General features: G+C 42.9%; 2 protein-coding genes and 4 long non-coding RNA genes across 17 annotated transcripts in view; 4 read left to right on the top strand and 2 right to left on the bottom strand.

Annotated features, from left to right (window-relative positions):
* LOC135285488 (uncharacterized) overlaps positions 1 to 10,334 on the bottom strand; it is a 13,101-nt gene extending 2,767 nt beyond the window's left edge. Inside the window, exons 1-6 of one of the 8 annotated variants that reach the window (XR_010350306.1) lie at positions 9,751 to 10,333; positions 9,548 to 9,672; positions 5,064 to 5,232; positions 4,603 to 4,752; positions 4,390 to 4,487; positions 2,235 to 3,665 (exon numbers count right to left, since the gene is read on the bottom strand). This is a non-coding gene — a long non-coding RNA (uncharacterized LOC135285488). Of the gene's footprint in view, positions 1 to 2,234; positions 3,666 to 3,858; positions 4,314 to 4,389; positions 4,488 to 4,602; positions 4,753 to 4,880; positions 5,233 to 9,547; positions 9,673 to 9,750 lie in introns of those variants that run through there. The other 7 variants (XR_010350302.1, XR_010350305.1, XR_010350315.1 and 4 more) reach the window with 7 other exon arrangements.
* LOC135285525 (uncharacterized) lies at positions 10,270 to 13,521 on the top strand. Its single transcript, XR_010350350.1, has 4 exons — positions 10,270 to 10,376; positions 10,768 to 10,974; positions 12,723 to 12,837; positions 13,344 to 13,521. It is a non-coding gene; the product is annotated as an uncharacterized LOC135285525 (long non-coding RNA).
* Positions 13,522 to 55,334: 41,813 nt separating this feature from the next.
* NDRG1 (N-myc downstream regulated 1) lies at positions 55,335 to 94,053 on the top strand. Its single transcript, XM_064397755.1, has 16 exons — positions 55,335 to 55,417; positions 68,940 to 69,018; positions 71,789 to 71,824; positions 78,951 to 79,056; positions 80,462 to 80,582; positions 82,810 to 82,872; positions 84,443 to 84,503; positions 84,964 to 85,050; positions 86,195 to 86,251; positions 87,187 to 87,290; positions 87,706 to 87,762; positions 88,528 to 88,579; positions 89,348 to 89,395; positions 90,924 to 90,959; positions 92,266 to 92,317; positions 93,074 to 94,053. Exons 2-16 carry the CDS (start codon positions 68,956 to 68,958, stop codon positions 93,337 to 93,339), a joined length of 1,209 nt encoding a protein of 402 aa, XP_064253825.1. The 5' UTR covers positions 55,335 to 55,417; positions 68,940 to 68,955; the 3' UTR covers positions 93,340 to 94,053.
* Positions 94,054 to 104,130: 10,077 nt separating this feature from the next.
* Positions 104,131 to 138,116, bottom strand: CCN4 (cellular communication network factor 4). Of its 5 annotated transcripts, none has more exons than XM_064397736.1 (6): positions 137,835 to 138,116; positions 111,604 to 111,683; positions 111,404 to 111,462; positions 107,484 to 107,741; positions 105,333 to 105,526; positions 104,131 to 104,501 (listed from the first exon to the last, which is right to left on the bottom strand). In XM_064397736.1, exons 1-6 carry the CDS (start codon positions 137,880 to 137,882, stop codon positions 104,202 to 104,204), a joined length of 939 nt encoding a protein of 312 aa, XP_064253806.1. In that variant the 5' UTR covers positions 137,883 to 138,116; the 3' UTR covers positions 104,131 to 104,201. The 5 variants fall into 5 exon arrangements, with proteins under 5 accessions (XP_064253806.1, XP_064253797.1, XP_064253780.1 ...); XM_064397727.1 differs by lacking the exon at positions 137,835 to 138,116 and adding an exon at positions 137,331 to 137,702; XM_064397710.1 differs by having other exon boundaries at positions 111,404 to 111,683; positions 137,835 to 138,115.
* Positions 119,894 to 123,753, top strand: LOC135285452 (uncharacterized). Its single transcript, XR_010350276.1, has 3 exons — positions 119,894 to 120,094; positions 122,909 to 122,994; positions 123,649 to 123,753. It is a non-coding gene; the product is annotated as an uncharacterized LOC135285452 (long non-coding RNA).
* Positions 131,910 to 133,190, top strand: LOC135290092 (uncharacterized). The gene is made up of 3 exons (XR_010352806.1): positions 131,910 to 131,965; positions 132,050 to 132,316; positions 133,172 to 133,190. It is a non-coding gene; the product is annotated as an uncharacterized LOC135290092 (long non-coding RNA).
* Positions 138,117 to 143,514: the final 5,398 nt, after the last annotated feature.

Raw genomic sequence — 143,514 nt, 5'->3', positions numbered from 1 at the left:
CAGGCATTTGAGAAATGTACCCTTAATCTGTGGCAGAAAATTATTAGAGAAATATTAGAATGCAAACTTCTACACAGGTAGACTGTGGTCCTTTAAAGGATGTGTGAATATGGAGGAACAGATGCTTCAGGGAATTATCACGTGAATTCACAACATGCATAATGCCATACAAAAATGCTGTTTATGGTGATTATGTGATTTTTATGAAAACAAAACATGCAGCAAATGGGCTAGGACAGCACAATTCAAATATTTTAGAAATGCAAAGCTTCCCCAGTGGTAGTTGTTAGAAGCCTGATCTTTCTGTAGTGTAAATACTCTCTGGGAGGATAGAAGATGTAAAATATAGTCCCAAGTCTCTCAGTTTGCACTGAGAACCCAATCTAGGATTAATTACAGTGCACCTGTAAATTGAATTTCAGTGACAGAGAAATGTTTAACCCTCCGTGTAAGACAAGCTGCAAGTTACCTGCACTAGATGTTATCTAGTAAATAAATCTTGCCTACAGCAAGCTTTCTCACAAGTTTTCTGGCAGCCATCCTTTTTTCACCCCTCCTAAGAGCTCCACACAAAGAAATTGAAAAGTCAAGTGAGGAGAAGGAGAAATCCTCTTTCCCCACCCTTTTTGCAGGTTTGCCTTCCAGCCAGGCTCTTGGAAGTCCCCCACACCTCAGTCCTACTCTGCACCAGCAGCCAGGTCCTACCACTGCTTCTCCATGGAGCCTCTGCTGGGCCCGGCTGTGACAGAGCAAGTCACTTCTGTGGACACCACATAGTGCACTGAAAGTGATCCTGTGATACAAAATCCTGGGGGTTTTGCCATCCCTGTCAAAACTCCAAGAAACTTCAAGAGCACTTAGTTCCCTGCAGCGAGGCAAGAACGCAATACCTTATCCAGATTTTTGTGAAATATGTAGCACAGAGGTAAATCCCTAGAAGACATTTCAAATCTTCCCTTCAGGTTTTTAATTTTCTATCAGACCTTACAGGACTTATTTGCCAAGAGCAAGTATTTTCAATTCAGTATAATGTTCTCTTCAGGCTCCAGTTCCTTGGCCTCCTACCCAGGGAACTCTGTCTCACCATTTTTCCCACTAAAAGTAGGTTGGGCCTCACCTGCTGAGGGCTGGGCTGTTCCCTGCAGGATCCCAAGTGCATTCCTGAAATAGTTGTTGGGTGGAAACTTATCCTGGGGTCCATCCTGCTTGAATATGTAAAGGATTCCAGTGTTATCTGGAAGATTTTCTGCAGGGTGCTGTGTTCCTGTGCTCTCCTCTCTTACCTTATCTGGGATTTCCTGCTCTTTGAGGGCAGCCAGGAGGATGCTGCTGGTGCTGCATTAGCTGCAGCAATGCCTCTCTCTGCCGGAGTCGGCTGTTACTTGTCTCTGCTCCAGCACGGGAAAAGGTGGTTCTGGGCAGGCCGCGCTCTCGAAGAAGGAGTCTGGACTCTTGCTTTTAGGTCTTCAGTCGAGTTTATTATTTCTTATCTACAAAGATTTTCTGTCTGTCCAGCCGAGGTCTGATCAGCAAGACAGCCAAAGGCACTCTCTCCCGCCCACGAGGCGGTTGTCTCTTTTATAATGAAAACTACGTATTAGATATTTACCTTTAATTCCCAATACTTTCTGCCCCTGTTGGCAAGTGTACTCTTTCTATGAACCAATCCACACATGCCAACATCATCCTGAACATGGATGCCAAGGAGAAGAAAGAAGAAGGACAGGGCACACCCAAATTCCTCCATCTTGGGACTCCTGATCCATGCACAGAATTCTAGACCCCCCTGTACAACACATAAAACCCCCCTGTACAGTGCATTCTAACTTAAGTTCTAACAAGTGAATAACATCCCCTCACCATTCAGGCCTGAAATTCTCTCATCTCCTCACCTTCAGGTGTCATTTCTTTAAAAGGATCAAAGTCAAGCCACCAGGTACTTTTGGCAACATTCCAGGGCCTCCGAGCCCCCCAAGGTTGTCTCGGTAGCTCTGGACATCCAGAGTGATGTACTGAGTTCCCACATCTCTCCTGTGGGTTCCCCCCATGGATCCCATTGCAGTGGGATGTGTCCACTTGCACACATTTCTGTTCCAGCCACAAGCAGTCCCCACAGGGCTTTTTAAGTCTAGTTCCATCCTCAGTAATACATGGCATTAAATACTACTAATTATTGACAATAAATAATATATTAGTATTTATTTATTATTTATTTATTTGTGGTGTATAGGAGAAATACTCTTTCTGGGTGTTGGTGGGACAGGTGTGTGTGTGTGTCTGAGTGTGCATGTGTGGGAATTCTGCATATACCCTGCACCTGCAGCACACCTCAGGCACTGTGTGGTTGTGATTACAGACTGCTGGTAATCTGATAAATCTTCATCTTTCATGGGAAAATGCAGATGAAAATAAACTCACAATGTATCCTAGGAAAGGGTGATTAAAGAGTTCATCATTTCAGGCAGAAGTGCCAAAAAAAACCAACCAAACCTAATCAACCAAGTGATACTTCCACCTCAAGTGGAAGAATCTGTCCACTTTTGCAGTGAAAAAATCAGAATTCCAAGTTATAAATGGCCTTTACTTCCATAATGTAGAGTCGCTTGGTGGAGCCAGGGTTTCTTTGTGCAACACCTGGGCAGGAAGAAGTCTTCAGCTGGTATGTTTGCTTCCCACATTGTTTTTATATATTTTTCTTTTAAAACTCTTAATCACACCTGAAAAATCAAGTGGCAGAGGTATACTTTAAAACACAAAGCATCCTGTGCCTTTGTGGGAAACAAGTGGCAAACAAGGCAAAAAAGAGCAACTCTCTGTGACTCGGTGGCAAGTCATCCATCTGCCAACAGTGCAAGTGATAAATCCTCATTTGCAGAAACACAAAATTTAAAAGATGGCTGTGGCTGCAGCTTTGCCGTTCCAGATTTAGGGATGTTTTGAAGAGGCAATCAAACAATCCATCTAGTTAGTAAAACTTGTGACTTGCCTTCTCCCACTCGCACAGCCCAGAGCCAGCAGAGGGTATAATAATGTCCATTGTTTTGGTTACAAGTAACGTGGGGGAAGTAATACTTCCCCTTAACCGAGGCAGTCTGAGGCAGCATTTTAAAGAATGCTGAATCGTGTTACAGGACATTTCAGCTTCTGAGAAATGCAGTGCAAGGTCTCCATAAATGCCTATCTGCTCCCAACAGGCCTCTCAGTAAAGGTCACTGGGCAGACTGAGTAGCTGTCTGAGGTTTCAAAACACTGCTGTCCTTCAGGAAAGGTTATCTTTGGCCAGACCCTGACAGGTAGGACAGGACAGTGCAGCCTTTGGAGGCAGCACTGCCCCAGCTCAGGGTGCAGCTGAGCAATTGGGTTGGGTGAGTGATGCAGGTTTTCAGCTACAGGCTGGGATTTGTTTGTGTGGAACAGAGACAGTGACTGATGTGAACCTGGCTTCTGCTCACATTGGACCTTGTTTCCTCTCTCATCTCTTTCCAGCTTGGATGCCAGGTCCAAGTTGCTGCAGCAGCAGCTGAGCTGTGGCAGTTCTATGGAGAAAGTTTTATTTTTCTGCCATCTTGTTCATCCCTCTCCGGGTTGCACTTGCACAGCCCTGTGTGTTTCACTGTCGAAGGACATGCTCCCTGCTGTAAGCTGGGTGGTTACTAATATGGCCACTATTAAAACATAAAAGAGAGATAAAGAAGTGTTTCAAAGTGACAAAGGGACAGAAAGGCAGATGCACACAAACGGCTGAGCAGTTAACACATATTTCTGGGTAAGTCTTATCTGAAGTCAGAATTTCATGTTTACATTTTGAACTCTCATAAATGTCTCCTGAGCAGAAAGCAAAGTACAATAAAGCAGTACTTAATTTCAGGATGGTATTGACCAAGCTTTACCACAGTCCCAGACAAATCCCATTGAGTGTGCCAAGAGCTGCCTTAGCACAGTAATCTATTCCAAATGATAACGAGAATTTAATCAGTAACTGATATTCAGGGGTTTTCAGCAGACATCATAAATCAACACTGATCTTTGCTGAAGCATGTGACTGCTTTGAATAAACACATGCAAGAAAGTGAGTCCCAGTGTGCTAGTAAATTGTGCCTCCAGAACAGTAGCAGGAGCAGCAGTTTATCTCCTGGTAGGTATCAAGGTGGCAGCTCTCATTTTGGAGGTGTGCAAGGTGAAATCAGCAGACACTGATCCCAGAAGGAGTAGGCTCAAATCTGAAATTAGCATTGTGTCCTTCACAGGTTCTTCACTGATCTCAGGATCTCAGTGATTTCCTATTCCTTTGGCACAGGCCCTTTGAGCTGTGGCTACAAACACACATTTTGTAAAAGAAAAGGTTTCCTCCCTTAGGTACATGGAGGGTACATTTAGGGTCCATCATACCTGATGATTTCCATCTCTGATGAAGGCTTGTTTTCCTTATGTGGTATTGTTTCTGTGGCTGATGACTCTTCCCATGGTGTTATTCCAAGCTGTGGTCACTGTAAACACTGTAAACATTCAATGTCTCAATTTTCATCATCATACAGTGGAAAGGGCACCAGGCTGGGGTCAGAGAGGCACAGGGAGCAGCTGGAAGAAGCTTGGGGCTGTTACCATAATCAGAAGCCCCAGATCCTGCCACTGCTTGTGAAGAGGGGCTGTGGATTTGCAGTGGTGAGTGGGGCAACCAGAAAGGAGTGGAGAGATGCTGGAGAGCCCTCTCTGCAGAGTGAGAGTTTCTGAGCTCTACCAGTATGAAAATGACTGACACCAAGTAAAAAAGTGTTTTTTACAAAAGCTAAAACTAAAAGGAACGTTAAATATGTGACATTTTCTGGTCCCCCCCAAATATGTATTTCCATAATACTAAAATGATTTCTTAATTTCTTTACCTTGCATTAAAAAAGCAGGCAAGGTGTTATGTAAGACACTTGTTGCATAAACTCCAGTGATTCACCATCTTAGTGAACATCACATTCCCAAGTACCAGCTTCCAACACCAAAAAGCCTGGTAAATTGAATAATTTACAGCAGTACCTTGCTACACCATTCAAAACATCTCTTGCATAACTTACTCTTTTGATGGCACCTTTACCTTGGAAAAGAAAACAGATGCATACATACATTCTGTTGAGAAGGTTTAACATGTTGCTACTGGCTTTACCAGACAAGTTTGGAGAAATGGAGAATGTGCTCTGTGACATCAATGGGGGAACAAGATACTGCTCAGAGGTGATCCTATTCCTGCAGAGGTGATCAAAGAACAGTCAGAAAATAAAGGTTGCAGATCTCTGCTTGCCTTTCAATCCCACCACTCTGCCCAAAAGAATCTGTCTCCTGCACTTTCTTTGAGTCACTCTATTTGGAGCTGTAGATATTCTATTCCAGGTTCTCCAAACCTGTTTTTTTTTTTTTTTCTCATGTAGCAGAACCAGGAGAACACATGAGCACCTTTCTCATGTGCTGCATATTTCCCAGCTATGCAGATGGTTCACCTCTCATGGGACTGCCCTATCCTGAACCACAGACCCATATAAAAGAGGATCAGCTCTCAGGTTGCTGGGAGAAAATCATCTGCATGATCAAGGCTGGTTTCCAAACCTTTATCTTACAGCTAATACTTTTGGCCTTGAAAGGTCACTGGGAATGGCTCTGACATGGCCTGGAGGGCTGGGGCAGCAACTTCCCACCCGCTCTCCTGAAGGAGTGCAACCACTTCTCATTGTTATCTGGAATAAGCATTGCCCAGCCCTTAGCACTGCACATTATCTGACAATATCGGGCAAATCTTGCTTAATTCAAACACTCAGTTTGAGATTTTGAGAGTGGGAGCCCCCCATCAGCACCGAGGTCATTACTGAAGCTATTTAAACACTCCCCACTGCCCTCCCTCCTCCTCCTCCCTCTGCCCACTTCTCCACACTCCAAACCAAACACTTTCCCCTTTCTGTGCTATATTAAGATAATATGCAGAAAATCCAGTACGTTATCCTCAGGATTAAGCAGCATCAGCAGAGTGTATTCACACGTTGCTGCTGTGCTTATATCAGGGGCACATTTATTCTCAGCAGGCACTGAATGTTCCCAGCTATTCCCTGTGCAGGGAAGGTGGGTAGCATACCAAAGCCATGCATTTAGAGGCTGTGGAACAGTTTAACTACAGATATATTAAGGAATTTGCCTCAGGAATGTAAACAGATCCAGAAGGTTTTGTGTGCCAAGGCAATTAATTTTAAGAGTTCCCTTGCATGCACACACATGAGTATGCACACGTACCTGCTACACCCTTCTGCCTGTACCATACATAAATATGCAACAAAAGCAACATTTCTGAGGCACTAATAATAGTAAATGCTCTTGCCACAGAGATAGTAACCTCATACTTTTTTGGGGTAAAGTTAGAGGTCATTCACTGGTCACACAAGGAGTTGTCCATTCATGATACAACAGTAAAGGATGACTTGGGCTTAGTTGCAGTGCATGGAGGGTGTACATAAAATACATTTTTGAGGAGGTGAATGTGGTTAAATAAATTTACTGGAACAAAGAACAGCTTGACCTCAGGAAAGAAAAATCAAATTTAATCTTGTCAGGCATTTACTGGAGCCTTGGGTCACCTTAATCCTTCATTACAAATTGTTTACTCCCTGTGTTTTTATGCAGCTCTCAGACACCCAAATGAAATGTTTTTACATGCCCTGGTCAGTCAATTCTAGATTTAACCACTCTCATATTCTCCTTTTAGGCATGAAGTGCTTCACTCAAAACACTGCACCTAAAATTTTTCATGTCCCTTTGGCATAAAGGTACCAAGACATTACACAGGACTTCAGCTTGGATGCTCAATAACACTCTGTCACCACTAAATTAATCAGGATATTGATCAGCTCCTGCACATGGCCTTGGCTGCCCTGTCCCAGAAATCAGGGACCTGTTCCTCACTTTGACTCAGTTTTGAAACTCTGTTGGCTGCTAGCTCAGTCCCTGAGGGTCCTGTTCTCTTTTTTGTGCTGCTAAGATCATCCTGGAAAGACCAGGCCCCTCTCAAAACAAAGGTGTGGGCATTTCTATTTAAAAGTGAGCTTATCACTCTCCACACCTCTCTGGAAGGAGGTTGTAGTGAGATAGGGGTCAGTTTCTTCTCACAGGTAACAAGTGACATTTTCTGACACAAATTATTCAATCATTTTATGAACCCAAACACAAATTTTCTTCAGTCTAAGCATTTGGGATATAAGAGTCCTTCAAACATATTTAGGTGAAGGAATTAAAATTTCAGAATATTTTCTATAAGGTTTCTCTGTTGAAATAAAGGGTCAAAATATTTACAGTTCATGTCCATGATTAATTTTAATATGAACATTTGGATTCTTACCATGCTTGAATTTTCCAGGGTTTTTTTGTTTGCTTGTTTATTTGTCTAGAGCTTTTTTTTGGCCTGTGGACTTGAGAATTCAGTGTTTAATATACTTTAAATGAAACAAAATAAATATTAAAACAAAATGTACTTAAGGAACTAATTCTATTGTCAAAAAAATCTGCTAACAATTGTTTGGAGATTGTTCCCAAAGCATTACACATCGCAAATTACCAAACTGCCATTCTTTCTTGTTCAAATTTGTTCACTTCATTAAAAGTGTTAAGAAAATTCTTCTTTACAACTTCAGATAAGATTTAGAATTTAGTCTAATATAGGCTATAGGTCTTAGTCTGATTTTATCCAAGTAAAAGCTTACTTTATTTTCTCTTTTTTAATTTATATTGAGTTTGTAGATACAGTTGGTTGATTTTTTAATACAGGCAGCATCTAATAAAACTTTCATCTGAAGCATCCATGCAAATGCCATAGAGTAGGAGTGGGAGGAGAAGGGAATTCTGTGCTCTCTGCAAAAGGGAGGGACATAAAAATACTTCTGAAGGGTTCTGAGCAGCCTGATACTACTGAACATGACCATGGTAGGAGGTTTCCCTAACAGATCCTTCCAGGAGGAGCTGCACCAAGCCCTGGCAGCCTCACACACAGGATCTGTGTGACACTGTCCCCACAGGGCTCAGGAGGACACCTGGGTGGGAGCTGATGCTGCAGCTCCAGCACCTCCAGGGCATCCAGGTGGGACCCACATCCCCTGCTCAGGACACAGAACTCCCCACTGATTCCTGAGTGCAGGGAACTACACCTACAACTGAAACAAGCTGGGGGGTTTTTGAGAGTGAGGTTAAGCTTTATGGAGGACACAAAAAATCCACACACCTCCCTGATGCACGACAAAAACCAGTCCAGCTGCTGGCAGCCTCATTCAAAACCCTCAGATTGTTTTTTCTGGCAGTAGCAACACAGGCACAAACAAATATTGGTGTAATCACTGGGGCTTTTCTTTATTTTTTCTGTTTTATTAAAGAGATGCCTCATTGCTTTACAAGATACTTGGAACTTATGAATAATAGAATCCTGATTTTTAATTAGTTCTGAGGTCATGCCTCGCAGTCCCAGCCACAGCCCCATGATCTGGCTTTCCCAGTAGACACAAAAATGCTGAAGGATGGCACCCTTTGGCTGGCACAGTGCAGTTTTGCCCTGGGACATGCAGAGTGGGATGTGGTGGGCTCCACTCAGTTCTCACCGTGTGGGACTTTTGAAGCAAGAGCAGGGAAAGAAAAAGAAAGGAAACCCACAAACCTCTAATAAGCTCTCACAAGCTAGGTGTGAGGTCTCACTGTGATATCTGCTCTCATAAAAGTGGCTCAGATTATCTCTTCCTGTTGTTCTTAGAAGCAGTTTCAAGGATGGGATTGTCCAATTTTGTCCACCTAAACTTGTGATAGGTAATGCAACGTGATCTTGTACTCTCCCTCTGTAACCAGTGGAGAAAATAAACACATGGGAGGACAATCCAGCCCCTCTTGGACACTTCCTTTGAGGATGGGAGGGATGATCTTGCATATGTGCTTCTGCATTGCCTGCAAATCATTGCTGTGCCTTTTAGTAGAGAAGAATTCCACTTTTAAATCACACTGGGGACAAAAAAAAGAGACAATGTGCGGCTACTCTGGCCTTTCCCAACTCTGCATTAAAACTCAGCTGTCTCAGCAGTAAATGGGAAAAACATCTGACTCTCTGTCAATTGTCAACATCACAACTCGCCCACGGCCTAAGCCTTTGTCTGAAATGTTGCTATGTCTATTTGGAACTGTTTTTCATGGAACAGACTCACCTGACCAGAGGGCTGCCACATCACTTCACTCCTGACACTGTTTTAAAGGGAGGATTTATGGCAACCTACAGTAAAAGCCTGTCTTCATCACTGTGCAGTCAAAATTTAGGGTGGCTACTGGTATTTTTTAAAGATTAAAGATCTTTTCCATGTATGGGTGATAAGCATGAGGGGAAGAACAGCCCAAGAGCGAAGAAAAGCATCAAAATAATTTTGTTGCAGCTGAAGTCATGAAGAAGTTCTGGCACTTTGAGCTTTTCGTGGATATTACATTTAAATGCTGTCCCATATAAACTGCTCAGAAGCAGATCTGTGCCATTTGAAATCCAAACTTCATCTAGACTTACACTGTGGGCAGCTCCTTGCTTTTCTCAGTGGTGCACAGGAGACACTCAGAAATCAGTTTCATTGAGACCTGCCTGATCAGTGTCCTTGGTGTCTCCACGGTTCATTCTCTTTCTTCACTGCTTTCCTAAAAGGAAAAAAAATAAAAGCAAAAAAAATCCCCAGACCACCATTAAAAAAAAAAAAAGGCAGCATGAATCATCACCTCGAAGTTTCTTTCTCCTTTGGATTGCTTTGACTGGATGCCAACCTGAAATTAATAATTTCCAAGCTGCCTTTGCTCTTTAATCAGAAGCCTGCTGATTACTGTGATCTAGTCTTTGTCCCTGTTTTCCTCAGAGAGGATTTTAATTAGTAGTCTACAGTATATTCCCTTGTACAAGTGCTCCAATTATGTTTAATCATTACCACTGTACACACAATAATTAATTAATGTTAAACCAGAGAGAGCTGGGCATTGTGATTCATTGGTTTGGTAATCTTTGGTCCGTTACTTGGCTGCTTTATCTTCTGTAGTCTGTGGAGCAAATCCCTTGGGAATCTGGTTCAGTGTGTCAGGACTCTCAGATTCTGTCCCAGTGTTACCAACATGTAGTTTAATATCCATGATCTCCATTTCCCAGCACTCCAAGTCTGTTGTGAAGGTCTTTAGTGGTTGCTGAAACCAAACGAGCTCATCTGGGGCAGAAGGTGACATGGTGTGACAATGTCATCATTCCACAAAGGAGAAAGTCAGGGACATCACAGGCTGTGAAAGCACCCATCCTGCTGAGAAGAAAAGCTTTGCCTTGCCAGGGCACAGCAAAACACAGCAAACACCCTCAAGTACAGGTCGGTGACACCGCCTCATCTCAGCTCTGACAAAAGCTGTTTTATTTGTGGGGTGTCCTTGTGGCAGGAAGGAGTGACGAATCTGACTCCATGTTCTCAGAAGGCTAATTTATTATTTTATTATACTGTATTATATTAAAGAATACTAAACTATGCTACTAAAGAATACAGAAAGGATACTTACAGAAGGCTAAAAAAAAAATAATGAAAACTTGTGACTCTCTCCAGAGTCCCGACACAGCTTGGCACTGGTTGGCCATTGAGACAAAACAACTCACAGCAGAAACCAATGAAACAATCACCTGTTGGATAAACAAGCTCCAAACACATTCCACAGCAGCAAAACACAGGAGAAGCAATGAGATAATTATTGTTTTCCTTTTTCTCTGAGGCTTCTCAGCTTCCCAGGAGAAAAATCCTGGGCAAAGGGATTTTTCAGAAAATGTGAATGCTACAAAAGGCCACTTCTTTCCCTGCAAGTGCTGCTCCTGGACTTAAAATGAACCTGACACTTGACAAGAGGCAAAGCATTGGACTTTGGCTATCCTTGTCTGCTTCAGAAGCCTCCACATCCAAAAACACCGTTTTAGCACAAAAGGTGAATTTCTTTCTGTCAGCAAACTACTCAGTGTGCGGAAACTCATGATGTAAAAGATGAAGTTTTTCAATCTCATGTCCAAAATTCTTTTGTTACCCTGTTTTGAGAAATAGTGTATCAGAGGACAATTTTGTAGTTTGATAGTGGAAAGAGTTTCAAAGCCCTCAAAGTACACTCTCTCCCTGAAATCTGATATGGTGCAACACTACTGCACTGTGAACACTCAGCATGTAATGGGAAGGTAGAACAAAATAATGGGCTTTAGACACTTCCCAAAGAAAAATATAATGTGCAATCAGGTTTCTCTCTTTTTTTTCTTTCATTAAACAGAAAATTTAAACCACATTTTTCCAGCAAAAATAATTTCAAACTTGAAGGGATGACTGAGACAAAAATAAGCATCTCAGATTCCCTGTGGCCTGGCTAAAACAATACTCTGTCCTTAATCTTCATTATAGACAGTGTGAGGAGCAAAATCCAAAAGAAATAGAATTATGTATTGATGGTTCATGGAATAAATAGAGTTGAGTGAGCACTTCCAGGCCTTTTCTTCTGCACAGGTTTTGGTGTTGTGGCCAGTGTTGGGCTGCTGTGGTCCTTCCCCTAGCTATGCTCTCATGACTGAGCTCAATTCAAATATTTATATCTTTAAAAAATGTAAACGTAAAGAGCTTATCATGTCCTGTTCACACATCATTTAGTGGCTGCTTGAGCCTTGAAATTTTTGCTTCTGGTACAGAGAGAAATTGCCTGGAGTTGGCTACTGCTTGGGGCTATTCTTGTTTATTTTCATGGAGACACAAATATGTGATCCTCCAAACAGAAACAAAAACCAGTCCAATCCCTTGCTGAGGCACTCTCTCACCCAACAGCCTCTGTGCAGGAGGAAGCCCACATTTGAGAGCCCTGAGCAACACCTCAGCCTGGGGGTGATCCTGGATCCACAGCCCACAGCAAAATGCCACTGGAAACTCCCAGCACCAATTTACAGAATTCAATATGTTATCTGAGAGCTACACCCAGCCTCCAAACCCCTGACTTCTGGCCAGTGAAGGGTTCAAGTCCAGGATCAAACATCTAAGCTGGGACCAGACCAGTCAAGGCTTGCATCCAAGCACATCAGGAAGCATCACCACACTCCCCACACTTCCAGCTTAGGGCAGATCTGAAATACAAAGAATTATTGGCATCACTGCATTGATCAGGGTGGGAAAGAATCATAATGTGAACTAAAGAAGCAATATCACAAAACTCTCCACGGAGAGGCGAGATACACACAGAAAAGGAGCCTATTTATACATATTTTTACAGCTGATGCAATCTGAGAGGAAATTTGATAAAATGTTTTTGTCAACATGAGCTGAGTCATCACTGGCTAAATGAACTGAGTCCATGTATATTGTCAAGTCCTCCTGCCTTTCTCCTGGGATTACCAAGGATCTCAAAAGCATGAGCCTTAGAGTTGCAGCTGTATGTCTTCATGGTCACATGTGGCTTTTTAGGTTGAAAATGGTTATTATTTAGTGCAATTTTGTTGTAAGAAAATATTATTGTACTCCCCTAGCTCAGTGATCGAAACTATAGCCATCAGACAATAAACCTGCCATTGACACTTATATTTTTCCCCATGGTCTGTAAACCTCTTTGCCTTGTCTGAAATCTGAGGTGAACATTTGTGTCCTTTGTATTATTATTATTATTAGTGCTGCATAGACAAGTTATTCAATACTCATTTATGTCCCCTTCAGACACTGAAGGTTGTAGGAGGGTGGGTAATTGTCTGGGAACTGTACAGACTCCACCTGTCCACTCATCTCTGGTTTAGAGATTGATGGGATCCACCACCTCCACTGCATCCATCATGTAAGTCCATACATCTGGGCAAGCCTGAGCAGCTCTGTTAATTGTGTCACATTGCTCTTTATGCATTTCTTCACTCAAATGAGTTTTGTTAGCTCAGACCTTGATATACTACTTTCAGCAGCCCTGCTGTAATCATCTGTGAAAGAGCTTAAGTGGACTGCCAGGTCCAATCTTCAGATATCCTCAGGCTGATCATAAATGCACTCTTGTAGGACAGACACAACATAATCCTGACAAGCAGATCCAGGCCCCAAATTTATCTGTATTTTCTATTATATTTCATTTAATAATGAAAATTGCTGTCCAGAATCCCTGAATTGAAAATTAAGCATTTGCTATATAAGAAGAAAAAAAAAAAAAAAACAAAAACCACTGACAATTTTTAATCAAAGACATGTGAAGAGGGAGGGGGAAAAAAGGAAGGTTTTATGGGAGCTTTCAACTGGAAAAAATGCAGTTAGCTTTACTAATAATAAAAACTGGACACACATGTGATCCCTTTTCAGGAACTACCACTGAGAAAAGAATGGAATAAGACAGCAGGATCACACACAGAGCTCCCCTCCCTCAGTGGGCAGATTTCTGTGTGGTGGCAGGTTTGAAATGTCCCAACAGGGCTTGCCATCCCAACACCACTTGCCTCCTCCTAGCACACAGTCAAAGCATTGCCACTCTCAGTGACACCTTGGCAAGAAGAGCTTGGTGCAGAATGAGAGAGGCTGAATTGTCCTGTTTGCTCACAACCTGTTCAGCAGCCTCCTGCCAGCCCTGCTTGAGCTGTTCATTGTGGGGGGATTTTGCCCCTCTGCTCTGCTCTGCTCAGACCCCACCTGCAGTGCTGCTTCCAGCACTGGGTCCCAGCACAGGAAGAACACTGACTTGTTGGAGTAAATCCAGAGGAGAAAATCAGGAAGATTATAGGGATGGAGCACCTCTCCTATATAGAAAGGCTGGGAGAATTTGGATTATTCAGCCTGGAAAAAGAGAAGGCTTTGGGGTGACCTGATTGTGGCCTTGCAGTTCCTGAAGGGAACCTACAAGAAAGGTGGAGAGGGACTTTGTGCAATGGCCTGGAGTGACAGAAAAAGGGGAATTTATTCAATCTGGAAAGGAGCATATTTAGATCAGATATTAGGAAGAAATTCTTTCCTGTGAGAGTGGTGAGGCACTGGTACAGGTTACCCACAGAAGCTGTGGATGCCCCATCCCTGGAAGTGCTCATGGCCAGACTGGATGAGACTCTGAGCAACCTGATCCAGTGGAAGGCATCCCTGCAGATGGCAGCAGGGTTGAAACTGGATGATCTTCAAGGTCCTGTCCAACCCAAACCATTCTGTGATTCTGTGTTTGAGTATGGAATGCTGCAAGGGAGAAGCCCATAACCCTGGCCCAGGATATGAGGTTTGATCATTTTGGTAGAGGATGAGAAAGATATAAGGACCACCAACATACAAGTGCATTTATGGCACAAAGTATCTGCTGACTGAACTCCATGTCCTACTTTTACAATGTGTATTTTGTGGGGACAGGCATTTTCTAACAGAACACCACTGCCTTCTGGACTGGGAGTTACTGTGGTTCTTGAGGAGCCTTTAGCAGGATCTTTTCCCCTCTTGTGGAGAAATTGTGGTAAAACTATGCATTAGTAAGGGAGGCCTAGAGGCATGTTGCCTGCAAATGGAAGCATTTTTTCCAGACTTAGCAGAATCTGCTTTTCTGCTGTGTACATGCATTTATATACACTCAGGAAATGTGATCATAATATACATTCAAGATAAGAAACGAAGCCAGTGATATCCAAATGATTAGCTCTGACTGGTTAATAAGTGCCTACAGTGGCAAACATCAAAGTCCAATGGAAAGGACTGGTATATTTGAAAAACATTGAGGCTATCGTTAGGTACAGGCTGAGAACAATAAGGTGCTGAAAACAAGTGTCACACTTTCTGCTTCAGCTTCCCAAGTAAAATTAGTCAGCTCATGTGCTGGGTGATCAGACCCAGGAAATACACAGGTATTTCCATCAAACTCCTTTTGGAACAGTGATGGGTCAATCTGGGACCACTTCTCTTTTTTCAAGTGGACATTTTGTCTCTAAAGCCTTAATTTCAATAACTGGGAATGCTGCTAAATTTCAGAGCACTGGGCTGCAATTTTCCATGTTGTTTCCATGCTTTAAGTTAGTCTGAACCTCAAGGTTTGAATCTTAAGATTTTTGTATTGCTTTTCTTATGAGTTCAGGTTTGCTTTGAGTTTCTTGCAGAAGTATTCAGCCACAATTATATCCAAAGATGGAAGGGAGGAAGGGAGGAAGGGAGGAAGGGAGGAAGGGAGGAAGGGAGGAAGGGAGGAAGGGAGGAAGGGAGGAAGGGAGGAAGGGAGGAAGGAAGGAAGGAAGGAAGGAAGGAAGGAAGGAAGGAAGGAAGGAAGGAAGGAAGGAAGGAAGGAAGGAAGGAAGGAAGGAAGGAAGGAAGGAAGGAAGGAAGGAAGGAAGGAAGGAAGGAAGGAAGGAAGGAAGGAAGGAAGGAAGGAAGGAAGGAAGGAAGGAAGGAAGGAAGGAAGGAAGGAAGGAAGGAAGGAAGGAAGGAAGGAAGGAAGGAAGGAAGGAAGGAAGGAAGGAAGGAAGGAAGGAAGGACAGGTTCTGGGTAAGGATAGGGCTGTGGGACCAGTTTTGTCTCAAGGTCTCTGTTGTTTACATGCTGCTGTTTCACTTTAGTGGCTGTCTCGTGTAAAGGCCTTGTTTGCTGTCATTTCCCCAGGCTATTTACCATAACTGCCTTAATTGGGACCAGATTCCATTAAACTGGACTGTTGTGAACATCTTAGAGCATTTCAGGACTAGAAGAATTTTAAATCTCTGCCAACCTGAATGCAGAGCTCTCTGTTGCCAATAAATCATGAATTTCAAATGATGGTGGTCTGGTTTACAAACACAAGCACTCAGTCTCTGGAAGTGTGCAGATTCCCTTTCCTAGCACCAAACAAACCCTAATTCCCTCCAAATTTTGGGACAGGATCTCCTATGAAGCCAAGTGCAGGAAATCCCAAGTTCAGGTCTCTCAAAATCTCACCTCTTCCTGTAGAAGATTATTTGTGGACCTGAACTTGAGATGAGTGAGATGTCAGCCAGCAAATTCACTAAACTTTTTTTGGCTGGACCACTTCCCAGCTGCCTGCAAGAAACTGGTTATTATATTGTCCCAAACTCAGCCTCAAGAGTCTGGAGTGGAAGTGATTAGACGTGAGCCGTGGTTTGGGAGACATTCTCGGTGCCTGCCAAGGGGCGTGCAGACAATCACGTAGAGCAGAAATGCACACACACTCACCCAGGGCTGCTCCTGCTGAGGAGATGAAACTCCTACTGCAGCAGTCCCTGACTCAGAGCAGCGTTTGCATATCCTTGATCAGGAGAAAAATAAAATTTAAAAAAAAAAAAAAAAAAAAAAAAAAAAAAGAGGACCAGGAGCTGGAGAACTGTGGGATGATTAGCGAACAGCCAAGAGGAAAAGCATATTCACAAGTGGGTGAGGCTTTCCTCACCTGGGACGTGCTGCTTTGCACCTGGGAACCTCTGCCCGGGCACAGCCCCCTCTCCTCCCCATGTGCAGTGTTCCCTGCAGGCTGGTATGGGCAAGGAGGGGCACAGGGATCTGGCTTCACCTTGTCTGGGCGAGCCCTCTGCAACCTGCATTTCGGCAGGAGGGAATTATGCACATAATGGCAGTTATCTACATGCATATTTTTACACCATTAAACTCAAAGATGGATGTTTAATTTCCCTTTACCCTGGTTCCCAGGAGTTAGGCGTTATAAGGCTGTTGACTTTCAAGATTTTCTGTCAAAGGAATAATTGATGAAACCCCATGAGGTTTGAAACAAAATACTGTATTATTTTCACACACCCACATGCACACAAAACAATTTTACTAATTTAAATTCAGACTATTTCCCTTAATTAAGAGATCCTGTAAAAAAAGTGTGGCTACTTAAAGTGCAAACTGGGCCAGGGTGAAAACAACCTATTTTGGGGGCACCAATAAACGTTGCAGTGCTTTTAAAGGCAGCTCATTTGTTTAACAATAAGAGCAGGATAAAAGCAAGCACCACACTCTCAGTTTGGTGGAAATTCCTCTCCCTTGCCGTGGTGACAGGCACACATGTCCAGCTACAGAAACATGTAACTGAGGATGCTTATGTTGGAAGAATTCACAAGGTGCAGTGAAGCATGTTCTATTTCTGTTGCTAAACAAAGGGACAGAATCCCACTTTCAGCTGGAAATCCCATCAGCAGCGATGCCTTTGGAAGGAAGGGACAGAATCCCACTTTCAGCTGGAAATCCCATCAGCAGCGATGCCTTTGGAAGGAAGGGACAGAATCCCACTTTCAGCTGGAAATCCCATCAGCAGCGATGCCTTTGAAGGAAGGGTGGGCCCTGCTCCAAGGGGGGTGGGAAGGGATGGGCAGCCGCCCCAGGGAGGATTGAACTCCAGCAGGCTTTTGAGGAAGGAAAGGCAAAATGCTGTGCAGAGGGCATCTGAAAGGCTCCTTTGCACCACTGGTGTCTTAATGCCATATCTGGGTTGGGGTTGTCCCCCAGCACACCCCACCGAGGGGGGTTTGCATTCCCAGCATGAAGCACCTGCAGCCTGGCCAAGCTGCAGTGGTGTCTGGGGGGAGCAGGGTTTGATGGGCAGATGGAAAGGCTGAAGGACTCCTGTGGAAGATCCAGGTCCATTTGCCTCTGTGTGTCCTTTGGCCAGGGTAGTGGGGCTGCTTGCTGGAGCCTTCCTACCAGGGAAGGCTGGTGAAGTGCCTCGAACTCATGGCCACTATCAGAAGCCCCACAGGTCCAACAAAAGAGGCTCCAGAGTTGCTGCAGTTCTCTGTGCTGCTGCATCGTTCATTCCTGCAGAGTAAGCAGCAGCTGGTACATGCTGGCAAGGTTTTTTGGGTCAGGGTGGGTTATCAGGGCTGTAATAAAGGGATAATGTGAGGGTTTCTGTGAATCCACCTCACCTTTTTAGATCTCCAGAGATACTAGGATACCACAGCCTTTACCAAAGCACTCCTCTGATAGAAATCAGCATCACAGAGCTGATCTGATGTGAAGTTCATAGGGTCAGGCAGCAGTCTAAGCACCCTTGGAAAAAATATATAGAGCAAAAATGATTGTTTAAGCTATCCTATGGAATTTGACATGGTAGTAACTGAAAACTGGCATCTATATGGCCTCAGAGTCTTCCTGTGAGATACCCTCAGAGTCTTCCTGTGAGATACTGAAGGTTTTTGATTATGGTCTTTTTTTTGCAGCTGGTTTTCTCACTATCATGTTACACATTCATGCTGGAGCAGACAACAGAGGTTTTGTTATTCCCATGTTCTTCTTTTTTTGCTGTAGGCCCTGAACATACATTCTTTTGTCTCCCAATTTAAGTAGGTTTATTAGCTTCGTTTCCTAATGTTAATACAATCTTTGCTTAAGGGAATGTTGCAACTGGATGTTGATTTCTTATAAAAGAAATAGGACAGGTCATTTCAATTCTTCATGAACTTCACCTTCCCTACTGCTTTAGCAGAGATGGAGGATGGAAAACCTGCTCTTGTTCTGCCTCACTGTCCTTTCCTTTCCTTTCCTTTCCTTTCCTTTCCTTTCCTTTCCTTTCCTTTCCTTTCCTTTCCTTTCCTTTCCTTCCCTTCCCTTCCCTTCCCTTCCCTTCCCTTCCCTTCCCTTCCCTTCCCTTCCCTTCCCTTCCCTTCCCTTCCCTTCCCTTCCCTTCCCTTCCCTTCCCTTCCCTTCCCTTCCCTTCCCTTCCCTTCCCTTCCCTTCCCTTCCCTTCCCTTCCCTTCCCTTCCCTTCCCTTCCCTTCCCTTCCCTTCCCTTCCCTTCCCTTCCCTTCCCTTCCCTTCCCTTCCCTTCCCTTCCCTCCTTCCTCTCTCCATTTACTGTTTTCAGGTCCAGCAGAAAGGCAGAATCACTCCTTTGTCCAAATCTGGCACACTGCCTCCAGGAAGATTTTATTTGAGAAGATAATGCAGGCCTGGGCCCTGGGATGCTCCTTCCCATTTCCATTCTCCTGCTCCCTGCAGGGCACCTGAAGCAGGGGGTGGCTCAGCTATGACAGGGTGTGTGTCATGACATGATCTGTGACTCTCAGAGCCACCCATCACTGAGTGTTTCGAAGAAGTGGGTGTGAGGCATGACAGACAGACACTTCAGCAATTTTTTACAGAGCCTACAATGAATCTTCCTCTTACTATTTACTATGTCAAGTGTTATTCTATTGCACGCTACAGTGTGCTCTAGAGTGCACTTCTCTACTAGCCTTGAAAAAGAAACTCATTAATTCTTTGTGAGTCCTTAGAGCGATATCTTATCACATAAATAACAATTTTAGCCATTTTATAATCTTTCTGTTAAAATGTCGCTCAGTATTGAAGGTTTTTGTTTTTGGCTTGTGTATCTATTTTCTTGGTTTTGTCATTTAAAAATTATTGCTCACTCAGGAAGAGAAATTGTGACTTTTGTCTGAACCAGGAGAAACAGTCAGACCCAAATTTGGCTCTGTCAGCAGTGAAAGGATGGAGGAGGAAAGATGGAGAGTATTTTTCATTTTACTTTGGCCACATACTGCAAGAGTTTGCAATACCTGTTTACAGGCAGAACTGGCCAGTTTGCTGGCACAAATGAGTCACATGAGCCAGAGCAGACTCCATTCACAGCTGTTAACCAGTGCTTTACTCTGACAAAGGCAAGGAGGTACAGGGAATGGAAAGTCTACTGGGATAAACCTGAGGACAAGCAAAAGTATGACAAAACTCAGTGAGAATTGTCTATAACTCACCAAGTAGCCCAACACACAATGCAAAGGCTTGGGCTGGAGCAACAGCAGGTTGGAAGGGGCACTTGCTCCAACTTCTCTTAAATGGAGGCAAATAAACTCCTGTGTAACTATGGGCTTGCTGTTGGTACCCCAGCAGGGATGGTGCAGGTGCAGTCTGACAGTGCAGGAGGGCAGTGGGCTAGCCAGAGCCCACTGAGAAATCAACTAATTCACTAGTCAACCCTATGAAAAGGAGATTAAATAAGTCCAAAGGCTCAGCAAAAGATACTTGAAAACTAGTTTTCCTAGTCAGTTTTTGGTTCTTTGCACTGTGTAGGGGATGACTATCTGTGGAAGTCATTTTGTTTAAAGCATTAGTGGACAGAACATTCAGGGAAGTTTAATTTATAAGATTTTTTAAAAGCATTCTTTAATGACAGAAGTTGGAATGAAGAGAGTGAAAGAGAACTTGGTCTGGGTTACAAACAGATTTTAATGGAAGAAGAACAAATTTTGGTCCATGTCAGCACACAGAGATGTGGGTTTGTGCAAGCATCTTTCTCAAACACCCCTCCATGGGCAGCCCTGTTTTGCTGTTCTGGCACAGATGTCTGTTGTTGAACAGATGTTGTCTTGTAAGCTCCCCTAAGCAGCTCCATTTTCCAATCAGAATTGTAACTGGAATTATGTACAGAAGATAATTGCAGCATTTATAAAAGGGGAGTCCAAAAAACTGGCCTTGCAGCTCAGCGAATTGAGGTCACCCATCAAGCTGCTGCCCTCCCCTCCTGCTTGTTTCAAAAATCCAGATGATTTTATTAGAGTCAGCTGCTGAATAGAGACTGTTGGCATTACAGTCCAGGAAAGACAGCTAGGATACTCTTGTCACTAACTTATTTCTTGGCCAGAGAACAAACCAATGCTTGCTGTATCGTCAAACAGGTAACAGTCTCTTGTGTAATTAGATCAAATTATTATAACAGTGATTATAATAATTTGTAGCTATTCGTCCCTTAAAGCAGCTCCTTCATCATGTTTTTCACTGTCTGCTCTGTGACTGTCTTGTTGAAATCATGAGCATTTTGGGCAGGGACTGTCTGTGTCATATGCAGGGCTGGTCGCCCTCCTCGTGCCTCAGGAGCAAGGTTTTGGTAATTCATTGTATCACTGAAATCAGCTGATAGTGACAGGAGGCACCAGAGTAGCATCTGGATCAGTATATAACAACTGCAAGGAATCACAGTATTATTTTCCCTGCCCTTCATTTAAAGACCTGTGAAAACATGTAAATCCACTAGGACTGGGTTGTTTGTGCAGTTGGCTAATGAAATATTGCCAATTAGTTCAGGCCTCAGCTTGTGAGATGCAGTGACCCTGCTATTCAGCAGGTGTAAATCAGTACAAAATAGTGTTGAAAATCTGACCAATAGATTAGAGAGCTATATATGAGGCCAAGGAATGATTTTTGGATATAGCACTGCCTGAATAAAAAAATAAAAATTTTTAAAAAAAAGTTGGATTAAATCCAGAAAAGAGAAAGCATCAACCATGTTAAATAAACATCTCTGGGGCAGAAAGAACAGAACTTTTTAAATAGACAACATATATCGGCGAGCCAAACAAAGAACTCTTAAGAGGCTCTCCAAAGTACTTTTCTTCAAACAACTTAAAAGTTTCTCCAGAGCTCCTTTTTTCTTCCATATTCTAATCACAATGATATGATTTTCTAATACCAATCTCAGAGCATGGCAGATAGATGTAATATTCTACTGCAGACAATTTTGTGGTTTGACAAAGTTCCTCTGTTTTTCTGTAAGAGCTTCAGCTTGCTACATAGACTTGGTTGCAAAATGTCTGTAGATGCAGAAGTGTGTGCACAAAATCTGATGTTAAGATCTAAATGGGGCACTGTAGACCCTTGGATAATGGGCCATGAAACTAAAGTGTGCAAGTTGAGGCTTTGCTTCAGTCTCAGCTATTCACAGACCCTGCAGTGGCAGAAGTTATGTGCACTGGAAGTTCACTGCAATGATCAGCTCAGACTCCACCAATGCAGAGTGACAGCATTGCTTCTTGTTCAAGAAACAGATTTTGTTACTGCACTCTGCACAGTACAAAGCACACATGGATGTATTTATCTGTACTAAATTACATGCCAATATAATATACACACATACACACCATGAAAAGGCATGTATATACTTATAAATGAAAGGAACAAATATTAATATTTTGAAAAATGAGGTTTTCATTGTCTCCATAAGTTTTCAATTTCTCTCAACAATAATTTCAACATAAATAATTTTCACAATTTTGACCTCATAAACACTCAGGCTAATGGGGTTAAACCAGGTTATTGTTCTTGCCCACTTAATACAAGCTCTTAAAGGACAATGCTGGTTAAGGGATAAGTAGTATTCCATAATACTGGAAGCCACTGGGATGATGGATGAGTTGTGAAAACCCAACATTCCCAGCATGAGCAGGTGGGCTGGCAGGTGAATAAAGCCCTGTCACACAGTTCTTTGTGTGCACTCTTTGCAGTGTTTAAATTGATGCTATGCACCTCCCATTGTGTGGCAGGTATCAGGGACAAACATTCTTAAACATTCTGTGAAATCCTCTAAGATCTACCAGCCACATGAGGGATATTGTTCTCCTAGATTCAGAATGAGCTGGGAGCTGGAATTTCACCCCTGGCTGTGGCCATCACTATGAACAGCAGGTGGTTGAAGCAGTCAGAGTCAAAAATATGAGGTAACAGAAATCACAGCAAAACCAGTCATAACAGAAGGCTGTGATTGTGATGTGCAGGAATTTTAGAACCTCTGGGTATTTCAGTTTTATGTTGATCCCAGCAGTTTCAGAGCTGTAAGATTTCCCCTTGGCCAGCACAGTAGTTGTCTCCCAGATTGACAGAGGAGCCAAAGCAAGAACCATCAACCACCTCCTCCTCCACAGAACCTCCTGTGTCCCTGCCCCAGAGTCTGTGCTGGGGCAGCCTGGCTGCCCTTGGCAGGGCTGGTTCCCTTCCCCTGCAGTGTCCTGGGGAACAAATTGACTTTAGGGGATGGAGAAGGGAGGTCAAACCTCCTGCTTGAAACATAAAAGAAACCATCCCTGCCTGTGCACATGGATTAACCAAGCCATCTTCTAGAGCTGAGGACCAACTTCCATCCCCAAATCAGCGAGGCTGTTGAGGTGGCCATCATTGAACCTGCCCTGTGCTTCACTGCCATTCCCTCCCCACGAGGATGCTTTAGGGGTAAAGGTGAAAACCCCTCGAGGTAGTCATGGCTCTGCCAGCTGGCTCTGTAAGATGTGAAGCTCAACAGCCGGTGACAAGCAAGAAATCAAAGGGGAATAAGTCCCTGGCTGGCCATCCATGGTCAAAAGAAAATTCTGCCCTCATGACAGCTTAAAAATATGTCAAAGCTTCTAGAGAGGCCTGGGGGTTATGGCCCAATGGCCGGGAGATTTGTTGCCCTCCCCAAGAAGTCACAATAATCCAGCCTCCCCACCAGAGCAGCCAAGGAGCCTGAGAAGGCAGAGGAAGCACTTCTATGTTTACTTTCTGGATTTTGAGTGCACATCTCTCAGGAGAGGTTGGATTCTTCACAAAAATGCTTGAAACTCCCTAGGAAGGGATTGTTCTGTTTTGTTTTGAACTTAAAGGCCTCCAGTTGACTTGGGACACTGCCACCAATCACGTAAGGAAAGCTTGAAGCCTTCTTACTCAGGGTAGGGTAAAATCCTACTGTGGGTGTACAAAAGGCCTTCAGAGGCACAACTTTCCCTGGGACACAACCTTCTTGCCACAATATATTTTGTGGTTAAATATAAACTGTGTGGCTTGGTGTTTTAATGACAAAATTCTACTGAGGTTTCTCCTTTCCCTCCCATCCCCCTGTGACATTTACTCCAGGTTTTCCCTGGAAATAATTTTTTTATGGCTCTTGCGTGCTTCCTATCACTTTTTCCCCCAATGACTTTTTTAAACAAAAAATGCATAAACAATCCAAGAAGCAAATGGAAAACTGGTTTCTCTGCTCAGGGATAGGAACCTTCCTTACTGCTTTGAATATCTTGCTCTTTCTTAACCCTCTCTGTTGCTCCTCGAGTCTTTCATTTTAGGCAGTACATCCTCACTCACAGGGAAGGCAGAGCCTGTTTTGCTCACATTCTTTGTTTCTCTTGGTCCCAGTTCTTCCCATGAGCCTGCCCTCCCCACCAGGGACAGTAGAGTCTCCTTGGGCTAGAGGAGCAGGGATGCTCATGGGTCCTTCTGCACACTCTGACACTGGGTTAATGGGCAAAGCATGGACTTGCTCATGTCCAGCTTGGTGCTGCTGCAGGAGCAGTGGGCTGTGATGATTTGGGTGCCTGCTGCCTGCTGCAGACACCCTCAGAGCTGCAGTCCACAGGTTGGAAGGTAATGTCATGGAAGTTCTGGGCTCCTAAGTATCAAAGTTACCTAGTGGTTATTTTGTGGATATCTCCTTGGGTTTAACACCCAATTACTGTCTAAGTTCTCTCTTGGGGACCTAAGTGCTGCTTTGGAATGTTGCTGATAGATTGTTTTTGCCTCAGTTTCTTTAAGTATATAATGGAGGTTACAATATTTTCTGGCCTTACAAGTTTATTGTGATTATGGATATGTTTAAGGCACTCAGTTTAAAATGAGGTGAAATGAATTTTCTACATGTCTGTAACAAATAACCTGAACACTGGTTATTTTAGTGATTTACAAAAAGATGCTTCTGATCAAAACCCTACATCCTGAGCACGACCTGTATGAGTCTGTGGATACATTTTGTAGGAAGTGCAGTAAAACCAAACAGGTACAGTGTTGTGACTGCTAAAACTGTAGTCTAACTACCAGTTTCTAAAGACATCTTCATTAAAGATCAAATCTGTGACTATGTGAAAGATTGCAATATGCTGTGGTGAAAATTTTTCCTTCTCTACAGAAGGAATACCATTGACCCAGAAATACAAAATAAACACATAGTCTATTATTGACTGTAAGTCTCAAAACTTCCAAAGCCATAGCATGAGCTGCCCTTAAATTTGACTAGCACTACAAATTAAAACAAGGAGGTAGGCAGAGCCTTCCTTTTTTTGCCTAGTGAGGTGAAAATGGGAAACTGCCTGCAAGATGCACCACAGCAATTCAGCTTGAGAACAGGGCTGGGAGCTTGACCTCTGCGGGTCACAGTGTACAAACTGTGCCCATGTCCTATTTAATTGATGTTCTGCTTACCACTCTGTTAAGCACCAGATTTGGAAAGTCTCCAGCTGGTGTGGATGAAAGAATGGCATCTATTTTCCCCCGTTCATTCCTCCACTGCTGTGCAGAAGAAGGTAGGATTTTCATCTCTGTTGGGATTTTAATCATCACTCTTCAAAATGAGTAGAGATCATTTATGATTTAGTTTCTGCCTGTTAGGACTGAACTGTGAATGAGCAAAGTGGTGGTGCAAAGTGGCTCTGCTTGTGGCCCTGGAGTCAGAAACGAACTTGTTTCTCATTCAGTGGCACTAATCCATTGTAGACATGCAAGTGACACATTTTTAAATAAGCTGTCAGTGAAAGGATTGGGTTTGCTTCATGTTAGGCACATCCTCCTTTAAATGATAAATGTCTTTCCTCCCCTGCCCCATCCCCAGTGTGCCCTAGAGGGATTAGTATTATATTCTTGAACTACAATAAAATGGGGCTAGTGAGCCAAAATCGTTGTCATTATCAGTGTTTTAGTTTTAGATAACAAAGACAGTGCTTGTAAACAGCACATGTCAAGAAATTTATTGACCAGAGGTGATCCACCTACAGAACCAGGCTGCTCATGGACAGGGAAGGAAATGTGAATGGATGGAAAAGCTAAGTTTGTTTAATATGCTAGTGTGCAGATGTTATCTCTGTTTACAGACACACAAACTGAAACTCATAAGGACTGAATTGCTTGCCAAGACAATACAGAAAAAGGCAGCAGCAGGTCTGGAGAAAGAGTTTGGATCTGCTGTCTCCGAATCATCAGCTCTACCAAGCAACAATTACTCCCTTTAATTAATAATTCTCTTTTAAGGGTTTGGAAACAGCTGAGCAACAAGCACAACACAATAAAACATGTCTTTTTGGCATCTTTTTGGCCATGAAGGATGTGATTTAATATTCCTTCTTTCTGGCATTGAGAAATCCTATATAGGGCAAAGAGCAGCTGTGTCTGGCCTTCATGAGTGATTAAAGGTGAACAATTGATTTACTATTTTTGCTGCAGATCTTGTTGGCAATCATGCAAAATGTGAATTGCCTAATTGTTTTTCTCTTAGTAAATGTAGTGCCTTTAGCATGATAAATATTTTTACTCAAATATTTATCTCTCTGATGACCTGTTCTTTTGCCTTGGCTCTGTTGTGCTAAACCATCATCTCTCTTTTCAACCTTATCTTCCACAGGGAAAATTTCAGATCCTCTTTTCACTCATAAGAAAGAAATGGGGGGTGGGGGGTGTGGAAATCCCTTGATTGTTTTTGATATACAGAGATCTTCACATCACTGAAAAAACCCAGCAGCTGGAGTATGGCATTAAGTCCTTTCTGCTGTTTAAAACTGCCTCTTGGTATTTGACTTTCGTGTTGTGTTTGGACCTTCCCAGGATGAGTTGTCAGCTGTTTGTGTCCATCTGAGTCTGGCTGCTTCTCAGGGTGTACCAGGTGTAGCAGGGATGCTTTGCAGACATCCAGAGTGCAAATGCAGAGGCACCTCCCCAGCAGGAGTAAGAGAGGATTAGGGTTAGAGACATCTTAACTGGGGTCTTTAAACCCATTCAACTCTTGGGATTATTTACTCTGTAAATAATAAGAAAAGGATGCTCAGGGGAACCTCCTCACTCTCTACAACTCCCTGAAAGGAGGTTGTAGCCAGGTGAGAGTCAGTTTCTTCTCCCAGATAACAAGTGATAGGAGAAGAGGAAATGGCTTCAAGTTGTACCAGGCAAGCTTCAGACAGGGTATTAGGAAAAAAATCTTCACTGAAAGGGTTGTCAAGCATTGGAACATGCTGACCAGGGAAGCAGCAGAGTCACCATCCCTGGAGATGATGAAGATGTTCAAAAGACATGTAGATGTAACACCTATGGACATGGTTTAGCAATGGACTTGGCAATGCTGGATTAATGGTTGAACTCAATGATCTTGCAGGTCTTTTCCAGTATAAAAAATTCTATTATTTTAGAAAGCTTAATATGGCTTCAAGCAGCCTCAGTGCTGTTTACTTTGCTGAGGAGCAGGCTCTGCTTGCAGTCCCACAGACAGTGTGATGGTCAGGTGTTTGTGAGGCCTCCATGTGGATTGAGGTTCATTGTGCCCATGCTTACCCTGAAGTTGCTCTCCATGAGAACAAATAGTTCATATCTCACAAACTCCTGCATTCATGTCTAATTTATTCATGGCTGTCTTACACAAACATTGAACAAACTGCACATGCCCACCAGACCACATGACTTTGTCCTTTTGTCTTCATAGCAGTGTCACTGCTGTGTAAATATTTTGAGCATTTATTTGCTCTAAGTGTTATTTGTGTGCTACATCCACATCCGTACTGAAATCACTGTCCATGAGTCCACTTTCTCTCAGCCCTTCCAAAGTCCAAATATTAACCCTCTTTCTGCCAGGAGACAAAACACGTCCATGTGTTGCCCACCAGTGTGAACTACCAGATTCCCAAACATGTGAAGTACCTCTAGTGGCACACTCCCAAGTACACATCCTCCTACAATGCCAATAGACAAAGTCCAAAGGATTCCTTCTTTTTCACTATTCTCCTGCCCATGTGCTCAAAGCTCTTGCTCCAGTTAAGTTCATTGACCTTGCCAAAGCCTTTCCTGCATCTCCACTCTTGTTTAGCTCATGCTTACCTTCTTTTTCTCCCTGTCCCACCCTTTACCTCCTGACACCTGAGTCATACAATCATTGACTCACAGAATCTTTAAGGTTGGGAAAAACCTGAACAATCATTGAGTCCAGCCATTAACCAGCACCGCTATGATCACCTTTACACCACATCCCCAAGTGCCACATCTACACATCTTTTTAATTATCTTCAGGGGTGGGGTTCGATTATCATCATAAATCACTCCAGGACAGATGGTGAGTCAACCCCTTCCCTGGACAGCCTGTTTCAAGGCTTGACAACCCCTTAAGCAAAGAAATTGTTCTTAATATTCAATCTAAACCTCCTCTGGTGCAAATTGAGGCCACTTGCTCTTGTCTTATTACTGGCTACTTGGGAGAAGACTCCAACTCCCACCTCAGCACAATCTCCTTTCAGGGAGTTGTAGCAAGTGGTAAGGTCCACCCACCCGAGCCTCCTTTTCTCCAGAATGAAAACCCCCAGCTGCCTGCAGTGCTCCTCATAAGACTTACTCTCCAGACCCTTCCCCAGCCCTGTTTCCCTTCTCTGGAAACACTCCAATGCCTCAATATCTTTTTTGTAGTGAGGAGCCCAAAACTGAGCACAGGATTTGAGGTGTGACCTCATCAGTATCAAGTACAGGAGTTGATCACTGCCATGGTCCTGATACCTGGTCCTGGTCCTGTTTCTGATACAAAGCACTGCTTTAGGGCCCTTCTGGGAAGCTCTTTCTTGTAGGACACTGATCAGGACCATGTAATGTCAGCACTGCTTTCAGGTTGCCACCAAATCCCCCCTGTTTCCTTCTTTACCAGGCCTTCTTTGCCTAACTGAACTTTTTCACTTAGGTTTCATCCTTGGCAACTGCAGACAGCATTTCGTGCTATTAACCAGCAGTGGCAAAGAGGGTGAAGGTCCTCTCACTGGAGTAAATCAAATAACTAAATCTGGCATGCTGCTGTCCAAGTGGAAAAAACCAGGCCTGTGCACAAAATATTGCAGAGCATGGAAGTTCAGTGTCCTGTGCCACTGTGAAAGCCATGACCTGTGCACCTCATGTGATAGCAGTGCTAACTGAGCTCTGAAAAGAGAGAATTTTTCTAGCAGCCTCTTAAAGGATGTGGGTGGCAAAACAGCAACAGTAATCAGCAATGCTAATTGCAGTCACACATCAGTTCTCATTGGTGTTTTCCAACTTTTCACATAAAAGACATTGTTCCACTAGAAAGTGGAGGTCAAGCTAGCTAATAATTCACAGCATGTTTACTTTCTCCCAGGATTGTTTAGGATGAATTGTATCTTGTGCTTTAAAGCTGTTTCAAGCAAAAAGCCTAGAGAAAAATAGTCCCGTTTGAGTAAAGATTTTTACAGCTGACCTGCCAGTCAAAGGGATTCAGGTAACTAGCTGGTCTTACTGTCTGGTGAATGAGACTACTCTGTTGCACTGATTAATGTGTGGGGTGTAGCTCTGAGCAGTTGATCTGTTTTTCCCTAAAATGTTGATGTCAGTGAAATGGAGCTATTAAACATATCTAAAACCGTCCACTGTGTCTGTTGCTAAAAATCATGGGACTGTGAGTCAGTCATCCTGGATGACTTATGGTTCTCTCACTGATTCACTGAAAATGAATGTCCACACAGCACCCAGCATGAACCAAATGAAAGCTCAGATGCAAAGAGCAAACAAACCAAAGGCCAGAGGATTTGTCACTGGCTAATTAGGGTAAATTGTAAGGCTATAGTTTCATAAGTCTGTTTTATTAGGTTAAGGTGTTACCAGTTAGGAGATGTACTCATTCAGAATGGACTAGTTCCTTTGCAATCATGTGCCCTAGGTTATCTAACCATACCACGGGTGAATAATGCATTTTCCCAGCTGAGAAGTGTGCAGACATGTTAAAGTGTTTTGAAAGGAGTGTTTTAGTCATTGCATTGCAGTGAGGTTTTTTTCCTCCAAGTTATGGAATATGACTTTAATAGATAAATGAGGGAGATCAAGCTTCCAATCACAACATATTTATTTATAATCTAAATATATAATGGATTAAAAAATAATCAAGTAAACAAACAACTTTAATTTGTATACAAGTAAAAAACCTGGTACAACACTCTGCAGTGAGGACAGTTGATGATTCAGCTTTGTCAGCAAACTAGACATTTTCCAGCCTCATTAATGACCAGGACCTACTAATGACACCTTATACAGACAAAGGTACTTGTCCCAAATTTGTCAGCTAGTCATTAGCAGTCACTGAAGGCTGGAGAACTCTTGCCTCCAGGACACTTCTGGGAGTTCAGCACCAAGCCTGGCTGCTGCCCCTGTGAAGGGCAAAGCCTTAGGTCAGATCATCGCTGTGGCTTGGCCTCCTTTCAGGGTCTGCTCCAGCTGCCCCTTGCTGTCACCCTTTTCCAGATGCCTGATGTTGCCTCCCAGCACACCCCAGCCCCAGCAGAGAGGGGCTGTGCCCTGCAGGAGCTGCTCAGGGCAGCCAGAGGAGCCTTGGGCAGCTGCAGCAGCCACGGTGCTGAGGCAGCTCTGCAGAGCAGTGGGCAGTGAGCCAGCTCCAAGGAGATCCTGCTGCTGCCCCAGCACCTCCTCCGTGTCTGGGGCACTCACTGCTGCCTTTCTGCAGAAAAGTCATGAATATTTATTTTTTTTTTTAGATGAACTGGCACAGAGCCCAGTCTCGTATGTCCCACAAAAATTAAACCCTTAAGCTCTGCCTTACTTTAACCTCCTTATAACTTGTCCCTAGGGAAGGGATGGGTTAGCCCCCCAACCTGCACACTTCATAGTGCACCACCACAGTTACATGCACACACCCAGAATAGGGACAGAAATCACACCACATTTTTCAAATTGACATCTTGTCAGGACACTAATAAGGGAAACAATTCTCATCCCCTGGCAAGTTCAGGTCACATGCTGGATCTTTGCTTGCACCCTCGGTGATGAGTAACTGTACTGTTATCTTTGATGTACCTGCTGTATGGACCACCATGGGCAGCAGAGCATGTCCTCCCGTGCCACAGAGGAGCAGGAGCTTTTCTGTAGAGGTTTTCTGTACTGAAAATCCCTGATTCAAAGGGAACCACCTCTTGGTTTGGCTGGGATCCAGGGCAGATTGGAAGGACTGGTTTCAAGACAAGGTGCCAGGCAACTAAACAGGCACAAGTGGAACTTCATGTGCTTTATTACTCAATACTGTGATAAGAGCTTTCCTTGCTTGTTCATGTCCCACCTCCATGGACTGCCAGTGCTGCCCTTGGACAGGGCAAGTGTTGCTGTTGGTACCATGTAGTGCTGGTAGGGAACTGGTTCTTTACAGCCTCTGTGCTTGCCTTTCACAAGGACCAGTCATCACTGAACTAGTTCTGTGGTCAGGCTGATTCAGAAAGCAAAACATTGCTACTACAGGCATCTGTTTGTGTCTGTGTTTGGCACAATCTTGAGGCAACACCACCTCCCTGATCTTCTCTTCCCTGCACCTTTTTTTAAATGCATTTTTCACTTCCTGTCCTGCCCCCTCTCTTAGCAAACCTCAGTTGTTTCATTTCCAGAGAATGCCATCAATCACATCTTGAATTCAAAAACTATTTTCTAATTCCAGTGTATTCACCTTGCTCATTACCAAAAGTCCTTATAAAAATCATGAAGATGTTGGAGCTCAGAGGGTAAACCAACACACAATGCTGATGTTTCAGGAATTCTTTATCATGGGAAGGGGAAAGAAACCTACACTTCTGCCAGCTTGGAGACTGGCAGAAGAGCTGGCATGAACATTCACCTCTGCTCTCAGCTATTCCCTCCTGCAATGCTCTTAAAGTAAATTATGCAGGACAGTTCCATATGATTGTCCCTTGTGTTCACATGGGGCTGGGAAATGGATTCCAAATTGCAATGGGAGAGGAGCTGGGTACCCTTAATGCCTTGTGGTTCTCTTTCTTGAACCATTTTGGCCTCAAAAATACAAAAGGCTTTGTTTTGCCCAAAAGAGGCAGGGCAAATCTTTGAAAAAGGCAAGTTTAAGCCAACTGTGCTAGTTTTAGTATCCAATGCAGCCCACAATGCAGGGCTTTGTGCAGACTCCAAGGAGAAAAACATATGTGCACATTTCAATGGGAACTGAAAGAAATGTCCTGTCAACTGACCAGGAGCTGGAAAGTTTAGGGATCAGTTTTCCAAGTGAGTGCAATGGCATAAGAGCAATTAGGAGATTATTCAAACCAACATGCAGAGTAAACTTCTCTGAAAGAGTCTTGCCCTGGACAGATCTCAACTGAAAGAGATCTCTTTCTGAAGTTTGTTTGAGTAACAAATGCATAGGTAGGAAAGGATCTCTGATCTATTTTAGGTTTTGCTCCTCCTGGAAACACTCTCATTTAGGCAGAGGAGAGGTTGATAGAGACCCAAACAGAAATGTCCATGTGGTTAGACACACTGCTGGGATGCACTTGTGTCAGTGGTTACTCCTCCTAGATGGAGTCTAGTCATCCACTGCCAGTCTACTGGATGATGCACTTGTGGGAGGGATTGTTGTTTCTTTTTCTCATGGAAAACCAGCTCAATCACTTTCATCCTTCACCTTAAGCTGATTTCTATGAGCAGCTGACTGAAGAGTGCTGCCACATACTGCTCTGCCTAGAGATGGTTGGCAGTCATTGACAGTGGTGGTTGGCAGTCATTGACAGCCAGGATAGCAGGGGAGGGAAGGTGGGGACAGCAGAGTCCAACAAGATCTCAAAAATATGTAAAACCACCAGTCAGCCTAGAAACCTTTTATTCCCTCAGTTTGCTCAACCACTGCAGCTCCCCAGAGCCTTGTGCACCAAGCTGTGAATGGTGAGCCTTGACAATTGACACAGCAAGGGGAGACTGAGTCCTGTGATCTAGAGATCAGGTGGGTAAAAGAACACTCCAAGTTCCATTTGGGCCATGGTGGAAAGACAGGCAGAATCTCTCTCAGACTCTTGCACAGCTCTTCTGCACAGCTCTTATTTGCTCCAGAAACACTGCTACATCATGGATAATGACAGACATCCTTTATATGGAACACCTTTTGTGTAGCACATCCTCTGCCTGTCTGTAAAGTACCCTAAAAATACCCTAAAAGAGGCATTTCTGAGTGGCACACTGCTCCAGTACTCCTCTGGAATGTGGGTTAGGATAGATCCAAGACCAGAAGGTGCCTCTTTTTTCTTTTCCTGCTTTTCCTTTCCTTCCAAAAGAGAGCCCATACAGAGGAGTCATCAGCAGCCATGTGCTCTCTCTCAGGAGAAGGTTCTTCATCCTCAGCACACAGTGATAGATTGATTTCTCTTCTGCTTCAGGCTTATAAATCCAGGGTAGGACAGCAATGCAGCAAACCCATGCACTTCATGTTCCTGTCAGGTGGCAGTGCTTGTGTTGGATGTTCAGATCATCTTTATGCACTGTTTATGGACTCTGATCTCTGGATTTCATGGTGAGGGTTGTGTATGTAAGGCCTGAGCCTTAGCACTCCTGAGGCCAATGCCTGGCCACAGGTCCCCTAAGAGTGGTTTGTTTTGTTGCAGGGTCACCTCTCACTGCATGATGAAATGTGCTTTTGCTGCCTTGTGTTAAACACCAGAGTTAACACAGAATCCCACCATGGAGCATCATGTCTGTGATGGGGAAAACACTGGGATTCAAGTACAAGTAGAGCTTATCTCAGGGTGTGGTTGGTCAGTTACTTTCCGCAATATTTTTGCTGTGCATAGAACAGTTCTTGTACCTGTGCACCTGAAATATTACACAGACCAACAAGCTATTCCTGGCCTTTCCTCAAATGTAGGCGTCCCTGCCCACTGCCTCAGGGTGTGTGCACATCAGAAGGAGAGAAGCGAAGCTGGCAGAAACCATCTTTCACAAATTCATACCTCTCCTGAGCAATTCATCTTGCTTGCAGCCATCACCACATCAGTCACACTGTCATTGTGGCATGAACACCACCTCCTTCCCTTTGCTGCCCACCTGAGGAATGAGCTTGGCTCCCTTGCATTGCATGGAACAGTGGCAGTCCTGGTAGAAGGAAGTGCTGAGACCAATCCACCTGATTGCCAGGGGTGTCCCCCACCTTGACTCTACACCAACAAACGCTGAGACCTCTGGGCCACCCTGCCATGGCACTGCTTACCTGCTCAACAGCAACACCATGAGCCAAGGTATCCATGGGAAAGGGTTTTTCCAAACTCTCTGCAAGCTGTTCTTCTTTCCCAGGCTAACATGTTGTCGATTAAACGGTCTTGAAAAAATGCTGAGAAAAACATGTGGTTTGCACATGTATCTAGCAAACAGGCACCCCCCCCCCCAAAAGCAGTCTGTTCCTTCTTCTTCCCCATGCCTGTGGAAATCTGTTTCTAATTTCCATTAATTTTTTCACAAACATTTGAAAATCAGAAGTTCAATACTCTGAGGTTTTTCAGTCACCTGGTTTGAGTAACCTGAGGAGCTAGCCCCAGATCTGTACACCTTGTTAACCTAGCACATAAGAACGAGGTTATGAGGTTAGCTCTCAAATTTGTGCTTACATGCCTTTCAGAATTCTGCATTTCTGTTTGAAAGGAAATGCTGTGCTGTTCTTACAAGGCTGTGCCCCTTAAAGGTGAGTACACACAAAGGCCACACTACCTGGGTGTCTTTGTTTGACTTTTAGATACTTTTCTTCCTTGCATCACTCCTAGACAACCTTCTGTGTCTGACAGCAGAGGGACAGTTAGAATTTGTCTTTGTGTCCCCCAAATGCCACATTTTCACTGAAACGTAGCCCATGCATCAGGCAATCAGCTGTGCTGCCTGTGGGGCACTAAAATTTATTTCCTCTAGGAACTGATCCTTGTCTCCTGTCAGTAGGTACACCAGAGTGGTGATTTTAGAATATGAACCTGAGGGTGCATTCCTAGGAGAAAGCACAAGAGCCTGGGGATTCAAAGACAGCAGGGATGGTAATAAAGGCAATATAAGGCATCTGGTTTGGTCTGACCCTCACTGCATGTGGGGAAGGCTCCTTGGGAGGTGTACCCACACCAAGCCAAACCTTTGTCTTGGTCCTGGGAAAGAAGAAATGGTTCTGCAGTGTGAGCAGTCAGAATTTGAGTTGCCTCAGTTTCTTACCTGGATAATTTTTATTTGGCAAACATAACCCCAGAGCACAGGTGGGAGATCAAACTGTTCAGAACCCACGCTGCAGTCCTCTGTCTCAGGGACAGGAAAGACACAGTCCCTGGTTTTTGTAGGAGGCTTTTCTGCTTAAAGTAATCACCCCTCTTCTGAATTTTTAGATTCAGAAATTAAGCACCAGGCATGGGCCTTTTTGGCTACAAAAAAGCCCACCCTTCATGCTGAAGAAGCCCTTCCCTAAAAGATTTTCCTTTCCTCCCTCTTCTGCAGCTGGTTGACAGAAGGCCTTAGAGATTAGCTGCGTTCCTGTGAGCTATTTATACAGAAATATTTTGTGTTGAAAGATGTAAGCCCTTTGTTTCCTCTGTATATACACAGTGATCCCTGCGGGCAAGCAAATCCTGCTTTGTTTTGGATCAGATACTCTGTGAATTACTGTTGTAAAACAGCCCCAAGTGCACTTTTATGAGTCAGTCTCACCTTTTTGCTTCCACATATCACCAGGCACTCTCAGATGTCTGTGCAGCTTTCCAATTGAAGATTAGCCTACTTAAAACAGGTCTAATCCCCACTTGGGATGATGCTTCCAAAACATTTTCTCTGAAACAATATTTCTTGATAATTTTTCCAGGCAGAGAAAATATTTAGCTCCCCGGTTGAGCAAAATAGGAAAGCCCCTCATCAACATGCTTGGCCAATTTGGCTGGCTGCTGTGCTGGATTAGGCAATCCTCATATGTAATGGAATCCTCAAATCCTAAAATAAAGTCTATGGGATCTTACAGTATTCTCTGCTTTTGTAATGGAGAGGGACTGTGCTTCCACACACCTCAGATGAGAGGATCTCAGAAAGGAAATGGAGATGAGAATAGCACAAAAATGCAGGCAGACAAACATAGGGAGAGATTTCACCTCAGACATCCCTCCCCTTCCTCCCTTCCTGCAGCAGAATAGCTCATCTGCTGGAGCAGACAGTCAGGCTCTTCTGGAATGAGAAACTCAGGGATGAGACCCTGCAGAACTGCCCAGGTGGAGATTTTCCTATATGTCTCTGCATTGTGGAGAGCACCAGAAATTTGGGAATCTGAAAAATCAGTGAGCTCCACACTGAGCCAGCTTGATGGGTCTTGAGACCCTCTAACCAAAACTCCCACAGGCTTTTGGGCTCCATAAGCAAGGACTCTGTCACAGGGAAAAATCCAGAAGAATGAAGCCTGAATACTGAATTTGGAGGAGAAGTGAGCTGGCAATTCAACAGAGCCTTTCTAGTCTCCAAGCCTCCTTCTTCTCACTTCTCTCCTCAGTTCTGACAGGAGCAGAGGCAATTGGCACAAGGTGAAAGACAGGATAATTCCACTGGACATCAGGAAACACTTCCTTACCATGCAGGTGACTGGGCTCTTGCAGAGGTTGCCCAGGGCCCTGGTGGAGTCTCTCCTTAGAGGTAACAAAAAGCCAACCAGATATGATCCTGGGCAACCAGCTCTGGGTGCTCCCACCTGAGCAGGGGTGTGGACCAGGTGACCTCTGGAAATTCCTTCCTGCCTCCATCATTACCTGTGGTTCTGTGAATGCACAGGGAAGATCCCTTCCCCTGAATCCTCTCACGTTCTCTGTGGCAGCAGGGAAGCTCAGCATTGGCAGCAGCTCTCTGTTACAGCTCTAACTGGGAAACAGTTTTATGTGACCCAGGATGAGTCACTGGGCTTGCAGGTCAATGGCCAAATACTTCATTTTGTTACACCCATTTAGTCCTGTGGGCTTCAGAGAGTGGGAGGGTAATGGAGCTGCTCCAGCTACATTTTATTAGAGCAAAACTGCATTTTGGCCCAAGCTGTTTCAAAAACACTCAATAAACAAAGCACACTTTAATATAATGTCCTGAAAAGGTCACAAAGTCTTATTCCTTTGGGAAGAGAATTAATTTAAATAAGACTTGGTTGAGCAACAATAGCATTCTAAAGGGAATTTTGCTTTTTCTTGGACAGTATAGGTTGCTATCAGCTGCTGAATCCTTCCTCAGTTGCTCAATTTAGTGATACAAACATAAACTGCTGCTATTTACTAGGCACTATTTACAGTTCTAGTTCCTCTGAAATGAGGTTTTATGCTAATGGCTTCCACACTTCACTGGCATTTGGGTTGTAAGAATTTATGTTGGAAGATTTTTTACCTCAGCTTTGATTCAAGGATTTTATTTTTGTTACTTGCAAGCTCTCTGTACCACACTTATTCGGCATGCTGCAGCCTTAAAGGGCTCCTTCAGGTCAACTCAAAGCACTCTGAACAATTTTCCACATTTTTATGATATCTTTGGAGAGTCAATGATGATTATTTTCCATATTGAGACAGCAATATGTTCCAAATGTCCCCATCCCTCCCAAATAAATATCCCAACCAAACAAAAACCATGTCTATAAATCAAGTTTCATTATTTGGTTTTTATGAAACTTTTTAAGGCCAACACAGATGAAGAAGGATGGCAGATGACTCTGGCCTGCAGTGGAATTTTATTCTGTTCTGCGAAGCAGAAGTGCTGTAGGAAAAAATGTCACTGTTGCTGCCAATGTTGCCTTCCAATAACAAAAGTTAAATTATAACCAATTGGTTTGTTATAATTGATTCTTTTTACATGGAACCATTCTAGGGTATGGCTGATTGTTTTGAATCAAGCATATTTATGGACAGTAAAACAAAATATATTTGTGATTTGCAGTTTCTCTTTTACTAAGTGGAATATTCATACTCATTAGATTTCTTATTTCTATCAAATAGGGAAAATCTTCCACTTTTAAAGATAATAAAGCCTCCAGCTATATTTATACAGAACCCAGACATCAACTCCACATTTTGTCTCTTGAGTTTTTTTTCCTCTGTCTTCTTCTTACCTCATATATTTCATAGTCTTCTAACTCTACCAGGCCTGATTGCTGGGATCGTGCCTGGCATTAAACATTTAACAGAGATCTTTTGTTGCTTATTGAATGGTAATGACAAATGGCAGACTGTTACAGCAGGAGCTGTGTTATCAAAAATCAATCAAGAGCGTGCCAAAAACTCTGACTCCTGTTGCAGAATTCCAGCATGGAACAGGCATTGTCTAGGTTGGAGAAAACTCATAAACTCCAGCCAAATAAAAACCTTAGGAAGAATGAGGAACACAGAGATGTCCAGCAAGTGTGTCACCAACTGTGTTCTTTTTTACTTGTTTTTGCATGAAAAATCCCTAAAAGAGGGAGCCTTTAAAGCTGACTGCAGTAAGGACTGGTGAGGGTGAGTGTCCTATCTGCATTTAAGGAGGTGGAAGGAAGGAAGAGGAACAAATCCAAGGAATTCAGTTGAATGTGGAAAGCTCTTGGAACAAATTATGCAATGGCCTGTGAGCAGCTGGAAGAAAATACAGTGCTCAGAAATGGCCAGCATGGTTTTCTCAGGAGTAAAGCATGTCAGTGGAATTTAATTTCTTCTCTGACGTGGTAACTCACTGTGCAGGGCTCACATGGTCAGGTTTTGGTAGTGCAGGGTTTACAGGGGAGGATTCTGTGAGGAGGTGCCAGAATCTTCCCACATGTCTGACAGAGCCAATGCCAGCCAGCTCCAAGAGAGACTCAGCACTGGCCAGGATGAGCCCAGCAACAGTGGCAGCACCTCTAGGATAATGAACTAAAAAAGGGGGAAAGAACTTCTGTGCAACAGCAGCCAGGGGAAATGTGAAAAAACAGTCCTGCAGAAATCAAGGTGAAAAAATAGTCCTGCAGAATCCAGTCCTGTGAAATCCAGTCCTGCAGAATCATCCAGGCTGATGAAGAAGGATGGGGAGGAGGCACTCCAGTCACTGGAACAGAGAATCACCCGAAGCTCAGACTTGGTGAGGCAGCTCTGCCCCTGCAGCCCGTGGAGGTCCATGGGGCAGCACAGATCCACCTGCATCCCGGGGAGGTCAGTGATGGAGCACAGATCCACCTGCAGCCATGGAGGATCCCCTGCCAGAGCAAAGGGATGTGTCCTGATGGAAGCTGAAGCCCGTGAGGAGCCCAGGCTGGAGCAGGCTTCCAGCAGAACTTGTGGCCCAGGGAAAGGAGCCCACACTAGAATAGTCTGACCCTGAAAGATTGCAGGCTGCAGAAAGGAGCCATGCAGGAGCAGTTCATGAAGGATAATTGTGTAGCTGGACTCCATGCTGGAGCTGGAGAAGAGCATAAGGAGGAATGTGTGGTGAATTGATTACAACCTCCATTCCCCATCCCCCTGTGCTTCTGGAGGAGCATAAGGTAGAGGAGTGAAGCTGAGCTGGGGAAGGAGGATGGAGGGAAAGTGCTTTTAGTTTTCCTTTCATTTCTCACTGTTGCTAATTAACAATAAACTAAATTAATTTTCACCAAGTCAGGTGTGTTTCACCCTTGGCAGTAACTGGTGAGTGAGCTCCCTGCTCTTATCCCAACCCACATAATTTTCACCTCATTTCCTCCCCTCATCCTGCTAAGAAGGAGTGAAAGAGCATCTTGATGGGCACTTGCTGGCCAGCCAAGGTCAATCTACCACACAGTGCTCAGCTGATGGCAGGGAAGCATCTGATGTAATTAATAGCATTAGTAATAAAGCTTTGGGATAGATGGTCTACAAAAAAATACTATAATGTAGCCACAAAATTCAGTGATACAACTCATAGCAGGGTGCCATAATTGCTACCCAACAGAGATGGAACATAAAAAAGCTCCTTTCAGATTGTGATTTATATCACTAAAACAGAAATCCAATTTACACCAGCAACTGGCATCAACATGTGCAGGCAAGTTCAACACTCAAACTGATCTCATTATGCAGAAGAAATGGCCTAAATTAGTGAATTTATTAAAAACACAGAAATCAGAAATCATGGACTAATTAGGAGAAAAGAACCTCTCAAGGCAGCAGTAACAGAGAACAGGCTCTATGAACTGAATATGAAAGAGGATGATATTTGGGAAACAAAGCAAACATCACCCTGGGCTATATTAGCAGGACTATTGTAAGTCAGATACAGGAGGTAAATTTGCCCTCCATTTATCTGCTTTGAGTAACAAATCCAGAGGACTCTTCAGCACCTCTGACTTCCAGATTTCAGTGCCAGCTTTGGATACCAGAAGTTAAAAAAGATGTAAAGAAAACAGAAAGTAAAAAACTGTGATGCTGGCAAGCCCTTGATGCAACAGGACATATGAGGAAAGGTTTTAAAAATAAAGTTTGTTGTGCTTTTCTATACTAAAAGGGCAAAAGAACCAGTAGAAACACACAGAGAAGGAAAGCCTGAAAACTGTTGGCCTTCCTGTACTTGGAAATGTTATCAAGAATGTTACATATTACAAGGAAAGCTTGTTCTCTAAGTGCCTTTAGCCTATGATAAGAAAGAACTAACAGGAAGAAAAAATGAAAAATAATTTCTTAAATTAATATATCTCAGAAGAACCTAGAGAACTCCCCAATTCTATTTCTGGAGGATTTTAAAAGAGGTTTAAAAAGTGTTGATAAGCAATGGTTATATTTAATTGACCCTTGTTCCAAGGAGGCACAGATTCCCATTCTGAGTTGTCTTCAACTCTAGTTTTCTATAATATGATATGAAAATAAATGTTCTTTCCACTAAGAGCTGCTGGCAGCATTCTCACTTTAAGGGGGAAAAAAAAAGAGTAATATTTGGAACTGCTGTGAATTTCTTTCCAACTCTGGTTTCCTTGATTTTTACTCAAAGCCTCAAGGCTAGTAGCCTGGTCTTTTTTCAAATGTTTACAGCAAGTCAGTACTTCCAGTAGTGTTTCCATCTAGTCTCTTTTTTAAATCCCTTTTTATGCAGCACTACATTGCTTTTGGTACTTTTTTTCTGAAGTCTTTTACTGTCTAAATGGTTACAAAAACAAGAAACCACTTGAGCTTCCCTAATCCTCTTTCTATAGGAAGCTGGATGAAAACCTTCTTTCAGTCCTTTGCAGGGTCATATCCCATTTTCCAGGATGTCTGAGCCTCCCTTCTCCACATGCTCTGGTGATGTTTATGCTGCTTTCCTTCTTGAAACACACCATTAATAAACCGGGCACAATGCAATAATTAAATATTTGCACTATGAGGAGGTTGAGCACAAAGGAATAAGCAAGTAAAATCATATTCAGATTCCAGAGTTATTTGTGTTTTTTCGACTCAGAATGGTGATGTAGGCCTGTGTGGCCCAGGCTGGGCCACCCACTTCCCCTAGACTTGAAATCATCTTCCTAGACTTAAAATCATCTTCAATGCAGTTCAAGTTCCTAAAACCCAGCAGCTATGCCATGTGTTTATCCTTTAAGTGAGAAACAGTCTAAAGAAGATGAAGGTGACTTACCTCAGCTATCAGATCCCTCCCACCCCTTTTTTATTCATGCCTTCTGCTACTACGTCCCTCCCTCTATGACCAGAAAAACAGGAATCTGTTCCCATTCAAAAAGGGTTCAACAAAGAACATGCCCAGGTTTTCCTCTTAACTGAAAGCACCTCAAATCTTTGGTCAATCAGTCAGACTGGGATAGATACGCTGTTCCTTTTCCACTTTTATAAACAAACCTCCTATATTAAGGAACTGATTAAAGCATTTAAACAGAAACACAGATCAATGGCAACAATGAATCATTGTTGTTATTTAACTGCAGGAAGGACTTTGGGTGTCACAACATAAGCGAATGTTTATGAGAAAGAGGTGTTTTAAAATAGTGGTTAATCCGAACCTTAAATATTTACCAGACCTGAAGGCTCGGTATCTCACTCCGTGCCCTGGCTCAGCCTTTCTGCAGTACCAGGGAACATGGGAACTGAGGCCCCTTCAGATTATTCCAGGGAGGTTTGACACTTGGCCAGGAAAAGTCCTGAGTACATAACATAACTGCTGGATGTTGGAGTGGGCACACATACAATGTGGCTCTAAAAACGTCTAGTTCAGTACACTGCAGCTGCTGGGGAAAAAAAAAAAAAAAAAAAAGGACACTTCCCCTTTTGGTGAAGAACGTTCTGCTTTGACAAACTTTTAACAAGAGGCACTGGCAGCTGCAGAACCCAGGGCACTTCTGGTACCAGCAGTTATCACGAGACACATTGTTTGGGCTTTTTCCTGCTTGGGCTTTTAGTGTGCTGCTGGTTCTGTGTGCTGACCCAGGCAAAGGACACAAGCTACCCTGCAGCACTGACAGTGGCTGGTCCCCAAGAGCTGGACACTTCTTTGAAGCCACTTGGATGTAGGTGAGGATCCATTTCCCACAGCACCTTCCCAGAAATTCTGATAATCTACTTTTGCAAATTTGCCTGAAGGAGAGTCCAAACCAAGGATGTGGATTGTCCCATCTAGAAAAAGTCCTGAAGGACTTTATCCTGAAGGGAGATAGGGTTACAAGTCTTGTCCTTTGGGGATAAAACCCACCAGATTCCTCCATCACCTGAGTGTTCATCACTGAAGCTTGTGAGTGATAAACCTGGGCTCTTGCCTGAGGTTATGGAGAGGCGGTAGATCAGACCTGGGTGGGCTTCCTGCAGGTATCCCAGGAATTTTTTGGGACCTTTCCTGGAAAACTGTCATACACACAGGGAAGGAACAGATGTGGTCTGGCTTTCATGTCTGCATCTGGAGCTTTCAGCATGGCCAAGACCAGGATTAAGCTAAAACCTGATGAAAGCCAACCAATAATGGGTCTTGGGCAGCTCAAGTCTGCTTTCAGCCTTTGTCTTGAGTTTCTAATATTGGCAAACAGAAAGGTCTAGAAAATCTCCTTTCACCATTGAGAACAAACTGCTGTAAAGCAGCTTCACAGCTGCCCAGGGATGTGGGACAAGAGCTGTTCCTTCCCCCAGCCTGCATCAAATGCCACAGAAAGAACACAAGATTAAATCTGGCTTCTGTGGGCTTTTCTGTTCTGGAAGTAATGACAGTGATAACCCAGCAGGACGAGTCAGATATGGCATATCTGATTTTGCACTCAAAAAATCTAGGTACAGGGTTTTGATGATTTCCATGCTACCTTAAAAGAATTTTTAGAACATGTTGCAAATTTTACTGTAATTCCCAGTTTAAAATACTGCTGCAGATAGATCATTATGATTTTCAAAATATGTTAACTAGTTATGGTCAAGGCTTCCTTTCTCAGTTATGAATTGTTTTCAGGACTTAAATAAGTTTCTAACAAGATGGGTTTGAATTCTGTCCAAATATAGCTTGAGATATCATGTTTGAAATTTGGCAGTAAAAACTGCAACAGCTTTTTGCCCTCTTTGATAATTTTTAAAGAGCTTCTTCTGAGATAGAAATAACCTATGATGTGTGGGACAAACAAAGTCATAAATGAATTCCATCAGGAAAAGCACACTAACAGGAAATCTTACATTCAGTAACAAATATTCTTAATTATTCCCTTATCAGTTTGCTCAGGATCTTTCAGAGCTGAAACGACACCAAGTGTGGTACAGGCAGACTTTTCAGCTACAGGGCCTTTAAGCATGAACTGTTTTGTTTCAGTATGCTCACATTACTCTCCCAGGGTGATGTTGTATTAATCATCCTGCTCAGACGTGTCCAAGCTCCGTGGTACATGGTGCTGTTTGCTGGGATGGATTCTCCCCTTCTGCAAGGCTGCCCAGTCCCACAGACCATGTGTGGGTGGATTACAACACTCAGGCCTTTACACAAAGTGTGCTTACGTGCACTCAGGATCTGCTCATCCCACAACACCAGCATTTGTGCTAGCTCCAATACTTGTAATTACCAACAACCTCAAAGTGTTCCAGTCTCATATTCTAGCCTTGGTTCTCAAGAAAAAGGATAGGGAATTTCCTTCACCACTTCCATAGTAATTTTTGTCACAAAATATCTCTCATGATTAATTTTTAGTAAATTAACCTTAGGTTACTATATTAACCTTAATTGAAGAAATTAGCCTCAACTTAGTAAACCAACCTTAAGCTAACCTTAGCTCTACCAAGCAGTGTAACATCAAAATTAATGAATAATAATTTGCCATGTTTGCAAAGCTTTGCTACACACTATTAAACAGCTGTGGCCTTGCATCCATTTATGTTATATCTCAGCTCTGGGTGATGAAAAGCTAAATTTAATCCTCAATCCTCAGCCATGCTGGCAGACACCTGGAGAGTTCAGTGAGGTAACAGGGATCAACACACGCTTCCTGAAAAGCTGTTTTTCCCATTTAGCACCACTGGTGATCTGCCCACTGCAGTGAGGACCCAGGAAGCAGCAGCAGGTGTAACTCACTGCAGACTGTGGGAGCTCCTGCCCCCCAGGCTCTGATCACTGCTGGGCATCACCTGCTGTGAAATGAGCTGTGAATTAAAGAGAAATGACATGTCTGAGTACTGGATCTTCCACCAGGGCCATTTAGGATACAAGCTATAAGGACTGTGCTTCATAGAATATAAATACAAGTAGCCCTTTAAGATGAATTTTTTCCAGCTGCTGTTAACACTGCTTTGGTTGTTTCTTCTTATTCTGTTTGGCCTGTACTTTTTGTAAATAAGGCAGGCCTTAGGATTTTTCTGTCTCTGTTCATTGGATACCCTCCAACACAGCCCTGAAAGTTCTCAGTTTTTGTGACATCCTTGTCCTCAGCATTTTCACCAGAATTTCTTCCTGCTCCAGCTGGTGCTCTGCAGTTTGATGCCTCTGAATCAAGTTTTATTTACAGTGAGTTCTTACCCTTCCAGTGACAAAGGAAAAAGGCAGTGCAGCTGCCTCCTAACAATAACTTTAACCAATGTTTTCTGATCTAAAGCCCATCCTTAGCAGTAGTTCTGCCAATGTGGACCGCCTACTTGTTTAAAAAAGGAATATTATGTTTACAGGTTTTAAATGATGCTGACGTGCTCACATTGACCCTCAGATGTTTGCTCTATTAGATGCTTGTTCTGAACATTAAGAAGTGGGTCAGAAATAACCATATTTCTTCCAAAATTAACAGAGACCTTATGCCTCTTATTTTTGCCTTGGGTTTTTAAACTCTAAGCCTTCCTCCCATATCCAGAGGACATGCTGTACAGTAGAATTTCTGTCTAGAAACTGCTTATTTTTCCAAGTAGGTGGAGCCTCCAGAGTTCACCTTTTTAAGCACTCTTGGCACCCTTCACTGTTGACTCTGCTTTACAGTGGAGATCCCAGCACTGCTGTGACCTACTCTATGCACTCCTTTCCTTTGGGCCTGCTCCTTCCACTGAGCAGAACTTATTTAGGTTTCTTTTAGCTTTTTGTTACTGTCTTAAACATCAGATTTATCTCAGCCTTCCAAGCCTTGATTTGTGTCTGTTTCCCCATTATATTCTCTGCCACTACCAAAAAGGTTTTGTCTTCATCATCCCTGCAGCTTCCTCTCACAGATGCAGGCTGCTGTTAGACCATCTCTGTGTCTCCTCTTCAGGACAAACAGGCTCAGCTCCCTAACCTTCTCCTTGAAGATCATCTGCCCTGCCATAACTATCTTTGCAGCCCTTTGCTGAGCTTTTAAGGTTCTTGACATCCTGGTGGGTCCCAAACTGGTCTCACTAGGGATGAATAAAGGAGGTAACAATTTCCCTGAATCTCCTTCTCCTGATACAACTCCTTGTGCTGTTTGTACCACCTGTAATGAGAGCAGACTGTTTCCTCCTTACACATTTTGGCATCCAGATTCCCTTTTATAAAGGCTCAGCCATTCAGTTCCCAGCCTGTGCTGATGTGTGGGGTTATTCCACCCCAGCACAGAACCTGACACTTCTCCCTGCTGAATTTCAGAAAGTTCTTAGTACATTTTTCATGTTTCTCAAAGTCTTTCTGGGTAAAAGATTTGTCACTTGGGATCAATCATTTTCCCTTACTAAGAATCATCTGGAATTTGCTGCAGGGTGCACACCCCTTGTCTCATCACCCAAATCACTGATGAAGACATTGAAAAATCCTGGATGTCCTTGCTACTCCATTTGTTACTGGCCTTCAGCTGGATGTTAAGCCACTGATTTTGATACACTTTAGGCCTGGCATCACAACCATTTTTCAAGCACACTCATGCATCGTCCAATACTTTCTCAACTTGAAAATAAGGATGCTGTGGGTAAGTGTCAAAAATGTTACCTGAGACAGGATATATTCTCCATTGTCTCTTTATTCACATAGCCAGTCTTTCCAATAGCTGTCCTTTTTCCAAAAACAAATGTCAGAAACCTCCCCTAAATAACATGATGCTTTGCAGATGGCAGACATCAACCTGGCAATCACTCATCTTTGATGGTTGCACTAGCTGGATGGTCCCTACAGCAAGGAACTTCTCTCCTTCTTTTAGCCTTAGGCTGAGGAAAGCTTTCCTAGAGGTATAATTTGGATTGCAAATTTCTCTATTCTGTGGTATCTTGAGGAATTCTTCATTTTTCTTTTACATTTGTTTTCTGATAAAAATACAACAGTTATGTTTTATTTATGGGAGTGTCTGTATTCTGTTAAAAAAACTTATCAGAGTTGTTCTTGTGTTAACTGAAAGCTGTTAAACATATCAAACATTTCAGTTGCTATGAGAAATAAGACTACTGCCTTCCTTTTGGCACCCAATTTCAGGCAGATGGAAGCTGAATTACTGATGAAATTTCCCAGTGTTTTCCACCTATCCAGAGGCTGTCAGCAGAGGTGTTGCTTCCCTGCTGCAATTCTTCATTAGTGAGAAGTTTTTGAGGAGCAGTGAGGGCTTGAGAGGTTTGCAGGGGCTGTTCAGTGTTTAACTCCAGGTGGATGCATGTGATAATAAAACCCACAGAGGAGCCTGCTCAGTTCCTCTGGATGTGTGTAGGCTAAAAGAGACAGGGTGTGATCTCAATACCCAGACCCTTTCCTTCCCACATGCTGAATTTCTGTTTTGCTCCTTGTTTTGGGCTGCCCCTTCCCAGGAGCTGCCAGCAGTATGTAGATGACCACACTCCAACCTCCCAAGGCTGTCTCATCCTCCTGCAGAGCCTCATGCATACCCTGGGGGATGCAACACACCCCTTCAGCTTCAGGCCATAAAAACATCACTCTTCTGGGTTGCAACACCGCCCTTAGATTTTTTTTCAGAACCTTTGTACTCAAAAACACAGCACAGAAATAAAGATAAATCTTAGGACCCAAAGGGACACCACTTGCAGCACAGAAGGGAGCCAGGGCCAAAAGCCACACAACTTGTGGGGTCAGTCTGACACAGAGGGCTTGCCCAAAGACTGAAGTCAGGCCACATCACTTGGGGTCAGGGCCAGACACTGGGCTTGGCCATTTTATATTTAGCAGAATGGACACAGCATCTGTTTGAGATGCAGCTTGTACAGGCCAAAACTTAACACCAAAGTGGGATTTTTTTTGTGACTCTTTTGCTCTGCTAATCTGAAACAGATTTACCATGCCTTGTTTAATAGGGAACAGCCTGTAAAGCTGTTAAGTGAATGAATTGCTGGTTTAGAGCTCGCTGTTTGATTCTGAGCAACTGTTTTGAAATGGCTGGCAAAAAGAGCATGTCCAGTGTTGCTGCAAGGGCTGCAATCAGCTTACCTACTGCTCTCTTCTCCTGTCCCTATTCCTTCCATTACTTTGTCTTAAGGCTACACCCAGTATTTGTCAAAAGAAGCTCTTTTAAACAGACTGCAGTCACAAACTGCTGGTTATGTCCTATCCATGTCCTCTCTGGCATCTTCCTCCTTGAAACTTTTACATTAAGCCATTCAACCCTTGTCTCCTCTACCTGGACAGCCAGGGAAGAAACCTGAAGTATCTGTTTCATAGGTGTTTGTGTTTTATGCCCAGGAGTCTAAGAACAGGAACATGGTCGCAGTCCTGCTGGTGTGGTCAGCTCTGAGTATACAATGCCAACCAACAATATCACTTTGTGTCTCCTTGATTCTGTGTTCAAAGTTCTAAGACCAGCATTTATGACCAACAACTTCAGAAAAAAGCAGCAGCCATCCAACTAATCACAAGTGACAAATGTCATTTAGAGTCTTGAAGGACCAGACTTTCTTTTATTGAACTGCTCAGCTCTGTACTGCTCTGCTTTGCCTGTGGGCAAAAGGACACACACTTTTCAGTGCACTTTCAAGCAGAGGGCACATGATATTTCTATGTGAGGAAGATTAGACAATGATCAGGTCTTTTACCAGCTCTTCCTTATCAGACATCAGTGAGGACAGAATTATGACTTGCACTTGCTTAGCTACTCCTCAAACTGATAGGCACCCTTCAGCCTGTTCTGCTCGATTTTGAGCTATCTCAGCCTTGGTGAGTTCAAAAGTTCAGCTGAGATGTGAGCTGGATGTTCCCTCAGTGAGGCTGTGAAAAATGGAATGGGAAGGATTCTGGTACACACAGATGAACCCTGGCTACGTGTTTGTGTGTGTAGCAATGCCTCAGCCAGACTGAGTGGGAGGAAGAGGTGAGGGGGGAGGGAAGTATTTCCAGATTTCTAGCCAGTAGAGGAACTTCTTTAAAAATATAACAGCTAAAGATGGGAGCAAAAGGGAGAGGGGAGGGCAATTGCACTTCAGTTTTGGAGCAATTTTGCTCAAACCACAGAGAATCAAAAAGATGCCAAATTGCATTTGGTGCCTTCTGCCCTGGTCAGTATAGGAATTGCACGCATCTTAGCTAAAGTGACCTGCAGCAAAGTGTTTGAAATCAGATTTCCTAGTGGCCTCCAAGTTCTGTGTTTTGTTGTTTCTAACAGCCTAATTTATCAGAGCACAGATTCATATACAACACCTCTTTGGCCACACTTTCCTGCTAAAGAACAGGTTGCTGCAAAGTCTATTTTACACAAATGGTGTTAAAAGTCCTCTTCAAGTTGCTTGTGCAGCCCCCAAGTGAGCTCTGTTAGAACATTCCTGACACTGTGCCTTCAGAGAGGATGTGAGCAGGGCTCACGATGGTCAGGTACACAGAATCCCCCCTTTCTAGTGTGTGAAAGCAGCTTTTAAGAAAGAACAAGTAAAATTTACAAATACTTCTTTTAAATTTACTGTTGAATTTGCAGCACTGGACAGTATTTGCAGTGAATGTCTCAGATTCCCACTGAGTAAATCACAGAATCACAGGATATACTGACTTGAAAGGACCCACAAGAGCCATCGAGTGAATGGGGATGGAGTCCTGGCACCCCAAGGTTTTGGCCAGGCAGACTGAGGGAAGATTACAGATGCAAGAAGTTGTGGATGACCAATTGTGAGCATTAGCTGGGCTCTGTTAAAATCTCTGCTCACTCAATCCCTCAGAAGTTTCATTAGTGGTCTGTGCAGCTTGTCTTCTTGTAGGTCATTTTGGAAAGAAAAGTTCAAGGGGAAGAATTGTCAAAGGCTAGATGTTAATGCTGAAAGCAGTGCTTTCTAATTGGATTTCTTTAGGCAGAGAAAACTCTGTCTGACAAACACAGACTTTCTCATTGGGGATGGGATAGAGAAGGCCACGCATCTCTGAGAGAGCTGAGAAAAATCCACTCATATTTAAAGCCTTTCAAGTTTCCATTTCTAACTGCTGTGTAGGACTAAAGCACTGCCTTTAGCTCACAGTTAAAATTGGTTTCTGTTCTTCCTTGCCTGTACATAACTGACCACAAAAAAAAAAAAAAATCAACATGAATGAAAAAAAATATATAATGCCAGCTTGGTAAAGCTACATCTGTAAGGAACTTATTGGGTATGTTTAGTGTAGATCACTAAAGCAGCAAGCTCTGTGCAATTGTTCACAAGGTGTGCACATGTGTGTTTAACAGGTGGACAGGTCTGAAGAGTATGACATTCCTCCAGAAGCAAACAAACTTATGCAAGCCCAATTCTGTAATGCCCCAGCAGCCCCAAACAGCTTTTTTTTAGACCACTGGACAAACAAGAGGGTAGCAGAGTAGCTGGTCACCACACACATCCTGTTGGGGGCCCAGGGACTTTCATGGGCCACAGTGCATGGCACTGTTCAAACTTCTGCACAGTGGCAAGCAGGTGACAAAGAAAGATACACAAAGAACCCATCTGAGCAGCCAAACTGAGACTAAATCAGTGTGTTACACTTTGATTGTGGTGAATTCACCTGAACCTCACAGAATCACAGACTGGTTAAGGGTGGAAGGGACCACAATGAGTCATTTCATCCAACCTCTCTGCTCAAGCAGGGTCATCTCAGAGCACATGGCACAGGATCTTGTCCAGACAGTTCTTGGATATCTCCAGTGAGGAGGCTCCACACCCTCTCTGGGCAATCTGTGCCAGTGTTTGGTCACTGGACAGTAAAGAAGTTCTTCCTCATTTTCTGGTGGAACTTCCTGGGCATCAGTTTCTGCCCATTGCCTCTTGTCCTATTGCTGGGCACCACTGAGCAGAGCCTGGTTTGTCCTCTGACACCTCCACAGACACTGACAGACACTGCTGAGGTCTCCTCTCAGCTGTCTCTTCCCAAGGCTGAACAGGCCCAGCTCCCTCAGCCTTTCCTTGGAAGAGAAAAGCTCCACTCCCTTTATCACCTTTGTTATCCACCACTGGACCCACTGCAGGAGCTCCACGTCTCCCTTGTACAGAGGACTCTGAAATGTACACAGCACTCCAGGTTTGGCTGCACAGGGCTGAGCAGAGGGGCAGGATCACCTCTCTGACCTGCTGGCAATGCTCTTCCTGATGCACCCCAGGATACCTTTGCCGTTCTTGGTCCCAAGAACACTGGTGGCTCATGTATAGCTTGTTGTCACCAGGACCCCCAGGTCCTTCTCCACAGAGCAGACTTCCAGCAGGTCAGTCCCTAACCTGTACTGATGTCCAGGGTTATTCCTCCACAGGTTCAGGACCTTGCATTTGCTCCTTTAGTCTGAAGCACAGGTGCCACTGAGACCTCTAAAACCCCAGCTGGGCTGCCACCAAACCAGGATGTGTGTGAAACCACTGCCACCCTGGGAAAAGGAGTTGTCTAGATCCTAACTGAAACCCCAGCTGGGATTTCTTTCCTTTTGTCTTATCCTGTACAACAGTGAATCCCTCCTGGCTTAAGCTTTGCACAACAGATAGATCCAAAAATGAAGGTTCTCTCTGTGAGCTCTTGGTGTGAGAGACAGGTTTTCATCTAGATATTGCAATTGGAGCCTTTTCTGTTTAGAGGAGGAGTGAAAGTATGCAGCAAATCCCAATTCCCCTTCCAACTGTAGCAGGGATATAGAGCTATCTCTCTGCCTTCACAATGACATCTGTGAGCGGCAGAGCCAAATTCTTCCTTTTTCCTGTTTGGCTTGAAGAACTTTCATTATTTTTACAAAATGCATTAACTCCTTCAGGAAGAATTGCAAGCAAAGCATTGTGCAATGGACATACCCCCACCCTGTAGGCTGTGGCTAAGACTTTTTCCTGGTTAGCAGAAGAGCTGTGCTCACACACAGCTGAGTGTGGTACCTGACACCAAGTCCCTGGTTGCCTGCATCCTCTATGGGTTACAGACTGTGAGGCAGTACAGAGAAAACTCTCAGTGACCATAGGTATTCATCTCAGAGGGAGCTCACAGTCAAAAACCTTATGTGGAAATAAACATAAAATCTATTTTAGACCTTGTCTCTCTTGGCTTTTTCTCTTGGCTAGCCTTAATATTTACCAGTCATCATGTTGGCTTCTCATAAACCCCGTTCTTAGGCACTTATTTGTCCATGTCATGGGACCAAAAGCCTGAGTGGGGAACGTGGGGCTGCGTCACCCGCAGCCGAGTCCCGCTGCCAACGTCACTCACAGATTCCACACCAGCCAACAGAGCTTCCTACAGAAATGCTCCCCTTGGTAAAACACTCCACCAAAACCTCCTGAAGGCACAAACCTGTTCAAAGCGAAACAGACCAACCCCCCACCCAGCCATTCTTTACAGATAAATGCAATCTTCTGAAATATATTTTAAAAAAATCCACTTCCTTTGCAAATGGCAGGAAGTTCCTAATGTAAGACCAAATAAATGACTCACCCCCCCATCTATGTTTTTGCTGAAGCAGCTAAACCTGCCAAGAGTAGTTCCAAACTGGAAATAAGTACTTAAGTGGGGATATGAATAATACCAGGCAAATCTCTGACAAAGGCATGTGAATCTTCAGTCTGTGATGTTATTTATTTATATTTTTAATTGAGGTCAATGCCCTTGGTTCAAAGCTGCATTGAATAATTTTTGGAAGGACAACAGATCTGAATGGCTACATGTCAGCATCATCCAGGGATCCAAAGACAACAACAAAAGACTATAGTAGAATAAAATTCCCAGTGGAGAGGGTGTGATATTTGATGGGTCACACAGGGAATGCTTTTAACATGAACCAGCAAACATCAAGTATATTTTTCATAAAACATGTAGCTTAATCCAAAGTTATCCCTCCTGTATTGTTAGCGAGAACAAGGGAACACCCAGTTTCTTTTGCAATGACTAATAATATTACCACTGCTTAAATGTAAACAGTGTGCAGAGATCTTTCTAAACAAATGCATAATATCTTTTGCAAAATATAATGCTGTACTCCAACTTTATTTAACTCTTTTTTTGCTGCTGCAGCACAACCTCTGAAATTTCCTGGATTAATGCTGGCATGGCAAGAAATATAATGTCAAGGGAAAGAGGAATAGTCTCATAATTAACATCTGTTTCCATAGCATTGAAATTGATGGAATTGACACCCTTTGGTGGACTTTGGATCAGGTCTCTACTCTGGTGGTTCTTCATTTGCACCATACTCTTTTTCCCTGAAGCCTTGTTAGCATTGATTAGTTAATGGCTTTAAAGTGCTATTTAAATGCTGAAATATTGTTACTGCCAATACTGGAACACATAGGCAGGTTTCTGCTCAGCACATGTGATTAGTCTTTCATTAGCATGGAATTATGCCCTTTCATTCTTTGGTTGTATGGATACCTACAATAATCCAATTCAGTAACATAAAATACAACAGTAAATCCAAGACTTGTTTACTTTACCCTTAAATATCTTGAAGACCCATGCTGTGATCTCAAGTGAAAGCACCAGCAGCACAGGAGAAGTTTCAGGTTCATTTGCACAGCCTGTTTGCTGGCATGGGAATGGAGATCTGCTCAGGGCAGCCACCCCTCCAGAGATGCTCTTCTTGAAAGGACAAGTGCATGCCAGCTGCACAGAGCTGGTTTATCAAGTGAAATAATATTTACAGTAGAAGTAGCCATTAGGATTTCAGAGGCCCCACATGGGTGGCAGCTTGTATTGCCTCCCCAGCACAGTGGTTCCTAAAGTACACACGTCTGTACACGTACAGCTGCTGCTACAGGAGCCATTCAGCTGCTGTGGGAATGCAGTGAGAGCAGTCCTGCAGCCCAGCACGGCCTGAAAACTCACTGAGGCTGTGTTGTTGCATTGTCAGCAGTGACACTGGCAAATTAAGCCTGGAAATTCCTGTTTTTCCAACCTGTCTTCTATGCAGACTTTTTCAGGAAGAGGGGAGTGATATTCCCTGAGCTTTCAGTTGTGCTCCTTTCTGGCACAGGTCAGAATTTGGATCTCTGAGTATTTTATCAATTACATCTTTACACAGTAAAATACTTCCTAACTTGAATTTTTAGAATTACTTCATTTTCTTTCGCAATCCACCAATCTCTCAAAAGGGACTGTAAATCACCATGTCATCCTCAGTCACAACTAGCAAAACAGCTGGGAGGAGTGCATGAACTACTGAAGGCTCTGTTTGGATGCACAGATTACCAGGCTTTCCAAGCAACTACTCTTTGGGACTTCCACCTACCTGCCTTCAGCATTTTTAAAGGTCCAACACTGCATGTGATCTAAATAACAAACTGCAAGGCAAAAGCAAAAGAAAACACTTGATTTCAGTTTTCCAGTCCATTCCAGACTCAGCACTTGTTTTTTAACTGCAAAAGTCTGCATCTAGTGAACAGAGAATAGCTCATTTCATGTGAATCTCTGAAGCTTTCAGCCCCTTCCCCAAAAAGCAGCCAAACACAGCACACTGTAAAACTGCTTGAGGATGGGCCAAATCATACAATTCAGACACTGCCCCAGATCTGTTTTCTGAAGGACTGAATGTTTTTGAGTGAGGATATTGTTTCATGACCAGATGAAGGAAGGATTAATCTGTTGGAAAATTAGTCAAGCCCACGTTCTTATTCTAGCATTTGCAGTTGTTCCATAACCTGGTACATCGAGCTAGACAGATCTTCCATAACAAACACAGCATGCCAGTGACCTGATGATGTAATTTTGAACACATGACTTCAAAATCGGCTCAGTTGCAAATTAAATTATTTGTGATGGTTTCATTGGTTTCCTGACATCACAGTTTAAAACAAGTATGAAAAAGATTAGGCCTTCTATAATTCAAAAAAACAAAGAAGTCACATAGAGAACAGTGCTGTCTTGGGATGACAAATGCTCTCTTGCATTGTTCAGAAATACATTTTCATCCTTGCAGACATTAATTAATCAGAGGGAAGAAAACAAAACATTTTCTTTATTTCACACTTGGTAATACTTCAGTAATAGCTGCACAACATGATCTCCTATAATTTTGTGATGAAAAAGGAAGCAGACTTCCAGGGTTCTACTTCCAAAGGCAGCAGTTTCTGACTCAGGTGCAGAAGCTGACTTGGGAGGATAAAAGCTAATATGCATTTAAACAGAAGCAAGCTTTGGTTGACTCCAGTTAATAACCTTATTATATAGCTGAGAAAACAGAGGCTGAGAGTTTAACAGAGTTTCAGAGTTTGAGGAATTTCTGATTTCCTCTTCAGGCCACCTCACAAGGGGCAATGACAACATGCTGTGGATTTCATGTGTTTGGGTCACAGTAACATGCCATAAAAGTGAAGTCTGTTAAGTGAAATCACACACTTGAGGGAAGAGTGTTTTACAGTAAAGTCAGAAAAAGCAGCTCAGGCAGTGACAGTTTAACCCGCCTCTTGGCGGATGGCTCCACACAGAGCTGTGTATACAGAGATACTCTTTGCTCAGCAGGCCAGGGCCTCTTTTTTGGAATAAACGATTAGCTGCACTTCTTGCCAAAGGGCTGTTCACTGGGAAACTCACCCAGCACTTACAGCACCAGCTGCACCCTCTGAACTTCACCAGAAATGTGCAAAGGCATTATTTCCCTCCTGCAATTACAGTTCCTTCCTAGAGGTCATTTTAATGCGCGAGCATAAGATTTTGCAACTCTGGTAAACAGACTTTATATCACATAGAAGCATGTCCGCAGGACTTTGCCAAGACCACCTGTGGCAGGACCCCATCCTCGGCTCAGCCTTTCCCAAGGCGGCTGCTCGGTCCGCGGGCAAGCCATTGCACACATTCCCTTCTCCTCGCCAAACTGCTCCGGCTAATGCGGGAAGGGGGACGCGGGTCCCCGCTGCTGGCTGCTCCCCAGCCTGCGCGGGAGCTCCTCCGCCTGGGCTGCGCGGCCAGGGGGAGGCGGCCCGGGCTTGGGGGTGGGTGTCGGGGCTCCCTGGCGATGCCGGGTTCCCTGCTGGTACCGGGGCTCCCTGCTGACACCCGGGCTCCCTGTCGGGCCGGGCACGGGGCCGCAGCGGCCGGCGGGCCGAGCCCCGCGGCGGGCGGGCGGGCGGAGCCGTGGCGGGCGGGCGGCGGCACCGCCCGGCGGGCGGGGCAGGGGCTATAAAGGCACCCCGCGGGCGGCGGCCGGAGCGCGGGGCGGCAGCGGCGGCGCAGGGACAGCGGCAGCGCGGCAGGTAAGGGAGCTCCATCCGTCTTTCCATCCGTCTTTCCATCCGTCTTTCCATCCGTCTTTCCATCCGTCTTTCCATCCGTCTTTCCATCCGTCTTTCCATCCGTCTTTCCATCCGTCTTTCCATCCGTCTTTCTTTCCATCCGTCCCTTCGCCCACCCCCGCAGACCCCTCCAGCGTGCATCCTTGCATCACCCTCCTCCTTTTTCTGAGAGCCGAATCCCCCTCTCCCGTGGCTCCGAGCGGGGCTGTGCCGGGGGAGCGGGGGGCTCTCCGCGGTTTGGAGGGGGCAGCGCACGGCCCCGAGCCGGACCCCGGCCCCTCCCGGGAGCGGGATGCTGCTGCCAAGGTCCGGGTCCTGGATAGCAGCGGGATGGGATGGGCTGCGTAGGACAACAGCTGTGCAGCCAAGGCACATACTTTCTCTAAGGAAGTTGACCGCTGGTGGTGATTGCTCGTGCTCCTCTGCTCTCGCAGCTCGGCGCTGGGGCTGGAGCAGCGGGCAGCACGGCCCCGTGTCCGCTCTGTGTCTCAGCGGGGCTGTTGTCGTGTGGCGACAGGCACGGTTCCACCCGTGCTCCAGGCGCTGCTCGGCTCGGAGCCCTTGAGGGGAGTGCGTGCGGTGGAGGCGCAGCCACGCACTGGAAATAAGGGATTTCACTTTTGGTGAAATAAGGGATTTCACTTCTGCCAAGGAGGAGGTTTTGGTTGATGCTTTTCATCATGGTTCAGTTTTCCTATGAAACACTTGCAAGTTGGCATTGCTCACACCATAACCTGCTATTTCACAAAGATCACAGTGCCCTGCTTAGCACCCCATCCCCAAACAGGACTTCAGAGAGAAATATTTCTCATCCATGTTATTTTGATGTTTTTCTTGCTCTGGTTTAAATAGGAACTGTATTTTGAACCTAGGAGCTGTATTTTGCACAAATGCAGTTTAGTGACGTAGAAGAGGTCAAAGACAACCTGCAGCTTTCTGTCCAGGTTCTCTGCATGATGTTTTGATTGTTTTGCTTTCTTCTGGCTTTTTAGCAACTTTTTTTTTTGTGGGTGTATTGAAGTGTGTCAAAGATACACAACTGCTGCAAAACTCACTGCTGAGGGCAAGCAATGGAAATAACCTGTAAAGAGGAGCTATCAAGTGCTTCAGGCAAACATCTGACAAGCCTGCCTTGCTGTTTTTAGCCTTGGCTGTTACACGTATAATTTACCTCAAAACTTCAGCCAGTGGCATTGAGCAGTGCACTTTGAACTTGGCTCTGGGAACGTATTTGGTGGTTGGTTTTTGTGTTTTGATTTTTTTTTTTTTTTTTTTTTTGTTTGGTTTTTTTTTTTTTTGGGGGGGGGGCTTTTTCTGTTTTGGTTTGTTTTTGGTATTTTCATTAGGATTTTATTTTTTGTGTGTGGACTTTTCTTTCCCGTTGTTTATTTTAATTTTGTGGTCTTTTAAGCAGAGTCTAATGTAGTTTGACATAGAATGACTGTGTTTTTATCACAGGTAGTTGAGTAAACAGCAGGCAGCTAATGCTGTATGGTGTTCTGTGCACAGCAAGAATTTAATGACTTTGGATGAAATGCTAAAGCTTGGAGTAGGTGCAGCACAAATAGTGATTCTTAAAGGCCTGTACAGCTCCCAGAGTACTAATGAGTCCCAGGCCCTCAAAGAAGAGTAACTCATGAATGTGTTCAGGAGGAACTGGTGTGTGTTTTGATATGGAAAACACAGGTGCAGTCAAAGCGGGTTTTAATGCAGTAATGACGGACTCCTTAGGGTTTGGCTTTTACACCTAATATTTTTCAGTAAAAACTAAACAGATGCCACAGCATAATGGTTCAGGGACCTGGAGGCCTCAGCTTCTGAGTCCTTTGCACAGCAGAAAACTGAATGGGTTTGATTTCAACTTTGAAAACTTTGAACAGGAATTTCTACAAGTACTGAACTGCGAGATCACAGAATGGTTTTGTTTGAAAGAATATCTGTTTCAACTCCCCTGCCATGGACAAGAACGCCTTCAACTAGACCAGGTTGCTCAAAGCCCCATCCAGCCTGGCCTCGAACACTTTCAGGGATAAAACATCCACAGCTTCTCTGGGCAGCCTGTGCCAGTGCCTCAGAATGAAGGCACAATGAAGAATTTCTTCCCAATATCTAGCTAAAATGGACTTTCTTTCACTTTAAAGCCATTCCCCCTTGTCCTGTCATTACACAGCCTTGTAAAAAGATGAGTTCTTCCCCTGAGAATGGGCACTGCAAAGTGAGTGACCTTGAACCAGACTGGGGAAGAAGGGTCTAGACAAACTAGGGTTTGCATTTGTTTCCCTTAGAAAGAAGGGTTTGTGTTCTTATTTCCTGCATTCATTTGTCTCTTTACCAAGATGACAGCAGGATAGAGATGTCAAAGTGTCAGGTGTCCACAGAATTAGTCAACAGCCAAAGAAGTGTCACCCTCTGCTGAGGGAGGGCTGCCACATGCACTGCCTGTGTTTGGGAACCAGCACCTGGGCTACCAGAAAACAAGCTCTTAAGGTTTTCAGTTTTGTGCCTTCCACAATGGCTTTTTTTTATTCATGCAAAAGAAAAAGAACACTAAAACTCTGGCAGACCATCTGGGTAGATTGTATGAATGCTCAGTAAAACCAGCAGGATTTCCCCTATTGTCTTTCCTCCAGTGGGAAGTACTCTGCTCTTTGGATATTCTTTTTTGGACTATGACAATTACATGGGGAGATTACAGGGCACCTTTTGGAACACTTTGGCAAGGGAACCTGATCCTTAGAGGTAGTTATAAGGCAATTAAGTAATTTGCACTTGTAGTTCAGGTGAGATTAGCAGTGAAGCATTTGGAGAAAAATTCTTTGATTCATGTTTTTAAGCCTAAGTGATTAATTTCTTTGACTGAAGTGCAACATAAATCTTCTCATGACCAGCTTAAGAGATTTTGACAAACTTCTAGCTTCCCACAGAAAATACTGTTTTTTTTCACTTACCTCATTAGAGCACAAAACATAGAGCATATATGTAATGAGACATTTCCTGCTTTTATTGTCTCAAAATAGACAAAGAGTAAGAGAAAAGATACAGAAAGGGTGAAGCTGGCTTGAAGCTCTTCAGAATGAACATGAGCAGAAACTGCGAAACTCTCAGAAATAATCCAAATTCTAATTGTGGTGGATCAGCAATGTTTACATCATGTGCACAGCTGGAAGCTTAAGGCAGCAAAAGCCTGTTTGCTGTCAGGGAGGGCAGAGCCTGGGGAAGCAATGGCCTGGATCAGTTCAGTCACAGCAATGTGCAACATCAGTGACTGTCTCTGACTGCCATGGTTTCATCACTTGCAAGGAAAACCTTCCAATGTACACGAAATGCAACTGCTTATCATTAACCAGGATGAAATACTGGTTCTGGAGATGAAGTAAGACCTCCAGGTGACTTTTTAGGTCTAACTTTCAAGTTCAGTCACAGCACCTAGAAATACAGAAGTATGGAGGACCCCAATTTTTCCTGTCAGTGTGTTGTTAAAAGATGGCACTGCACTTACAGACTGTCCCTGGCTTCAGCTTTTGGTGTGAATTTGAATGTTTGCCTAAAGCAGGATGGTGCTGTCCCTGAAGCTGCCTCTGTGGAGAATTTCCCTGGGCAGTTAGGTGGGGACTGATCTCCAGTTTCAGTAGCTCATAATAAAATCATAAAGGGCTTGGGTTGGAAGTGACCTTAAAAACCCTCTAGTTCCAACCCCTCTGCCATGGGCAGGGATGCCACCCACTAGATCAGGTCCAGGAACAGCAGTTACTCCTCTGCCTTCTGTCCAAAGCTTTGTCCCAAGAGTTCCAAGTAAATTACTTGCTACTACTGGAAAGTTAGGGGAAATATTCTGCAACTGTTTCAAAGACTAAGGCAAACCCATTTTCAGGTTCAGTGGTGTGTGTTCCTATGGATTACTAAAATCTGGGTTAGACATCTTGAAAATCAATGGCTGTGAATATATAATGGCTATTGAACTTGGTGTTTCTGTCAAATAGTGACAGCTTTTTTCACCATCTGTGCCACTTCCAGAGCCCTGGGTGACTTGAGTGAGGGACAGCTAGTGGGAGGTAATCCCTACTGTCAATCTCCTTTGGCTGTGGTTTTTAAGCAGCAGTAAGGAGCCATTTAGAGCTTTTCCTGAATATGTGTTCATGTATCATTGAAGTGTTATTATGACATAATTAATCCCAGTACTGAGTCCATGTGGATCAGTACCATTATTTGACATTTAAACCAGAACAGCAAGTGTGGAGTATAGAAAAAAGTAAAGCCTGAAATTGTCCAAGTGTCAGACTTGAATGTGCAAGCTCCTATGTTGGATGATGAGGGCGATGAGTTTGGTTTTACTTTTGTCTCAGGGCTGCTGCAGGTTCAGGCCTATTTTGTTTCCCAGCTGGCAAGAGAGTGTTGCCTTTGGATAATGCCCAGGAGTTTGTCGTCAGAGGGGGTGTTCTCCATGCAGAGGTGCTCTGTGGTGTGCTTGCTGATGCACAGCTGGACTGCCTGTGCTGAGGAAATTTTCCACAGCTGTATCTCTTTGTACTAAGCAGGATGTGTGTCAGTTTTGCTGCTCTTATTTTGTGTGGCTGATCACGTTTCCTATGTTTCTTTTGGGTTTGGGGCTGCTTCCTTTCAGTTAGTTGTCAAAATTTTAATATATCTTTTTCATCTGTCAAGGTTTTTCTCTTGGCAGCTGGAAGTTAGTCAATATAGATCTTCCTTTTCAAGACCTGTTTTTAGAACTGGGTATTCACTACTTTTTGAAGCCATCAACTGGTTGCTTCCTGCCTGACCTAAGTATAGCTTTGAAAGTATAGCTTTTTTAGCTTATTTTCTACCATGGATGTGTAGGGCTGGTCTGCTAGACCTGTACATATGAAACAGAAATTAGTGAAAACACCAAACATTAGGACTTAGTGCAGCATGAAAACCCAACTCACTGCAAAACAAATCTTTCCACTTGCATTCAACCATTCCTTGGGTGTTTTGTGTGTATGTGTTGTTTTTCTGTCCTTGCCATTTCATCACTCTTACAACCTGACTTTTCTTATAACCTGCCTTTAGAAAATTCTGAATTTTAGGAAGCACAAACTAAATAATAAGGATCTTGAACTCTAATGCCCTCATAAAGACTCTGTAGGTGGAGGCAATGTGACAAAAAAGGGGTAACATCTGGTAGTGTGTTTACTGGTAGGCATAATCTGTAATGGAAAAGTAATCAGCAAAGTAGGATGCAACTTTCAAAGGAACTTTTATTTGTGAACACAGTAAACAGACATGGGAAATGCACTCTTCAAGAAAGGAAGGATTGCTCTTGCCGTGGGTTTTTGGGTTGCTTCCTTCAGGAAGCTCGTGTGCACCTTGTCAAACTCATGATGTCACTTTCCTGCTGCCATAGTCTAGAGTGCTCTAAACATGCTTTGCATGTACTGTAACATATCCCTGCTAAATTTTAAGATGTATTTTTATCCTTTGACAAAGTTGTGGCTTTCTGGGCTATGGGACTAATTAGAAGCACTGCGGAATTTTATGATGACCTTTTATATTTTCTTTCCTAGATGATTCAGTTTAAGAGCATCGCATTTTTTCCCATCTGAAACACTATGAGTTTTATGAAGTTTTACATAAAATCCCAAAGCTATATAAAAGCTTGGACATGTATAACTCCAACCCTTCTTGTAAACACAGCCTGGAAAGTGATAAAGTTCTCTGCCTGTGATAGGCACTAACCTGGAGTGTAGATGGGTAAGGCTTTGAAATAAGTCAGCAGAAGATGGTGAATTGCCTTTTGCCTACTTTGAAGGATTTTGAAAGGGCTTGTTTTGGGAAACAAGGAAAATTCAAAAATCTGGTACTCTGGTACTGGATGTTGCTAATTTAGACACTTCATCACCAGTGCCACCTGTTGTGGTACAGGCTGTGTGCTCAGCCCTTGGGAAGATCATATTGTATATTTGGGTGCTGATGCTTGCAGGCAGTGGAAAACTTTTGCCCAGATGTAGTCCCACGTAATTCAGCATGAGAAAATGCTTACATTTGGGTAACTTTATAAAGGGACTTGCTTGGGAAGAATGAAAGATATGTCTTAACACAATGGCCATTTGTACAAATTTGAGTTCAGATTATGCTGTAGAAGGCTAAAGTTCATCCTAGAAAAGGGAACTGGCCACGCATGGGAACAGAATAATATCCATAAATTATACTTTTCTCCTCAACAAACAAGCAAAAACCCTCATGCACTCATCATGGAAAACTTCAGCCCAGACATTTTGGCAGGGGTTAGAAAGAACTTGTAATAGCAATGACCAAGCAATTTTAATAGGTGGTAGAACAAGTCATCTATGTACTCAGAAGCTGCAACCTGTATAGTACAACCTCATGAATAAATATAAATTAAGAAATGTCATCAACCTTAGTTGTGATGCTTTTGTAACTTAAGTCCTCATCATTGCAACATCAATGTGAAAATGCAAAACATATAAAAATAATCCGCTATAATCTTGTGAGGGCGCAACCTGGAGAGGCAGACAACATTCCTCATCTCTGAGTATACTGTGAGCCTCTCCCTTCTGGAATAATCTCAGGGTGTTTTTGCCTCTAACTTTGACAGTGCCACCCCCTTGTTGAAGCGGCTGCAGCTGGGCAGCAGCTCTGAGCTGTTAAAGCATGGCAGATCGAGAATGGGAGGGGGCAGGGAGCATGTCCTGACACTGGTGAGCTGCAGGAACAATAGCTTTTTTCTTGTCTGTTGAGACTGTAATCTTTGTGGCAGAAGCTGTGTCTTCCATGTTATGAAATACCTAATCCATCTCTGCCCCCTCATAACATCTCTGCTATTTCCTCTGCCCCCAAAGCCCAGCCCAACACCCCAGTGCAGAGCAGGTGTCAGGTCCTGTACCAGTGCATCACCTTTGATCTTTGTTCCAGACCCTTGTGTGTGGTCAGGGGAAGGAGCACTGGGATGGATGCAGAGGAGGGTGCTGGGGTAGTGGAAGGAGACAAGTTGGCTGGTGGGGTGGGTGTAAGGAAACAAAGCCTGGGAAAGCAGCTGATTGCTCTTCATCCCTTCCACCTCCAGTGCTGCCACCCATGGCCTGGAGCCCTTTAAAGCTAAAGCACAACACTGGCATCAGTGTGAATGGGCAAATCTCTCTTTTTTTAAAGATCTGGTTCCAACCCTTCTTCTGCTAGGCCAGGCTGCTCAAATCCCCATCCAGCCTGGCCTTGAACACTTCTCTGCATTACCAGACAGAACCACTTGCCACAGAGGTGTGACCCGAGCCAGTTTCAGGTGAACATGAATTTTTTGAGAACTTCAATAGGGTTTGTAATCTGTCCCCCATGGAGCTGTGATGTTATAGTGTAGGTAGCATTAAGGATTGCTACAATAGGAAAAAGCCCTAAGGCATTGAAATCTTTCTATTTCCTTGCAGCTAGGAAGAGAGAGCTGCTCATTATATTGGGAGGGGCACAGTGATGGGGACAGCAGGAGTGTCCTTTGGACCCTTCCCATAGCCAGCTTTTACTCCTGTGGAACACGGGAGGACCTCAAGCTTTCTAAGGAACATTGTTCATGGCATCCCACGGAGACAGGGTTGTGCAAGATGCATTGCAACAGTTTCTTGCTCAACATCTGTGGGGTGGGCAGAAGGGCTGCTGCCAGCTCCCTGTGTCTTGGTGCTGCTCTCCATGTGCAGCTGCCAGCATGGTTTGTGTGTGTGGATGCTGACCAGCTCCTGGTGTAAGGGTCTGGCAGCTTCAGGGCTGTGTCTGATCCCGGGGTAACCACTGAGCTCTGTCCCTCAGGCACTGGGGCCAGCGGCACGAGTGGAGACAAGCCAGGGGAGGTGGGCTGGAGCTGAGCCTGCAGATCTCCTCCCTCACTGCAGGAGAGTGTCCCAGCTGCTGGCAAGGGGGCTGGGGGAGACGCTGTGGCCCCCAGCTGTGCCCTTGTGCTGGCTCAGCTGCTGGCTCTGTCCTGCAGCTGTCTGTCTCCCTGTGGCTTCACCCGGCTGCTCCTTGGCACGGGGCTCAAGTTCTTGGCTGGAAGGACTTGGTTTCCTAATCAGATTGATTAGCACACAGCATAATTGTGAAGTTAAAAATGGTTAAAACTTAAGGTTCTTGGTTTTTTGGCTTGAAAAAAAATCGCTGTTATGCTACATTATCTTCCTAACAACTCACATTTGGGTTTTTGTTTTTTTTTCCTTTGGCTGCCAGCTCTCATTTTCAAATAAAGCCTTCATAAAAACCTGCTGATAGAGTAACTCACAAAGAGGGTTGAAACAAAATAAAAGTTAAATGGTTAGAAAAAAGTAATTGAGTATCAGCAGTGTACTGTGCTTGAAGAGGGCTAGGTGATAGCAGCTCCCAGGACACCTATGAACTGGAGACCACCAGGCAGCACAACTGTTTCAGTTCCCTGATAATATTTGGTTTAATGCTTTGATTCCTGACCTTTTCTCATTTGAAACTTCAGGCTATTTAAGCGTTCTGCTTTCAAACTTCCTTTGTCTCAGGTTATTAACTTTTAGTTACAAATTGAGATAATGTGTAACTGGAGGCTAAGGAAGCCTGGAGACTCCCAGGTAGTTGAGCGTCTTCAACTTTTGACACTTCCTGCTCAAAATGTTTGTTCAGATCCTATTTAAATGTCAAAGTAATTTGCCTTTTTTAAAGGGGAGGAACTGCTGTAAAACTGCTTTCATAATTTATTGTGTGGAATGATGACAGAGAAAAGCAGTAACTGAACACAAAGGACCTCGTGATAGCAACGCCTGTAACAAAGAGTAGTTTAAACAGGGCAGAGTGGGGGCAGATGCTTATGCATGAACTGTTTGGATGCTTGCAAATGAATAATTTGGTTCACAAACAGGAAGATTAAATGTATGAACTTTGTTATAAAATATCTGAGATGTAAACTGCACTTAGAGATGCATTCTGCCCCAAAACCACACATGGGTGCTATGAACCATCTTGTCTTGCTGTCCACTTATCTCTGTTTAGTCTCTGATTAGTGGAGACTAGTGTTTTTTGGGTTTTTTTTGTTTTTTTTCAAGATTGCCTCCAGTTTGCAGTAACCATGTTTATGTTAGGCCAGTCAGACAAGTTTACAGCATTTACTGTTAATGACTGGAAGAGTCTAACTGACCGTGGAAGGTTCAAAGGCTGTTTGAGCATTGCAGTAACCTTTCTTCATTGTCAGATGCCTGAGAATGTTTTTTTTTTTTTTTAAAGTGGATATTTGCCAATCGAGTTTTTCAGAGCTTTGGAGACATTTTGGCTCTCTCCATTCTTCCCTCATTCTTGCATAACTGCTCTGGGAGCTGCTACAGGTGCACAAAACCTCCACCACCCCTGTCCTTCCTACCTTCGTTGGTGACAGTGCAGAAGACACCCATAGTTTTCAAGGGATAAAATGCAGAGTGATGGGACTGCCTTGGAAACACTTTTCATCTGTGGTCCTGGAGCACAAGTGTCACGTGGTCCCTCTCTCTCCAAAGAGAACAACACCAGTTCTTGGGAGCTGGGACCCTGAGTACTCACAACTCTTCCCTCTTTACCATTAGGTGCTCATTAGTATTTAATCCCACATGCAAAGTGATTGCTGTCCCTCCTGCTTGCTCAGCCTCCAGAGAGGAGAATGCCATCAAGATGCTTTGGTTACCCTTCTACACACCAGTACTCAAATGGAGAATAATCTCTGCTACCAGTGTTTAAACAAGCAAATTTGAGGAAATTGCCTTCTTTATGAAACTCAGGCAGGAGCCTTTTGTTGCTCTTTGTTTTGTATGATAGTATATAAATAAAAAATGGTTGGGTGTGAGGGCAGAAAAATGCTGTAGAGCTGGTAGCAGTGACCCCAATCCCTTCATGGGTGTGAGGCCATTGTGTTTGATTTTGCACCCCATGGCACAAGCTTGGACAACCCTGTATGTGCCTTCAGAAACAGAAAGTTTGAAATGGGAGGTCTTGGAATTTGTTTTGCTTTTGTGCTTGAAAGGAATTCGTTCACACTGATGTTTGGTATTTATGATTGCAGTGTTGCTGGTGTCTGAGGATGGCCTGATGTGTGCCTTCTTAGCCTCTTTGCTGGGATCTCTGCTATCAAAGCCAGGCTGCACATTTATCCTGTACCTTCTGCTACCAAAACAAGGCTGCAGCAATGATTGTCCCTCCAGCAACAATGCAGAGGGAGAGGGGATGTGTTCTGAATTTTTAATATCAAAATAATCAGACTCCTGACAGAAATTCACAAGCTACTAGCCAGTTGCTCCAGTGGTTTTGGAACAGTGGGATTGAGCTGGAAGGGATGTATAGAAAAACCTCTGAATGAAATTAGCCAACACAGATGACTTCACCCTACCCCACACTTTGCTTGCTTCCTAAAGTCTGATGCCTTTCCTACTACTTGGCAAAGGTCGATATGCCATCACTTTTAAAGCATTTTGCCACCTCAGAAGTGTTTTAAACATTTAGTTTTCTCTTAAAGTATAATTATTTTAAGACAGGTACCTGGATACAGGTTGGTGGGTGGTCACTTGGTGGAAGTGGCTTATTCTGGGGAGGAGAACCTGGGACCTCTCAGCAGACTGAATTGGCCAAGCAGAGTGAAAAAAAGCTGTTTTTCTCCAAGTTGGCAACTTTTCACTATTGCTTCCAGATATAAATGAACTTTGTCTTTGGAAGGCATCTGTGAGGGAAGTGCTTTGAAATGTGTATAAAGGGATGCTTGTATGGTTATCTATTTAGGAGAGTTGTGCAGATACATTGGCTTTGAGCTGCCCTGTCACATAACAGAGGGCAGCACAAAGCACCTATTTAGAAAGTAAAAAATTTGTGCTGAACAAGGGTGGTACAAAGCCACTTCCCCATCTTTCTCCTTAGAAAATAAGATGTTTTTTGCAGTGCTGTCAGATAGCAGGGCTTTGTTTGCCAGCTCTTGTGAACAAACAGTGTTGTTATCGCGCCTTGATGCAAGGTTGCCACTGGGTAGGAATGTTTCAGGTATTCCTGATGCACAGAAGGAAAACCCACAGCTTGGAAAAGTCTGATCTGAAAACACTGTGCCTCCAAGATATGGTATCTTTCCAGTAGTGAGAACTTGGTGAAGGTAGAGCTTTGTTCAGCAGACTTGGTGGCAGTCGTGCAATCTGCTGGTCAGCACTTCCTAATGCCGGCTCTTTCGGAAACACAGACCAGCAACTTTGAACTCTTGTGAAAACAGGATTGTTTTTAAGGCTATAAAAAGCATCCATCGTGTTCTTTTTTGGCACAGTTTTTTCACTCATTTGTAGTCAATGCTCTGAGTCCCTGAAAATGCAAAACTACCCCATGTAAACAGCTCTATTCCACAAGCAGTGGCTGCAGCTTTGTCCCCTGAGCCACTTCTTGCTGGAAAACTTCAGGGACCTGCCTTCTTACTCTCCTCACCTTTGGCAAACCATAGAAAAATCTCTTACACTTCTAAGCCCTACTGCAGAATTAGGTGCAATATTAAGGTATTTGTCTTAACAGAACTTGCTGAATTTAAAAAAAAAAAAGCTCTTGGGTGCAATTGCATATGGATATTTCAACCTCCAAATATTACAACATTTGTTTTTCCTCTCTGCTGAGTCCAGTGGCCCACTATGTAGAATGGCAGACTACATAGAAGGCTATAATAAAAAAAATCATGTAACATTTGCTAAAATGTCACTTGCATTTTTTCAAAATTTTGCAATTTTTTTTTCTGGTTATTCTTTATGATTAAAATTTGTAATGGACAAAACACAATGGAAAACCTGGAGAAAAGGGTGAATCAGAGTCACTTGATTCTCCTGACTATTAAACTACCTCTGATGTCCTCTTGTAAATTTGAACTACGAAGCACTGACAGTGGGGTTAGTTTTGGTTCTGTCTTCATGCCTCAACTGGTGGTGTAAAATATTAATGAAAAATTTCTGTAAACTTAAAATCTTAAAATCTCCCCAGTTGCATAGCTAGCAAGAAGAGCTCCTAAATTCCAAAGCTATTTGAACGTGAATGGACACCCACGTTTTTCCAGCATTAAAACACTCTTTTAGTCTGAGTGTGTCCCTTTGTAGCTTTCTGCAGCATCCAGCTGTCCTGCAAACTGTCACTAGAACATCTTTGCCCAGGGACAAGTACATTGAGTTAACCCATGGGGCAGAGTGAAAAATAATGCTGCTGCCACTGTCTGGGTGCTCCTGCAGGCTTCACAGCCCTTCCTGAGCCATCAGGTCATTTATGTAGACAGCATGATGGGCTTAAATCAGATTTAAGTCAGGAGATGGAGAATCATGCTTTAAAGAATCGATATAAATTGTGTTCTGTACTTCTATGCTTATTTTCAGAAAATAATTAAAATGTGTTCAGTTACACTTAATCAATAATTCCTAAATATGTTTCAGAGTTTTGGCTTGCTTTGAATACACCTACTCATATGCTTTACTTGAGACCATCCTAAAATTTTCTTTAAAAGTAAATATTTAATTTGTTTTATAATTGTGTAGATGGAAAAAATTGGAAATTTATTAAAGATGCCCAAACCCCATATGATATGCATTTCTCCAGCAGACTAAAGGATATGTAATAAAATGACTTTGACTTCTGTATTTGCTGCTGCAGCAGTTCCAGGATTTTGAGAACTGCTCCTAGTCATTCATTAGAGCTTCACAGGGAACAGCCCTCTTACTGTGGTGCCTTATCTTTGTCAAAGGATGAGAAGATGACTCCCAGTCTGGACAAACTCTGCACCTGAGCCATGACCTGTGACTCTGTTTGCCTTGGCAGTCACCTCTTCTGGGGTTTGCTGTGTCTGTGTTCCCAGCTGATCTTCCTGCAGCTGAGGGCTGGACATCACAATTCCAGTCCAAGAGCAGGATACAGCAGTCTTGTCCTTTGATAGTTTTGGGGAAAAAAAAAAAGCGTTATTGCATGAACCTTGTTGGTGTCCACTTAAAGGAGTATCTGATTTTTATCTGTCCTGAAGAATGGACCACATCAATCTGACAATAAAATGATGCTAATGTATGTCCATTTTGGTTTTCTCCCTGTAAAAATCTGGGGAATAGTGAGGAAGCCTTGCATACACTGAAAAAAAAAAAAGGTTTTCAGAAACAACTATTCAAGCACATTTCAATGGGTAGTCATGCAGATTTGGCTATGTCTTCTTTCACTCTTGCAATGACAGTTTCCATGGTTCTCTCTGCTGTCCCTACCCTGTTTTCTTCAGCATTCCTTGCTTTGAAGCTGCCAAACTTCTGTTTGATCTTGCAGCCTTAGTATTTCTTTAATCTCGTATTGTGCAGGAGTGTGTATATAAATAAACCAGGGAGGCATTTTACAAGAGATTTATAATCTTCTTGCAGAGGTCTTTTAAACTATAACCTGAAAGAGTGGGTCATTGTGGGGGCTGGGTGGAGCAGGATCTTTACTTGTTCCTGTATTTAATCTTTGATGCAAGCTGAGAACAAATCTCTTTTCCTCTTTGCAGATATCAGCTACTGACCATGTCAACAGAGTTCCAGGATGCTCACCTTGCAGAGGTGAAACCTCTGGTGGAGAAGGAGGAGGTAATTAATCTGGAGCTTTTTAGAGCTTATGTGCTTTCTGTCAGGACTGCTTTTGGAACTGCATGTGTGTGCTTAGATTATTTTGAACGTATTGTGTGGAAGAAGAAAAGAAAAACTGGAGATGGAATAGGAATAGTTCATTGAGTTGTTTTGTTGGTTTTGTTTTAATAATGCAAAACTGACCCTAATTATTTGTTCTTACTTGATTTTGTTCTTTTAATATGATGGTGACATTTTTTCTTCTCTGTGTAATGACAGCTCTGGGTGTCTTTAGCTGTATCAAAAGATGCCAGTTGGGCAGCCTCTTGTACATGCCTCTACAGCTACACATTTCTCAGTGTGAAGACAGACTTTGCTCTGTCAGCTGCCTCTCAGAGAGAGCTTTTACATTTCCTTTGGGCACAGCTGAGTCCAGAGGTAGGGCTGAGCCCCTTCTTGTCCTGAGTGCACTGAGCCATGAGTTACAGCCAGCTGGGTGTGTACAACCCACAGCCTGTTGCAGCTACTGGAGTTGCAGCACAGAAACATCCCAGTTCTTTGGGGTTGTTTTGGGTTGTGTTTTTTTTTGGTTTGTTTTTGTTTTTTTTTTTTTGTTGTTTTTGTTTTGTTTTCCTTAACCTTGTCATACTACTTTCCACTCTTTATTGGCCTTAAAAAAAAAAACCCAACAAAACCAAAATAAAAAAACCCCAACCTATCAACATCTGGATTCAGTGGCTATCTGACCCCTTAGTGGTAGCCATACTCTGTGCTTTGGTATGTTCATGGCACAAAATTCACTGTAATATGTGAAGAAACGTATCAACATTTTCTTGAAACAAAACTAAGATTTTTTTTCTTGTTTCCAATGACATTTTTCTTGACAATCATGTATATAAATATGTTGGATTTTTTCTGTTCTTATACACTAGAATTCCTTGCTCTATCTGCTGCTTTCTGTTTTATTCCCTCCCTCTTTTATGTAAACACTTCAGAAAATAATTTCCACTTGTGACTGCAGTGAAATGGCTAGAGAAACTTTAAACACAGCTCCTTTGCCAAGGACATTGCATGAAAGCAGAGCTTGTTTGGATACCACTGAATGCAGCGCTCAAACTTTTCAGAAACTAAGACCCCTTTTTAATGCCCATATTATTCAGAACTACCAATGCAAAGGAGATTCTAAGCAGAAGTCCTGTTGGTACTGGAATATTTTTGTTTCAAAGTTCAGAAATATCTTAAAATACTGATTAACTTCCTGGGTTTTGGTACCTCATGGCCCAAAAGTTGGAATCTTGACAAGGAGCCCTATATGCTTTTGTTAATGATGTTACCTTAATTTTGTCTGCATGGGGGAAATTAGGACAGTTTGATTTCCTCTGTGGCCATTTTAACATCGATGGAGGTTGTTTGTGTTTTGAGAAAGTGGAAAAGGTTGCCCTGAAGGATGCTTAGCATGTATTGAGATGAACAGGGGAGCTGGTCTTGAGTGGGTTATTGGGTGAGGCTCTCTGGAGTTGTGTCCTGGCTGATTGTGCTTGGGTTTCTGCTACAGCCAAGTCTTTGTTCCTGAGCAGTGATCACCCTTATTTCATATGCTGTTGGTACAGGTGCCAAATATACTTATTCCTTTTAGCCCTGGGTCTCACAGGAGCAACAGTGGCTGAGATCTTTTGTTTAAAAGATCATGAGACCAACAATGCAGTAAGAGTGAAACACAGCATATTGTCTAAAGCTAAGGCTGTGCAAAGTTATTTCTGTTCAGTCAGATCTTAGGTAGTTGTTTACCTGTCCAAGGCTGTGCCTAATTGCCTAAAAGTCACAGCTGTGAGAACTACAGATTGTACTGCAGTGCTTGAGGGTCCCTAAGAAAGCAGCTATGGTGCTTCTGACATCTGTTCTTAATTTACCTGGGCTTCTGAGGCTGAGTGGCCTCCTTGCCAGGATTCTTAGCTTTCCTTTTTATCTCAATATTATTTTTCAAGCTTTGGCCTTTTGCCCTTTGCAGCATAAAGTGTTTGCTTGGCTGCTCTTCCCTCTGTTTTCTTTCCCTCCAGTGGAAATAAGAGTTTAACTTCTTTCTTCTCCCTTAAAAAAGGAGGTAGCTATAAGACATTTCCTCCTTTGAAGCTATAAGCCTTGTAGGCTATTTGAGGTGGGGCGGTTGTCACCTATCTCCTTTCCTGGTGGAGACCCTTGACAGGTGCAGGAGATTGTCACTAGCAGCTATGGCAGGTGACAGGGTGGAATGGACCTCTCTATGTCCAACCAGCTTCCCAAACACTGCAAAGAATAATTTTGGCCAGAATAAGACCCTTCCCACCTTCCACATCACGTAACCAAGTCCCAGTAATGACTGCTTAACTGAGTTCCAAGTGTTCAGTGCATTCTTGAACTAACTTCCCATCCTAGGCAGGACTGAGGCTGTTGGCTGTCCTATGGCTACAATAAGTGATGCAGAAAAGTTCAGTTTTACTGCTCCTCGTGAGTGCATTGATCAGAGATTTAACAATAACTGAGTATGCACCAGCTTTTGGCCCTCATTTTGCTGGTCTGTAATCTAGTATTTTACTAGATTTCATTTTTATTGCTCCATTTTACTGCTTTCATTTCTCCATGAAGATTAGTGGGTCTAAAAGCTCTTGGGTGAATTTTGGTGCTTGACAGAAGAGCTTTCATTGAATGGACATAGAGCTCTCAGCTGCAGAACTGGGGGGCTTGAACACATATCCAAGCATAGATTTCCAGAGCTGCAAGTTACTTCCATTAATGCTTTCAAATCTCTTCACAGGCCATCACTCGCCTCCTTCCAGACTTTGATGTTCAGGCAAGTAAAGCTATTATTCTTTCTTTATTTTTTTTTCCTTTTCTCTTTCTCTTTTTGCACAAGGGGAGATTGAATTGACATTTGAGAAAAACAGCAAGATGTGACCAGAAGGGGCTGTTTGCTTGCCAGGAATGCTGTTACTGTGGGAGAGGGGTCTGAATGGGGCTGTGCTGTAGCGATGTGAAGGGGACCACAGGGGGCCTTTTGAGACTGGAGCTGAGAAAGTTTCAGTCAAAGGGGGTGGCTGGTTTGCAAGCAGTTCTACTCTTGCTAAGAGAATGAGAATCTTCAGCAGTGATGGTGAAAACAATATATTCCCCTCCCACATGGACACACACTTCCCCCAGTTAATTTGCTTTCGTTAGCAGTGTGCGTGCATTTCCTCAGAGGAAACATTCCTCTGGATGCATCCCATTATGCTGTTGAAATTTTCCAAAATATTCCTGAAGCCTGTGGGGTGGTGGAAGGTGCTAAACAATCACTATTGTGAGTAAAAGGAGTGATGGTATTTCTATATTTTTATTTAGAGACAGAGCATACAAGTTCATAGTGCAGCACTAGGTCACATGGAGGCCCTTCACTTTCCCGTTCATGCTTTTGGCAGATGACTTTGTCACTCTCCTGGCTCCCCTTTATTGCCACTTGGGCTTTTGACTGAGAAGTTTGTCCTTCCTGATCCTTTTGTCAAGGTGTGTAGAAATGGAAGCAGACTGTACAGAACTAGGGAAAGCTATTACATTTTCTAGTCTCTGTTCAGATCCGTGAAGGAAAACACCCTTCTCTACTTTATTGCATGTTGTGTTTTTTTAGCACCTGTCTATATATATTTTTTTTCAATGTTGTGCCAGTTGCTTTAAAAATACAGCCCAAATTTGAGACTTTTCCTTGGAAACCAAGTGAGACAGCTATCTTGGACTTTCTTCATCTTTCAATGGTTCTTACTTCTACAGCAAAGCTGTACTTTACACTAATCCCACATCTTGCCCCTCATTTTTTTCTGATGAAATCTGCTGCCCGAAGTCTTGATAAATGTAAGTTAAGATTGTCACCACACAGCTTCTTGCAGGACTGTGCACAGCATGGGAGAAGCTTTCTTTTTGGTTCCGGATTGATCATTTGGTCTAAATAAATTGAATCCCAGATTAAGTCTGCTAACAGGAATACTACAGTCTTTTGATTAAGAATCCAGAAGTGACCCATATTTCATGTCTATTCTTGGAATAAATTGCTTGGTTTGTAAACCATGTGTATATATAGATTTTTTTTTTTAACTTGGAAGATCAAATTCTCTAAGCCATTTTGCTTTTTTTCCCCCTCCATGTTTTGGATTAACTATCACTAATCCAGAGCAGTGGTTCTTGTCATTTAGCTCTGTTCTGCCAGCTCTTACTTTTTTTAATGATCTATCTTTGTTAAGAGTTTAATCTTTAGTTGTTCTAGTTCAGGAAAAATGTGGAATAAGTCTCAATGCATTTGGTTAAAAGTTGTGACTGCAAAGGGGCCTTAGCTTTGGTCCTTAAAGCCACAAGTACCCTCCCTGTGTTTCTTTAAGTTCTTTTGTGGTTGATTTGTGGAAAAAGTGGTTAGGAACTGTTATGAGAGATTTGATTGCTTAGTTCATTAGTGAAATTCCTGTGTGGCCCTAGAGGACCCAGGTCACTCAGGACTGAGGCTGAAGCATGCTCTTAGGGAGCAGCCTCTCCTATGAACTACTTGGCAAGAGGATGGACCGGCCAGGGAAGGAAGTTTTTGGTGCTTGGCAGGATGGAGCTTCTTATTTAATGCCTGTGTATGGACTTGGGTGTCCACCATATCCACTGCAAGATCCTCCATCCTTCTGGGAGCAGGTTAAGCAGTGTTCAGTTAATGACTTTGTTTCTGCCACTACTAAAAATAACTATCTATGACATGTTTTCCTTCCAAGAGTAAATTTTACCAAGTTACTCAGATCTGGAAAAAAATAGATTTTTACTTCACACGCAGTTTGAGACAGACTAGAGTCAAACACAGCTTTCCATTTTTAGAGTAAGCCACTGTATAGTGGTATGTTGCCCTTCTGAAAGAACATGTTGCAAGACATGTGCATGGTTATTCTCTGGGAAAAAAATCTTTGGAGTTACTTAGGATGGCCAAGAAAAGAGATGAAAGAACTGGCAGCTCTGAGCTGCCTCCAGTCAGCAATTTGTCTGTTACGGTGTCTGTGGCACCCACCTGAAAATTGAAGTAAAGGTCTCCTGTGTCTCAAGCAGGGGAGTGTTCCTGGGCAAACCTGTTTTAGGATGATTTATGATAAATGGTGCAGGGCACTGTGCCCTGGTTGACTTTGTTGTCTTCACGCCAAGCACATTTTAATTGCATTTCCAGTTTAATGTGTGTGTGTGTAGTCTCTAGCTCAGTAGCTTTGGAGCCAATGGAGCCCTGGCTCCTCCTCACTGTGCATATTCCTCCTCCCAGCTCTGTTTCAGTCCATCAGCACTCTGCTTTCTCAGTCGCTCAGCAGGACTTGGAGCAGTGTGGCAGCTGCAGAGATGAGTTTGTCCCCTGCACTCGTGGCCAGCTGTATCCATAGGCAGGAAGGATCCGCTTCTGCTTTACTTCCTCCTCCTCCTGCCTGTTCAGGGAGAAGGGAAGAGCTGCAAGGGGAGATGGATCAGCTGGAGCAGCTGGCAGGAGGGGTGGGATTCCCAGGTTTGGGGCAGTGTGCTGTGTGGATTTCCTCATCCTTTGGGGTGCTGAAGGAAAGGGATGGGGGTGGCTGTGGTTTGCATCAGCAGAGTGAGAGCAGAGCAGGGTGACCCAGCACTAATCGGACTAGGAAGGATCCCTGGGCAGAGCTCCCACAATAACCTGCGTCAGTTCCTGCTGCAAAGTTTTTGTTCTTGGCTTCCAACTTAGCAGGGTCGCTTACATTTACATCTGAAGTCATCATCCTCATTAATGTACCTGACTCCCAGCCTGATTTTGGGGAATCTTTTTCTTAATATTGCTAATTCAAAATAGATATGTTAACAATTTTTAAAAAAAAATTGGAAATGTGGGATTGGGGTTTTAGGAAGCATAAGATGAATTGAAATTCTATTTTAGAGTAAAAAAAATCTATTGAGAAAATGCTAAAGAACTTCAGGGCAAAGGGGGTTTGAAATTCAACATTGAAATGGCACATTAAAATCTCAAATAATTTTAATCTCCAAGAAATTGAAAAAGAAAAGTGGAAAAATATCTTTTACAGGTATTACTATAATAAAGTTCTTAAATAATATGAATTTAAAATATACTCTCTCCTAGAAATTTAAAAGCTATTTAAATCTTCCTTGAAAGCTCCGAAGCTTTTCCCTCAGTTCTAAGGCAAGAGAAGGGAGGTGTATTTAACAGTCATAATATCATGAATTAAAATAAAAGCATGAGATTGTAATTGGGGATTAAGTATATTTGAAAGCTTTAAAATAATCTTGATGGAATGCAGTATTTTACTTAAAATATAAAACATGACGTATTTAGCAAAATGTGTTCATGTGCAGTTTTCCTTTTTACATATCTGAGATAATTTGGTTGTGTATTCCGTACTTCAGAAAACAACTTGTTCATAAACACCTTTCTCAATCCATGTCTTGCTTACCTAGGGTGGAGGGGAAGGAATAACGAGCTCTCCTGTGTGATAACAAATTCTTTCCCTTCAAACCTCATGAAAAAAATAAAAAGGTCACTTGAAGCAAAAATAAAATCTATTTTAGGATCTACAATCTCATCCAAACTGAGACAGCCTCCCTAAAATTGCATGTATTGAAAGTCTTTTTATGTGTGTGTTTAGTGCCCCGAGATAAGATTGCACCTCTGTTAAAGTGAGAGATGTGAACAGATGGTGTGTTTGTCTTTATCCTTCTATCGGATTAGTGTACCTTGGATTTTTTTTTTCCAAGATAGTGTTTTAATACAAATCAGTTGGTGAAGAGCCTCTTACTATAATGTTGATGTTGATTGGGATGTGCTGCCATCTGTTTTCAGTGCTCTGCATTTTGAAAACATCCATCCCTACATCACGTAGACAAATCTCTTGATCTTTAATAGGATCAATAGGGATGTGAAGTTGTTGATGTCACCAAACAAACTGGTTTGAATTGATTGTGTTTTAGAACCTTGTGTGCATTTCCCATTAAGAATTTGTGCTACAGGAAAACGGCACAACCCTATTGAATCAGGGGAGTCTTGCTGTGACAATAATGAGGAATTGAGCCAATTGTTAAACTGTGTTGTGCCACTTATTGGGAGCGTGGTCACCTGTTGTCTCTGAACTATTTTTAGTTGACACTGAGTTTGAACTACATTCAGGTTTCCAGTTCCAGAAGAGTTCTCTGTGGCAGTCAGTGGAATACACAGGTTCAAGGGTTTGGTTTAGCTACCATGATCAGACTTTCATGCATGAAGGAGGGATGATCCTGAATCTTGAAGGTGCTCCCTGCAAAGAAAACAGGTTCTGGATTTTCACTGTTGTTACTGGAAAGCTCTAGCAATAAATTCTGATTATATGAAATGCCTATTAGTCTCTAACTGAGGAGGAAATAATTTCAATATTCCACACTCAGCAGGAGGTGTGTTACACAATAATGCTTACTCTCATTACAGTGCTGAGGTTGCCAAATTATTATTTTTTTAATTAGCTAAGCATGAGAGAGTAGGATGTGGAAAACATTAATTGCCGTCATTATTAATTTAATATATTATTAATTGCTATATACTGGCATTGCAAATCCCTTTAAGAGTATGGTATAATGACAGTACCCAAATATATATTAATGATATAGAATGTTATTGGGGCCCTGAGCAATCTGATTTAGTGGGTAACATCCCTGCCCACAGCAGGGGGTTGGAATTAAATGATGTTTAACATCTCCTCTGACCCAAGCCTTTCTATAATTATATTTTAATAGTATATATTAATGACCTACCCAATGTATAATGTACAATACCATATTTACCATGAAAAGCTGAACTTCATGACTTTAGTGTGGTGATGTAGGAATCCTTTAATCTAAATGTTGCTTATCTACTTTGGAAATACTAGATATCAAACGTTTAAAAGGCCTTGGTTTTTTTGTTCAGAATCATTATGACTTACACTAATTTTTCATTCTTTTGTGTTCACTGGAGACTTTAATCCTGGCTTTTGGGAAAGAACTCAATTCTGATTTAATTTAGCATAAATTTAGGGTGTTTCAGCATTTCAGGTAACAAAACATTAAATTAAGCTAAACTTATCAAAATCTGATGGAAACAGCAACAGGAAAGACTGTGCTAAATCCCAGGTTAGAAATTTGGCACTTTGTACATTGTGTGGCAAGGACTTGGTTCATCTTTGGTGTCTGACCTCTGAATACATTCTTCCCCTGGTCAAACCTGGCTCAAATCCTATTTAAGAGTGACATCCTCGTGATTTAGTCTGTTTTGGTTTGCCCGGCTGGGCATTATGGGAGTCATAAGCCTATGTAGGAGAGCAGCTTGTCTATATAACCCAGTTTCCTGCTGGGGCAAAATAAAAACCTGCCACCCGTCCTCTGTTTGACTCGCTGGATCTGTCACCCTGTTTTGCCTAAGGATGGTCCTAGATGTGGAGGATACAGCTTACCTGATAAGTAATGCAGTGAGTATGCAGAGGAATGAGTCTCTAAGGAGATGGGGAATCTGAAAATTAGAGTTTTGGAGTATAGTTCAGAGAGCAGCGATGCTTAACTTGTCCTGTGTGCAAGGGGGGATAGATCTTGATTTACTGCCTCAGTTGTAACTTAAAACTGATGTAATTGTGTAATTAAAAGGAAAATAGATGAAATGTAGAATGATCTTGCCTAGAATCCTTGTTTGCAACAAAATGTGCAGTGCGTTCCTTGTAGCAAATTAAGGAGCTGAGATTTAGATTGAATTATTACTTCAGATATTGGAAGGTAATCAAATATTTTAAAAAGATTTTTGCAGAGGCTGTACACCTCTGATTGCTACAGTATAATTTTTTGATAGACTTGAATTTAACTTGGACTTTGCCTCTGAGTGTTAATGCATGGAACAAGTCAAGCAAGCCCTGCAACAGCAGGCAGTGCACTGCACTGAATGCCATGGATCATATCCATGTCCTCTGCTGTGAATAAAGGATTCTAGAGCGATGCAAAGGCTGGCTACTGCCTATATAATTCCCTGATTGTTATGTGGGTGTAACCATACTGTAAATAAATGTCAGAAATAACTGTTGGTTTGTGATTTCCTTGATATGTTTTGGCAAAATACCAAATTGTTTATACCCATCTGAAGTTCAAGTGGAAAAGAAACAAAAAACTGTTCCAGCTTTTGTGTAACTCACATCTAACTTAGAGGTCCAAAAGGTGGTGCTCATGGGAACATTGGTTTGTTAATTAAGGTGTCCTTGGCTTTAAGATCAGTAAGCAGTATAAACCCCTGTTATGCCCAATAATAGCAGTTTACTTCTTAATGTTGTTTTTTCTGCTAAACACCAGAATAATGTTGTGGCTATTTTGTTCTAATTGCAAACTTTAGACAGTTGGGTTTTTGCTCAGGTCTGTACATCACAAGCTATAAAACAAACACATGTAGCTGCTGATTTTATTGGAGAAGACTACTGCAATCACAAGGCTTCACAGTGTAATAAATCCTTATGGCAGATAAGCATGTACAAGCTGCTTAATGCTTTCTTTGGGGAATAGAGGTCATTTTCTCAGCTAGAGTTCTTTTCCTAGAAATCAGAAATATTTTATCATGGTGACTTGTACTTTTGCAAATGTTGAGGGTCGTAGTTATAAGCTCTTGGTATTCTAGGTGTCATTACAGCAAAACTGCTTTCTTTGCTTTCTTATCCTGCCTTTTAATGTGGTTAAAACTGTTAAACTGTTCCCTCAGCATCTGGTTAGAGCTAGCAGTTTGAGTGCTTCTGTATTGTCTGTGGGCTGGAGGAGGTGACAGTCAAATGTCAGCACAGAGCCCCCACCATGGGGGAGAGCAGGGTGGGATTGCAGGGCAGACCCTGGGATGGGGCAGGACCCGTGCTCGTGGTCCATCAGGGTCTGCTGCAGCAGCTGTGCAGGAGCCCTTGGACAACCACTGACAGGTTGTTGCTGTCCTCTGGCAGGAGCAGGACGTGGAGACTGTGCACGGCTCGGTGCGGGTCACCATGTGCGGCACTCCCCGCGGGAACCGCCCGGCCATCCTCACCTACCACGACATCGGCCTCAACCGTAAGTGGCTCTGCTTTTGGTGGGAAAGCAGCAGTGCTAAGAAACCCTGCCCAGGTCCTGGCTTGTCTGTGTGCCTTGGAAGATGTTAGATGGCACCTAACTCTTATAGCAAGTGTAATTCTCAGATTAATTTTTTTATCCTTGCTCAGTAAATAATTGGAGCCCTTCAGTTAGAGGGGTGAAGGATCCCTGGTAGTTCACAGTGACTGTGTATGAATGCTGTAAAAAACCTCAGGGGGAGGCTGATGGTGTATTGCCAGCAGGACTGAAAAAAGAACTCTGTTGGGGCTTTGGGTCCTGTCTGATAAGCAGCCTTGTGCTGCTTGGGTTTTTATGAATCACATGTCAAGTCAGTATGAAATGAGTGCTGGCTTTGTGTCCCTAGCCAGCATTAGGAAAAAAAAAACTTCAAGTGCCTTTTATCTTATCTGTCATATGATGAGCTAATAGCCGGACCTGCCCTAGTTTGTTCTTTTGTCAGTGCCATTTGTTGCACACATTTCACAGTTTCTTAATCAGTTATCAAACTTTAAAAACACCTGCTGATCTTTATGGGCTGGCTATTACAAGGGTGAATATTACTATTAAGTTAAAAAAAAAAAAAGCTTCCTTGCCTGTGTTTTGTGGAAGTGTCATTAATTTTGATTTTCAGTGAATCAGCACAGAGAAAATCTGGAACTTTAAATTGCATCTTTTTCTTTCCAGAGTTACAAAGTTGTTAAAGAATTGCATATTCTTCTAAAGTTGATTTGAGCTAAAAGTATTTTATATTCTGCCAAGGTTTTGCCAAGTATTTTATATTTTGCCAAGAGGACATTCAGAAACACAAAGTATTGAACCATTTTCTAGGCATCTCAAAGACGGTGCTTTCCACACCAGAAGGAAAATATGCTAATCCTCTCCCTGTATTAATATTGCTTAAAAATCAGAAATCAGATCACCTCAAGCCTTGGAGCCTATGGCACTGAGTATCCCAAAAAGATGCTTTTGTTTTCAGCCACAGCAGTTGATCACATAATGTTTAACTTGGGCAAAAGCACAAGTCACAATCTTAGCCTTGAATAGTTTTTTCCCTCCATTTGTCCTGACACAATTAAAGAAAAAAAAAAGAAAACGGGCAAGGACATGGATAATTTAATGTATGACCAAACCTGAGATGTATACCCTTGGCTAAATTTTTGTCAGTATTTTTTTAACTTCGCATAAAGAATATTTTTTTGAGGAATTAGGTGTATACCAAGTAAATACTTCTAGTTGGTACAAAAAATAAGATGGAAAACCTTAGCTGACCTGATTGATTCAACTTTCCATTTACCTGCAGGATAGATTAATAAATTATTTTTGTAGCTGCAAACTTAGTATTCCCTTCAGCATAATTATTTTATATTTTCTTTTCCTTCCCAAGATAAAACTTGTTTCAATCCTCTCTTCAACTTCGAGGACATGCAGGAAATCACCCAGCACTTTGCAGTCTGCCATGTGGATGCACCTGGTCAGCAGGATGGAGCACCATCTTTCCAGGCTGGGTGAGTTGTCAGGGAAACAGCTCATGCTTTCACAGTTACCCTCTTTTTTGGAAAAAAAAGAGTCTTGAGTTGCAGTTTCATTAAAAAGTACTTGCACCAAGCACAGTAGTTGGCTTTTGAACTTAAATCCTGTCACTATTTCTAAAGTACTGGAGTTTTGGGAGCTCTGTTTTGTTGTGCCATTTCACAGCAGATTTTGTGGCTGCAGTTTTGCATTTTAGCTTTGCTAACTAGGCTGCTTGTAAAGCAGTTCCTTGACAGATATCTACATGTTGTCAATTTAAATATTGACTTAGCTTGTTTTGTAATGACATCCTGAATATAAATACCGAATGAAAATTAAATGATTGCTGTAAACAAGACAGGCATTAACCTCTACATCACCTCCCTCATAAATCTGTGGTCTTTATGAAGTGGCAGCATGACAGATGTGAAGTTGATAACCTTCCTGGAAAATGCAGGTGGTTGGCAGTAACAGGGTGATGACCCCCACAGAAGGCTGTAGGTAGCTCTGTGCTCCTGGCTGTGCCATGTATGATGCTGTAACTCTTGGAAACCTTGTGGGCCATGAGCACTGCCACTGCCAAAATGCTTTAGCTGTTTAGGGCAAGGGAGACAGGTTTACCTTGAGATGCCCCTTGGACAAGGATCAGCTTGGCTGAGGAAGGGAGCAGCCAGCATGCCAAGGGGAGGATACAAGGCAAGGAGCAGTTGTTCTGTAAGAACTGCTATTAAGGAGCTTATAAGTACCCTTGTTGCATGAGCCAGTCTATTTCCCTGCTTAATATTTAAGCTGGTCTGATGCTGCTGTTAGCTGCAATGGCCCAGTTGTCTGTCAGAGCAGCCTACAAAGCTATTTCAGTCACCCTGTCTTTGCATTTGTTTAAATCATGAGCTTTTAAGTGCCTTAGCCTCATGTCCTGAAGAAGTGTTAACACTTCTGAGTTGTCAGCTGCAGAGGGCAACCACCATGGTCTGTGGCTGGCAAAGACTTGATATAGTCATGATGGTCACTTAAGAAACTGTATTATCTCTCTACCGGCCCTTCAGCTGGGAGACCAGCATTCCCAAATTAAGTCATAGAATCATGGTTTGGTTGAGAAGGGAAACTTGCAGGTTACCTAGTGAGCAACTTGATCAGATTGCCCAGAGCCCTGTCCAGCCTGATCTTGAATGTTTGCAGGGATGGGGCACCCACCACCTCTCTGGGCAACCTGTTTCAGGGTTTACCACCCTCATTGTAAAAAAACTTCTTCCTTAGATCTAATTTAAATCTACCCTCTTTTAGTTTAAAACCATTACCCCTTTTCCTACCACAACTGGCCCTGCTGAAAAGTTTTTCCTCCTCTTTCTTATAGGTCCCCTTTAAGTACTGAAAGGCTGCAATAAAGTCTCCCAGACCAAAGCTGTTGCAGTGACATCAGCTTTTGTCATGTTAAGGTTTAATTTCCCAAAAATAAAATCTAAGAAATGTTTTGCAGTGCTTGGTGGTTTTTGTTTGGTTATATTTGGGACACTAAACTAGAGAATAATTAGGTATAACAGAGATTTAAATACATCCTAGGGAGATGTTTTCCAGCTCTTCTCTGAATAGATTTTTTTCCACTTGCTACTCAGTTGAGATTTTGCTCAATCTCCTTCTCTCAAAGTTTTATTTCTGCTTTTAAGAAGACCAAAATCATTAACAAACAGCTGTTTTTATTGAGCCTTCTTCATCAGCTTCATAGCCTTTCTTATGCCTTCACTTTCTTCATCAATATTAAGGGAAAGCTGTTCTCATTTATCCTATGGTAATGTTTGTGTCCCTAAAAACATGCATGTAAGTTTTTGCCAAATATCTAGAAGTCATCTCTGTAGTCTCTGATTATGCAATACTGGGAAAATTTTTTGTGGTGGACTAGAAATACAAACGTAGTGAATGTGGTTGGAAACTCATCTCTCTTGTTCAAACTTTCTCATAAGTTCTAAGTGTTAACTTTCTATGGGAAAGATTCATTGTAGTCTGTTTTGTTCTTAGACATCTATTGCCTTGTAACATAGAATACATATATAGATTATGCTCTTATTTCTGCAAAATTACTTGTGCTTGGTTCTGATTTAAATTCAGCTCATACACTCAGTGATCTCATGATGACCACATTTGGTACTAGCTCTACAGTGGTCACTGTGTCTCTAAATATGCCACTGGACATGGGGTAGTAACTCCTCAAAAACATGTTTGTTTTAGATATGTGTATCCCTCCATGGATCAGCTGGCTGAAATGATTCCTGGAATCCTGAAACAGTTTGGGTGAGTGCAGAATTGTTTACTTATTTCTCTCATTCTCTCTGTGGCTCACTGAAAGAGCAGGCATTTGTTTTAATTTGGCTGTCTGGCATTTTGTTTGCTAGAAATACACTTGTGGTTCTTTTGGATTCCTCTCTTATAGATGGATTGCTTTTGCCTTGGTTTCTGAAAGAGCTTATTTTTTGGCCCTTTTTGAAATGTCTGGTTATTTTTAAACAGGAAGCAACTTAGGAGAGATCCCATGTGCCTAATTTAGAGGCTTCCTCCAGTATTCTCTGTGCATAGCCCTCACAGGGGCAGGGCGCAGACAATCTGTTCTTCCCACTGTAACAACCCACGTTTTCCTGTGTGATTAAGCAGGAAAAAAACCAAAAACAAACATAGTCCCATCTGAAGACATTTACTGTTTTGCTGCTGTGGCTTGAGTGTTCTAGGGGGTCAGTCTGACCTCCCTGAGCCTCTTTACTACCAAGTGCAGATGCCAGGCTACTAGTGTTGAAAGACCTAGTGGCAGTGTTCCTAGGTTATCTACCTGCGTCATATTTGGGATTTGTCCTGCCTTAAAGCTCAGCTTTAGCAGTAGCTGTAGCTGAGAAAAGTTCATTTTTTGTGGAGCTCGTGCTCCTGGTACACAGTGGAGAGGGCAGGTAGACACCTCTAAGGGGTTTTTAGAACAAGCAGAGAAAACTTTGCATTCAGGCACCTTTGGAAAACACATGCTGGACCATCTCCCCAGTTTAGACATTGCACAGTTATAACCAGCTCTCACAGTACTGTGGGCCAGGTTACCTCACTACCTCCTTAGGGGTTTTTTTTGAACTGTCTAATGTCAGGCACAGGGTCGTCAGTTCTGTTGAACTGCTCAAAAAAATGTGACCAATAACATCAGTACTTTGAAAATCAGTGAAACTGGAATGTGTTTACCAAGTCTTGATTTAATATTGCTAATGAGAATTAAAACTATCCTCAGGTATTTTCCTAAAAGCATTGAATAACCTGTTTTTCTCAGTGGTTTTGTCTAGCCTTCCCTTCCATGTATTTTCTACGACCTTGAAGGTGATGCTTTAAATCTGATTTCAGTTAATGCAAATATTTGGTTTGTCTCTGCCCTGTTTGGTTATGAAATTTAAGCTTCATCACCCCAGTGACTGGATAGCAGGAGATGTTTCCCTGCCAGCCTCCTGTTAAAGAGGAACCAGTGCCCCAGTTGGATAGCTGTGATGGGGAAGGCAGGGGGAGCCTGGGGAGGGAGAGCTTTGTATTTAGGCTGCAGATTTCAGGTCTCTATCTTATAAGTTTTTCTGGCAGAGACTAAAAATTTCCTCCCAGGATCAGAACAATGCTGTGGTTGCTCAGTATATTTACTTATAGATAAGTGAGGATAGCTGCTACCCTGCAATGAAGGAGGAGCAGGGTCCTGCAAATGTCCCTGGGGCCACTGACATTGCTGAGGGTGCGCAGCTTGCCCTAGCTGAGCCCTGCCTCCCTTGGCATGTGAAAGAGGAAGGCTACTGGTGTACTTTTATTTTCAGCACCCTTCCTCATTTGTCTCTTCTGTTTTATTGCTGTGCAGGCTGAAGACCATCATAGGAATGGGAACTGGAGCTGGTGCCTACATTTTAACCAGATTTGCTGTAAGTTTTGTGGAACTTCCCTAAAGCCTCAAGCCTGATTTCCCTTACACATTGTTGTCCCCATGGCGTGCATGGAGAACTCCTGTTCTGCCGTGCCCAGTTAAGTATGCAAACCAAGCTTTCAAGTGAAATACCACAATCTGCAGGATAGCTAATCCAGAAGACCTAGATTTTCCATTTTAAGGCCTGGGCTCTACCCAGTTAATTTGCAGAAGGTTTTTATAATGGGAGTTCTCTATTTAAACTGAGGGTGGAGAAAAAGTTAAATCCTGATGTTCTCCAGCTGCTCAGTTGAATTGCTTTAATGATTTTTTTTTCCCCATACATGTGCTTCTTTTCTGCAAGATAAAACTAGACCTACCACTTTCATCCCCATGACATAATTTGCTAATTTAATTTTTTTGCTGACTGTCGAGCTGCAAAGGATATCTGATGAATCTTAGAATCTTCTCTTTTGCAGTTAAACCATGCAGAGATGGTGGAGGGATTAGTTCTCATTAATGTAAACCCTTGTGCTGAAGGTTGGATGGACTGGGCAGCAACTAAGGTAAACCTCTTACTGCAAGCCTGTGGGACAGGAGGAGTTTGGCAGTCTTGTATGTCAAGGCATGGCTGCAGATACTAAACATCCTGGGCTAATTCCTTTTGGGTTTATTCTTCCATTTGCAAAAAAAAATTCATACAGGGCTAGTGATAAAAATAAATACTTTGAGAAGACAGATACATGTGGCACAATGGAGCTACTGGGACAATTCTTAACAGCTCATTACTGCAGGGGAGAACAGTTTACCTGGACATGATAGTTTTGGAAACAACTTTCAAGAAAACTTCAAGTGTAGTGTAGCATTCAGTGCTTTCTTATTCATGGTTTTATTTACCAACACAGTCCAAAATATGAAGCAGAGCATAGAAAAATGTCCAGAGCAGCATCCTCCATGTTTCAATCATCTGCGAGTCTTAGATGCCAAAAGGACTCAGAAAAGAGCATTGGCTACAGATGGTTTATATGACCAGAAGTTGCTGACATAAAAGAAACTCCTAGGAGAAACTTGCAGAGCCAGGATGTAACATTCTTTCAAGGCTTAGTTACTATATATATTCCCATATCAAACTTATCAAAATAAACTGATTGACAAACTTATTTAAATGAAATGTAGTAACTTTTCTATGCTGAAATGAACCTCCTGACCCATTTTGATACTCACCAATGCCACCCATTTCTTCTATATCTGTGCCTCTGCCTTTCACCTCTCAAGGTGAGTACTGCTCACCTCCAGAGCACAGCAGGTGCCTTATTTTCTTGTGTTCTTCCACAGCAGGAGCATTTACTGCGGGTTGTGAGCTTCTGGTACCAGCTCCATTGCATTGTCAGGGAGGAGAGTGGGCAGTGGGGTTCAATGGCAGCCCCAGGCTGGTTTGCTTGGTATTCCTGCAGGGAGTGACTCCCTATACACCTCTGCCCCTAGCAGTGTGTTCCCTGTATAACTGCATTACTGAAAACATCTGACGAGAATGACTCAAACCCCTAATGGTGTTCTAGTTGGATTGAGGGGGGGAAAATATCAGTTTAGGATACTGAACATGTAGAGAGAGCAGAGAAACATCCATTGGTCTGTTTATGGGTAATTGGAAGGTATAGTTTGTTCAGGGGCTGTGTTAATAGCAGATACTTAGGTATTCTTGCTGTTCAGATTTCAGGTTGGACGAATGCTTTGCCAGACATGGTCATTTCACATCTATTTGGAAAGGTAATATTAAAAAATTCCTCTGATGTATTCAGTCATCTGTATTTACCTCTTGGGGCTGGGAGGAGTGCAGAAGCTTTCAGTTAAACAACAAAAGATGAAGTTAAACTGAGATAGGATTCATACTTGTGTCCCCAGCATTTTGGGCAGTATTCTGCCATGGGATTTTCTGTGTCCTGAGTGCTCAAGTGCATCTCAGTTGTGACATCTCTAATAGGGGCAGCTCCCTGTCTAGCCAGCCAACACTTAAACGTGGGTATAAGAGTTGTATATACTCATGTTCTGTGCTGAAAAACCCCACAGATTTTTTTATATAGTATTCCTGTAGCTCTGTGACAGCTGGTTATTGGCATTAACAGTGCTCTCCAGCACTGGAGCCTAATGGAAAGTGCTGGACTGTTTCTGAGGCTACTTCATTGTGCCTGAAATTGCAATGGAAAACTCCATTCCAGCAGAACAAGGAACTAATCTATAAAGACTTTAGAACCCAACTGTTTGAAAATGTTACTGATTGAAGTCCTCAAAGCTTAGTTACATACTATTGTGAAATTGAGTTCCACATTACATGTTTGTAAGCTTTCAACATCTGCTTTACCCTGGAAACATTTATTAGGCTTCTTACCCTGAATCTGCTTTTGTTTGTTTTAAAACCTCACACTTGTCTGACTGTAACCATCTGCCCTACAACATGTTTTGCAATTGTGAGACTTAAACATTACAACATATTTGAGTTTTCAAGTGAAAATTGTGGTTCTGCAATCAGAAGCCAGTATTAATTCTGGGTGACTTCACTGGGTGCTGAAAGCTGTCCCTTCCCTCAAGGAAACGCTCCTGTTGTGCATCTCATATCTATGAGTCTGATACACAACTACTGTGCCATGTCTTCAGATCCTTCCAGAAAATAGCCCCTGTTCTGAACAATTCTGTCTCCACTTTAGGAAGAGATTCACAGCAACCATGACCTGATCCATACTTACCGTCAGCATATCATTAATGATATGAATCAAACCAACCTTCATCTCTTTGTCAACTCTTACAACAGGTAAATACATTTACCTGATTTCTAATTGGAAACTTTTAAGAGGCTCTCCAGCTCTTTAGAGACAGTATTTCTTGCGTGATGGGATTACATGTGTTCCCCCAGTATGAAGTTCTGCTTAATGGTGCCTTTAGGGATCTCAGGTGGTTTGCTTATTGGAGAAGGACCTTGTGCACTTCTGGGGTGAAAGGTTATAGACTGGGACTGAACTACAACATTGATCCTTCAGACTAAGTGTGGTTCTATGTCAGTTATGGAGGCCACAACATCCTAAATTGTGATTAAATTAACATTAAGTCAGATTAAATTAACATGTGAGTGTCTGTGCTTTCTCCAAACTAGAAGAATATAGAAGTATCTATAAAATTCCAGTGTTTCAAAAGCCTTTGTCCTCTCTATTTTTTTATTTTTTTTTTAGTCGGCGAGACCTAGAGATTGAGCGCCCTGTTCCTGGCGTGAACGTTGTCACCCTTCAGTAAGTATTTTATTTGAGAGCTTACTGCAGGTCAGAGACTGCCATTAGGAAGAACTCCTCTCTTCAGACCTGGCAAACATATTAAAATTGAAAGTTAAGTAGTTCCTGTCACTGTGCATCTAAAAATTTGGGCTTACAAACATGTTATAGTTAATGGAAACTATAGCTCTGAAGGCACTTGAGCTGTGCTAATACAAGAAATATGTGCAATGCAAGAAAGCCCAGCCTAAAATCATTTAGAAAACCAACCAAACAACAAAAACTTCCAGGAAGATAGAGCAGGAATGAGAATGACTGACTATGGATCATCTGGCTTTTGCTTATGCCCCAACTTGTGCAACATAAGTTGTCAGGTCCTTCCTAGCTCAGCTGCTGATGGTTATACACAGGACACTCTGCTCCTCTGACAATCTGTTTGGAATTGGATGGACAGAACCAAAAGCTGGAGCTCAGGGCTCTGGGGGGTGGTAGGCATGAGACTTTGATGCTGATACTCACATTCCATTTTTTATAAAGCAAGGAAGGAATAAGAGCACTGATTTGCTGTCAGCTGGGGAAAAGAACAGGTTCTCAGGCAAGGAATCAGAGCATGTCCCTAGATCTGCAGCTAATGCAGAATTTGATGTATCTTTAAAGTGTCTGGAATACAAACCAAATCAATTCACATGCTTGACTGTCTCACCCTTCCAGAGACACCAAATGCACCTCAGGGCAAGTCTGGGCTGGGTGGCAGAGATAACACCACTGGTGTGTGCTTCTTTGCAGGTGTCCTGTGCTCCTGGTGGTCGGTGACAGCTCTCCAGCAGTGGATGCTGTGGTGGGTACCTCGAGCCATCTTTGCCACCCTGTGAGGGTGGGTGGGCGAGCCAAGGGGCTGCAAGAGGCCAGCAGAGCCCTTGCCACACAGCAGCCCTGCTGGCTACCAGTCCAGCCCAGTGGCTCTCCTCTTCCAGACCACAGGAGAGCTGCCATTAATTCCATGCTGCTTGTCCCTTCTGCCCGTGCACTGTTATTTAATAGCTACCACGTTAGGAACAATCACCACAGCAGTTCCAGTGAACCGCAAATATTTTCCTTTAGAGAGGAATCTGCTGCTGGTATTTTAACTTGCTGTGTGGTGCTGGAGCTGTGCCCTGGGTCATTCTGGAAGTGAAGAGCTTCTTTTTGACCATTATAACTCTCCCCAGATGACTGGATGACTTCAAATGTTGTGCCTTAATGGGCATGCCCAGTCTGCTGGCCCGTGGCCACATGGCTACTCAACACTTGGGACGCTACCAGATGACCCCAAATCACAAGATAAACAACACTTGTTGCCATTGAAGTCCCAGAAACAGATGGGAAAAAAAGTCTCCAGTTCCCAAGTATGAGTTTATAACATGGAGAAAATGCAGTTAAAAATCTGAGCTGACTTACTTGGATTTAAAGATATGTATGTGTATACATAGAGTCTTCACACAGAATCATAAGACACTCAGTTTAGTCTGAATTAAGCCACAAAACAAGGTATTGGATCTGTTTTGATACAAGAGTTCATACTAAAAATCTTGTGTGCCATGCCTTATCCTGCTATTCTTTTCTATAGGTTGAATGCAACTCAAAACTGGACCCAACAAGGACCACGCTTCTGAAGGTAATAACAAAAACTGTGCTTCTCAAAATAAACATTCCTCTCACATAAAACCAGTTGGATTAGCTAAAAAAGCAGAACTAGAGTGACATGTTGCAATACTGATAATACAGTGAGAATCCAGTTCTGATTTAGAAAGACAGTTCCTTCAGGGTGAGAGTATTTTAGTGGGATAAACAAGACTAGGGGCTTTGTGTCAGAATTAACAGCAGGGAATTTCTCAGCTCCTCCATTTTAGAAAAGTAGGGATGAGACTTGAAATGTTCGGTATTTCACATACCCATAATGAATTTGACTAGAGCTGGCAAAGCTGATCTTGAGATATTTTGAAAGGTTTGAAAAGCTGTGAGCAGAGTAGGAGTGCAAACCAGTTCATTCTGTTCCTGTGCTTGCCTCTCAGCAGTAGTGTCAGGTGAATCAACAGCTAATCTATCAGCCACAGTTTGGTCAACCTACCTTTTATGAGGGTGCAGTCTAGGACATCTTACTGCTATTTTCCAGAACATTTGCTAAAATGCACTTAAAAACAGCAGAACATCATGCAAAGGCTTTGGCTGATATTTGGCATTCAGAGTATGAGTGCAATCTTCAGCTTGTAATGAAGTAATGATGAAGTAATAGCATGCAAACAGTGAAACAAGTTAGGTCATGCTTTGCCAAGAGCTTCTACTGCACATCTCTTTAGTCAACTAGTCAGTGAAAATTATAATAAATAAAAATATTGATTTTTTTCTTTTTCCTCCTAACATTGAGGAGTTACACTGCTATATAATGTGGGTGTGGCAGACACCCTAAAAAAGTTTCTGACACTGTCTCAGACTTGTATCAGTGGCCAGCCTTTGCTCAGTCCAGGGATATGGCTGATGCCAGATCCTGCTGCAGGCCTGTTTTTCTGCTAACTAATCCTAGATAGGATTTGGGGTTTCCTGTAATTTACAACTCTACTGTTTTCAGCTTGTAGTGTTCCTTGGAACAGGACTGTTTTTGTTGGGTTGACTTTGAGGGGTGGAGTGGCAGGAAAAATGAAATGCTCCAAAAATATTTCATGCACTCAAGATAGCTTTTCTCATTTGGCTTTCCCTGCTTCCCTTGGCAAGTCAGGCTGATGCTTGCCATCAGCAATCTCAGCAAATCATTTTTCCCCTTTTTTCCTCTCACCTCTGAGCTTTAGGTGTTTGTTTTCTCTAGCCCTTTTGTCATCCAGGTCAATACAGAGTCATGTTATTGGAATTCAGAGCAGAACTTGCAAGCAGGACTAATAGGCTGGTTTCTAAGAAACTGGTAATGGCTGCACAGCAAAAAGCATTTGTAGCTCCAGCTGATGCTTTCCCTGTGGTTTTCTGGGGTGCAGTCATAGCTTTCCTGAACATTTAACAGCTTGCTTTGATGTGTTTGTCCACGTGTATATTACTCACACAACAAAAGGAAGTGGTTTTTCTGCCAGATAGCTGAAAAGGTCATTTCAATATATCCTGAGCACAAGTGAGTTCCTCTGGCATTACTCTAACTGGCTGTTCTCATCCCTTTTCAGATGGCTGACTGTGGTGGGCTCCCCCAAGTTTCCCAGGTAGGATTTGGCTGGCGGAAATCCTACTAATCATGCTCTGCAGAGTGTCAGACTACAACAAATGGGTGTTTTCCTGTAGGGTACTTGCTGTTCCCAAATATCAGCCAAAAGGATGGTTGTGATTTCATGAATAATGATGTCAGTTGGTCATCTGAGCTTTCTTTTTTCTTTAAAGAGCAATGAAGCACAAAATTAAGATTGGGACGGGGTATTATTTTCACTGATAGTCTTAACCAAGTAAAGAACTCAGGTGGGAATGCAGAGGTATTATTTTATGCCTATTTACTAAGCTAATGTGGATTAAGGCTTGAGCCACTGACATTTTAACATTCTTACTTGGACTATTTATAGTATACCTCAGGAAAGTGGAAGAAAGGAAATAACAATGCTATGTTATTGCATACACTGGCTCAGCTTGACTGTGGAGGAACTGCAGTTTCTAGGACACATTTAGGCATGAGTTCCAAGCTGCTAATAAAGCCAGGCTGGCAAAGTTAAAATTTACCTATGCCCTTTTGTTGCTTCACTTAAAGAGCTGATTTGTAAATCAGCTTTGGAATGTGATCTAACATTTAAACAGATTTCTAAGAAATATAAAGTGGTGTTTGTGAACTTCAGAAAAAGCTAAATTTGTAATTGCCTGAAGCTGAAGTCCCTATATAGGCAGTGTGTGCTCCAACAGTTGGATTTGGGAAAATTTTTTTTTAAAGCCACACAGTATGTGTGCATTGCTTCTGTTATAGAGAGTCCATTCTTTGCAGGGGTTCTGAGAATTACACAAAAAATATTTTCATGTGAAATAATTGAGATTGTAAAGCTTATGTGGCCACTGTTAGCAGAGGAGAATAACAAGGAGTGCCTCGTTGCAAGAATGTTGGTTGTAGGCAGTTGTGCTGGTCTATTCCTGGTGAGCTTTCTTGCCCTATACACGTAACTATCAGCTCTGAATGGCTGAATTTTTTCTCTGCTGATTAGGAATTACTCAATTACCAGTCTTGTATGAACTGCCCTGTACATTTTGTGAGGACAGTTGTTTTACTTTGGTTCACCTGCCTCAGAAACTGCTCAAGTCAAGTCTTGAGACATTTGTATTCCCTAGATCTGAAATGCATGTATGCATTTTGTAAAATAATGGAGGATGACTAGGGAGGGAAATGATGGAATTTTCTATACATTAAGTTTTCAAACAGTCAGTAGAAGCAAGAGAATGTTTAATATGTCCCTGTTAAGATAGCACATCTGTGGAATCTGCAGCATTGTAGGTTTACTGAGCACTGCCTACAAGAACTCTGTCTCTCTTTTGCAGCCTGCCAAGCTTGCTGAAGCTTTCAAATACTTTGTTCAGGGAATGGGATACAGTAAGTATTGGTTTTATTGAATGGCTAATCTTGCTACTGAAGTTAATTGGGCATCTAAGTATACAGAGAGTCTCTGATTCCAGATGTGTCACCTTTTCCTTTTTGGATGTGCATTTGCAAGGGGAAAAAAACCCATGTTGTATCTGGGCAAAGGGTTTTCAGACCAAGTGATGTTATTAAATAGTAGAGAGCTTTGTAAACAGCTTATAGCCACAAATACCTCTTTTACTTCATCTCAGTGTTTTTAAGGTTGGCTGTTTGTAATAGTGTCCCCTCGTGGCATCAAAAGATATGGTTCATCTACTGCACACAGCATTTAAAACCTCATTGATTTTAAATGAGGTTTAAAACCTCATTTGAACTTCTTTGAGTTGTAGCTGTTTGTTTTTCATATATTTGCTTCTGACAGCTGCTGTGAGGATGCACTATGAGCCTGGGCTGCCAGCAGAGGTTGAATATTGGAAAGTAATGGGTGGGCTGATGGTCTCTTCAGTTTCCCTCTGGATTCTTGCAGCCACAGCAGTGTGCCCTAAAGTTTCTTGAATCCGTCAGCCCTGGCCACTAATTCCAGTGTTGTAATTTGGTCTCCTTAACCACATGCCTGGAGCAGGGGAGGTACTTCTGCATGTGAAGGTACCCTGAAAAGTATCTATTGAACTATTGAGGCTCCTCCAAGGATGGTTAAGGCTGAGGGGAAGGCCAGGGCTTCCTTCCAGATCTGTGCAGCGAGGCATTAATGAGAGGCTCTTCTTCCAGTGCCCTCTGCCAGCATGACCCGGCTGATGAGGTCCCGCACTGCCTCTGGCTCCAGTGTCACCTCTTTGGAAGGACAGAGGAGCCGCTCCCACACCGGGGAAGGCACCAGGAGCCGCTCCCACACCGGGGAGGGAACGAGGAGCCGCTCCCACACCGGGGATGGCTCCAGGAACCGCTCCCACACAGACACACGGATCGAGCTGACGCCCAACTCGGCGAGTAACGCTGAACAATCAAGCCCCAAGTCCATGGAAGTGTCCTGTTAGATGGCTGTGGGAGGTTTAAAACTGGTCACAGTGTGAAAAAGTAATGGATGCCCCCTGTGTATCACAAAAAAACATAACTGGTATTAATCTCTAGCTATTCTGTAGGATGAACTCTGTTCACCAGGGTCTGAGAGGGACCAAAGAAAAGAAGCATCTCATTTGCTCTATCATTATTCTTGTATCTCAGACAGCTGCTGCTATTGTGCCCTCCTTCAGTGGATGCCAAATTCTAAAGGATACTTGCCAAAAGCTGATGTGGTTGTAAACACTTCAGAGTCAAACCAGAATTGCTCAATACCCTCCTTTAAAATCAAAGCTGTTACAGGCCCCTTTATCTCTTCTTCTCTTGAAGTAAACTGGCACAATTTGAGATGAGTTTCAAAGCGGGGGAGAAAAAAATAACTGTTAAGGATGACTTTAAGAAAAGGAAATGAAACAAATGTGTTATGGCCTCATGTTGAAGCTGGAGTTGAATTCATTGTATATAGCTTGACTTCAAATGATAGAGAAGTTAACGTATCGTGCATTTATAGGCCTTCTAATTCATTAGTATTCAAGCCTGTTTTCCTATGTACAATAATATACTACTAAAATAGGCATTTTAATGTGACTTTGAGATGAACTAAATCTTTAAGGTTTTTCATTTCACTTTTTTGAGATTTAGTTCAAGTCTTCCTTTCCTTCCCCCCTCCTAGACCCTAAAACCTGCTTAGCCAAATGAGGACAGGATTTAAATTTGGTAAGCAAGGTAGGATTTCCTGTTTGGGAACTTGGGCCAAAGGGTTTACCAAACTGCAGAAGTTGGTGTAGTTGTAACAAGTAGGGTAGCTGTACATGCCAGCTAAGCAGAAACAGCTTGATATTTCCTTCAGAAAGCTTCTTATCTTTGCAGCTCAAGTTTTTTTGTGTCCAGCACAATTGTCATAAATTTGGAATTCTGTAAGCAAAGACAGATCCAGCTGTTCTTTGTCAGGGGAGATGAATAACTGTGGGATGGGCATGTAATTAGATACTGTACATTCAACTGCCACTAATTACTAGATTTGAAACTGATGAGATTTCACTGGTGCTGAAAAGTGTATTCCATGAAGTGGTGGAGCAGCAACACTGTATCTCTGGAATACAGTGTCTAATGACTTTGTAAATGTCATGATCTGCTGGTTCTGCATCTTTGCATAGCCTCCTTGAGTTGCTTTCTTTGAAGCTAGTGGCTTGATACCTTTCTGCCACTCAGAATGTCACAGATGGGTGTTCTTAAGTTTGTCCTTCCATAGCTAGTGGGACAGGATTTCCACAGCTCCAGTGCATACCTGCTGAATTGCAGTCCTCACACAGACAAAAAGCTCAAATGCTGAGCAGTTAAATAGCAAACTTTAATACTTTGGGATTGCTTGTTCAGAAGAACACCATCTAGGTTACTTTATATTGACTAACTTCAGCTCTTGTGTAGAATATCATAACATTTTGTGGGAAGAACAGACAATTTCCAGAAAGAATAAAGCTATTGTGTAAAGTCTATCAAGAAAAGTTTCTTAATGAAGTATTTGTATTTATTTCAAAACAAATAAATTTGTAACTTTGCAATGTCTGGTGTCATCATATTTTACCAGGAGTACAATAACCTTTCTCAGTCCAAATATATTCTTGTCATCCCTTTGTATCAATGAAGTCTTTCTGATTTTACTCAGATCTGTATTCCCTGATTTTGTGCTCAGAGCTTTCCCTCCTCCAGCCTACTATTCTAAGAAAACACCACACACTTCTTCAGCATTGCTGCTGACTGTTTTAGTACTAAAGGATATAGAAATACAGAAAAATACTGAGCCATGATACAGAGTACTATTTGCTGTTTGAACTTTTTTTCCTTTTCACTGGCTAAAGTACTGTCTAGTACAAAGATCTGGGGTCTGACATCCTCACTGGAGCTGGTGCCACACTCATTGCATCCTTTCTGATCTCTAAATCCATTGATGTGATGAGCTCCCCATGAATATCTGGAGTTATTCAGGCCTCCTGACTGAAATTGCAGATGCCACTTGTATTTTCTAAAGGTGGTTCTTTTTGGAGCTCTTACAAGAATGTAACTTCAGGAAAGTAAAGATTAACCTAGTGACTTACTTAACATACTGGAGTTTTCAGGGACAGGTGCTTTGATGACTCTGCTGGGACTATTTTGGGCTGCTCATGCCTCCTGTAGCTCAAAAAATCCTGTGATAGGAAGATGCAAAAGCAAATATTTGTCATGTCTGAGCCAAGGCTCTACTGGATGTGATGATTCAGCAGTCAGGACTGGACTGATACCAGCAAAGGGTTTGACAGCCAGTGCCAGTGAAAACAGAAGCAACCTGTGCCAGCTCATCTTACAAAAGAAGGGCAAAGTTAGGTTCTTTGCTGAGCTTTTCTGGGAATGGCTAATCATTCCTTCCACAAGGACACCATGGTGTGCCTGTCAAGCCTAGGCAGTTTATTTTGGTTTAATGGGGAGGAATGCATCCAAGCCCTATTGCAGCACAAAGGGATCTGCGAGCACTTCTGAGCTGCAAGGAGTTGCTAGGATCACTACAAATGTCAGCTTTGCAATCAGAAGTGTTCATTTGGCAGAGAACGTTGTGTTCCTGTGCATAAAAGCTGGAGGGCAGCACAGAGGAGTGGTGCCTTACCTTTTACAAGGAGTTATGACTCCTCTTTCCCTGCAGTACTGGTCTCCTGGCACCTTTAGCTTGTGTTGTAATTGAAGAGATGCAAGTGGCTTGCAGATTTATTAGAAATTTTTATAAAAACCCTTCCCAGACCTGCAAAAGCTGACTTAGTGTTGGAGACAAAAATAGCCTGGATAGTGTAGAGTCATTAACCTGGAAAACAGGAGCTGGGGTCTCACTTTTTTCCAAGTGTGAATGGCCACTAGGGAACAAGGAGCTACTGTGGCATAGAGGAAATTCTGACTGAGTAACAAGAGGTGGCCAGAAAATATCCATGTTTGCCCCTCACAGTGCTTTTGGGGCTATAAAGAAAGAAAACAGGATAGGCTCCCAGGGACCATGAGGCCTCCTGATTGCATTAATGTATCTCAATGCCAAGTCTTTGCTGCAGGGGTACTCTTCAAAACCACTAACAGAAAGGATGTCATTGCTGAAATCCAAGTTATTTCCACCTCTGCCTAGGCCTTGACATCTACTGTATAAAAATCTGGCTAAACTTCATGCTATCCTCCCCCCTCCCTGTCCTTGCAGAGGGGGATTGGGAGAGGATGTGCCAATTCCATGTGGTGGCAGCAGGACTTTTGTGCTGAAGGATGCTGCTGCTTTCCTCTTTAAAGGTCTCTATTGACTGAGCAGCTGGAAACTTTAACCTAGATGTGTTTTCGAGGTTTATGATTAATGTCATGTGTTGTGAGTGGTGGACTGAGCTGGAGTGAAAACTGTTTACAGCAAAGCTGCTTATTTTTTGTCCCCAGTGCTGGAATCCTCTCCCTGTCTGCTTTTGCATCTTGGGTAGAATATCTACTGCAATCCTCCATGTGCTTGTAACGGGGTCTGCTGCATCCACAATGCAACACACTGAGCAGTGTTGGTTGCAGCTTAGCCCTCCCCCTTCCCACATGCTGTCTGCTTCTTTTTTTTCTTTGCACTGTTTTGGACTATTTTACTTTCGCATGCACAGAAAGCCTCTCCCTGCCTGTCTATATGAACAGCTGGTTTGATGTGTGGATTTAGCATTTCCACTGAGCCAAATATAGACTTTATGATGGTAGCTGATCACTGCTATTCCTAATGTTTAAATAAGTGACAGAAAGGATGTCAGGGTATTTTAAGAGCTCAACCCTTCCCCCTCAGCCCTTTGTAATAGACAGACACAGCCTCTCACTGTTTCTATCTATTGCTTCATTAAGGGCTCCATTCATTTTATAAACAACACAGCTGCTGACCAGTGTTAGGGGGGAAGAAAAAGGAAAAAAAAGGCTTCTGATTGCAACTGCCAGACAGTTCAATGTCTGTTCTCTGCAGCTCAGCGTGGGGATCATTCGCTTACCCAGCACTCCTATGGGCTGGAGCAGAGTTATTGTTTTGATGTCATTAAAGAGGCAGCCCCACATCCCATAGAGCCTTACCTACTTTGGCACTGGTGCATGTGCATCAAACACTGGATGCAGACATCACTGGGCATGTTCAGAACAGCCCAAGGGCTGGAAAAGGGGATGGCAGGCAGTTTTCCTTCACAAGCAGCTGCACCATAGTGGGCTGTGACCTGCAGCAGAGCTGCAAAAACTATCCCTGGGTGACCTGCCACTCTCTGCAATTGCTTGTGGCTGGGATGGATTATGGTATTCAGGTCAAGGTCAGTGTGTGGAGGGGGCTGGGGGAGGGCAGGGTTGTTTGCTGGGCAGCAGCACTGGAGAAGGGCTGGGGCAGCTCCAGGCAAAGCCTGCATCAGCCAGGGCACTTGGAAAAGAGCTGGACGTGCCACCAGCCTGGGATTTTCATGCCCTGGCTCTGTGTGTGGACCTGGCATTGGCACATAGCCAATCTGCTTGTAGGGTTTGGCAAACCCACCCCAAGCAAAGGTGCTGCCCAGCCCCACAGACAGGGGTGAGATGCACACTGTCCCACAAACCTGCTGGGCCTGAGACCCACACAGATCTCTCCAGCCAGGAAATTGTCACTTGCTGAATGACTGCAATATGTTTTCATTTATTTTTAATGATAATATGACCAAATAAAAATTCTTATTTCTTTATCACCTGCTGCCAAGGCTAAACATTGATCTGATCCTGTGGAGATTCCCTCTCTGCTGCTCATGTGTGTTTGGGGCAGAGGAGATCCTACAGAAGCAGAGCCTCACAAAGGGTCAGCACTTCATTTGGAAAGTGCAAAGTACTGAGGAGATGATGATATTCCCAGAGTAGTGAAAGCAGCCAGGAAGCCCTTCATGCAGGATTGTGTGCTGAGCAGCTGCCACATGGGTAAGCAGAGGTTGCAGAGGCCAGATGGGACTTCTGGTGCCTGTAGAGACAGCAGGGAAATATGGTACCTTTGTTGAAAGCCATTGCCTGGAAAATGCTTACAAATGTCGAGGACTGCCCTTCATGGGAAAAAAAAAAAAAAAAAAAAAGAAAGAGAGAGAGAGAGAGAGAAAGAATGAAAAAAAAAGGCACACTGGAGGAGAAGGCTGGGGAGAATGAGGAGAAGGTGCTTTCTTGCCATAAACAAGCCCACCTGACCAATCTCAGTCCAGGACAGGAGGCCACTCAAAGTGTTTATGTTCCTATAAAGGTAAGTAACATACTTCAGGCTGGAAGGCAAGTTTGATTTGTTGGAAAACACTACAGGTATCTTTTTCTAGAATTAAAAGGTAGAATCCTTACTGGGGTTAGCCCTGGAGGTATGTAAATGAAGGGATACAAAACAGTGATTCTTTAATTTAAATGCTTTTCCCCATGTCTTTAATAACCTTGTTTGAGCAATTTCAGTGTGTATGGCTTTTGCAAACAGGTTGCTTGCAACTTCTCAAGAGAACCAATAATGAAGACATGCTTAGGTGGCTTGGGTAATACACTCCACTTTGCTCAAATACTCTAGACCTCTGACCCAAATCCAGTAAGAATATTGCAGAAAAAAAAAACCCAAATGTTGAGCCAGAAACAGACCAGAAAAGAAATGTAAATTGGGAAACAACTGGCTTTACAATCTGCCAAAATATTCAAAATTAAGGAAATGTTCTCAGACCGTCCTTTTTTACCACATTGCAGTACAAGCTCTTTACTTTTATATGTCCTCCAGTTCATGGCTTTGTCACAAATTGCAAATGCCCACTTGGACATTGGCCAGGCAAGAAGATGGGAAAAGGAAATGTCACTCACAGATATATTTCACCTCCATTTGCTTGCCTAAACTCCTAAACAAGGTGTCAGTCACAGATTCATTAGCCATTTGCCACTTATTTAATATCCTTAAACCACAGCAGCAATGTTAAAAAACCTCACCATGATGCTTTACAAACAAGTAATGTGTTATATAGCTGGAGTAACTCAGGCTGCCAAACCAATCTGGTTTTCCCATTAATTTTTCATATATTTCAGTATATGAAGCTTATAGAAATAACTCTATAATTGGAAACTCTATAAATGGAAAGTCACAATTTGAGAAGGTAAATGTATGGAGATGTGCCTCTAGATAGTGAGAACACTGTCTCTATCAGTTTAATAAACTGTTTGTTTCACATTTCGTTCAAGAAAGCTGGGACAAAAAAAATTCCCAGAGTTTCATTTACAAGATGACACAGTCTTTCTAAATGTTGTGATTTTCCTGGAATATTACATATACACAGCACAACCCTAGTGAACACATCAGAAACATGGCAACTGCACTACACCATGTTTCCAGTTACATGCACACCAAAATGGTGTTTTAAATTCCAGCCAACTCTTCATGGAAATACATTTTAATAAGCTTCATGCCTGCTTTCATACCAGCATGACCAGACCTACAAAATCCCACCCTTCTTCCGTGACCCAGTCTACAGAACCAACAGGATGGTTGCCATGAGCTGAATGTGTGTCAAACTGTCTTGGCTTAGGTGGATTGCAAAATTGTCACTCTCATCCTTTCTCTAGCCTTTCACTTGCCCATTGCAGCAGAGGGGTCTGATCCTGATATCTCCTCAATGCTATATTTGTTCTTCCTTGGATGGTGGCACCTCTTTCAGGTCCCAGCAGAGACCTGGGCCCATTGCACAAATGTACAAAGAGCATCAGTTCCTGCTGGAGGAGTTTTCACTCTCAACAGAGGAAATGAACAGTAGGGCCTTGTTCTGGCTCTGAAATCCTGAGGAAAAGTGAAGCAAAGGGCTGGATCCATAAAAGCCTTTGGGGATCTAGATCTTCAATGAATTAAAACAGTAACCACAAAAGTACTTTTGTAAAGCATACATGATTTCTCCAGGCACAGAGGGAGCCAGGGAACTGAATCTAAAGCTGGACTGTTGCCTTAGTCCTAGGGCTAATCTGCTTGTAAACACCCCTTGAAACAAAGGATCTCAAATGCACCACAGAGTGCAGATCAAGGTAATTGGCTACAAGTGATGCTTTTCCCCATTCAGAGCCCCTGGACAGACAGCCAGTGGCACAAGCAGAGTAATAGAGCCACAGTGCTTGGTTTCCTACAGATTTGTGACCAATGTCCCCACAAAACTCCTTTACAGCACTGCAATATCCACTATTCCCCATCTGTGATTCCTTCAGCTCTGCCTCCTCCATGGGTATTCGTTTCCAGCTGGCAAATCTGTTGAAAAGCCCTTTGTGCTGCTGCTGGGGTGGTTGGGCCACACTGCAGACGCGTTGGGTGCCGTGGCTGCCTGGCAGGTGTGCACGGGCTTGGCAGGGACAATGTGGTCAGCCTCTTCCCTGCCCTGCTCTTTGATTCCATGTTTTATTGCAGGAATTGCAATGCTTCTGAGATCTTTACACTTCTGCCTGCTTTGTTTGACATTTCCCACAAAGGCACTGCCTGACAGACAAACAAATGAACAGTATGGCTGCATACACTCAGTTTCCTTAGGAAACCAGGCTGGAGACAGAAACATCTTGGGTGCGTTGGGCAAGATCTGAGGTTTCCAGGCATTCACTTCACTAAAAACTGACACACACTGGAGCTGCTGGTCATGCATTAGCTCTCAATAGCTTCTTTTATCTCTTAGTGAAAGCCTTGTGTTACAGCCACGGCAGCATTTGATTGCTGTGGTTACAGAATTAACTAATTGCAAAGCAGAGCAAGCCAGTTAAGGGACAGAGATTTTCATACATGATCTGGTCCTGTTTTCTTGCTTCCTTTTGTGTACATGTAAGACAGAGAAAGACTGAATGTACTTATAAACACAAATTATACATGCACTGCTTTTATGCACCATAGGAATATATATAAAAATATACACGTATATTTTTATATACAATACATATATATTTATATACAATACATATATACAATGAATATACGTGTATATATAAAAATATACACGTATATTCATGGACATGTTTCCATAAGGTTTTATAAATAATATTATATACAATATTTATATAGATGACTGCAAGTGATATTTTATAGGTGTGTATACATCTACATATAAATGTATATATGTGTATTTATTTTTATTGCTTATTTATTATTTAATTATTTTTATGTGTATACACACATGTATATATATGGCATATTAAGATGGGCAATAATTAGAACACAGGGTTCCAAGTCATATTTGGGAACCTGGTTAAGAAAATGGTCCTGGTAAGTCTTCCCTATAACTTTTTAATACAAACCATTTTCCCTTTTGGAAAACATTGTCAAATTCTTGGCCATGGCCTCTTTTTTGTATGTTCACATCAAACTTTTTTTAACAAAGGATGGAGTTTGCAATGTAACATTCTCATTCTTGCAAGTGCTGAGGTCATGTTTGGCTGGAGGCAAATAGGTCAGGTATAAATTCTGCTGTCACATCATCCAGGCCAAGGCAGTCATGAGGTTGAATTTTGCAAAATGTGGTGGCCTCAGGTTCCTCATCATCAGAGAAACAAAGAGGGGCTTTGCACCTGCATACGAAAATGTGGGCAAGGATCACCCTTCCTTTCTGCCATGAGAGATTTCATGGACGTTTCAAAAAAGAAATAAAGCTTTAAATTCAAGAAAGACCTAGGTATATAAAGAATGTATGGGCCAAATCCTTGTATACATATTAGGATACTATTGGTGTTAACAGCTTTTGAAGATATACAGCATTTTTCCTAATTGTTTTTATATAAGCATGGTATTATTTTCAGGCCATTCACAAGAACTTTTAATTCATCATCACCAGAAAAATTTATGTCTCCAGAAACTAATCAAGCTTCTGCTGGATTATCAAGATGAAGACAGAAACTTTGTCAGCTGAAGGTAAAGCGAAATAACTGCATCACCACAAGTTCAGCCCTGTACTGGTCAGATCTCCAGATCATGTGTCACTCAGCAGTTCTACTGTGCCACCAGGGATTTTTGAAGTGGGTACTACAGTTCTCTTGTTCATGCAGAAACACAATTCTGCTCTCCCAACTGAAGTAACAGCAAACGTGCCATAGGACATGGCTGCTGTACTAAAAATTTATTGGAGAAAAAACTGGCTACAACATCCTTCAGTGATGATAAATTTCTTACCTGGAAAGGTAATGACAGGGTTGTTTTTTTTTTCTTTAGGTGGTATTTGCATGTGAAACCACTTCTGTAGAAAATGTTTACATTGGTGTTTACTCTAAGCATTAGCTCAGCTGGAATGAATGCGCCAGAAACTATGCCAAGGATTGCCTCTCCTTCTGCATCCACATATTCTCAGAGCTGATGTGAAGCCTAACACCTGTTATCTCATTTAATACATCTCCTTTCCTCCACCCCAGTCATGCAAAACAAAGATTTGTGTTACTGGCAAGGTGGCAGTGGGAAGAGGCACCTGTGTGCTGGTAACACTGTGGGGAGCAGGAGATGGTGGTGGTCCACAAGCACAGGGGACACAATTTCTATTTCCATCAGAATAAATGGATGCAAGAGGTCTTGTCCTTCATTTCTTATCTGGCTCTGTACATTTCATCTGCAGAGATATCCTAGGAGCAATACATCACCTATGTGGATACTGAAAACATGAGCTCTGGGGTGGCTGTTTTGGATTCAGTCAGGCTATTCAAACTCAGAGAATGCAGAGAACTATGAAAATGTTCTTGGCACAAGATATTTCAAGAGTTTGAGGTGAGTCCAAGGCGAGCAGGACACAGAAGTTCTTGGACCCAGCCTATTGCAATGAGTGACAGAAACATCACACAGAGATTTCAGGAGAAACATTCTTCCCCCTAGGCTTTTCCCATGAAATTCACCATGCAGTAGAATCTGACTCCGAATAACAGAGGGGTGATTCTAGGACTGATCTCAGTGTGACAGATGTTAGACTTAGCTGCAAGACCATCAAATCCTGGTGTCTAATGTTGAATATAAAACATATATGTCAGTTTTTCAGCTTAGATAATACCATTCAATGACAAAGAAATGACAATAAGGATGTCTGAATTTCATGTCTAAGCTAATGACAGCCATACTTTTGCTGTCATACTAGTGTACTGTTCTTTCCTATGGGCAATTAAACTGCTGGCTTAGTAAATGACAGTGCCAACAGAACTGTCATTTAAGTCCCAGCATCAGTGCATAAAGGAATTTCTGGCTGCTGTTAATGGATGAAGATCTATTAGAGTTTAAAATCTTGTTTGTTCAAGGCCTCTTCAAAAACAGTGTGACAAAACAGAGATTTAACATTGATGCCTTAGGTTTTTGCTTTCATATATTACAGATTCTGTACTGCATTAGTTTATAACTCTGAACTTCATGTAAAGTACTAGCAAGTTATCTTCACAGCTCAGACAAAACAATCCTTTTACAGCCCAAGAACCAAGGACACCACTGCAGCTTCAGGCCCAAAAAGTATAAACAACATCAAACTGAGGAGAGCAAACTTAGAGAATGGGACTTCATAACCTGAAGCTGTAATTGGACAATTAACCCAATATGTAAATGGACCCAAAACTTATGAAAGTGTGAAAACTCATGACCAGTCATCCCATTTTGGGTGTAGCCTTGGCTGGGCTCTTGTACTGCTCAGGGTGTATCCTTTGAAGGCCTTTTTAATAAATATCTACTTTATTCCTTTAACACTCTCTAACCTCTCTTCTAGATAGCTTCTCAAGCCATCAACATCCTAACTCAGTAAAAAAACAAATTGCACATTGGCAATGGATGAAGATTCTCCTTTTATTTTAAAACCTCTGTAAAATCAGAGCAAAGGGTCAATTCCAGCATTCAGCCAATTTAATTAGCGATTTCAGAGTAATCATAGTAATGAGCCAAGTCAGCAAAGATGTCATTGGGGTTCCTGCAGTTCAGGTTGCAAAAACAAGCATTGATCCACATAATTTTCCAGGAAAACTCAGTTCCATCTGGGCACTGAAACCTCACTTCAATAGTCTTGGACTTGTAGGGTGTGCAGCACCTGTTGTCTGTGCAGACGCCGCAGTATTTGGGCCTGTATGGACTTTTGCTCACACATCCAGAGATGGTGTAGTTCATGGGTTCATTCGCCCTGTAGACAGCCAAGCACTTCTTCCCAGGCTAAATCAGAGAAGAAAATAAAAACAAAGAGGTTAATATTCAGTGCTGATACGTGTAGGACATAAAACCCACCTTGCTCTTTACGACTACCTGGAAGGAAGCTGAGGCAAGGAAGGGGACTCAGCCTCTTCTACCAGGTAAACAGTGTTAGGACAAAGAGAAATGGCCTCAAATTGTGCCATGAGGGCTTCAGGCTGGATATCAGGAAAAATTTCTTCACTGAAAGACTGATAAAGCATTTGAAAAAGCTGCCCAGGGAAGTGATGGAGTCACCATCTCTGAAAGTATTCAAAAAACAAATAAACGTGGCACTTTGCAGTGTGGTTTATCAAGCATGGTGGTATTCAGTCAAAGGCTGGGCTTACTGATCTTGGACATCCTTTCCAACTTCTGTTATTCTACTCTGTGATTCCTATGTTTAAAGGGATTTGTAGATTAGGAAGACTTTTACAGCCCTGACCTAGGTGGTGTGAAAGATTTACATGTTTAGACACAGGAACCCAAAAGCTGCACGTAGGATACTTGCACAATAGAGTTCATAGCCATGACCAGGCATGCAGCACTGCTTTTCTGCCAGCTGAGTACAGGGCTGTCCAAGCCAGCATCAAGCACAGCAGGCTTGCCTTGGCTTTCTTTACAAGGACCTTTTGGCTGGAGCTGAAACTCTCAGGGAAAGGTTTTCATACCAACACAGGCAGGACATATTTTGGAACTCTGTGCAGCACAGTAAGTCCATGTACAAGTGCAGCCTCATGAGGCCTGAATGCTGCCAAACAAAGGCTGGCTCAGTGTCCATGCAGCTCGAGGGGTGCACAAAGAAGCAGTCCCCACCTTGATGTGCTGGGTTATATCCACCTCACAGGGCCTCATGTTGCACAGGCGGCTTTCCTTCAGGAGCCGGCACTGGTCGTTGTCATTGGAAATCCTGGTGGAGATGCCCAGCCCACAGGTCTTTGAGCAGGGACTCCAGGGTGAGGTGTGCACAATGCAGTTCTTCTGCCAGGCTTCATCCTCTCCCTCGTATGCTGCGGACACAGATTAACCCCACATTATTCAGCCTGGGCAGCTTTACATATTAAACACCCTCTCCCCAGCTCATTGCACATTCAGGCCACTAACCCAAATAACTAAACCACAGCGAAGTGGCTCAGCATTCCTGTGAACTCCCTCATCCCACCCCCTTTGTGCTGACCTACTTGTGTCAGACTCTCCATCGCTGCGAGCTCGGGGCCAGGGCTCATTCCTTTATTCCCCTTCACAGCCTCACACAAGGAGGTCCTTGTTTGGGACCCCCAGGTGCTGCCACAATATAAACAATTACAGAAGCCTGAGCCAGCGGGTGGAGAAAGGGGATGAGATCTGATCTCACCATGAAGGTTTATTTCTGAGCCCATTCTATTGGTTCCCCATAGCAGAAAGTGGTCAACAGTCTCTGCTGGATGGCAGAGGGCTTGGGAAGCAGCCACAGCCTTTCACTGGGAGGAAGAACAGCTTCAATAGCTCTCAGAGAGCTCAGCAGCCATTTCAAGAAAGGGTGGGCTCTGTTTTGAAAGCAGCCAACAACCCCAGTTATGGTTCTGTCCCAGCCTCAGCCAAAGTCCCCACTGCTTTACAGCTCACAGGACAGTCACAGGCAAAACTCTGATAGAAACTGCTGTGTTGAGCTTCCTTGCTGTTATATTTACTATTATATTAATTATTATATTAAATGTAATAAATCCTACTCTGATTTCTATAAGACTTCTCCTTTCAGGAGAAAAGTCAGGAAAGCAAATCTATGTTTTGCCCATTTTGAGACACAGGCCATAGGGACATAAGGCCAGTTTCAGTAGTAGATATTCTGAATTTGGACCCACCCCATATTTCAGAGCTCTCAGGGACAGAGAAGCGAGGGCTAAACCCTGGTGGTTTTAACTCACAAATGAAGACCAATGCTTTTTTTTTGTGCAACAAAAGACTAAGGTTTGGGAAGGTCTTCCCACCAAGGAGTCAAAATCTTTGTTTACAACAATCCTATCTCTCCTTGAGCTTTTGTGAGATGGTCTAAAACAGGAGCTAATGTGGCTAATGTCACTACAGTGTGTCACAGGTAATTTTGACAATAAATTTAAGACATATGGCAAGTTGAATCCATCTTAAGCATTTGGGACCATGTTTGAGGCAACTGATACCAGATCTGTGCAGTGGGTTATGTGATCATTACTATAAATGTGAGTGTGAGGACAGAATGTTTAATGATGGCATCAGTTCAGAACTGATGAAGTTGTAATACCATGAAAATTGCTTAGCCCAACTCACAGTGAAATTTCCACACAACAACTGCCATCAAGGTGTTGTGTAAGTTTGAGACTCCTAAGTCCTATGCTAATATACAGGGGCTTTAAAATTGCACTACAATAGCAATATAACCTGGACGGGAAGCCTTGGTCCCAAATTAAACTGAGTCAATTCTCTTTCCAGAGGGCTCAGACTGAGGGGGAAAAAAATTAAAATGAAGAATTAAAAAGGACTTTTGAAATCTTCAGAGTTCCAGCAGACATGCCCTTCAAAGGGGGCTTTGGAACACAGAATTCCAGAATGGTTGTACAAGAATGTTTGATGAATATCATATTCACGGAATCGTGAAATGGTTTGTGCTGGAAAGGACCTTAAAGATCATCTCAGTGAACTCCCCTGCCATGGCCAGGGGTAGCACCCAACTAGAGCAATAGATAAATTAGGTTGTTTAGGGCCCCATCCAGCAGGGCCTTGAACACCACCAGGGATGGGGCATCCAAATCCATATTGCTACTAACGAGTTCCACTGGTGTTTGCCTGTCCTGTCCTTCAGAACGTGCTGTGTGGGAGGCTCTGTCTCCCTCACAAAGGTTAGACACCTGCCAGGTCTGGCATTACAAACTGGTACTTTGCTTGTAGACTCTGCCAGATGGAAAGGAGAGATCTGCCTTGGCAAAGGAGAGATCTGCCTCATTCCCACCGTACCTGCAGAGGAGATGTGGCGCGGAGATGTCTTCCTGATTTTCCTGGAGTCATCACAAACCCACTGCTCGCAGCACTTCCCTGCCATCTTAATCAGTTTTGGGTTTGGGCACCAGACAAGTGGAGGACGTGAGTTTGTGCACATGGGCACACAGCCCACAGCCCCATTAATGCACGTGCAGTTGTATTTGCAGTTGGGCTGAAATGTCTCCCCGTTCTTGTACCTGACTCCATTGAGGACACATCCTACACCAACAATCTCTGAAAAGAAAGAAAAAGAGAGAAAAACACACAGAGCACCATTAAAAGAATGCTGGCACCACACAGCTCCGATGTGTTCCTTTACCAAGCTGATCCCTGGGCTGGCAGTGCTGTGGAGCCACGTGTTCAACCTGATGCTGCACCATGTGTAGTCACACCATCTAGGAAATTGTTTCCATTCTAAATCATAGCAAAAAAAGAGAACCTTTTAATGCTTCAATGAAAAAATAAGTTAGAAAATAAAACAAGTTTTATCCACAAATTTTTACTTTAAAAAACCAAAATAATTTCATAGCATGGTGGTAGGAATTACTCACAGGGGGAGAAATCAAAGTAATTAAAAACAATATTTAGTGCAATTTGAGGCTTTCAGAGACATATGAGAGGACTTCATGGAACTGCACATATGACATAGCTGTTTACAATACCTGTGTATATGTGAAGAAAAAGGGAAGGACAAACAAGGGTGCAAGTAAATGGCACTGAATTCCTATATTTCGGAAACTGGATTTTACCCAGTTTATCACAGAGCACTTTTCTTGGAAAATGAAGTATATGTTATAATGTCATGAAAATAAATATTTGATGTATGATTTTTTTATATAAAATCACTTTAAAAAGTCAATCTTTCTGATTGTTCAGTAGCAGGAATCACAGAGCAGCATTTTTGTTTTTGTTTATTTCAAATTATAGACAGTTATTTGGAAGCAGTGGCTCTCAATGGAAAATTCAAACTTTAGTCTCTTGTTTAGTCACATGGAGGCACTGCTCACGCACTGGTTGGGTTGCTTCTGTTTTGAGTCTGGCCAGAAATGAAGCTGCTTCAAGAAAACACAAATTGAAATGCTGGATTAAAAATCTGCAAAGGCTTCCTATTTTTAGAATGAGCTGAATGAAAACATCAAGCACAAATCCCATCTTCTGCACAAAAATGAGAGCTGTTGGAATTTCAAGCACAGATCTAGATATCCAGTTCACACTCAGCTCCAATTTTTAATGCTTAAGCCTTTATACTGAAAAGGAAATCGCTCAGTGCTGGAGCTGGGCCTGAGAATTCAGAGAGACTTCTAGGTGTGCACACAGATGATGACAGTTCAAAAAATGCTGTGTCTGCTGGTGTTTCCTCCTGGATTATGCTAATTTAGTGTCCTGCAGGTCTCATAAACCAAGAGGTTCACCATGATGAGAACATCCCCAAACACAGACAAAGGGGCTGTTGAATGCCTTCATGAAGAACTTGACTGAGTCTGCACAAAAATAAAGCAATTTGGAGGCATGTCCCTATTCCCAGTCCCACATGCACAACACCTGCCTCACCCCCTGGGCCTGTGCTCAGCACCTGCTGCCTCTGCTCTGCTGCAGGGAAAAGCCAACAACAAAAGGAGAGCTGCAGTGACTCCCAGCAGGTTCCTATTTGATGTCTGTGTGGTTAAATCCTGGGCCACACTTCAGCACGGCAGTCCAGATACAGCCTGAATTTCCCCGTTTGACCCTACTCTCTTTCCCAACACATATTCTTGACTCTTTCAGGGTCTTTAGTTTCCATAAATGATATTGTTTCTGTAGCCTTTCATGCCCTGGATTCTCTAGTTCTAGCCAAAAGCATCCATATGCAAAGCTAATTCCTCACAGCAGTTAGTCCCCAACACCCAGCACAGGATTCCCACTCCCAGGAGCTGTCAGTCACCAGGTCAGGACAGAAGCTGGAGGGCTCAGAGCAGGGTGATGCAGCCTCTGGGTACAAAAAGAACACATCAGCAGACCCTGTCCTGTACCTCTGCCTGAGTGCTGAAAACAAAGGAAAGGCCACAGGTTTCTCTGGCAGTCAGAGACAGTCTGCCTCACATCCTAACCATGGGAACACCTTCCTCTTGCTCCCTTCAGCTGTGTACACTGTAATGCACCATAAATGTCACATAACCATAAGTGTCACATGTTGCCATGATGGTAGGGAAGTGAAAGCACAGACTGGGAATCCCTCCAGAGCTCACTGGAGAAGCTGGGATCAGTCTTCCTTCAGCACAGTGCTGCTGCCACAGGCGCACCGAGCGCCTGTGATGTGTGGGAGGACTGCAAAGACCAAAAGATATCCAACTAAGAAAACAATCATTTAAATAAATAAACAAATGCAAAGCAACATGAGGGCCTTTAAAGAGGCCTAGGAAGCCTGATAGCTTTGAGACAACATCCAGCCTGTTTTCCTCTCCCAGCACAGGGCCAGCTGTAACGATGTCATTCTTGACAATGTTTGTCTAACCTGCTCTTGCAGACCTCTCATGAATGTTCTACACACACTTCAGACAATACATTTAAATGATCTCATATCCTCCTTTCTTAACCTTAATCTTTTCTAATCTTGAAAATCACTGTTTCAGCTTACAGCTCCTAGCACGTAACTTCTCTTGTTGTTATTTTGCCTGTATCCTTTGCATGCTTGCTTTCTTTTCTTTTTTATTTTTTTTTTTTATTTTGTGCCTGAGCCAGTGCAAAGCCAAGGTCATTTCTTACTAGACTTCCCACTCTTCTCCTGAGGAAGAGCAATGCTTAGTATCACTTCTGTATCACTTCTGTGAGAATCTGCCAGTTTATCCTGAACTTCTTAACTCTTCAAACCTGTCCCTTGTGTAACCTCTGCTCATATTCTAAGTTTATTGAAGCCCACACTTTGTGAGCTTTTTCCTCTTTTGTGATTAGTTATTCTATCAGTCCATCTCACACTCAGCTCTCCTCCAGATTTCCTTTCACCTTTACATTTTCTCTTAATTAATTTGTTTTTATGTTCCAGTCCAGAAGCCCCTTGATTTGAATGGCTTTTTTCCTGTTTAGGAACCTAAAGCCATGACTATATGTTCTAACAACTTACTAAAAGCAGCCTTTCTGATCAGCAATGTGTGTGGTTGTGCTGATGATACTTTCACTTTTAATCATTCCCAGAGTAATAATTTTCAATAATTTCTGATTTTATGAGAGGATCAGAGTCCCCTCATGTTCTGGAACTTAGAACAAGTGAATATACTCTTAATACACAAAACACCACCCAATTTCTTTTTGCGCTTTTTCTTGAAAAGCATTCCAGTGTCACAGAACCAAGAGTTTGCTGTCAGAGGCAGGAAGAAATCCTTCTGCCTCATAACAGCTAATGTGACTGTAACCATTGTAAAATTAAGGCTTAAGCCTCAATTTGTAGCTGACAAGCTCTGATAGGAGATAATTCATTCCTGACCATCTTGACAGGGTATTCTACAGTGCTATCCTTCTAAGGTATCTGCTATAGGGAATTAGCCAAAAGTGTCCCCTTAATGTCGTGGTTTTCATGTAGGGGCCTATATTGCCTATCCTTCCTTCATTCCCAACCTACTACAGCACCTCCTCCTGTTACAGGGACTACAGAATAATCTATTTACACATATGGAGGCTTTCAGATGCTGGTTGGTCTTTGCTTTTGGCTGCAGCCAAATCAAATGGCAGGAATTCAGATATCATTTCTCATCCAGACAACTGCCCTGAGAACAAAGACAGCTACAAGGGAATGGAAGATGATGCACAGAGGAGCTGATAAGTGTGAAGCCAGGTATCTAAAACGAGATAAATCTCAACCCCTGCTCAGCCTGACGGGAGCTGCCAGCGTATATCTAAGTCAAAAATATATGTACATCACTTACGTGCACATACTCCTATTTCGTACCTAGGTCTGTCTCCACTGTAGTCACAGTACAAGCCCCTGTGGAAGTCACAGGTGTCAGCCTCTGTGCAGCTCTCCCCTCGCTGCCTGGCACACGTCTTGCAGCAGTCACAGCCGTCCGTGACCAGGCTGACGCCGAGCGCGCACCGCGGAGGGGACTTGGGGCACTCGCAGGGCCACCTGCAGTACTGAGTCCGTGTGTAGGTCTCTGTCGTGGCTGGGACACTGCTGGTCATGGTGAGGGAGGTCTGGCCAGTGGCCTGCAAACAAAGAAACACAGCTTGCAGAGCGTTACAGAGAAACGGGGGCTGCAAACCCTGCGCTGCTTAGTGCTCAGTGAAAATCCCCTCTGGTCTCATGAGTAAAAAAAACTTCAAGAAACCAAGCCTGGAAGTCAATTCAAAACTTGATAATCAGATAAAAAACCTGGTTAAGGTTAATGAAGGTAGGAAAGGGATTTCATGTAACACAGTGATGCGATACCAGGTCACTGTTACTGAGCTCATGGAGTACTGGGATGCCATAGTTCATATCAAAACCCACAGAAGGTAGAAGCTCATTGGATTCTGAGCTCTCAAATCCCTAGACAACAAACTCTGGATGACATTTAACAGCATCAGCCATGCTTGTGGTGCAGGAAGGGTGTAAATCAGGCAAGTGACAAAGGAAAGATTTCATTTTTCTAAGAGGATCACTGCAAAGAAAACCTGTGTTGTACATGGGCATCAAGCAGGGAACAGTATCTCAGGCACAGAAACAAATAGAGTTATTCACATGGTGTCAACAGCAGAAGGAACATGGCACTACATGGGCACATGTGGTCTAGAAGCCCTTTCTAGTGCTGCAAAAAATAAATAGGTAACCCTAAAAACTTCAAAGAAGGAAAGTCAGACTCTAGAAATTGCTAAGGCAATTCCCTCCCTTGCTGCTTTCCCTGTACTGTACTTTATATCCCCAGTGTTTTTTCCTCTTTGCAGTTTGAGATGTCTCAAACAAAAGGCTTTCCAAAAACTCTCCATGAAGAAAATGCCTCACCCAAGAGTTTGTGGGAAAATACCCCACAGCTGGTGAGCTATCCATCAGGATATCTCTGCCAAGTGTATTTACTCTCTTTTACAGTTTCTTTGTTAACAAGCTCAGATTTTATTAAAGTACATTTCTAAGTCTGCTGCTGTATCTGAAGGTGTATTTAAACATCTTGGAAAGTTGTTATCCTATATTTAGAACATTAAATTGTGAACACATTGCTAATCACTGCCAAACAGACAATGTGTTTGCTCTGGGCATAATTCCCAATTCCATTAAGGCCCCCTTTACAAACAGTTGGCTCTAAAGTAGGCTTATAAACACCTTTAAACTCTTGTTTAAACTAAAACATACCAATATAATTTACTCCCACTTTAAGGCTCCTTGATGCTGTCAGAGTTGTTAAAAGAGGAACATTCAGATCGATGAAAAGCCCTGGCCTTTTAATCGTAGGATTTTTCATTCCACTCACAATCATTTGAATAGGTGCAATAATCTGCCACTTGAGAAGAGTGGCATAAAGAGTGGCACTCCTCGAGTGCCATAAACCTATTTACTTGGTTGCTGATCATTAAAAATAAAAGTGCTTAATAATCAGGTCCAGATACACAGACAAAAGTCACACAGCTATTTAAAGAGCTCATTACAGCCCAGCCCTGTAAGTAAATCCCTTCACCATCTCTTGTTTCTATTGTCAACATGAGCAAGCAGCTTCTCCCTGTGCAGATAGGAACGTGTCTGTGAGCCAACACACGTAGCAAAGAGGAGCCCTTGTGCTCCTGTGGGTTTACTTAATATGTGAAGGGCTGAGGCTGAATTCTTGTAAAGCACAGAATAGCTGGGAGACTTTTGGTGGCTTGTGAAAAACAGGAGTTTAGAGTGAATTATTCAACAGCCCTTCCACTAGGTCTGACACCTGAGCTGGCCAGGGAAGCCTTTTCAGTGCCCTTACAGTGAGGCACTGTCGTGGACCTTGGATGTGCTGGCTGAATTGTGCAGAGGTGTGGCTGAGTCCATTGGATGGAGAGTGCACATGAGCATCCTCAGATAATCAGTGTGGACAGGCATCAAAGTACCATCACTGCTGGGTTTTACAAACAGGGAAGGCATGGACTGATGGGGTTCATGGCATCATGTCCTAGGCTCCATCACCACCTAAGCAAAACCCAGCCTTTGGAAACTGTTGTCCATTGTAGCCTTTAAAAGTGCACAACCTGTACAGCCTTGCAGGCTCTCCTTCTCTCCCCTCCTAAGTCCCTCAGACCTTCACTGTAAGAAAAAACATTCTGTAGATTTATAGAAATATTGGTTTTCCCATTTCCATGGTCAGCTGTCATCACTGGAATACCTAAGTCTCTTTGGAAAAGTCATTCAGCCCTACTACTTCAATGTCCCAGAACATTTTAGAAAATAGACCCTTCAATTTTAATGAGTATGTTGGTTAAATCATCATGACTAATGATGTCACAAGTGCTATCAACAGGAAATCACACTGTAAGAACCCTCCCCAATGCCCATCCTTCATTAGAAAAAAACACCAAACAAACAAAAAAATCCACCCATGTAATTAAGATTTCAGGATCATCTATTTAGGGTCAGTATAATGCAGAGAAGGACAATGATTTGTAAGAAATCTGCAATAAGATTTCAGATTAAGAAAGAGATAAGAGCAAAGAGAAAATGAACACCAAAAGTCACAGTAGTGGGGATTTGACAAGCTTATTTTAAAATATCAGAAAGATGAAAGAATATGCCTGTTAGGAAATTAATTTTCTGAAGTACTGGTAATTAACCTGTTTAATTTATTTATTCTTTAATCTTGGAGTCTGCAGATTTGTTATCTTGGATTCCAAGGAGAAAATATTCCACCAAAATTAATCATGAGTTCTAATTTTTCTGCTTCTGGAGAAACAAGCCTATCCTCATTAAAACAAGACGAAGCCTTTCTCACCCTGCTATGCCTGATAATTCTCTATTAAAGTCACTCCTGATTTATGCTTGGCAAGCTCCAAAATTACTTTCTTTTTGCATCTGCAGAGCAGATTGCTAGCAACAATTCCCAGCTAATTTCTGTCTTCACATTCAAGAGAAAAGAAGGAGGAAAAAAAAATTACCCACTATCTGCCATAGCCACAAACTCAGTATTTTTAATACTCAGGAGTTTTAAGATATAAAAGTTTCAAGATATAAAATGGATAGCAGCATTTTAACAGCACATTCTTCCTACTGGCAACATATATTTTCAATCTGTTGAAAAATACTGCAATTGTAAGCATGTTTTAGTTTTGAAAACTGGAAGAACCAAGCTATGGTGGTGAAACCAGTGTATATAACCCAAACTGCAAGCCAGGCAGACTTATTGCAGCACTTTTACATAATACATGAGAAGCCTCTAACTTTGATTTAAAGCAGCAAAGCATCACAATAAACCCCTTTGCTTCCAGCTTTTACACACGTTTAAAAATATATTCATGTGTATTGATTTTACTGTTTCAGTGCTGCAAGATCTTATTCTTAAAACCTTTTTCTTTCAAGTATTTTTCTAGCCAGCTGGGTGAAGGCAGGGAGAAGCTATCCCTGTTCTTCCCTTCCCTTCCCTTGATGGGAAATGTTCAGACAGGATGGTGACTTCTAAATTGGTTTCCTTTGGCTGCCAAGAGAGCTGGAGAAGTGGTTCCATAGCAGCAAAAACATTAGTACTTTATCAGCTTCCACTGTTTTCTCCTTGGTGGTAATTTAGTCTCAAAGGACAACTTTTTATTTCAGTCAGAGCTGCCCAAGCTGTGTTTTGCAGGATGCACGTTGTTGGGTGAACTACATTTAATTTCTCACAGTAGAACACATTAAAGAAGTAGTTTTAACCTACATTTCTGATACTGCCTTTCTGAGCAAATGCCAGATGTTGTTGATGGAGGGATATGATGTGATCTGGATTATCCTGTTCTCTATCTCTGACATACTCACAAGTGAAAATGATTAGTGAGGAAATTTTATTAAAACATTCTCTCTACTACAAGGTCTGACAACATCATCCTGTCACTGTTTAGAAGTAAGTCCAGATTTGGAGTTTGACTGTTCTAAACAAGAACACTGAAGTTAAAAACGCAGATTTATGCAGACACTTTGGGATGCATCTCCTAGGATAGGGCAGAGCACTTGTGCATAACACACATCTGCTTTCCCCTGGTTCCACCTACTGGCTGAACTATTGAGACAGCACAAGCAGAAATGCCTGTAGAGTCAATTCCAGTTCCAAGAACCACCCTAAGTATTCCATTATCCAAAATTATATTAAAGACATCCCAGGAGACTCATGAACATTCCCAAAGTTTCTAACACTAACCTGGTATAGCACATTCCCAGGGGAACACAGCATCTGGAGCTCAATAAATAAGTAAAAAAAATGAAAAGACAAAATGAAATATAAACAATCCATTAAATAAAGCCACGTACCTTTCCATCCCTCAGTTGTATTTCTGGGCAGGCATAGAGAATGTTTAGTTTCATTCCAGAACTGACAGAAGTTAAAAACTCATAATGCTTGTCAGAGAGATGGCAATGTAAAACAGGACCTGGCTTACATCACTGGGCTTAAATCAGGCCCTCAGGGTAGACATTTGTTCTTGATTTTGCTCAGCTGAAACTTTTGTGCTGAATATTTCTGAATATTTGCATTATTATTATACCCAAAACAGATGGGTTAACAGAGACCAGTTCTTACAGGGAGATCAGCAGTAATCACAGTACCATCAGGACTTCCTCACTGTTAAACTCTTGCAACAAATCCCTAAGTCCCCCTGAATGCTCATAAATTGTCACAAGCTAATGCTAGGGACAAGTAGCATCAGGACAGAGATATAAATCTGTTTCTGCAGGACACATAATTTAATGGTCAGAGGAAAATATGATTATGCAGGGCTGCTTCTCCATGCATGAGGGTCTAGATACCTCATTAAAATTGATCCCAGACATGAAATCTCCTGGACATATTGTGAAATAACAGACTCTGAGCTCAGAAAACATAAGACAGTTTTAAAGATGTCAGGTGCCAGCTGGATTTATTCTTGCTGTGCATGGTAGGTTGAGCAGAAAAGAACATTCTGCATGAAGCAAAACACCCAATAATAGCCTAAGAAAATAAAATATCCCCAGAGAGCCAATCATTATATGTCTGTGGATCCATGAATGATGAGCAATCAGCTTCCCATAACTTTATTTTGGGAAATGTATCTGTGGGAAGAATGTAGACAGATGTTTGGAATAGTCTTTTCTAACTCAGTTTAGACAATTACAGAGTAAAGATTACATACATTCATCTCTTTGCCAAAAAATTGCGTATACTGGCAAACTCAGTGTGACCACCCCTTTTCTTCATATTTTTCCATGAAGTATTCAGAGAGAAAAAAACTTCCCTTTTAGAAAGCAGCTTGATGTTTTATGACTGTTGCCCCAGTAGAAGCACTTATTAGAATAGGGTGACCTAAACATGTTTGGGCATCATTAACAAATTGACATTGCCACCACTGGCTCCACAAATAGAGATATTGAACAGCACAAATTCTCTGCTCTAAGAGCATTCTGTGCTCCAAGATCATTGTGCTGCAATGAGCTCATCCCATGAAAGAAACTTGAACTGGAGTTTGAAAAGTAACAGGGAACACTGGAGGAGCAATGAGAAAAGTCTCCAGAAGGTACAAGCAGACAGACTTCAGTTTTAGGAAAGGAAAAATGTGTGTGGACCATCCAAGATCACAGAGTTTGAAACCATCCTCAAACTACACAGTATAAGATGTGACTCTATCAGCCAAAAGCTGGGTAGCAAAACCAGCATCAGTTCCAGCAGCCAGGCAGGAGCAGACTGCTTTGGCAGAGGTTTTAATTCACAAGTGGCCTTGTTCTGCATTTGCTTATCTCCTTTTCAGTCATGGCTGTGAAATCAAAAGGAAGACACTTTTAATCTTCTTACCCTCTTGGGGACATTCTTCCATGCTGTGCATAAAAAGTAAAGAAAAATTTAAAAACTCCATTTATTTGTTTGTTTGGTTGTGGCGTCTTTCCCCATGGCAAGAATAGTCCAGATTTCATTTCATTATCTTGGTTTTCATGATTTTTTAAAATAAAAATATAAATCTGCATTTTCAAGTATCCTGAATTTTCTGTTTCTGTTCCAATGCAGAGAATTTTGACTTAAGACAACTTTTCATTTTTAAATTTCAATGTTATTTAAATTCTGTAATCTGAAACAATTTGCTTGACCTAATATCTGCTCCTCCCTGGAGTTGCTAATTAAAGTCATGCATGTTGCTAATGAAGTCATGCATCCCTATTTCCCTTAAATAGCAGTTTTCCCTCCATATCAAGTTTTCACAACTATTTCTCTCTAGCTCTGAATTTCTGAGTTGGTCATTTTTTTCCAACTATCAAAATTTCTTCCTCCTTGAAATCCATATTATGTGCTCTTGTTTTGCAATTGTTATGTTAATAAATTTATTTAGATGCAATATGGAAAAAAAAATCTGGTTTTGGTGAGATATCAATAGCAAAATTAATTTCCTGGACTACAGTCTTGAACCCTCACTTCAAATGGTTTTCTAAATTTGCAGTTTAGAGCATGGAAACCAAGATGGTCAGAGACCAAAGGGAGAAGGCACTGAGGGAGCTGGGCTGCTCTCAGTCCACACTTCCCAGTGGTAGCAGAGGTTGAAACAATGGGCAGAAGCCACAAAATGTATTTGGGAAGGTTCTGAACACAACTTATTTACCAAGAGAGCAATGCACACTAGAACAGGTCATCCAGGGAGGCTCTGGATTCTCCATCCTCACGTGTTGCACTCAGAGGGCAAGGACAGCAAGCATTCCTGGCAGCCTGTGCAGGCACATCTTGCCAAATCCATGTGTGAAAATGCCCCCAAACCCAAACAGGGCATCTTCCCCAGTTCAGTTCTGCATTGTGCCACCTACAGTCTGCTTCTGGCTCGTAAATGGAATAAAAACTGATCTATTTGTTTAATGGTGCATATAATGCAGATAAAATAACTCTATTTTTCAGGACCATCCCCTCTCCTATCATAAGCCCAGCCAAACAAAAGCTATTTGACAGATTATAATTTTATTTGATAACAGGAAACATACCATAAATCTGGTTTTGTAGCTGGAAGGAAAAAGAAGCTGCTGCTACTGCTACTTTAATGGGCCCTTTGGAACACATGGTACGCCTGGCTTCATCCAAAAAACATAGCTGCCATTTAATACAGTGTTATATCATTATATCAAAGCCACCTCAAGACTCTTAATGAAAGATGAGCAGTCTTTGCACTGCTACATCCCTGTGGTTAAGTAACAAAGAGATGGAGAATACAACCGGTCTGAATAAACAGCAGCATTTCCAGATAGAGTTCCATCACAAAAGGGTATTTTGTGCCAAGTGTGGCATATTTTGGTAACTGTGGTTCATAGTATGTTGTGAGATCTGATAGACAGAGAATGCAGCTGGAAGACAGAGGTCAGCAACATCCTTAGGGCCAATAGAAGAAGCCAGACTTCTGCATATTTGAGGGAGACCTGAAACTAGTCCGGAGTCTGAATGCAGAGCATTATAATCCAGCTTGAAGTGATATGTGTTATCTCACCCTTTGCCAGGCAAAATCATGGCAAAAGTCCCTTGTAGCATCTGAAGTGACCTGGTTCTGTGTGTGCAAAAGGATCAGTAGAGCAGCATTTGTACATTTGAAGCAAAGGCATCCCCAGCACAGTGGATGGTTCCCTGATCTGGGTGTGGTTTGGCCATGCTTCTGTGAGGAAAGCAGCTTCTCTTCACAGAATCATGGAATCCAGATATTAAACCAGACTTCAACTAGAACCTGTGGCTCTTTCTAGAAAACCAAATCAGGAAAGCGGTGGTACACAGACTGGGAGAGGAGTATAATCAGATTATATCTTACACCAAGCAGGGGGAAAGAATAATGGCAAGAGTGCAATTCTAAGTATCAGCAATGACAAACCCCATGCATGTGATTGCTGTGTTGTGCTTACAAGGACAAGACTTGCACTGTGGTCTCCACCACAGCTCAGCTCAGCTTGTGATACTTTCACATCTGTATTGTGAAAAACTCAGCTGATATCCCCCACCACGAGGTCCTCTGAGAAAAAAAAAAAAAAAAACAAACCCAAAAAAAACCCAGATCAAATTCCAAAGATCAAATGGAACATTATCTAAATTAAAGAAGGGAAACATGACTTGAAAATGCATCCAGACAGCAAGAGGTCTTGACTGATGTTCTGAACAAGCAGCAGGCATCTGAAAATCCCTGAAAACAGGACCATGGCAGTGCTAAGGCATCTGGGAAGTGAATGAGTGTTATCACTGAGGGTGCAGAGGAAAGAGAGACTCACACAGAAGACAAACCACAAAACCTCCCTGTGAGTTAAAGTCATATGACATGGTTAAGGCAGGCTGAGGGACAAACCATGAACATGAGGTAACTGGAGTGCCCAGGTTGTCACAAAGAGGAAAATGGGAATTGAACACCTTCTCCTTTCCCCCCCATCACTCTCTGGGTGCGTGTGATCACACTGACAGCAGGACAGAAACAGCACCATGGCCTATGCTACTTCCAAGGGTTAGGTTTTCTGCCCTCACTGTCATGTAAGTCATGGAATCACAGAAGAGAAGGGGCTAATGTGGATGTCTCAAACAGCTGTGCAGCCAACCAAGGGTGTTGGCAACAACACACTGTGAGAAAGAACAGGATGTGGCTGGAGAAGGGATCACAGGCAGTTGAAGGCAGTACATTTCTGGGATAAATGTCCTTGCTCTGGCTCCTGGAGATTAATACAATGAAATACAGCACCAGGTCAGGGATGAAGCTGATGAACAGGCTCAGGGGGAATCAAGACCACTAAATACCCCCAAAACCTTCTAACACATTTCCAGAAAAGTCAAGAAGAACAGACTGTCTGTGCATGCTAAATAATTTCCATACAAAATGAAAACTTATTTCCAGGGCAGGGAAGATTTATCAATAAAATATTACCCTCATAAAGCCCTGGTGTGTGTGCCCCCCAGTAACCTGGACACCCTATCAGATGGATCACCAGGACTGGTGATGTCTCTCTTCCCTCTCCTCTCTCCCCTTCTTTAATCCAATCCATCTCTCTCTCTTTTCTCTATCACCCTATACGTTTACCCAAACCCCACTGCTGTGTGCTTACACTAGGAGAACAGGGTTGAACTTACACCAATTTCCACGAAAAGTCAGTAATTTGTCAACTTTGTCAACTTTCATGAACTTTTGTCATTGTTTACCAGCATGAACACCTATGAATCTTGGGTGCTTCCTTTTCTTAGAAGGGTGGGACACCATGTAAAGTCCCTTCTGCCTCTTTCAAAATCCCAGACAAAATTCCCATGACATTTCTCTATACTACAGTGTAAAATTATTCTCTCAGACACACATCTAAACAATCTCCAGTTCAGAGATCTGAGGAAAGTATAAAACAATACATAGCACAGAGCAGATGCTGCTTTAAATCACATCCTAGAGGAACTGAAGCAGAGAATTCCCTAGGGAGACATTATCTTCCTAATCTGTTTACTTCCTAAAGCTGGTATCAAGCTTTTAGCCATATCACAAGGTACCAATGTCAAACAACTGCCTCTTAAAATCCCCCCAACAGATTTAATTATGTATTTTGTCACTGTGCTTTAGAACATGGGAAAAAGGTTCTCCAAAGGAAATCTGAAGTCCTTTGCAGCAGTGATGCCAGAAAAGAGGAGCAAGCAGCAGAATGCTAACACAAGCCTTCTGAGTATTTTTTCTTCTGACTTGAAAAACAGAAATCTACAAAACAACAACACACACATGCAAAAATAGACTTCAGGCTTTTAAATAAAAGCAGTAAATTCAGTATAAATGTAGCTGCAAGCACTGCATGAGATCAAATGTACAGAAGACCATGGCTGGAAGGGAGTCTGAGCCCATGCACAGCAGGTAGGCAGCAAGCCAGACATGGGGTGGTCCATGAGCTAGAGAAATGATGAATTGCTGTAAGCTCATATTAGAAGCTAAACTGAGATCAGCACAAACAGCCTTGCCAATTTTATGGTGAGATCATTTAGCAGGAGCACAGTGATTAGCTAGAGGCCTGCTTTTCCCAAGCTTTGCTGAACTTATCTGCCTAAATCCCTGGAACAAGCCCAGCCTATCTGAAGAAATTTACTAGCTCAACATGTGGAGCAGAGACATTATGTGCCAAACATGTACACGACGACCCTTCCCAATGATGATATCAAACAGCATTAGACCTAAAGCCATGGGGATGGAACGGAACAATAAAAAAATTCTGTAATTTGTTTACTTTTCTAGATGGAGGTTGAGACACTGAAGTAGATTGGAGTACAGGTTTTGTAAGCAGAAAGGAAGAGACTGTAAATTTCAGATACTCAATGTACTCATCCCCAGATGTATCAGATCCAGGACAACCCTGTGCTCAGTTATTTATGATCTGTTACAAGTGACAACCCTGCACAAGTAGTTTGTAGTCTACCAAAACAGATAATGTTGGAAAGAAGCATCGTCTTTCTTTGAAATCTAGGAAAACAGACCAAGTGATATCCTTACCCAGCTGCTCAACTCAGTCTCAGTGGTGGTCAGGTGTGAGATGCTGTACAGTACCTGAACTAAGAGATGTGCAAAAGGACATTAGAAGCCCACAGACTGAATGCCAACTATAATGAAAATTACCCCTTAAACCTGGCACCAATCTGAGACAAATGAGTCTTTCATGACAGACTTTAACCTATCTGGGGATCATACTAGAAATACACATCAGTGCTGCATTTCCAAGAGAGCATCTAATAAGATATGCAAAAACATTAATTGTTTTTACATATTATTGATTTTCTTAATGTTGTCATAAATTTCATGTAAACTACAAGCCTAATCACAAGCAAACCAACCTCCACTTTTTCTTTAAGAAAGGAAAAGAAAATCTTGCTTTCAAGACAAGCCCATCAGGAGGGAAATATTTTGGGGCACACAGTCATTTGAGGGTCAAGTTATCCCATTAAAAGTATAAAATAAACATTTTTCTTCTCTGTGAATGTAGAAGCTACTCATTCCTTACTCATCCAAGAGGATATCTGACCAGATTTCCCCTAGAAAAGACAAGAATCCAGTAGAGCAGGTTGGTCAGAGCCCCATCCAGCCTGGCCTTGAATATTTCCAGAGACAGTGTCCAAAACTTCTCTGGGCAACTGTGTCAATGCCTTCCACCCTCACAGTAAAGGACTTCTTCCTAATATCTAACACAAATGTCTTATCTTCTGATTTAAAACTGTTCCTCCTTGTTCTGTCACTATCTGCCCATGTAAAAGTCTCTGTCTCTCTTTTTTTATAAGCTGCGTTTATAAGTAATGGAAAGCTATAATGACTCCACCCTGAAGCTTTCTCTTTTCCAGGCTGAACAACCCAAAATCTTTCAGCTGGAGAGAGGAGAAGAAATGGAGGCAATCAATTTTGATTGGGACCTGGAGATGCCTATGCAGTAAGACATAGTTACAAATAAGACTATAAAAGAGAAGTTCCTTTTCTGTATAGACCACAAAGCCACATGGTAATTGCACATAGATGCATCTTGTTCACTTCTCATAGTCACTGCAAAGGATAAATGACAGCTGAACAGCATGACTAAAATATCAATGCCTTAAAAGAATATTTATGCTAATAAAAGTCAAATAATTTGCACCAACAAAATAATTTGATTTAGTCCACAAAATAAATCCCCCTGGCAGTCAAATGTATGAGCATTTTTGATTCAAAAATGTGCTGGAGCAAGTCACCAGCTCTGTGCAGTGCTGTAGAAGACTTCAGGTTTGCTTATAAGCAGTAACCACACTTGTGAGACACTCAGTAGATCACTGGGATCTTTGACACTGGTGAAATTGTGTGTGAAAACCCACCCACTGTCCTCAGCTTCTCTGAGCAAGGAGCTGCATTCACAGCTGCTGGGTGCAAACCCTGGGCCCCTCTCTGCTGAATGCAGAGGGGATCACTGCATTGACCTCACAGGAGCCTTGACAGCTCTACAGAAAATGCCTGATTTTAATGTAGCCAAAGGTAGAGAACATAAACTCTACACTGGAAGAGTAGGGCATGAGTTTGCTGTTTGAACTCATCTTTAACCTCTCTGTGTCTGCAGAACAGGAGTGGTAACAATTCTTTTGCTAGAAGGAGCAAACCCTGAAGATTGTGAGCTGCCCAGACCAAGGACATGCAGCTGCCAGGGAGAAGGGAATAAATGCAGGTGAGGGAGATCCCAGAGCTCTCTATAAAGACATCAGTAAGGACAGGGAGAGGTGGCAAATCCAGAGCTGCTACAAGGGCTATAACCCCAGGGCTTTGCTGGTGCTGCACCTGAGAATAACAAATTTCTGCCCACTCATCTACAAAAATATCCTTATTCATCTTTTAGCACATGATTTTATCTGAATATGACTTTCAGATGTGTCTGGAAGAGTTCAAATATGGTGGAACACCACAGTTGAGCACCTTCAAGAAATCTACTTTAGAAAAAAAGGGTTTCTCCATTTTCTTCACATAAGGGGAACAATGACCTGGCAGCCAGCACATTCCTCAAGCTGGATATGCCTGTAGCTCCAGCAGCAGAGAGGTTTCACTCAGGATGGCAGAGTCAGATGCAACCAGGTCCTCACCAATGGGTATGATATCACAGATGCCATCAATTAAATAGGGTCTGATACCCCTAATGCCATCTATTAAATAGTGTGCAGACCCAGAATGAAAGCAGACACAGATGAAGATTTTGTTCTGGTATGAAGGGCTGAAATACCCTGGAATGTAATTTATACCAAGCTGAGGTCTATTAGACACTTTCTCATCTCATGAACTAAAAATTCTCTTTACAGAATTATGGTACATTGGTTTTCTGCTGGTGCTCTTGCCAGGGAATCTAATGATTTCAATTACTGTGGATTAAACTTAGGAGATTCAATTATTTCTCCTCTACAAAAACAACATGACAAAATGGGGATTGTGAAGGACAGAAGTGTTTTCACCAACAACAAGAGGAAATTCTGTTTCTTTTGAATGAAGTGTTGAACTACAGCAGGATATGTAATGTGTGGGGATGTGCAAAAAGAAGAAGGAGGCAAGAAAAGGATTCTCTGGACAGAGAAATTTCCTTTAAGGAGAGAAACTGGTGATGCTGAAGCAACACAACTGCACGATCTGAAGGGTTAAACTCAGTGTTTACAGAGCCATCCAGTAGGAAACACAGCTGTATCAACAGGAAGTGGAATCTGGAGGCAGAAGTGCATTTTTAAACTTGTCCTTTTCTTTCTCAAACCTACCAAGGAAATTAACAGTGGAGATTTAACACAGAGAAGAAAAGCCTCAAGTGTGCACACTCTGTAGCAACAAAGGATGGAGAGGGGAGAGGGCAGGTCCAGTGTGCTGGCACTGCACTTATCAGCAGCAGCATCCACTTTCCAGCCCACCATGAAGACATAAAGCCTATTCAAGGCTCAAGGATGTCTCACATGATGGGAATTTGCTGACATGGGGATGTCTGACAGGCCCTTGGGTCGAGCTGAGCCAGAAGCAGCCAAAGTTCTGTGGACCAGACCTCCATGGCTGTCCATCTCAGCACACAGCCCCACATCTTGCCTGGCCTCCAGGCCACTTTTCTCCTCTCTCCCCTACTTTCCATGGTTGGATACCCTTAAGAAGTTATAATTTCAATTTTGTATTTCTCAATTCCTTCAGCCAAGCTCCCAGTCCCAGAAGAGTGTCCAACCCTAATTGGTTTCAACACAAAACTCAGATACAAAGTAGAGAAAAATAAAGGGATTTTAGAATATTGGTGTGGATTAGGTTCCTGACCCTACCCAGAGCTCTCATTAGCTTTCCAAGTAAACAGTGGAATTCAGTATTTTAACTGTAATACAGAAAGGCTTTTTATCCTGTTCACCTTCTTCCTCCACCCCCCATTTCTGATAAAGTTCATCACAACTCTACAAAAATGGCAGGAAGTGCATTTGCATTTTTATCAGAAGGTGAGTAAAAAACCTGCAAATTTTGTTACAGGGCACTTAGAGTGTCCTTCCTACTCAGTCTCTTTTGTTAGAAAAAACAAACCACAGACACACAAGCAAGCCAACCTGTTACAGAGACTGATGCAAAATGAGAAGGAACAACATTTTATTTTTCCAAATACACTCATTTTGCAAGCCAAGAACTAATGATTTCAAGTCTGCTACAAACTGCATGGTGGCTGGGGGGAGTTTAAGGCTGACATTTAGGGACCAGAGTCACACCCCCCATGTTCACAGAGCCCACAACCATTAAACCCCCAGGTCAGAAGAGAAAACAGATACTGCCTGCTTGAGGTAGTGGCTGTGGAGAGAGGATGCCTGGGTTTCACAGTCACTCTGCCACATTTTTATCTTATTTTCAATCATTAAGAGGGATTTAGATCCATATCCTGTTTGTTTGAGGGTTTTATTTCAGGTAATTACTCAGCTCAGAGGAAATGGTGATGTATAATTTTATGACATAGATTTTAATAGTATCAAATAATCCACATAGATTGACCCAAAAAGATCCCAAAAAACAAACAAGAAATCCCCAAAAACCAACCAAAAAGTAAAAACACACGCTATTAAAGTCTTACACTTTAATAGCATCAAGGGGAAATAAGATGATCACAAAATATTATGAGATTTAAAAAAATACCAAAAAGAAGCAGGGGTTTCCACAGGCAGAAGCTAAAAATCCAGGGCAACTGCCAGGAGGCAGCAGGTATGTCCATAACATTAAGATCATTTGGAATGTGTTATTCAAATATCTCAGAAAGATTTATTCAACGTTCATGAGAAGGAAATAAAAGAATGGTTTTTTTCCAAAACAGTGTTTCCTCAGCACTGAACTGGTGTTCATGAGGAAGTTCCCATCAACAGATGTTCTGAGATGGTCTCTGCATCTCAGGTTTAAGGGAAATCTCTTTTTAATAGTTTGGCTACTTGGTAACATTCTTTAAAGAAAACCTTGAATTCAGATTCAAAATTTTCACCTTGATGTTCTCTTAGATTTGTAAAGTTTCCTTACTTTGTCATGGGCAATTTCACCACATCTGGTCTGCGTTGGTCTGGATTTCCACAGAGCTCACATTTAAAATTCAACAGACCTGGCACAGGAAAGTTCCTTCTCTTGGCCGCTAGCTCATGGCTAGGAAAAGAATCCTTTCCCTTTCTGAAAATCAGCAGCACTTGGCTGAGAATATTTGGCATGCAAGACTTGGATAAAGCTGGTTATAAAGGTGGGTATAAAGGTGGTTATAAAGGTGGGTGTAAAGGTGGGTATAAAGGTGGGTATAAAGGGTGTAAAGGTGATTATAAAGGTGGGTATAAAGGTGGTCAGCTCCCAGTGCAGTGTCAGCTCTGAATCAGGCATTTGCTCCTACCCTGGAGCCCACATCAAGGGGAGGCCACTGGGGCTGGGGGTGCCCAAGTCCTGAGGTCACTGTCTGGGGTTCATCTCCCTTGGCAGCCCCACATTGTGGCCCTGGGAGACAAAGAGTCCCTGCTGCTGACAGGGGAACACCACGGGGTTCTCTCAGCCACGTTTTGGCTGCCCAGAGCAGCAGCTGAGCACAGCATCCAGGGTGAGCAGCCAGCAGGGAGACAGAGCCAAAGGGAGCTTGGAGAGAAGATCACCTGGATAACTCTCCCATGTGAGGTCTGGGGCATTGGGCTGATCCAAACAACTTTCCTAAGGGATATTGTTTTTCTTTTCAGTGAGAACTGCTCTGGAGGAGCAGTCAGCAGAGTGATGGCTTTGGGCAGCATCTTGTCCCATGTGCCACGAAAGAGAAGGCAGCAGGGGTGGTGAGTCCCTGAACAAGGAGAACAGGCTGTTCCTGAAGATCTATCCCAGAAACAGCATAAAAAGCAAATTTGTGCCATGGGAATGAGGGGGCTTAGAAGAAGTCAGAGCCAACTTTTGAGCCAGCCTGGGCTTTGCACTACAGCCTTAAAACAGATGTGCCTGAAGATCAGATCTTCTTTTAATACACAACAGAAAACCCCAAAAAACAACTGTACCTTCCCTACCACCCCTAACAAAAAGTGACACATTGCAAATGTGGAAGAAAGAAAGAAAATAGAGAGGCCTTGAATTTTACAAGACTTTGGGGGCAAAACCATAGCTTTTGAATGAAATACAGTGGAAACTACAAGTAAGGAAAAGAGAACACTTCCTGGCACAAATTCACTAAGAAAAAAAGAAAAGGAGTGAAATTATAAATATAGAAAAAGGATGAATTGAGCTGGGGAATTAATCCCTTGGATCCCAAGGTCAGTGGAAACAGAACTGAAATTCAAAGCTTTGGTAAAAAGAGACACCAGAGAAAAAACTGATGCAAGAATTAAATATGAAGGCTGATATACTTAAAGGTATCACCTCTCCAGCTTGGAATGAACATACATCACATGCACAAGCAAGAAGAACGTGTCACATTCTGTTTCTAGGAGGGATTACTCATGGTGGAAAGAAGCAACTTTCATGAGGGTGATATTATTAAATGATCCTGATTTAATCTGGGGGCCCCAGAAGTGAAGTGACTGTCCCACAGGCAGACAGGATATCTGTGGCAGAGCCAGAAATAGCAGTTAGAGTTCTTGTTCCTACACTGTAACCATACCACCATCCCTCCTCCTATACACAGCTAATAGACCAAGTCACTGAGTTCTTCCTGGATGCAAAAAAGAAATTTGCTGCCTCTCAGGTGCTATCAGCTCAGCAAAGCCAGTTTCTTAGTGTTTGGATTTCAACCCTCACATGCACCTGATGCCTGCAAAAGGGCAGAACTCTTTCACCTCTCCAGCACCTTCAAATCCCACACATCACTGGTGACCAGCAGTTTACAGCTTGATGGATCTGTGCAGAGTGATGAAATGGGTCTTGCACAGGTGATTCCCTCTTGCTTGCAGGCAGCTCAGATACTGCTGAGACTAAACCATGCAGGTGACAAAATTCCTGCTTGTGATCCAGAGACCTGCTGACGCTATGAATGCCATAACAAACAACAAAAATAAAAAGCAAAGCAAAACAGAACTTTGCTAAGGCCAGGGTATTGCTGCCACTTCCCCATCCCAAACCATGCCAGCCGGGAAAGTGGCAGCACCTCAGCCTTTAAAGAGTTAACGCTGCTGCTTCCAGCCATGGGGGAGGACACCAGCTGGGTCTGTCTCTGGAGGATGAAGATGAATTGCTGATGATGTGGTTACTGACATTGTGTCTCCCACAGCCCCGACACGCGAGGGCAGTGTTGGTGCACAAATGATGCTCCCGGCAGAGCCCTGCTTCTCCCGAGCATCCCCAGGGCCCAGGATGCTCCACGGACACCGTTTGTACCAGAAAAACCACACTGGGGAAGCGGATGGGCAGGGGCGGGAGGTGCTAAGCCAGGATATTTCTATCCTGCCAGCTCCCACTGCAGAGGCAGTTTTTCTAAGGAGGTTTCCCTTGTATGTTAGAGGGTGAACAATGAAATCATCATCAACCCCTTTATAGTCATGTAATCACATGGGAATGAAACAAATTCAATTATTTAATAATTGCTCTATAAAATGTTACAGTTACCAAGCATGCAGAGGTTTTAAAGGATTCTCAACTTTGCTGCTCTAGTATCCATTTACTCCTCTAATCAAATACTCCAGACTCCCAGATGATACTCTGGCAAGCATTTTAATGTAGCTGGGACAGGGAGAAACAGTGAAAAATACAGCACAAACATATCCTCAAGTGCAAGCAGACTCTCTGTATGATATGTATGGAAAAACTGACACAAACCAAAACAATGCAAAGGGAGTGGGGGGTGCATGTAGGCACTACATATATGTGTATATATATATATGTGTGTGTGTGTGTGTGCATATACACACACACACACACACACACACACACACACATGTAAACCACACAGAATTAAACATATCATCTTTAAAAAGCAGAAACATCTTATTTCAGCCTGAAACTAGGCATTGTTCCACCACAAACCCAGGAGCTCACCCACACCCAGGCAGCTTTGGTGGGTAAGGAATTCACCAGCCTTCATAAGCAGGATCACACCACCTCTGTGGGGAACCCCAGTGCACTGAGCAACAACAGCACAGGTTTTTATGCAAAATCTGGAAATATTAGTCAAGCAACCTCCCAGATTCCACTACCTCTGACACCTTTATCAGGCTCAAGGACTGCTGTGCCTCATAGAATAAATGTAATTTTAAAAATGTGCCCTTGGGACACCACTAGAACAGTGAAAATTAATAGTGAACAGTGTCCATAAATGAACTGCAGCAGAGATGTCATTATATATTTAACTACTAAGGTCAAATGTGGAAATAAAACTCTCAGAAAGGAGCCAAATGAATTTGCCCTCGTTCTCTTACTTCAGTGTTTATCAGCCCACACACAGATGCTGTGGGTATGATCCAGTCCTGTAAGTCCAAGATCTTGCAGGAAATATTGCCAGCAGTACTTATCAATAAATCACCTGCTGAATGGCCAAACTAGTTAATGAAATCTGGCTGTTTTCTTAATTATTATTTTCCAGCCTTTCTTTTCCCCCTCATTAAAATGTAACCAAAGAATTTGATCGCGTTATCCATTTGCAGATTCTCAGCACTGGCTGCAGTTTTTGTGGTTTGGTCCTTCCTTGCTAAACAGCTAAAATGACCCAGCTGTTAGTCTCAACCCCAGGAACTGGTAGCCTGGGGGCAGCCAGGAACATGTGCCAGCCATTCCGAGGAGAACTTAATTCTGCCCGTATGGATTTCAAAGTCTCTGCCTCCTTATCAGCCCAGACACAGAGTTCCCTTTGTCACAGCTGACACAAGCTGGAGATCACAAATGTGAGCTATAGCCTGCTTGGTCATCACATACACCCAGGAATATGCTGGTGGACTTGAAAAAAAAAAAAAAAAAACAGAAAGGAGAATTTTCAAGTCCAAAACCTCAGCTACACAGTGACCTCATGTGCCCACAGCACATCAGGCATGGCAGTGATGACGGCACAGGGGTGTAGAGCACAGCCAGGAGATGCTATGGGACAGTCATGGCACTTTCTGGGGAAGTTCCCAGTCTCTCTGCAGAGCCCTGGTATATTGTTGTTCACCCAGTGCAAGAAGGCTGGTCCCTACATGGATAAAACAAACTCAACAGAGTTATTGCTTTGAGTGGTTAGTGTTGTCCCCAAAAGGCATCAAACTGTGAAGCCATGCTCCATTTTTTACTCTATATTCTTTTTTTCACAGGCCAAGGATATCTGTGTGGAGAAGAGGAATCTACAGCAAGAGAATAAAACCACTCCCCTACCCATCCTGCCATCACTTGTAACTCAAAATCTTCAGTAAGAAAACAACAAAAAGAAAAGCCTGATTGTAGTGTGGAAAACTACTGTGGTAGAGCATGGAAAGAACCAAAACCTTTAAGCCATGCAGAAATTAAAATGTGAGTTCATTTACAAGTTCTAGAAGAGGAAAAGTGCAACAGTTCATGCAGCTACAAATGATTGCTACCTTCTAATGAAAATAAAATCACGTGTTTAATAATGGTACTCAGTGAGTCATTCAGAGCAGTTTTGGTCAAAGCTGTGAAGCCTGTGTGGGCTGCACTGTTCCTGGTGGCATACAGCTAATTTTCTGTCAGGCATTGTACAGAATTACAAAGTTGATTACTACTCCTGACTTTACTGTGTTCTTTTCCTTGTACACAGATACTGCAAGGGTGCAGGGGGTAATGGGTTTAAAATGAAGGAAAGGCAATTTGGATTAGACATAAGGAAGATTTTTGGAAGGGTGGTTGAACACTGGCACTGGTTGACCAGAAAAGTGGTGGATGCTCCATCCCTGAAAACACTGATGGTCAGGTTGGAGGCGTCTGAGCAGCCTGGTTGAGTTGAAGATGCCCCTGCTCATTGCAGCAGGGCTGGACAGTTTAACCTTAAAAGTCCTGTCTAACCCAAAACATTCTATAATTCTATGACTACATATGATATTTACATATTTCTGAATCTAATGTAAATATTAACTGAGTCAAGACACACGGTTGCATGTTAGAGATAATAATAAAACCATCCAATAATAAAACCATCCAATAAAACAATCCATCATATCTACTTGGAAGCCTTCCACTGGAGATTATTTCAATATGTTTGGAAGGGAAAGGGCAAATTTACTTTAAGATGAGTAGGAGGAGATTGTTTCATGCTGGACCAAGAAATCTTGCTGCACCTTCCCATCAGAAGACGTGAGACATTTTTTCCTAGGAAATCCTGTGAATTTGCAATGCAAGCTCATAGGATAAGGTCCTTTGGCAGTGCTGGAATTGCTCTGTGACAGCAAAGGCTTAACTGTGCAGGTGTCCAACATCAGGATCCAGGTGACTCACAACTCTCCATGGATGAGCCCACAATTATTTCTGCAAATACCTCTCAGGTTTCCTTTTGGGCTCATTGCTCACCATCCTGGATTTCATGAAACTTGGCCTTCCAACTTGCTCATCTCTTGTTTGCTTTATAGGTTAAGTGGAATGACAGACCCAGACTAATAAAACAGAAGAACAACGTGGGAGCTATTGAGAAAGAGAAGAGGAACTGAGATGACCACAGAGTCCTGGAATGCATTACCAACCCAAGTATTAGAAATTCATTATTTGAGTTGTGCCACAAAGTTCAGCTTAAGTGCTATCTTCTTCCACAGCTATTTCAGCCCAAAGGCTCTCCTTTCCTTCCCCAACCACAAGAATATTTCCTTGTGGGACAGAGTCAGTGGTTGGCACCCACAGAGGTAAAAATGCCTTTTTCCCCTTTTTCTTCCCCACACCTTGCCCAGATACAAGGATTACAAAGCCCAGCCGTAGTCTAAAAGAAAATAAAAGGTATTTAAAGGACTCCAGAAGCTTCACCCAGGATGCCAGAACACACATAATGTTTCAGTTTGGATGCAAATAAAGAACAGAGCACCAGCAGAGGTACATCCCAAGGCTGGGAGACCACCAGGCTGTAGAACCTGTGATCCTCACCCATAGCTAGGAAACTCAGAGCAGCACTGGAGAATACCTGCACTGAGCTCCTAAAGCAGCAGTCAGAGTCCCTTGACCCTACAACACATCTGTAAAAATCAGATCTGTGATCTCCTGCAGCAATGGGGAGCTAAGGAAAACTCACCTCAGGGTGCAGCAAACCCTGGGTGGCACAACCCAGGAGGGAATGATGGGGAAATTCCATGGATGGAAGACCAGTGCAACTTGGTGGACATCAGAACACAGAAAGGAAACAAATGGGTAGCATTTCTTTGGGCCTATCAACTACCAGTCAATGTTGACTACTCAACACAAAGGGGAAATTGTGCTTTTAAAATAAGTGCCATAAGAATGAGGATGCTTGAACTATATCATATGAAAGCAAAGAGGGAAGCAGGAGGAAAAAATTAATCCAGGATACCTACCCAAACCTCCTACTGACAAATCTGAAAGACTGAGTAGCCTCTCCCTGCTTTCTGGCCCACACCATGAGACACTGTCAGGTTCAATATTCAAATGTATCTTCAGCTGAAGCTGTGGGAGTCCAGCTTTTGCCAGGCCACAGCTGCCAAGGTTCACATACATTTCTTGGGTTTACAAACAGCTTCAATTCCACTCAGGCATGAGAGCCAGGCTGTCCAGACAGGAATGCTCAAGACCCCTCTGGGACACTGAGACATCCAAAAGAAGCAGTTCTCAGTAAGCTGAGCCCTGGCAAGAAGTTAAAGCAACTCTTAACATCCTAACATGGGAGCCCAGAGCTTCTGAAGAGCAAAGACAAATGTCCCATATGGATATAGAGGACTTCAACAGCAAAACTTTCTGAATTCTGAAATTTTTGACCTTTCATGAGGAAGGAAGGAGAAACTAAACATGCATGAGTCCTTGAAAGGACAGACACACAGAATCATCAAATAAATCTCACACTTTTGCTAAAATCCATAGCTATCACTTTTAACTAATGCCTTCTCCTAGAGAAGCCTCCCCCGAGGGCAGGACTGCTGCAGTGTGGAACGGGGACAGGACCTGTCCCAGGGGACATTAACAGGCACAGCTGTGAGGAGGGTGAGGAAACCAATCCCTGTCCACAGCTCTGTTGTGGTCCATGCTAGAAAAGATATTGTTTCACACTACCAAAGCAAATTCAGACATTTACAGGAGAAATTATGAAAGAAAATGCATCAGGTCCTACTTCTTTCAGCAGAAATTCTCTGTGTGCGTGTCTGCGTGTGTGCGTGTGTGTACTTAGGAAGCATCTTCATCAGAAACAGACTTGGGTGTGGGCCTCTGATCCACGTGAAGAACATTCAGTGCTACCTTCAGGATGCTGCCTTAGCAATGATTTCACCCTGCAAGTGGATGTGTGAGGGGGGTCTGCCAAGTGGAAGATCAGCTTTGGGAAGGCCCTGTGCACAGCGCAGCCATACCCATGGGAGCTGTGCCTGCCAGCTTCAGGCCTCAAGATGTTCATTTCCATAGCTGAATCTTCAGCTGCTATACCCAGGGCAATTTAATTGTTGTCTACAATTTATGAAGTGTAGGATAAGAGCCCATCTAGAGAAGTGTATCCAGTCTACCTCTGGTAACCAGATGTTGTTGAGCGAGAGGGAATAGTGGGAAGTTAGAAGGAAAAGGCACAGCAATCCTGAACCTGTGCTGCCTGAGATTATCTGTGCATCATTAGCCATGGTGCAAACCAGGAGCATTCTGTTAAGAAGCATTTAACAGGTAAAGTTCAGCTCACCCTCTCTGGAGAGCCATAGGATTTTTGCAGGGAAGAATAAATGTGTCAATTTTTCTTTTCTTTGTGTTTTTGTTTTGCTTTGTTTTGGCTTTTTGTTTATGTTTGGTGAAAATATGGTTTTTCCTGGAAGAGCCAAAAAAAATTTTAAATTTTTTTCCCTGCTACCAAATCCAAATATTTTAAAGATTAAATTCTTGGCTTTATATCTGTAAGGTAAATCTCATAAAGGAAGGAAAAAGAACATGTTGTGGTTCTTAACACGTAGCCTGAGGCAGCCCTGAGCCTGGGTCATTATCAGTTACTATGTAGTGAAATAGGTGTCCACAAATGAGATGGTGCCAAATGAAACCATTTTTGAGCATCTATTTCCTCCTTCCCACCCATCAAAGCCAAAAGCTTTACATTTGTGTACCATGACTGCCATCACCTCAGATAAATCAATACCTGCCTACTAACAGATGTGATGAAGAACAACTTGATTCTTTGCTTTCTTTCTCTGTTTGAGAAGTCTGCAGGTTTGCATTCACCGTATTATTTTTTATTTTAGATTGTCAGATGCATACACCACCCATTCTTCCACTTCAAATATTTTAGAAACCTCTAATGCTGTTCTTCCTACATAAACTCCTTTACTAATTTTATATAAAGTGCAGAATAATTTCTTTAATCATCACCCTGGTTTAGGACATTTTGTCCTTTCTGCACAAGTGGTCTCACACTTCTGAGTCATCAGGGCTAGAGACTGAAGATGCTGGCTCTGACTTCTCAATGTGCAACACTGAAAGGAGCCAACACATCCAGTTTAAAATTCCTTTATGCAAAAATGACTCAGGCACTGAGGAATCTCAGCCTGGGTGAAGGCACTTAGGCTCCCATGGTCTCTGTCCTTATTACTATATTTAAAAAAAAAAAAGTATTTCAAGAAAATTTTCAAAACTTATGCCTAAAATTCCAGCAATGTTCAGGGTTTTTCTTTTTTCTTCACGAACCCATCACCTGTGCTGTTTTGCCCTAATAAAAACCCCTGTTGATACAATTCTTTACAAACTGAATAACTGTTTGTAGTTTGCAACAGTACCAGGAGATGCAGAACCTGAGAGCTGCCTTCTGAGATGCCTGTGAGACCTGCCTGACCCTCCTATGTTATCTCCTCTGCATTTCTCCCTGGAAAAGGAGGGTCAGCCCTCTTCTTTTCCAGTGGAACATCTTTTTTCTGTCCATAGTTCCTCCTATATGTGAAGAGTGACAATTCTCCAGGGAGACCACAGGGCTTTGCACAATGTGCACAGTGACCTGCCTGGTGCTACCACTCCATGGATGTCTCTGCAGAGTTAGAAAGATCTTCATTACTGTTGTGATTATGCCAGCAAAGATAGAAACTATGGACTATGAGGTGGGGCAGTGTTGGATCTTTACCAGGACTCATCTGTTATGACACTCATGACTTAACTGAAATATCTCATGAGCAGGATGGCCATGCTACCTAGATATTCACAATATCCCAAAATAATTACAATATTCCTTGTTTCTTCATGCAGTGCCCTTAATCAGACCAAACTAAGAATTCCATGCTCCCAAAAGTCACACAAATATAAACCTGCTTTTCCTCAGCCTTCCCATCACATTCCAGTTCAGGCATGGAGAGGGTCCAGAGAAAGCCAGTTCATTACTGGGGAGAAATTATCCCCACTCAGTGGTTTCTAAGCACAGACTTCCAAGTTTCCAACCCCATGGGTGTGTTTAGGAGGTGACAGTGTCCCCAAATGCTCCAAAGGAGCAGCTCCACTGGCTCTGTTCAATGGGGAGCCTGAGCTGGAACTACGGAGACCCAGAAGACTTTTGAGGCTATTTTTAAAACTGTTTTGAACTCTTTTTAGATACTCTTTAGACCAAACATGCTGCTAGGAGTATCTGGATTGCACTCGCTTGCCTAGCCCCTCAGCAAGTGCATGTGCCTGCATGTATTGACACACTCACAGAGATTTTCATGCCACAGCAGGTTTTTCACAAAAATCTTTGATACTGAGGGATCCCAGGACAACCACTGCACAATTTACAAGGCTTGCAGAGATCTCTTCTAGTGACAGTGCTTGGGGGGTGGGGGGCACCTCCCTCCTTTGATTTTTTCCTTGCTGAACAAAAATGAGCTGTGGTAAGAACCAACTTCCCGCAGGAGCGCAAGAGGCGCAGTTTGCTTGCTGTCGGTTTTGTGGCGTGTTTTATTTTACGGAAGACGCCCTGTTATCAGCATCCACGCAGGACTTATCTCTGTGCCATCTGCTGTCACCCAGGTGCGCTGCTTTCCTGGCTTAGAGTCTCTCACAAAACACGAGCCAGCCCCTGATGCCAGCAGCCCTGCCACGCAGAATCCCCCGCGCAGAGCGGCTGGTGCCAGCACAGGGATGCTGTGACATCCCGCTGACACGGGTCTGGCTCGGGAACACCCCACCCCGAGCTGGGCAGCCCAAGCGGGTCTGTAATCCCAGTCGCTCCCGGGTCCCCAAGGCTCCCCGAGCCCCGGGGGCAGCGCTGGCTGCGGGGATGGGGACAGCGCTTGTCCCGCACGCTGCCCACGGCCGCTCCCAGCCCAGCCCCGCCCGGGGATCTGCCCGAGCTGCGGCGAGCACCGGGAACGGCAGAGCAGAGCTCCGGCCCCTTTGGGAAACAAGCGGCTTCCCGGACCGGTTTTCCAAAGAGGAGGGGGAGGAAAGCTGCTGCTGCTGGAGCAGCAGCTCCAAGAGATCGGGAGGGGATCGAACCCTCCTCCCCTGCCCGAGGCAGCGGCTCCACCTGCGGGAGCGGCGGCGGCGCCTCCGGGACCCGGTGTCGGTCCCGGTCCCGGTTCGGTCACGGCTTCGCCCCGGTACCGGCACCGGCACTGCTGGGCACCTCCGCCCGTCGGGACCCTGCCCTTTCCCCTCCCTGACAGCCTCAGCCGTGCTGCTTCGGGGAGCAATGGGGGACCCCCTCATCCTTCTTTGCTCCATGGCACAAATAGTAATAATAAAAAGAAGAAATAAAACCACCAAACCTACAGTTTTCTGTGCTGATCCACCTGGATGCTGTGAAGAGCTTGACTCTGAGACACTTCTGCATCCCATCCTTTCCCTTTCCTTTCCTTTCCTTTCCTTTCCTTTCCTTTCCTTTCCTTTCCTTTCCTTTCCTTTCCTTTCCTTTCCTTTCCTTTCCTTTCCTTTCCTTTCCTTTCCTTTCCTTTCCTTTCCTTTCCTTTCCTTTCCTTTCCTTTCCTTTCCTTTCCTTTCCTTTCCTTTCCTTTCCTTTCCTTTCCTTTCCTTTCCTTTCCTTTCCTTTCCTTTCCTTTCCTTTCCTTTCCTTTCCTTTCCTTTCCTTTCCTTTCCTTTCCTTTCCTTTCCTTTCCTTTCCCCCCAGCTCACCTTTCCCTTCCTGCTCTCCCACCTCCCCTAATTTTCCCAGAGCCCACCTTCCCACACGCAGCACACTCTGCTCTCCCAGCCCACCCTGCATTAAACCCCAGAGTGTTTGCAGAGACAGCTTTCCCCGGCAGTTTACAAACTCACCTGCAAAATGCTGCTTGCTGCTAGAATCCAGGGCAAAAGCCACCTCATCCCTGGAAGCCGGGATTAAATACATTTGATTGAACCCAGATTTAGAGCCGTTTTGAACAAAAACACCACTTTGGGGAAAGCAGAGCAATCCTGAACTGGCAACCCAGCCTAGGCACTCTGCCTTTTTCTCTTGGCTCTTTGGGGATTTTATTAAAGACAGACCTGACGTCACGGTGAAGGACAAGCCCTGCATTTTTCCTCTGGAGAAACTTTTCCTGCCTTCACTTCTTCATTTTTGTGTGTGGTGTTGTCCCACCTCCTGCATTTCAGTGCATCGCCGTGAGCCAAAGGCTCTTAAAGGGAAAGCTGCGGTGCCGGGGTCCAGCACGCTGCGATTTTAGCTCAGCTCCGAGAGGCTCAGAGCTCATCCCTCGTGTTGCTGAAGGCGTTCAGACTCTGGCAATGTACTTAGAGTGCAGCAAGAAACGTTTGATCTGGCTTTACTGGTTACAATCAATGACATGACACGTATACAATTATTCACAGATGTTTGATGTATTTGATTTTTAAAAAGAGTGACTTCATTTGAAGAGCAAAAGGACATTTGTCCTGCACACCCTGTGGGAAGCAGTCTGACAACTCCTTTGGGACTCCTCTCTTCACAAAGCAACCCTAGATCACACGATCCCCTGCTATGCCTCACATCCCTTCCCCGATTTCAGTGTTTAGGAGTGTGCATCAGCCCTATTACACTTCTATCCTGTGCCAGCAGTGGGCATGACAAATATTGTCCAGGTACATGGGAGTGCAAACCCCACCCTGAGCTCAAACCTCACCCCAAACTCTGATCACCTGTATCCCTGCTAATGTATGCCCTGATTTTAGCTGAGAAATGTCTGATGTATTTTTCTCCTTTTACTTAGGCATAGGTTTTTTCCCCCAACCATTCTAAATCTGAATTTGAAATAATTTAAAGTCTCTTTCATCCTCAAACTAAAATAGACTATTATAAGGATCATGTGTGCTAGCAAAGGGAAAGAAAACCCTGTTAAACAGCTTCAAAGGTCTTAAATGCAAGAGTTTATTCATGGGCTAAAATAAGTGTCAAGATAAATTAAAAGTAGGCAAACCTTTCTTCTTGATGTGACAGGCTGGGCAGTCATGGGTGGGTGAATCACTGATGGCCAAACTACAGCTGAGGTGTTTCCTTAACTTCTGCTCAGCTTTGGTTACCATCTGGAACTCAGGCGTGCCAGGCTGGGTTGGGATGAGCCACTCTAAGCTCCTCATCTTAAGCAGCCATCCAACTATAAGAAGGGTGCGGAGCTGTTGGATGAGTCCAGAGGAGGCCACTGCAATGATCAGAGGGATGGGATACCTCTTCTGTGAGGGAGGTCTGAGAGAGTTGGGGTTGTTCAATCTGGAGAATGCACCATGAAGACCTCATAGCACCTTCCAGTATGTAAAGGGGCTCCAAGAGAGCAGGGGAGGGCCCTTTGGCCTTCAGGTAATGATGGGACAAGGAGAAATATCTTTATGCTGAAAGAGACTAGATTTAGATTAGATATTAGGAAGAAATCCTTCCCTGTAAGAATTGTGAGAGACTGGAACAATTCTCCTGAGAAACTCTGAGTTCCTTGTCCCTAGAAGTGTTGAAGACTGGGGTCTCTGGTCTTTGGTGGGGCTCTGAGTAACCTGGTCTAGTGGAAGAGGTCTTTGCCTGCAGAAGCGGGGTTGGAACTGGCTCATCTTTAAATTCCCTCCCTACCCAAACTATTCTGTGGCTCTGTCCCAGCCCTGCTGGGTGTCTGGTGCTGTGTGGGGTTTGCTCTGCAGATTTGGCACAACTGAATGCTCAAGGCTGGGGCTGACAGGGGGTGGGGAGGGTGAGAAATCTGCTCCAGTGACTTCTGGTCACACAGCAACTTCTACCCCTTCATGCTGTGTGACGTGGCGTGGGCAGAGTAATGGTTTCACACCAGATGGACCAGGGAGCTCTAAAAGATCCGTTTGTTTGTCTGGACAGACAGCTGCTCGGGGAGATTATTCAAACAGAATTAAATCAAACTGAAGGAAGTTCCACAAGCTGTGTTCCTCCTCCAGCACCTTCACCCCTAACACAGCCCCTTCCCAGGACTCACAACCCTGAAGATCAGGCTCAGAATTACATTTTCTGTCAGGTTCCTCCAGAACTATGTCTATTCTCCCTCCTCTATATCCTCCCCATTTTTCCTCACTTCCTCCTTTGTTTGTTCATTCCAGCTTTTCTATTTCAATATTTATCTCACCCTGCTGTCACCAGCACATCCTTCCTTGTACACTCTTGATATTCTGCTGGGGAATGCACAAACCCTGTGATCTTGGTGTCACCCAGGTGGTGTTCACTGCATGTGGACACTACTGAGTGCCAGACTTTGGGGTCCAAGCCTCTAACACATTGTGAAGTAAAGGTAGCATTTTGAGAGTTCAAATCCTCTGACCCAGGTGAAATGGCCTTTTTTAAAAAAAAAATAATTAAACTATTTGGGTTAGCATAGGGTAAAAGGCTCAGATGTAAATCTGATAGCTAATATTTCATACAAATTGAGATTACTGGCTTGGAGATAAAGGAGCCACGATAGCAGGCCTAGCAAAAATAACTTTCCAAATGAAGGAGGAACAAAAGTTCAAAGCTCATGTGGTATCAGACTGCAACATCAAGGGAAAGAGTACTTTAGAAATGACATAAATATGGCATTGTGTTGGTTTGGGTTTTTTCCCAAAAAACATTTGGTTATCTCCCACTCTTTGACTATTTCCCCAGCATATTTCATTGCCTCAGTGAATTCTTCAGCAAATGCTGTGGTCAAGTGTGTCAGCAAGGATGAAGTCACTGAGATGTGGACATCTGGCTGTTTGAAGCTCCACCTCAGCTGGCTTGTGAGAGTTTGTCTTGTGATCACAAACCAGACACTCTGGCTTAGCTTGGATGGGACAGGGCTCAAGGACTGACCCTGCAGCCCCAGGCTGGGGTGCTGGGACACCCAGGTGCCTGAGCAGCCTTCTGATAGTGATTCCTGTGTGGGTATGGCACACTGGGGCACTTACAGGTGTGTCTGGGTGCAATGTTATTTCATTAAAAACAAAATGACAGGGACATTTCAGCTATTGTTGAGCTCCTTGATAGCAGCAGCTCAAACCTGGGCTTCTGTGAGCTCTCAGGACCCTCGAAGGATGACAGTGGTAAAAGAGATCACTTCAGTCCTGTGTCACCCTGGCTTGATCCTTGTACTGACTGACTAAATGAAAAAGACACTTCTCTGTCTAATTCAAAGACTTCAATTCAAGATCTTCAAATGATGGAAAAACCACTTCATGTTTTGATGAGTTCAGTTACATTCACTATTAAACATTTGTGCCATATTTCAGTCTGAGTTTGCTGGTTTCATCTTTCTGCCAATGTCTGCTTGGCTGATGAGAATTCAGCACTTTCTTCCAGCATATAAATATGCAAAGGTTCCATAAATCACTGCTGACTCTTTAATAAAACAAGGAAGCCACATTGCTTTTAATTCTCAGTGTCAAATTGTTTTTTGGGAACTTGAATGTAATAGTTTTATGGCTTTTACCTCTTTACCTTTCCATGGACATTATATATGCAAATGCTACTATCCATCACTCTACAGCCATCCACAGTGAACTGGAAACAGGCAGCATGCCCCAGTTCAAGCTAGCTCTGGTTCTGTCAGGCTAATGCTTTAATATCACTTCTTCCTCAATACATCCCTTATGCCTCTCAGCCACATAAACAGATTTCTCAATTTGACTTCATTTTACAGTCTTAGAACAAATAAACAGGGAAATAGATTGATTTATTTTATGATGTTTGATTTGTCTGACACTTTTACTGAAGGCTGTAGCCAGCCAAAGAATACAGGGACTACTAAGAGCAGAAAGAGAGCTCAGGGAGGCTGGGTGCTGTTTCCTCTTGCAGATGCATGGCAGGAATAGCTCCTTGTCTGTAGCTGACTTCCTTTGTAAATGGGCGAGATCAGAGTCTACCTACAAGTCCAAGGGTAAAAAGAACACCTTGGATTTTCCTGACTCACCAAAGGTAAAGGCTGAGTTATGAGCCAAACCACCAGCTGAGTTGGTTTCCTATCAGGGTGCTTTTTCTTCTTCTTTGCTCCTTGATGAAGGTGACATCCCTTTCAATCAGCAGAAGGGCTGGGATTCAGGAAGCACGTACTGGAATGGAAAGGGAGGTGGAGAAATCAAACTGCACCATCAATTTTTGTTGTTGTTATTGACATTACTTGGGAGATAGGCAGGAGAGTTACATCAGCTTGGACCTTTAAAATATGAAAGCTTTACAAACCAGAGCATGTAAACATCTGTTTTAGCTGACTCTCAATAACATCAAGCACCTGAACACTCAGCCAGCCCCACTTCAGCACAAGTGAGTATCTAATTTTCAGAGATGCTGGCCTCTGTAGATGACACCTGACACCTGAGTGAAAGAAGCTGCAATACTACAGGAAGACTCACTCTTTTGCTGTCTAAAGAGTCTTTCCAAAGAAGAAGATGGACAGGAATCACACTGTGAATACAAAGCCAAGTGCTCCTTTGCTGCTGTTCAGCCTCATGTCCCCCTGATGCAGTGATGCAGAAGGTACCAGGAGCTAAGGGGGTAAATCCAGCACTGAATTCCCTCAGTCCTTTAGAAAATGCTAGATGAAGGGATTTACCTTGGAATGTTACTCAGCCCAGATTTCCATTACTGAGTATGTATCCACCATGCTGTGTGGCTTGAACTCCTTGTGCCAGAATATTTGTGAGGCTGATCACACACCCAGCTGCTAGACAGAAAATCAGCTGGCCCAGGTAAACCAGCCTGACTGTCAGCACTCCAGGACCAACTGGTCATTTCTCCAAAGAGCTGGTGTAAATCAGCTCCACTGATTTAGGTGAGGCAGCAGCCAAGTCCGAAAAATGGAACATTCAATATTTAATTCATTCATGCAGCCAAAATAATTTATTCCCACCATTTGAGCAGGACTGTTGCCTTTGAGGAGACATGACTGTGGTTTCATTCCCCATAAATAAAGTCAGATTTATTAGGACAGGTCTTCAGCTGGTGTCAATCTGACTCCTTTGATTTCAGCAGTACTAATCTGGCTGACAGCGTCTAAGCTGTTCCACTCTAAACAAAAATGTACAGGCACCAATGACAGCAGCTAAGAAACAAGCCATTAAAATACTGTAGTTTCCCATATAAAAGATTTTGGAACTTTATATCAATTTTCAAATCTATGTTATATTAGATTTTCAGTTACTGATGACAGCAACATTGTATTTTCTTCATTGCCCTCAATAGCAATGGCCTCACTACTGTGTTCATCCATTCATAAATTCTCACAATTTCATGATGGACATTTATGTGGGCAAAACACATACTCTGATGGTTTTGAACCACTACCAGGCATTTGTAACAACAACAACAGTACCCTAGGGTATCCAGTGTTTTTCCTGAGTAATTGTCTCTCTTAATATCTGCACTCAAACCCCCACCAACTGCATAATTAAAGCTTTCAAATGGAACTTTGAATAAAAATTAATAACAATAATTAAAAAAAAATCAAACACAAAACCATCACACAAGTAAGATACCAAGCTCTAAAAACAATTAATGACCAAAATGAACAGGCCATAA

This window comes from Passer domesticus, chromosome 1, assembly GCF_036417665.1.
Source record: "Passer domesticus isolate bPasDom1 chromosome 1, bPasDom1.hap1, whole genome shotgun sequence".
NCBI classification, from domain to species: Eukaryota; Metazoa; Chordata; class Aves; order Passeriformes; family Passeridae; genus Passer; species Passer domesticus.
Note: the sequence above shows the minus strand (reverse complement) of the source record. Positions and strands in the feature narration are given on the sequence as shown.

Coding starts and splice junctions, on each gene's coding strand:
- CCN4 (XM_064397745.1), bottom strand. CDS start 137,396: ATGGGATGCAGAAGTGTCTCAGAGTCAAGCTCTTCACAGCATCCAGGT. Junction 111,684..137,330: donor GTGGATCAGCACAGAAAACT/GTAGGTTTGGTG, acceptor CTTTGTTTGCAG/GCCACTGGCCAGACCTCCCT. Junction 107,742..111,403: donor CGAAATAGGAGTATGTGCAC/GTAAGTGATGTA, acceptor CTTTCTTTTCAG/AGATTGTTGGTGTAGGATGT.
- NDRG1 (XM_064397755.1), top strand. CDS start 68,956: ATGTCAACAGAGTTCCAGGATGCTCACCTTGCAGAGGTGAAACCTCTG. Junction 86,252..87,186: donor TTTCACATCTATTTGGAAAG/GTAATATTAAAA, acceptor TCTCCACTTTAG/GAAGAGATTCACAGCAACCA. Junction 89,396..90,923: donor CAAGGACCACGCTTCTGAAG/GTAATAACAAAA, acceptor ATCCCTTTTCAG/ATGGCTGACTGTGGTGGGCT.